General features: G+C 39.1%; 5 protein-coding genes across 5 annotated transcripts; 4 read left to right on the forward strand and 1 right to left on the reverse strand.

Annotated features, from left to right (window-relative positions):
- The first annotated feature begins 28,706 nt into the window (after window positions 1-28,706).
- On the forward strand, window positions 28,707-97,757 carry LOC122123288 (zinc finger protein 717-like). Its single transcript, XM_042697648.1, has 6 exons — window positions 28,707-28,740; window positions 30,150-30,239; window positions 76,256-76,314; window positions 79,762-79,888; window positions 81,086-81,175; window positions 97,678-97,757. Exons 1-6 carry the CDS (start codon window positions 28,707-28,709, stop codon window positions 97,755-97,757), a joined length of 480 nt encoding a protein of 159 aa, XP_042553582.1.
- Window positions 31,481-32,893, forward strand: LOC122123231 (zinc finger protein 33B-like; the record flags this gene model as incomplete). The annotated part of the gene is given in 3 exon segments (XM_042697614.1): window positions 31,481-32,547; window positions 32,549-32,643; window positions 32,646-32,893. Coding segments are annotated over 3 exon segments (1,410 nt in total), but the record flags the coding sequence as incomplete, so codon positions are not given.
- Window positions 78,711-79,190, reverse strand: LOC122123258 (SS18-like protein 2). The gene has a single exon (XM_042697631.1). The coding sequence runs from the start codon at window positions 79,148-79,150 to the stop codon at window positions 78,917-78,919; it is 234 nt and encodes a 77-aa protein (XP_042553565.1). The 5' UTR covers window positions 79,151-79,190; the 3' UTR covers window positions 78,711-78,916.
- Window positions 97,758-109,674: 11,917 nt separating the features above from the next.
- Window positions 109,675-111,723, forward strand: LOC122123289 (zinc finger protein 33B-like; the record flags this gene model as incomplete). The annotated part of the gene is given in 3 exon segments (XM_042697649.1): window positions 109,675-109,680; window positions 110,400-111,553; window positions 111,555-111,723. Coding segments are annotated over 3 exon segments (1,329 nt in total), but the record flags the coding sequence as incomplete, so codon positions are not given.
- Window positions 111,724-139,798: 28,075 nt separating this feature from the next.
- On the forward strand, window positions 139,799-141,892 carry LOC122123290 (zinc finger protein 883-like). Its single transcript, XM_042697650.1, has 2 exons — window positions 139,799-141,253; window positions 141,338-141,892. The coding sequence occupies exons 1-2, from the start codon at window positions 139,799-139,801 to the stop codon at window positions 141,890-141,892; spliced, it is 2,010 nt and encodes a 669-aa protein (XP_042553584.1).
- The last annotated feature ends 2,287 nt before the right edge of the window (window positions 141,893-144,179 follow it).

Consider the following 144,179-nt stretch of genomic DNA (forward strand, 5'->3'; position numbering starts at 1 on the left):
TTTCTTGGTGTTGTATTTATTCTTTTTTTTCTTTCTGTCCTGTTTCCAAGCTGTCTAAGTGTATTTGTGGACTGCAAGTCTTTGTTACAACAGGCTGCTTGCAGACTGCTAGCTGTGCAATAAACACTGCAGTATTCCATCTTCCATAATGTGGCTTCCAACAAATATAGTGTCTTCTTTTACAGAAACACAAAGGTTGACCTAAATTTAGAATTTCTAGAGCCAAGATAGATGCCACTGTATAGTTTTGTAATTAAAGACATCCTGGAGGCATTTAGAAAAAATGTCTTTTACATCAGAAAGTGCTTAATTAGTAAACCAAGACCAAGACTCCAGATGCTATATAAGCCAGTCATTCTAGATATGTCCAGAGCTGCTTGGTTACATGAAGAGATTCAAAGTAGATTCTCTCATCTTGGCCTCCATAAAAGCTAGGAATCAAAGCATGAGCCCTGTGGGCTGTTCTGAAGAAATCTCTCTCTGTGAATAAGAGGTTTCATTCAGTGCTTCACTTCAGGCTTCCTGTGCCTTCAACAATTTCAGTATTTATTTTCATTGTTCAAAGAGAATCCTTAAATCCTGGCCAGGATTCCATCTACAAGATAAGAACAGTGGGCTTCACATTGCCAGATATAGCTAGGTTCCTAGCTTAACCCCTTCCCTCGCACTGTTCGCCCTTCTGTTTATCTACTGAGACCTAGTAAAGAAAAAAATAGGGGGATTAGGAGACCCTTGGCGTTCCTACTTGTACCCCCCACCACCCTGCGCACACACTGGCCATTTGGATATAGCTCATTCTCCCATTTTTACAAACTGGATGCTTTCTGATAAAGGATGGTTCATGGACTGGAGTCCCTTCTACCTAGGCCTGTTGTATAGCTGAAATTAAAAGGCATGGACCAACATACCACATTCATTCAAAGTAGCCCTGATGATAACATTTTGTTTTTGATTTTATTATTTTTGTTATTATCATTTGGCCAACACTTTTGCTTGACCTCAAAAGTTAAGGGACTAATGCTCACTGAATTGGTAAAGTACCCTTTCCTTCTTTTAATTTAACCAGCAATTAAAAATGAGCAATTACACTCTCTCATGTGTGGAATCTTAGCTACTCAGGAAGCTGAAATTAGAAAGGTAGTATTTGTAGGCCATCCCATCCAAAAGCTTCATGAAAATGGTATCTTAGCCAATAAAAGCATGGATCTGGTCATATGTGTGTATCTTGTTTGCTATTTGTGATATGTAATTATAAAATTAGTGTGTTGAAAGACCCAGACAAAGAAGCAAGACTCTAAGGTGAAAAATCAGTGACACAAAAGGTCATTTGGTATAGAAAGTAAAGGAAGCCTCACGAATTTTTGCCCCTGAATTCAACCTGAGGACCAATAATATGATCTGTGCAAAGAATGCATTCTTCCAAATATTTAGTGGAAGAATTTGGATGTGGTTTACAGAATGATAGGTAAATAGTCCTTTACTGAGATTACAAAAGGACTTTTGCATATGTCTATATGATGTTATGAATTTCCTCTTCTGTGGAAACCATGAGTCCTGCTTGGATCAAGTAGTTAAGATCTCCTGATCTAACAGGGTACTGGTGCTTCACATCAGAATTCTTAGTTGCTCAAGAGTATGAGGTTTAAAATCACAATTGAAAGGCCAACTAGGTAGTAAATGCTGTGAGACTGTTACCGCCAATTATCACGAAATTTCCCACAAGTACGTCTGTGAATCATGTTGATAGACTGTCATCACATTTGTTCCTTTATTACAAAATCTCAGGGACAGTACCCAGGCCCTGAGTAGAAAGAGCTACAAGGTCAAGGAAGATATTTTGTAAAAATGGGTTCTTTGGCCTTCGTGCAGAAAATTTTCCATTCCTGTAGAAACCTAAAATACGCCATAGGATATAGTCATTGTCCCTCAATTGAAGTTGATATTGAAATGTCTTATAAGCCTGGGAAATGACAATTGTCAGAAATAGTTTGGTATCTTTTGTCATGTGAATGCACATGAATATACCTTTATGTTTCTGACTAGTTCACAGGTCCTTGCAGAGGTTCAAGTTACTATGTAGGACAATGTGGTCCACATCTGTAAGGTGTGGAATTAGACATTCCAAGAGAGATCTCAACATATAAAATGTGGCCAAATATTTCAGTATACTTGAAACAGTATCATAAGGAGTCAAGTAGTGATCATTTAAGATCCCAGAATACCAATATATTTGAACGAGAAGACAATGGTCTTCTACTGTGTGCACACAAATGTAGGAGAAATACTCTTTTCAGTCTGTTCTGTCCAGATGTGCAGAAGCACTTTTGTTGTTCTTCCCTTATGGATTGCACTTTATTTCAAGGCCACTCCCAGGGGTGAATGACAGGATATTTAGTTTCAGCTCATTCTAAAAGCTCCTATGTCCTGAGAAGAGAAGTAGTGAACCATGACTTGGGTACATATCCACCCTAAACCTAACCACTAAGAGTGGGTTAAGTTATATAATTTTTCAGAATGTCAACGGTCCTACCACAAGGTTCATCCTGTAGCAATATCCAAAATTAGGCTTTAGAAGAGTTGTACCTTTGTTCAAATATTTCAACTCTAAATTAGATTATTTTCAATAGCCGTTCATTGGATGTTACTGGATAAAGTATACAAACATAGTCACATCTATGTTACAGAACATTGTGATATCATCAGCAGTGGCAGTTCATATGACTCAAAAGTCATGACCCTGAAGAGTCTGCTCTCCAGAGATCTAAGTATTTATCCAAAACTCTCCAGTTCCTAAGCAATCGTGACCCCAATGAGAGAGCAGGATGTTAGGTGAATCCTTGTTTCTTACTGAGGTTAACCTGGAATGAGGCATCTCAGAGTGACTGGAAGGGACAGAAGCTGGGATACTGAGCACAGTGGGTACTGAACAAGGCTATCATAGGATTTTCACTAGAACCTCAGGGACCACCCAAGGCCTCCTTCCATTACCTTGAACATTTATATCTTTATTGTTGTCCACCTCTAGGTCATTTTTCCTCCCATAATTAACATATTGTTAGGTGTACATTCTTCCTGCTCCTTTGAGAAACATCTTACCCTAACCTCTCTTTTCTGTTTCCTCAATAAATTGTGAAGTTCTTTTAAATTTTTTTTTGTTCAGGTTTCTGGATCACGAACATCCTTGTATGAAGTCCCTGTTATAGAGTTGTCAGTACTTTGAGAAGATCACTACCTGGGGCATCCACAGCTAACCTTCTTTACTTCACATGTCCAAGGGTCTTAGCAAAACCAAGCCAAATCTTTATATGTGCATTCTAATTTAAATGTTTGTTACCAAAAGTTTGATGTGGAGACTTCATCAGGTGTGTTGGAAGTTGGCTGGGCTCATAGTCTAGGCCAGAACGCAAAATGGAAGATACAGGAAAGAAAAGATTGGTGAGGAGCCAGCCGAGGAGAGGAGCGCAGTGCCAAAGTCTTCATGCAATATGCAAGCCTGGCAAGCCCCTTGGGATAAGAGTGAGGAGCCCAGAACAGGGCCTGTGCTATCCATCAGTACTCTATCAGCAGCACATGGCACCTCTAGCATGGGACATGGTGTGCCAGGTTTCAGGAAGTCTGACTGTTGACACACGGTCCTGTTAGTCAAGTTAAGCCAGTGGCCTAATGTAATTGCCTTTCTTATGTAGATGATACAATTGCTGTGGACAAGAAGAATTGGTAGTAAAACTATTGTCTGATGAACTAGTTAAAATTCTTCAGGATATTTGTGTGTGTGTGTTTGTGTGTGTGTCCTAAGAAGATAACAAATTGAAAAGTAGTTCAGAGAGAACTCAAATGATAAGGGTGTCGGACTTAAGTCCTCAGCAAGATAGATCCATTACAATCACAACCAATAAGTGAAAAGGAAAGGTGTCCTTCACTTATTTTGACCTACCTTGATAAAGCCCATTGTGTTCAAAATAATAACAGAAATGTATGTGTTGATGCTTACTGCTGTACAACAGCTAGTTTACAAGTGACAGCAGAGGCATAGAGTCTCTTCTGTGTGCGGCCCCTGCACTCACTGGAAAGGAGGACAGTAGTATTGAAAGTGAACTAAAGTCACTTGTAAGTTTGTCTTTTAAATTGCAGGGGAAGCATTGACTAAATGAGCAGATGTTTTGTTTTGCTGGTCCTTAGACTTGACCTCAGAGGCCAGGTGCTGTCCCTGAGCTGCTTTTGCTAAAGGGTAGCATTCTACCACTTGAGCCACAGCACCACTTCCAGGTTTGTCTGTGCATGTGGACCTGAGGAATAAAACCCAGCTCCTCAGTCAGGCAATGCAAGCCCTGTACCACTTCACTACCTTGCTTGTCCTATAAGCAGACTTTTTATGTTAAAAGAAGAAACAATAGGCGGGTATGTAGTATCCACCTTCCATGTGCAAGTCCCAAGGTTCAATCCCCCAAAGTGAAAGGAAGAAAGTAGAAAATGGAATGATATGAAGTATACAGTTACAAGAACAAAGAAAATAGAAGAACAAAGGCAATGAGCAAGTATTAGGTTTTTGTTTGTTCATGATTGTTTCTTTTTTCTTTTAATTGTTGGCTGTGGGGTTTAAACTCAGGGAGGGCCTGGCATATTCCCTAGGCTTTTCACTAAAGGCTACCATGCTACCACTTCCAGCCAGAATGTCACTTCTAGTTTTCTGGCATTTAATTGGTGATAAGTCACAATGAATTTTCTGCTGATGTGGTGCTGAGAAGTGGAACCCAGTGCCTCATGTAGCAAGGCAAGCACTCTATCACTGAGCCACACTCCCAGCCCTGCCTCCTTTCTTAAAACTGTGTGGTTGGGGCTGGCAATGTGGCTTAGTGATAAAGTGCTTGCCTAGCATGCATGGAGCACAGGTTTTGATTTCTCAGTACCGAACAAACAACAACTACCAAACACCCCTAGATGCCCTGGTGTTGTAGCTCAAGGGGTAGAGTGGTAGCCTTCAGCATAATGAAATTCAGGAACTGTTCTCACAACTTAAGTTCAAGCCCCAGGAATGTCAAACAACAACAACAACAAATGAGCAAATGAAAACAAAAAACCCAATGTCAGCAAGTTTCATTGATAAACACACCACACACACACACACACACACACACACACACACACACACTTTTTAAAACCATATTCACCTCCTATACCATGTCTGCTTACCCTCCCTGCTCCAAATGCTACCTATATCCATAGAAGAATTTATTCTATGTTTCTGTTGCTTTTGCATTCTTCAAAAATTATTGTGAAGGTGATACATATACCTATGTATGTATAGATACATACATACATATGTCTATATATACACATGTGAGTTTATATATGTATATATACACATATACTCATATATGTATACATACACATGTGTATGCATACATATATACATATGGGTATTTATACATATATATGTATGTCAAAGTTCCATAAGCCAGGTATTCATTTCATTACTTGATTGATTACTCGGTTGATTTCATTACTTATTGAACAATATGCATTTTTGCACAATTCCACCCACTTTTTAAAAGTAGCATTTATTTCCATGTATCACAGTAAAACATACTAATATTTGGTATTGATCTCATTGTCTGAGTGCTGTCCCTGAACATTTTATCTTAAGGATTTATCACTTGAGCCATCTATCAATTTCTACTGGATTTTCAGGCGATTAATTGTAGATAAGAGTTTCATTGACCTTTCTGAAAGGGCTAGATGAAATCTAAATCCTCAGGTCTCAGGTTTACCAACATGAGACACTTGTGTCCAGCACCTTTAAATATTATTATATGCACTATGTTATTTGTGGTATGTTTTTTTCTTTTCATCATTCACGTGGCTTGATCTCTGGGCCTGGGCTCTGTCCCTCAGCTCTTCAGCTCAAGGCTACTGCTCTACTACTGGACCCACAGCACCACTTCCAGATCCTTCTGTTATGTGATCCTGAGCAACCTAACCCAGGGCTCATCCATGCAAGGCAAGCACTCTCCACTGAGCCACCTTTCTAGCACCTACAGTAGAATTTTCAAAGGAATATATTAGGTCTTACATATTTGTTTGTTGCACAGATTCAACAAACCATAGAACCAAAATACTTGAAAAAGTATGGCACCTATAGTAAACATGCAGCCTTTTAAAAAACTGGCATTATCCAATGAACAATGCGTTGTAACAACTCTTTAGTAGAATTTAAATTGTAATAGGTATCAGAGGTGATTTACAGTGTATAAAAGATTCCCTGGAGATTATATTAGAGGTGATTTGCACTGTATAGAAGGATGTGTGCAGGTTACATGAAAGCAAACTAAGAAATACATATCAGATGAGACATATATAATAAATAGCAAAGTAATCACTAAAATGAAGCCATGTTAATATTGTAATATAAAAATAGTAAATATATCAGGTAATGTCTGATTTGAACAGAAGAAAACATACTCAAAAAACTCAATAAGCCAAAGGGACATACATTAATTATGAAGAAATAAGAGTAAATCAATATAAACATACCATAAGCAATAATCAATAATAAAAAATACAAGTAGTCATGATAGGAAAGGAAAAGGACCTCAGCACAAATTGTGTTTCCACAGATACAGAGCATTGATAATAACAGGCAAATTATAAATCTGTATGCTGAAAAGTTCTATGCTGAAAACCAAAGTCTACAAAGACATGATTAAAAGGCCAAAGAATGATAATTTCTTTAATCTATCATTATGATTGGAGAAGTAATATTCATTTTAATGACTGCCTAACTAGACAAACGGTCACTAGAAACACACACATGGATGGCATTATCTTTACTAAATGCTGCTTATAAAGAACTAAGCTGTTTTGTTTACCAAGACAGACACACTGAGAATAGATCTGAAGAGAAATTGTCTAGAAATCAGTATGACAAATATGACATAAATACAGGATAAAATCCAACAATATGTTTCTAATAATCTAACAGTAAAACAAACAGAAGGAAACTAGAATGGATATGTAAAAAAAATATGTCTGCTATCATTGGGATTTATTCAATATTAAAGGGAACCATTTTCTTCACTTGGGAAATAAAAACAAATTGGTTTCAATTTTGTATGGTGTATTCACATGTATATCTTCTGGTGGGTGTGGCAGAGCCATAGAATGTGAGGGAAATAGGGTGATGAAAGTAAAATATACAACTCAAGAGTAGAGATAGGAGGGAGAATTTGGGAGAGAATGAAGGCATGGAAGACACTGTATGAAAAGAAGGGTATTTTTACCTCACTCATATCATTATATCTCTCTATACATCACCTCCACAATAACATTAAATTGCATTAATTATAAAACAATACCTTCAGCATAAGCGATTTGCTTAGTGAAGAAAATCTACCACCGTTAGAACAGTTACAATTGTTAAAAACACATTACAACACTTAATTTGAAAGATAAACTATTTCAGTTTAGGTTGCATATTAATTCTACATAAACCAGTAACAATAAACTGTTTCATTGTAGTATCCAATTAAGTGTTAATGTTAAATGTTGAGGTAAGAAAAATCAAGGCAAGTACTTCTGTCTCAAGACTGTCATTTTAGCCGAGCTAGTAAGGAGGAAACTGAGGTCTGGAAGCCAGCCTGGATAGACAACTCAAACTAAGCAGCTAATGAACAGGTTAGAGGTATGGCTCAAGTGATAGTGCCAACAGTGAGTGAGGAAGTTGACTGTCTGTGAGACCTGCAGTTCAAGCTCCAATAGTAGCTCAAGAAACCCATGAAGTATGTGTTTACATGTGTTTCTAAGTTAGAAACCTAATTGTAGTGATACTAGCAAGTCTTCGTCTCAGATATAAAGGGAAAAGAAGATGAGTGGAGAAGGTGGGGAAGGGAAGCAAAAGGTTAGGGAAAAGAAGGAAGAAGAGAGAACAAGACAGTAGTGGAGAGGAGGGGAACAGAGGGAAAGGGAAAAGAAGAGAAGAAGAGAGAAGGGGAAGAATACTTCATAGCATCAGATTTGACAGTAACTGGTCTGGGAAGATTGCTCAGTGGTAGAGTGCTTCCTTAGCATGCATGAGGCCCTGTGTTTGAATCCTCAGCACCACATAAGCAAAATGTTGGAAGTGTTCTTTTGCTTCAGTTTGAAATGTACTCTCCTTGAGCTGAAGAGCTGAGTGAAAGCACCCAGGCCCACAGTTCAGGACCCACGACTGAGGAAAAACAAATAAGAAAGCAAGATTTGACAGTAACCCCATAAATAGAACTCCAAAAGTACATCATGGAAAAAACAAAGAAACAAACAAACAATGTGAGTCTCTGGTGGATCACACCTGTAATCTTAGGTACTGAAAAGGTGAGATCTGAAGATCGGGTCTCAGAGTCAGCCTGGGCAGGTATAGCTGTGAAACTCTTACTTGCAGTAAATCACCAGAAAACTGGAAGTAGTGCTGTGGCCAAAGTGGTAGAGTGCTAGTCTTGAACCTAAGAGCTGAGGGACAGCATTCAAGCCCAGAGTTCAAGCCCCATGTCCTACAATAGATAAATAAGTAAATAAGTAAGTAAGTAAATAAATAAATAAATAAATGAGTAATAAATACAAACGAAAACCTTGTATGTTGAAAAACACTACCAATAAAGGAAAAAAAGCATGGTATGAGAGAAGTATTTGCATATATCTCTAAATGGATTTTTAACCCATATGAATTAGAAAATATAAGGATAATCATTCTAGAAACACCTACACAAAAAAATCTAATTTTAAAATGGGAAAAAGATTGAAGAGACTTTTCTAAAAATGACATACGCATGTAGTACATTAAAATATAAAAGTAGTTTAATGTCAGTAGTCATGAGAAAAATTCAAATCAAAATTCTGATAAAATAACTATTTTATACATGCTAGTATGGATATAGTTTTAAATAAAAACAACAAAAATACTCTCAAAGTCTAAAAAAAGCTAGGAAAGATGTGAAAAGAATGTGAACCTTGGTGCATTTTTCTTGGGTACATAAAACTATTAAAGATGAAGCCAGTCGCCCGTGGCTCACACCTGTAATCATAGCTACTCAGATAGCTGAGATTTGAGGATCACGGTTCAAAGCCTTTATTGGCAGGAAAATCCGTGAAATACTTTTTTTTTTTTTTGGTCGGTCGTGGGGCTTGAACTCTGGGCCTGGGCGCTGTCCCTCAGCTCTTCAGCTCAATGCGAGCGCTCTCCCACTTGAGCTACAACACCACTTCCAGTTTTCTGATGGTTTTTTTGAGATAGGAGTCTCACGGTCTCTCTTACCTGGGCTGGCTTTGAACCGCGATCCTCAGATCTCAGCCTCCTGAGTAGCAAGGATTACAGGCGTGAGCCACCAGCGCCCAGCTCCTAATTTTTTTTTATCTCCAATAAAACCACCAGAAAACCAGGTAGCTCCAGTGGTAGAGCGCTAGCCTTGAGCTAAAGAGCTGAGGGAGTGCGCTCAGGCCCGGAGTTCAAGCACCTTGATCGAACAAACAAACAAACTATCAAAGATGGTAGGAAGAGTCCTAAAAAGAGCTAAACATAGAATTATATAGGAATATGGTCCAGCATTTCTATGCTTGTGTGCAACAGCAGATAAAGCAGGGAGTACAACACATGCTTGGAGAATCACTTCTCAAACTCTACTCACAATAAGCAAAACATTGAAGCATGTAAAACAATAAATGTGTTCAAAGGAGAAAACTTTACTACATTTTATGGCAGGGATGGACTTTAAGTAAAATAAGCTAAATAAAAGACACCAGTCATAAAGGAACAGCCATGGTATAATTTCCCTTACTGAGCTTCCAAGGATCAACAAACTTGTGGAGCCCAAATATAGGATGATTCCAGAGACTGGGATAGAGAGGAACAGGAGCTGCCTATTAAATGATCAAATAGCTTCACAGATGGAAGATGAAAAGTGTTGTAGATGGATGGATGGAATGGCCTCACAACGGTGTGGCCCAGTGTTTTATCAATGAACTGTACACATAAGAATGGCTAATGTAGCCACACACAGTCTGAAACACAAGTATTCTCCCTTGACGTGGGAAACACAAGAAAGATTAGTTGCCAGCCTAGGCTACATAAGAAGATGAAGAGCTTGCTGGAGGTAGGTGGGGGAGCATAGTCGAGGAGATGGGGGGGCTGGGATGGTAGGGGAAAAACAAAGAGGAGGAGGCAACAATGCTTAATACGAAATGTACTCATTACCTTGCTCATGTAAGTGTAACCCCTCTGTATGGTATTTTCACAATAAATAAACTTATTTAACAAATAAGAGCTTGCTGCACTACATAGCAAGACCTGTCATCAAAAGGAACATGCAAAAATCAAATTTTGGATTCATGGGTGACAAACATATCTATTTTACCTACTAAAATAACAAACAAACTGAAAGTGTTTGAGCACATGCTAAAACAGTGTTTAGTTGGAAATACACACTGCAAATAGCATAAATAACAAACACACATGGACAAAAAGTACAAATTATTATAATCTGTGTAGGTTTTGCAGATGATTTCACTGACTATTGCTCAAATGTGTCACATATTCCTGAACCATTTCTTCCACTAGATTCCAAAGGATACATCGTCAGACATGCTATTTAGTATTGAAGTTCCTGAGATTAAAGTTTACTACATAGCAAATGTATGTCAGAATTTGCCATTAGTGATATTTCAAATATGAAAACCATAGTCACTATTGTTTATTTTCACAACCAGCTTCTATCTTATAATGTCAGTGAATACAAATATGCAAGCAGAACAAGAAGAAAAAGGAAAACTGCAGGAACCACATCAAATGAGGTTAAACCAGAGAAAGATAATAGAATCTGGGAAACTCAAATTATTTTATGTTTAGCAACAATTTTCCTGTATAATGAGTGAGAAAAATGTCAATTTTAAGAGCCATGTCACCAAAAGAACATTGATCAGTAAGAAAATCTAGTTCCCAGATAAACCATTTGAAGAAAAGAAAATTAAGAGGAAAATGGAGGAAAGAGAAGCAGAGAGAATGAAAGAGAAAAAGAGACAGAGAGAGAAATAGACAATGAGAGAAGAAAGAGAGAGATAAAACTAGTGAAGCCACATGGTGGTGGCTCATGCCTACAATCCTAGCTAGTCAGGAGGCTGAGAACTGATCATAGAAGTTCAAAGCCAGCCCAGGCAAGACCATCTGTGAGACTCTTATCTCCAATTAACCACTAGAAAATTGGAAGTGGTGATGTGGCACCAGTGGTAGAATATTAGCCTTGAGCTGCAGAGTTTAAGTATAGTGACTAGGCCCAGAATTCCAGAACCACGACTGAAAAAAAAAAGAAAGAAGGGATGGTAAAGGGAAACAAAGGAAGAGGCAACAATGTGTGATAAGAAATGTACTCACTATCTTGACCATGTAATTGTAACCTCTCTGTATGGTATTTTCACAATAAATAAATGTAATGCAAAAGAAAGAAAGCTAATAAACATGAAAAAAAGAATGAATTGGGAAAATAGGTAAGAGAACTCCTATGAGAGCACCATAGAGAAAAACAGAGATTTCTATAAATACCATCAAACTCAGCCTAAGTTTCAAGTAAAACAAAGACCACAAAGCAGTCCAAGAGTATTTACAGAGATTAATTGAAGTACTTAAAGCTCACTCAGTCCTGTAGAATACTTGAAGTTATGTTTGACCACACTATTTCAGCAAATCCAGTAAAATTTCATTAGGATAGTTTACTATTCCATATGAGGATGTGATGTCTGAGCAGTTGCTAGCCATCCTTCACCTTCTATGAGAAGTCATCTCCTAGGTGTCACTGAATCACATAACTAGTGGGACAACTTTCTCTCACACTAGAAAATGTAGAAACAAACAAGCATATCTGCACTTAACTTGGAATGTCAGATTTTATAATCTGCTAAATCTCCAAGCCATCTTTAGTTGTTTATTTTTTTGTCCATTGTGGGGCTTGAACTCTGGGCTTGGGTGCTGTCCCTGTGCTCTTCAGTTCAAGGTGAGCGCTCTACAGCTTGAGCCACAGCACCACTTCCCTTTTTCTAGTAGTTTATAGGATAAAAGAATCTCAGATTTTCCTGCTCGGGTTGGCTCTGAACCCTGATCCTCAGCTCTCACCTCCTGAATAGCTTGGATTACAGGTGTGAGGCACCCGCACCTGGCTACATCTTTAGCATTTTTAGAAACATGTTCCTGAAGCTGAATCTTTTTTTTTTCTCTTCATCTATCTTGGACACCCTTAGGTTCATAATGGAATGTCAAACAAAGTGAAAAATAAAAGAATCTCACTAGAGATCCTTTCATGCTTTCTTGCTGTTGACAATGAATAAAGATGCTGGAACCATGGCTTGGAGCGAAGGCAAATAAGGGAGTCAGAAAAGAACCTGTGTGATTTTATCCTAGATGTTCCTGTACAAAACATGATATGTGGGCTGGAAGAGCCTTGCTATGGGAGAAGAATCATTCCTGTCTTAAGAAGAGCATTAAAGTGTCCACTAAAGACATATGCACAGGGGCTCGGAAGGTGGCTCAGTGGTAGAGCACTTGCCTTGCATGCCTGAGGCCCTGGGTTCGATTCCTCAGCACCACATAAGAAAAAAGAAAAAAGCTGCAAGTGGCGCTGTGGCTCAAGTAGTAGAGCGCTAGCCTTGAGCTGAAGAGCTAAGGTACAGGGCCCAGGCCCAGAGTTCAGGCCCCAAGACCAGACCCTCCCCCCAAAAAAGAACAGAAAAAAAACCTAAAGCTCCTAAAAAGATTGTTGAAAAATTCAACCCAAAAAGGGAAAACATGTCACTTGTTCACTAAAAGTAATTATCACTGAAATACACCTAGGGATATATAAACTATTTTTCTATTAATGTAAAAATATCATAGGAATCCATTGATTATTTGTACTCTACCTCATTTATTTACATATTCAAACACATGTATGTTATGAACATTATTTTCACACAAAGTTACAGAGATAAAATATATACAACACATATTTTTGTTTTATAATGTTTCAGTAGTGGTTGTCATATGGCACATTTCCCTTTATGCAAATAATTACCATACCTTGTACAATGACTTGCAATTTGAGTTTGAACCTGCTTTGGCCAAAGGTACATCTGTAATAATGACATAAACACAGATTGAGAAGTCCCTCACTTTCCTAAGTAGTCATATTAAGCATCATGTCCATTCTGCTGGAGATACAGGGCCTAATAAAGATGCAAGATAAAATGCTGGTCAGAGGAGTGACAAAATCCCAGTCAACCATCCCCAGCCAAGGCACCAGTAGATTGAAGTCTTATGTGTTACTACACAATATTAAAAGAAAATACACCCCAAAATGGAGATCCATCAAAATTAAAACCAACAAATTATATCCCTATGTGCTTTTGCTTGTACTTATTGGTTGATTACACAGGATATTCTGTTATCGAGTAGTGATGTACTTTTTACAATTACTTAGAAAGGTAATTGTTAATATAAAATACATGACCTTTACAGTGACATATACAAAAAGTGAAAATCTATTCTGTATACATCATTGAGGTTGTTTTTGCTCAGAAAGACACTATGAATCCTTTAAAAGCAATACTTGCACATTACTACTGCGTTTTATTGTCACAAGAATGTTTTCTTACTTTGAAAAACTTAAAAGAATTTATTATAGACTAAGTGTTCACATTCACAATACTTAAGATCAGGAGTGTTACAGATTTCAAGGTGGGGACATTTTCTGTGTGTTTTGGGATTTGGACTGTCCTCATACACCTTAGTAACTGAACATCCTGCCTTGAAAATTTCAAGTTTTCTATTTCATATTATTGCATTAGAATATAATGTGAATTTTAAAAAGAGCATTGTAAGTGGGCTATCATGTTTAAGAGCTATAATCTTAAGTATTCACAAGGCTGAGATCTGAGGAAAGTTAGTATTATCCTCACCTTTAGTCCTCAGCTCCACCCAGACCTGAGCACCTCCCAGACCTAGAGTTCCCTCCACACAGCTGGCCACTCCCTCTCTCATCTCAGACTCACCTGAGCATGTACTTAACTCACTTCCTGCCCCCCAGATCCTGTTGCAACCAGAAGAGGGACAAATGCTTGTGCTCCCTCTCCTGGGAAATATGGTCCTTCTAATAAACCTTATACTAATCTTTCTCCTGTGCCTGCTTGTGGTCCCCTGGGAAGGACATGAAGGAACCCTACAAGGATCCCAGATTGAAGCCAGAGGGATATGGAAGTCTGAGAGACTTATCTCCAATAAACTACCAAAGTAGTGGGAAGTGCAAATGTGGCTTAAGTGGTAGAACATTATCATTGAACGGAATAATTTCAAGGTCAGTTTCCAGACCTTGAGTTCAAGAATCAGGACAGGCAGACACATATCAAGGGCATTTTATTGTATTCAAATTATATTTTAACAATTGTTTTTGGTATACATGTATAGGAAATCTCTCTCATTTTTTTTTGTCGGTGTGGGGCCTGAACTCTGAGCCTGGGCACTGTCCCTCTGACCTTCAGCTCAAAGCTAGCACTCTACTACTTGAGCCACAGTACACTGCTGGCTTTTTCTGCTTATTTGGTTCTGAGGAATCAAACCAGGGCTTCATTCACGCAAGGCAAGCACTCTACCACTGAACCACCTGCCCAGCCAGTCTTTCTCATTTTAAGTGATGTAAAATAGGCTAATTAAATTAGTAGAGAAATTGTAATTTGTCAGAACAGACACATCAATTGGAGTATATCTGTGCCAGCAGCATTTTGAAAGTTTCAAAAGCCATAGGAAATTCAGATGATGAAAAGAGGATCAGTATTTTTATATAAGACATTTTCAAGGAATGTTTACCATTCATTGGCTTCAATTCACAAAAAGCAAGTTAATAAAGTCACCTGGGTGAGTACCAGAATCTCTAGGTTCAGGAATATAAACGTACAACTCCTGACTCTCCTTGTCTGAAAATCAGAGGTTTGTGAGCCAATTTCTGGCACCTGGAGGAACAAGTGCTAATGGCAGCACAAACCTATGAGCCCTAAAATATCATCCACTCCAGCCTGGGGAAAAATGATAAGGGCAGACTCTTGCTAGGAGCCTCAGATCCCTTCATGTTTCAGCTCTCAAGTTCCCCTGAAAAAGAGAATCTGGGCTTCTACCTCTTGGCTCTGACTATGGTGTGCAAAGCTGTACTTCAGAGCACCTCCAGCAGCAAGACAAAAGCAAAGTAACCCGAATTTGTAAACTAAAAACACAAACAGTGGACAAGGAGGCATTGGCACATCTGCCCCCCCATCCCCCTTCCCCCCACACACTTTCAAAGGATCTATGCCCCGATAGAAACTACAATTCCCAGAATGCAATGCACAATTCACCTAGAGGAAGTGGGCTTGTTACAGGGTTTTGACTTGCACAAGACACTTGGTCCTAAGTGTGCAAGGATGCATGGGAACCTTTCTCTCCCAGCTGAAGGAACTTAGGTGAGTTTCTTCTTGAAAATTCAGTTTACCAACATAAATATTGTGAGACCAATTAAAAACACAAATATATTAGAAGCATTGTATAATTTGGCTTTTTAATTCTTAGTTCTTTTAATATAATTGAGGTTATGAATCTACATAGATTTTATTTTTGTTTTTGTTCAAAAAGAACGTTCTGCTGAATGTAAATTATGTCTCTGTTTCTTCTTAAAGTTTTGAATATCTCCCCTCTCACTTTACAAAGGTATTTGCAGCTGGGTGCCAATGGCTCATGCCTGTAATGCTAGGTACTCAGGAAGCTGAGATATGAGGATCCCTGTTCAAAGCCAGCCTGAGCAGGAAATTTCATAAGCCTTATCTCCAACTAACCACCAAAAAATTGGAAGTGGCTTGTGGCTCAAGTGGTAGAGAGCTCACTTGAACTGAAAAACGCAGGGACAGTGCTCAGGCTGGTTTCAAGCCACAAGATCGACCAAAAAAAAAAAGTTCGTGCAGAGAGTAAAAAGAATGATTCTGGCATCATCTTCCCCTGTTCTAATATATATTCTGGAATGAAATAACAGAATTTAAAAACAGATATACTTTATAATCTTTGAATTAAATTGATTTGTCAAATTCTACTCATTACTTTCCCAGAAACTCCCAAATTCTATCTATGAAATTTTAAGGAGTGTTTGGTTATTTGTGTCTGAAATTTGCCTTTCCTTATAAAGAAAATCTCTCATTTTGTTGTTGGTCCTGTGGCTTGAACTCAGAACTTGGGCACTGTCTGTGAGCATTTGCTGTAATGTACTTGTCTTTCTTTTATTAATTGCTTCAGGGAAGTAGTGAAAAATTTCCTCTCAGGGGTTTCTTAGAAAATGGTACTCCTCCTCCAAGACTGTTAAAAAAAAAAATGGTTGTCTGGGAAGATCAGGATGAATGTGGGAGGAGGTAGAGTTCAGGGCAGGTCCAGGTTCATGTGAAGTTTCATTACTTGCTCCAATCCAGTCTGTTTTTACTTTTCTGTTTTGCATATCCTATTTTGTTTTGATTTTCTACCTCTTCTCTGACCCTAGAAGTTCCTGTCAGCAAGTCTAGGCCACATATCTAGGGGTCCTCAGACTTGTCTTCCCAGACTGTATCCATTACACTGTGGAATAAATCTTTTGCCTCCCTCCCTCATATCAGACATCCTAAGCTTGTCTCCTAAGGGTTTGTTGTGATTGTTGATGATCCTTTCCCCACATCATGACTGGGAAGGATTGTGTAGGAAAGTTTCATGCCTGATATTCAGTCCTCCAGTGTAAGGGTTTTCCATCCCTCTTTTAGTGGACCTTAGCTATTCCTCATGAAAATGGAGATCCTGAGGCACATTTGGATGTATAGATGGCAACATTGGAGCACCTATAAAATATGAAGGAAAAAGAATTCTTTCTTTTTTTTTATGTGGCAAGTACATTTAAAGGAAAGTTTTAAGAGACAAGCCTTTATTCATTGTTAAAGACAAAATGTTTTGAATTTATTAATATTTGTTACAGGAATTACTTCCCAAAAATGTTAATCACAGCTGGATTGAAAGAGTATTTCGGAAATGTGGCAACGTTGTTTACATAAGTATACCACATTATAAGTCTACTGGAGATCCAAAAGGATTTGCGTTTGTGGAGTTTGAAACAAAGGAGCAGGCAGCAAAAGCTATTGAGGTGGGTCCAAAGTGCAGTTCTCTTTTCAAAGGTAGAATTCTTTCTTTCTGTAAAAGTTAAAAGTAAGTTCCTGAGAGGCAAGGACATAAGGATCAGGTAAAAATGGGTGCTTCCTAGCCTAGCTGTGTCCCATAGTTGTCATTGTTCTTGGTTACATTTTTCAAACATTCATTTCTATGTATCATGTTTATTGTACTAATATAAATAGAATTTACTTACTACATTACGTTTGAATTGTTCATTGCTCACAGACGTAAGTCTCATTATTATACAAATATTATATCCTCTTACTTCATTGATCACAGTTATTGACTATTGCAGATCCTGAGGTAGAAGGTAAAAATATGTAAGGTATTCAGGGATAGATTATGGGTCTGACTTCCTTTGAAAGAAAAGGTGAAACAATGGAAAAAGATGGAGCTTAAGCATAACACTTGCAAAAATTCTTTGGCAGGAGATGTGGTGCATCCCTCTTGGGTTCCACTATGCCCAGCGATTCCCATGGTTGTGATGATCCATCGTCCTGGAGGGCCTGTGGATTTCACATCTTGTTCACTGGTCTGCTGGTAGGAGTCTCCCAGTATGTAAGGTAGGACTGGTCTCAGAGGAGTGACATGATCAGTGGTACCTTGCTGGCTCCCATGTTTGTCAGTTTGTGTGGACAAGCTCACCCTGACAACTTGAGCCTGACTGCTGCCATGAGGCCTATTTGAACTAATGCCTCTGACCATCCCATACCTCTGTTTCAGAGACCTGTCCTGTTTCATGGTTTTGTATCATTTACTGTGCAAGCTTGTGTTATGTATCCATACATGCTAGTAGTTGGGCTGGGTATGGTTTTCAAGGGTGGGGTGGTGTTTAATGCCTTTTGCAGGAAAAATTATGTTCTCACTAACTGCATGAGTAATCCTAGCTTACTGTGCAATCCCCTTAACTTACATTGCATGTTCAGTTGATAGAACCATGCTATAATAAGTTTGGGTCTCTGTTTGCTATTGAGGTTTAGAGGACTCTTAGCCATTGCTGCAGATTTTGGGGAATATTGGTTGCCCTCATTATTGCTACCCTGACTCTTCTTGCTAGTGCTCCTGCTTCTCCTATCATCCTTGCAGAAACAATATATACAGCACAACATGTTAATACTTTAGTTTGAAACATTTCTGGTACCTTGGGATGCATATAGGAATGGATAAAATGATTGTGATATGTTTTATGATTTAGAAACAGCAATGATGTATGTTGATAATCACATAGACCTGCTAAAGACCCAGTTAAAATGATGTGTCATGCTAATTGTCAGTACATCTGTGTTATCCCTCTTGAATATGATGGAAATATGATTTGGACCAATATCCAGTGACATATTTGAGGAATCTGGCCCTCTGATAATTTGAACTTAGACATTACGCAGCTTCAGGGTCAGATATCTGGTATTGGTCACTCCACCACGCAGGCTTAGCTGTATCAGTTCTCCATTACCTGAAGGGATTCACCTTGGGAAATAGCACTCTTTTTGCTATTTCTTTTTTTTTTTTAATTTTATTATATTTTATTTGAGAACATACTGTACAGAGGGGTTACAATTATATGGGCAGGATAATGCATACATTTCTTACCAAGCATTGCAGCCTCCTCCTTTGTTTACCCTTCACCTCCCTTCCCAGCCTCCCCCCTCCCCCCACCCAATCATACCCCCCCTCACACCCCCCACACCGACATTGTAAAGCTGGTTTTGACATGACATTTTGTACTTCTCATTGTTGCATCAGGTCCACCTGAATCCTTAAACGACTTGTTTGTCCCCATCTCCTCCACATGTTATACTGACATCAAATATAGTGAAAGCGGGGGTTACACTGTGGGGGAGGGTTTGCTATTTCTTAGGCATTTTCCTGTTTCTTGTTTTGGTATATCTTTTTTCTTCCATTCTGCTGCTTTTTCCAGGTTCAGGCTGATAGACACTTGCTCAATTTACAAAATGAAAAAGGGGGAAATGGTGCAGACCCTGAGGTGCCAGGAGTTGGCAAGGGGTGAGCAAAAGATCCACAACCACGGACTCCAACCTTCAGTGCTATATGTACTTCACTTTTTGTCTGGGCCTGGGGGCTTACCTCTAGGAGTTTGGTGGACAAAGATTGAACTAGAATGAGGAAAGATGCATATGGTATGCACTTGTTGACTCAGTGAGTCCTAGAGCAATGTGATGCAAGCACTGGACAGATCTATAAAGTGTCTATAGCTAAGGTTATTGCTGGAATAAAGAGAGATTCATCATTGGCCTTCTCTCAGTCTGTTCCATTATCATCCCATTGCCCTTCCAGAGCACTGTTGGTGTTGTGGCTGTCCCGCAACAGTGGTAGAGTGCTTACCTAACATGCATGAAGCCCTGGTTCAAGTCCTCAGTACCACATACATAGAAAAAGCTGAATGTGGAATTGTTGCTCCAGTACTAGGGTGCTAATGTGGAGCAAAAACTTTGGGACAGTGTCCATGCACTGAGTTCAAGCCCCAAGGCTGGGACATAAAAGAGAAGAAATGCAAGCTGGGTGCTGGTACCTCATGTCTTTAATCCTAGCGATTCCAAAGGCTGAAACTTGAGGATTGCAGTCCAAAGTCAGCCTGGCCAGCATTGTCTGTGAGACACTTATCTCCAATAAAAACCAGAAAACCAGAATTGGTGCTTTAGCTCTAAATGTAGAGCACTTGACTTGAGATGAAGGGCTGAGAGATGGTTCCTAGGCTCACAGTTCAAGTGGCATGACCAAAAACCAAACCAAACAAAACAAAAGGATAAAGGAATAAAGAAATTCATCACAAATGTAGGCTTGAACAATGAAAACTATATTTCAGGGATGGGATGGTCGTTCAGTGGTTGAGTGCTTGCCTTGCATGCATGAGGCCCTGGTTTTGATTCCTCAGCACCACATGATAAAAAAAAAAGCCGGAAGTGGCGCTGTGGCTCAAGTGGTGGAGCGCCAGCCTTGAGCTGAAGAGCTGAGGCACAGCACCCAGGTCCAGAGTTCAGGCCCCATGACTGGACCCCCGCACCCCAAAAAAAAGAAAAAGAAAAGAAAACTGCATTTCACAGGTATTCTAGGGAGTGCCCCAGTTTTTTCCTGATCCTTATCTCTTTGTGTCTCAGGAATTTAGTTTTAGGGAGGATTTTTTTTTTTTTTTTGGTCGTGGGGCTTGAACTCTGGGCCTGAGCACTTGTCTGTCAGCTCTTCAGCTCAAGGAGAGCGATCTACTACTTGAGCCACAGTGCCACTTCCCAGGAATTTAGTTTTAAAGAATGAAATTATTTTTTCTTTATATTGTTAGAGGTGCTTTTAAGTTGAAGTCTATACATTCAAATATGCTCTTTGATTCTCATTTTCATGAGGAATATTTCTGGTCCACAATAGAGACATGGAGAACCCATACATTGGAGAACTAAAATTCATATGTGAAAGTTTCCAATCCAGTCTTTCCCAATTATTTTTTATGGAAGGGATTACAAAAAAATCACAATAAACATGTAAGAGACAAGGGTAGGTTCTCTAATAAGAGAGAGGGAGACTGTTGCAGACCCTGGGGTGCCTGCCAGGAGTAGACAAAATGTGAGCAAAGGCTTCAGGGCCATTGTCTCCCACCCTCAGGACTGCAAGTCCTTGCCCTTTCTTGGTTTGAGGATGTGTGTGTTCTAGTTTTTTGGCCTGGGGCTTTAACTGACAGGAGGCTTGGGTGGCAAAGATGTATTGAAATAGAATGAGGAAAGATGTGTGCTGTTTGCATTTTTGGGCACAGTGGGTCTAGGCCAATATTACACAAGCATTTGAGACTTATAGCAGAATTGTGCCATCAGCCATCTCTCTGTCTCCTTAATTATCATCCAACTGGCTCTCAGAGCCTTGCTTGTGCTCTGATGGGATTGTGGCAGGAGACAAAGATTTACTGCATACTTTAATGGTTAAGGTCTGAGAAGACAAGTCTGAGGTCCCCTAGATATGTAGCCTAAAGCTACTGAGAGGAACTGTTAGGATCAGAGAAGAGGTAAGAATTCTAAAGAGATTTTCACATGCAAAATGGAAAGACAAAAGCATACTGGTTTGCAAATGATTAAGCTTCACATCAACATAGCCTAGCATAAACTTCACTCTTCTATCTCTCCTGCATTCATCCTGACCCCCCTAACCACTATCTCTTTGAAGGGAAATGGAGGTGATGTGCCTTGTTCATAAGAATCCCTGTTTGGGAAATTTTCACTAGTAACCTGAAGAAATTCTTAAAGGAAATGCAAATAGAGCATAACAAATGCTCACAGACAGTGCCCAAGCTCTGAGTTCAAGTCATAGGACCAACAACAAAACAAAACATAAAATCCTTAAATGAAATGCAAAATTATAAAAAAAAAAACAAAAACTCATTTGATTTAATAGATAGAATTGGGGAGTTTCTGGAAAATTAATTGTTAGATTTTGTGAAATCCAAATCACCAGAAGTATTATGCTGCATATTTACATAACAATCTCACTATTTTATGCCACTGTATATATTACAGCAATGGGAAATGACCCAGGTATAAGTTTAGTGGTTGTGAATACCTTTGTAAAGTAAGAGGAGATGTATTAAAAAAATTTAAGACAAAACAGAGATATAATTTACATTCAGTAGAAGGCAGGCATTGAATAAACAGAAAGGTATAAGCAACGCCGTCTCATAACCTTAATTTCATTATTAGAATTAAGAATCGAAAAGCCAATGTAGCCAATTCTCCCCATATATATCCATTTTCTGGTTGGTCTTATGTATTTCAAGAGGAAACAGTGGTTTTCAAGAAACTGAGCTTAACTTCCACAACAGGGAGAGAAAAGTCCTAATGCACACAAGCACACTTGTTCCCAGGTATGTAGGAGGGTGGCACCGAGCATTGTGGGAATTGTAGTCTCCCGGAGGCTATTTTCTTTGAATGTCCTGGGTTGTTTTTGGTTTTTGGAGGGTGGAGGTGGGGCAGAAGATGCTTTTGCGCATGCGTCTCCCCGCCCACCACCAGCGGTTTAGTCTGAGTCTTCCGGATTCTTTTCCTTTGCCTGGCTGCTGGAAGTGCGCAGAAATACAGTTTGGCCTTCCACAGGTGGGAGCCAGGAGGCTGGCGCCCAGCTCTGTGCAGTGGAGCTTGGGAGCTGTAACTTGAAGGAATCTCAGGCTTTGGAACTGATGTCAGGTAGGAATTGTGTGATTGCTGCGGGAGTCTCCCCTCCACAGGTTTCTGTTTGTTTTTCTGTTTCTGTTTGTTTGGTGGGGGGTGAACTCTGGGCCTGCAAGCAGCATTCCTGAGCTCCTCAGCTCAGAGGGAGAGCTTGATACTTGAACCAAAGCGCCTACTTCCCTCTCCATGCTTTTCTCCAGTATGGAGTTGATAATTTGCTTGAGGTTCAAATGTATGAGAGCAAGCTGGGTGATTGTCCAGACCAGGAGAGCCCAAGAATTGTGCATTTGTACTCCAAGGCCAAGGGATTCTTCTATTAACCCATATGACTTTATTTGCTTTGCCTAGGTGTAAGAGGAGTACAGGAAGAATTCTAGTGAAATTGTGAGGTGTGTGCCTGCCTTGAGTTCTCTTACATTGAAGTTGTATTTGGGGCTTCTGTGATTTTTCTCCTAGAGATATTTTAATCTATTTGGCTTGAGTTTTTAATCTCCTGGCTTGAGTTCACAAGTGTTTGTATTCGACACTTGAAAGACCCCCGAAGACTTGGGGTGTCCTTCAATCAGAAGAGACCCTTCCCCAAGGAACAACGAGACCACTTGTGCGGATGCAATCAGCAAGAGGTTTATTCGGTCATGCCTCGGCTCCCAGGTGCACTCAACCACGAGATCCACAAGGTTCGGGTCAAGTGTCTGAGAACCGGTTACACGGGTACCCGGGGCGACAAAGTCTGTCGGAAGACTTGTGCGCCGAGTGCCTGAAAGCACCCTATTTTTATGGGCAGCAGAAGCGAGGTTACAGAAGCGAGATGCTTGGTTACAGGGGGATGATTGGTTAATTTCAAATTTCGCTCAGGGTGAGGATTGGTCAGGTTAAGCTAGCCAGATGGGGTAGGTGGGGTTGGGGGAAGGCTGACGTGTCGGTACTTGCCCGGACAAGTCTGTGCGGGTCGTTATGCACCGAAACTGTTCGTTCCCTAATTTTGACAAGTGATTTACTACATCCTGCCCTACCCCGCTATCAGGGTTAAGTGTTACAGGAAGGAATGTGTTGGTCGGCTATTTTACCGGAATGCCTGGTTTTAAGGCATGTACTAGGGTCAGGCTAGGGTCTGCAGGCGGTGACTCAGAGGCTCGAGGTTTCGTTTCCTGGTTAGCGGCCTGCACTTATCCTGCCCCACCACCCCCGTAGGTATGCAGGGTAAGGGGCAGCAATTTTCTTGGGGTACCTAGTGGGCAAGCACGGGCTGGGGTCTTTCACACTGTTTCTAGAGACAGTTGTACACTGGATATTGGAGTATTGAGTGCTGGTCCTGTATTTTTAGGAATGAAGCCTAGCAATGTTTGAAGCAGAGCACCCTATGAATAGGAATCTCTATCCTAAATGAACAGACCTTGTCAATTCTGAGAAGCCCTAAAGGGAAGAAGCAGAAAAGCAAGGAAGGGGAAGATGTTGCTAGCTTCCTTTGCCTTATGCAAAAATAGTTGCTACTTCCCTGAGCACCAGATTCACGTGGAACTCTTTCCTACACCACTCTCAATCACTTTGTGTTGTTGCAAGATTAAACTAATTTCTAGGAGGCGTGATGAGCTGGATTGAGGAATAAGCCAGAGCATAGTTATGAGAGGGTACCTGAGGCTGTGCTTTGGGATGGTGGGGTAATTGTTATGACTGAAAGTATCTATTCATGTAGTAATCCCTAACCCTGTTTTTGCTAATTTATTCAGCCTGTTAACACTGTGATTTTTAGTATGTAATCATGCAAACTTACATTAAATGTGCCATCTATGGATTTGCTAATGCTAGCTCTAATTGGTTGGTTGTGCTTGGTTGTACAGAAAGTGTTGGTCTGGGACATGTGGCCTAAAAAGAAAATTCACAGAAGAAAACTTGAGGTAATATGTCTTATGCAAGTTTGTATGCTCTGTAGGTGTTACTTATCTTCAGGTGTGTCACGCCTATATCGATTATTTTATGTTGTATCTTTAGGATGGCCAAGGTTCTTCGCATGACTGTTTAGGGAAATGAACGTTAGGGACTTTTCAAACCTGGGTTTACCTCATCTTTACTCATGTCCCTTTGGACAAAGCATTTTAAATGGCAAATTGCTAATCATTGCATATGTGTGCAATGGGTAGAGTGAAATGTGCCATTTGACATCCATTATTGAAGTAGTATAACATAAGAAATATATTCTATATACATTTTTCTCTCTAACTTTGGGGGGAAATTACTGAGTTACATCATACATGTTATCCACGGTGTTTAAATATGTAAATAAATGAGGTAGAACACAAATTACAATGGATTCCTATGATACTTTTGTATTAAAAAAGCAGTTCATGGGCTTGAAAAGTGGCTCAGTGGTAGAGTGCTTGCCTTGCATGTATGAGGTCCTGGGTTCGATTCCTCAGCACCACATAAGCAGAAACCGCTGGAAGTGGTGCTGTGGCTCAAGTGGTAGAGCACTAGCCTTGAGGTAAAGAGCTGAGGGACAGAGCCCAGGCCCAGAGTTGAGGCACCTTGAATGGCAAAAAAAAAAAGGAAAATAAAGTACTTCATACATCCCTAAGTATATTCAGTAATAATAACTTTTAATGGAAATATGTGTTTTTGCTTTCAATTATTCAATAATTCCAGTGGGGCCATTCATTTCTTTGAATTTAGTGTGTACATAAACATAGAAATTAGTTGCTTTAATAATATCTATCTAACAGGAAATTGACTGGATTTGTTTATTGGACACTTTAATGCTCTGCCTGAGACATTAAAGATTCTTTGCTTATAAGAAGGCTTTACTTTTTCAGGTAAAAATAAATAAAAATTTTAAAAAAAGTTTACGGTTTTGCATCCCATGTATCATGTTTGCAAGAGGAAATTCTGGGCCCAAAATCTCACAGATTCATTTCTGAATGCATCATTTCCCTTATATCCCAGCCATGTTTCCAGAATCTTCTGCTCGTTGTCAGCAGCAAGACAGAATGAATGGATCTCTGGTAAGTAGTTTTATTATTTTTCATTTGTTTTCCATTCCATTATATGAACCTAAAGATGTCCAAGAATTAAAAACAATACCAACCACACAGATTCAGCCTCAGTACCATTTTCATAAATCAGATAAAGAAGGCTTGTAAATTAGCAGATAAGGATTGCTTGTAGGTTTAGCAGATCAAATGGTTATATTCTAAGTTGAATTCAGATTAGCTTCAGAATGTCTAGGTTTCATCTTGTCATAAAATGTAGTCCTACCTGTTATGTGATGTAATGACACCAAGCAGGTTACTTCTCATGGAAAGTGAAGGATAGATTGCCACCAGATCACTTCCTCATGAGTAACATTAAACTATCTCAATGAAATTTTCTTGGAATTGCTGAAATAGTGTGGTCATACATACCTTCATGTGTTCTTAAGGAATGATTAACCTAAATGTACTTACATTACTCTGCATATATAGTTCTTGGACTGCTTCATGGTCTTGGTCTTACTTGAAACTTTGCCTGTATTTGTTGCTAAGCTTTATGGTCTTTCTACAAATTCCTGTTTGTTTTCTAAAGTATTCTGAAAAGATTTCTTTCCTCTATTTTCTCTCTCTACTTTTTATTTTCTTTTTTTTGTTGTTTTTTTTGTCGGTCGTGGGGCTTGAACTCTGGGCCTGGGTGCTGTCCCTCAGCTCTTCAGCTCAAGGCGAGCGCTCTACCACTTGAGCTACAGTGCAACTTCTGGTTTTCTGGTGGTTTATTGGAGATAGGAGTCTCACGGTCTCTCCTGCCCGGGCTGGCTTTGAACCGCGATCCTCAGAACTCTATTTTTGATTTTCTACTCGCTAGTGTTGGTTATTTTTCTCTTTCACTCTCTTTGTATCTAGCTTTCTATCATTTTTTTCTTTTTTCGTTCCCTCTTTCCTCCATATGTGTCTCAGTTGTTTCTTTTCTTCAAATGATCTATCTGGAACAAGATTTTCGTAGTGATCAGCTTTAAGTTGCTGACATGCCTCTTAGGATTGACATTTTTCTTACCATTAGTATAGGAAAATTATTGCCTAGAGAGTTCTACAGGATTCCAGAAACAAAGAAAAGTAGAGACACACAAAAACACAAACAGATAGACGTACGGGAAACCAGGGTTCCAAAGGCTCTCTGGCACTTTGTCCCTGGGCGCCAGAAAGCTCCTATAGTTCCTTGAGTGCACACTGGGAAGATTACCTTTGATAACATGCAAAAATGAAGTATCTGCCAGGTGTTGGTGGCTCACGCCTGTAATCCTAGCTACTCAGGAGGCTGAGATCTGAGAATCGCGGTTCAAAGCCAGCCCGGGCAGGAGAGACTGTGAGACTCCTATCTCCAAATAACCACCAGAAAACTGGAAGTGGCGCTGTGGCTCAAGTGGTAGAGCACTCGCCTTGAAGAGCTAAGGGACAGCGCCCAGGCCCAGAGTTCAAGCCCCACGGCCGACAAAAAAAAAAAAAAAGAAGTATCTATATTAATAGTACAATCAGAGCCATAACAGGTTGTGAGGAAAACATGTTTCCTTATTCTCCTGAGACAGAAGACTGTCGCCCAGAGAAAATGCAGACATGGAGGTCACCTTACCTAACCTTCAAGGTCAACAGCACCTCAGTTTCAGATGCTATCTTTCCAACAGTAAGGAAAAGGCCTGCACTCCAGTCTCTTAACCCTCTCCAGAATTCTCTTTTAAGCCTTCTGCAGCCAGCTCTCACTTGTCTCAGTGCTGTCAGGCTGGAATTCCAACTTCTCAAACCTTTTTCCCTTCAGCCAACTTCAGAGTTCCCTACAGAAAAGTACTTCCTTCTACCAATTGATACACTACAAGAAAATCTGTTTTCTCCTGATTTTGTGTTGGTCTAACTTCATTTGATGTGGTATTTAATTTTGTTTTTCCATCCCACTACTGTTGAATATTTTAATTCACTGCCAGTATAAGATTGGAACTAGTGTTTAAAAAAAAAAATAATACAGTGACAAGATGTTCTCAATTAGAAATATCACTTGCCGCAAAATCTCACAGATGTTTGCTCACTAATTGATTTTGATCTCTGAGGTATTTCACTATTAACTAACACAAGTGAAAATATATCCTTAGAGATACTCTGGAGAAAGGATTCAAGAATATGTGATGCGTTTGAGCATTTGGTCATATTTATCATTTTTGTCATCTTGAGTGTCCCTTGAGCCTCTCTATATTTGCCTTCACCTTCCATGAAGGCCTATTAAAATGAAAACCTTGTCAAGGAACATTTTTTTCCCTCCCACCTATATTTTGTATTGTAGAATGTAGGCAAAGTTGACAAAATTTCATGGTAGCAGTTCTTTTCTACATAAGAAGGAAATATCAGGGTATCTATGACCACATTTCAATATTTAGCATTTAAACCAAACATGGTAAACCACGGATATTTTTATGTGGGAACTCAATTAAATCTTATAAGGGCCTAATCAATCATTAGTTACTTTCTGGAGTACTGTTCCTGTTTTTTGAACATTCATGTGGACACTGCTTTTCATAGATCTAGCAATGCTCTATGTTCTGTATTCCATGTGATATTCTGAATGTGTGCTGCTTGCTTTTGAGAGTACTTGTTAATAGAAGGTCTAAATAGGATTTATGGTGAAGCAGTATGTGTAAATGCAGGAAAAATATTGGTTTAATTCATTTTTACCCTGGTATGTACTGAAATTTTATCAAAAATGATAATATAATTTTTCAGACACCTCCTTAGACTTAATGTTATCATGCCAGATTATTGTCTCCTTAGAGTTTTTATCTTGTCTCTACTGCTAGCAGCAGAAATGTGATTGCATGCATTATGGAAACTGTAATTTTTTATTGGTCTTGGGGGTTGAATTCTGGGTCTGGTTGTTTTCCCTCAGCTCTTCAAGTCAAGGTGAGTGCTACCACTTGAGTGACAGTGCTACTTTCATTTTCTGGTGGTTTATTGGAGATAAGTGTCTCATGGACTTTCCTGACTGGGCTGGCCTTGAACCTTGATCCTCAGACCTCAGCCTCCTGAATAGCTAGGATTGCAGGTATAAGCCACCAGCGCCCCACAAATCTGAGTATTTTAATGACCAGGTTTATGTATTGTCAAATATTTCTAGTTTGGTATTTAATTCTCCCAATGAATAGATAACAAAGGTAGCTGCAAACATTTTATGTAAGACAAAAGTATACATGCAGCATAATGAAATTCCAGGTTGGAATTCTCATAACCCAGGTCTAATTTCTTGATGGAAATGTGCCATTACAGAAGCTGGTGTCATTTGATGATGTGGCTGTGGACTTCACCTGGAAGGAGTGGCAGGATCTGGATCCTGATCAGAGGACCCTTCATAGAGATGTAATGCTGGAGACCTATAGCAACCTCATGTTCTTGGGTGAGCAAAGGTTATTTTTACTTGGAAGATCAAGTGCTTTTATTTTATTTATTTTTATTTTTTATTTTTTGGGTCCGGTCGTGGGGCCTGAACTCTGGGCCTGGGCACTGTCCCTCAGCTCTTCAGCTCAAGGCTAGCGCTTTACCACTTGAGCCACAGTGCCACTTCCGGATTTTTTCTTTTTGCTTATGTGGTGCTGAGGAATCGAACCCAGGGCCTCATGCATGCAAGGCAAGCGCTCTACCACTGAGCCACCTTCCCAGCCCCGAGTGCTTTTATTTTAGTAGACGTTAGACTATGTTACTTAGGGAGAAGATTCCAGTCCATTCCCAGGTAAAAAACTGCTGGTATAAAAGCCAGTCAAATTTGAGTCTGAGAGCTTGGTGTTGTTTGTCTTTCACACTAGTGCTTGAGCCACAATTCTATTTTCACTTTTGTTTTGGGGTATATTCTGTGTTTCCGTGCCCAGCTTGGTTTCAAACCTGCCTCTTCTGATCTCACCTCCTAAATATAGGATTACAGGTGTAAGCCTTTGGACCATTACATTTTCAAAAAAAAGATTGCAGGCCATGGGAAGTGTCATTTTTTTCTAAGGGAAACTTCAACTTCATTATATGTAACACAAGAGCTAATTTTATTCTCGTTTTTTAAGAAGGCAAATCAGTATTTGGACAATAGTCCTAAGCTATGATCTACTAATAGGAGACTGACTTCCTAGACGGGTAATTATTATAGGTGGATCTAGAGTCTAGAATAGAACATACATTACTACTGACAGTATGCTCTGGAAATCAGTAGGTGAAAGTGTGTATTTGTAAACCAAACCTGATACAGGGTTTAGTGGTTCAAGCTACAAATCCTAGATACTCCGGAGGCTGACATCTGAAGGTTTCAGTTTGAAACCAGCAGCTGTAAAAAATTGACCATGAGACTATCTCCAATTAACCATTCAAAAACTAGAAACGTAGTGAAGACTCAAACTAGTAGAATGCTAGCTTTTAGCAAAAGAGCTGAGTTCAAGCCATGCAGTTGGCAAAATAAACCCAAAGGTGGATTCTACTCCACAATGGAGCAGTTAAGAATTGAGAAACCATGGGTTTGGAAGTTGGCTCAGTGGTAGAGGAATTGCCTTCCATGCATGAGTCCCTGTGTTCAATTCTTCAGCAGCACATAAGCAGAAAATAAAAGCCGGAATTGGCATTATGGCTCATGTGATACAGTGTTAGTCTTGAGCTGAAGATCTGCCGGACAGTGCCCAGGACCAGAGTTCAGGTCCCACAACAAGACTGCCCCCACAACAACAATTGAGGAACCACATTTAGGAGCAACCTTGTGAACAGGATGTCTGCGACCTTATGTTAATGATGACCCAGCACGACAAATTGTTCTCCACTGTTTCTTATTCATAGGGCTCTGTGTACCTAAACCAGAATTGATTGTGAGGCTGGAGCAAGGTTCAGAACCATGGATAAGAGAAGCCTCAGACAAGAATTTCACAGGTGAGTTAAAGCATCTACAATGCTAATGATGGGTCCAGAGCCCAGTTGATCTGTTTATCTTGAGCTGTACAGAGCAATAGTATTCTTGTCAATCCAGAATTCACTGGGGACAAACTGAATTTGGTGTGCCATTGTAGTTAATATTAGCAACTCTCCTTGTCTGTAGAGAAGTCATTGTTTAAGAGAAAAAGACAATAGGACATGTACAAAAGGAGATCTCATTTTCTTTTAAACTAGTATTATGCAGGTAGGAGGAAAATAGGAGAATGGTAGTGCTGCTATTCTCTCATCAGGACAATAGCTTATGAGTTGTGCTGAGCATAGAGTGACATTCAGAATGGAAGCATTAAGAGTATGTAGATGAACAATTTGAGTAAATATTTCCTAGAAAAAAATAGAAAAATCTGAAATACAGAAAAACATTATTTTCCATTGTAAAATGTCAGTACTACATTCATAGTTAGTATGTTGCAGAGAAAAGTTTATATTCTGCAGAAAACAATGCTTTGATATTTGAAAATCTTGTAACACTTAAAATGTGAGAAAATACCTTTACAGTAAGGAATTTATGGACTTCATTTATGTTTTTGTCTATTTTTCTGTTATGCATTTTAGATGTCCCACAAATGGAGGATGTGATTAGCACCTGTCAGGAAAGTCACAATAAATATCTCTCTGAAGTAGCAGTCATGAATAGTAACCCAGGGGAGGAAAAAGTGAGACTTATAAGAAGTTTTAATTTGAGCTCAAAACAGAAGTCAGAACTGATTAAGAATAATGTGAACTCCTTAGGAATGAGGACAGAAAAGGTCACTGGGAATCAGAACATGAGTGTTTTCAGTGAACCTGGTAAGATGTGTGCTGTATATAGTCCTCATTTGTCTTCTATAGTTGAAGAATATAAACAATATAAAAGGTCTTTCACCGAGAAGACACACAATATTGTCCCTCAGAGAACATACACAGGAAAGAAACCATATGAAAGTAAAATGTGTGGAAAGATTTTCACCAGTAAGGCATATCTTACTGTCCATGAGAGAAGACATCAAAATGAGAATCTTTTTGAATGTAACATGTGTGAAATGTCTTTTACCTTGAAGTCAAACCTAACTCTCCACCAGAGAACGCACTCAAGAAAGAATCCTTATGAATGTAACATTTGTGGAAAGTCTTTCACCTGGAAGTCAAACCTCACTATCCATGAGAGAACACACACAGAAGAGAAAACTTATGAATGTAACATGTGTGGAAAGTCTTTCGCCAAAAAGGCATGCCTTACTATCCACCAGAGAACACATACTAGAGAGAAACGTTTTGAATGTAACATCTGTGGTAAGTCTTTCACCCAGAAATCAAAGCTTACTGTCCACCAGAGAACACACACAAAAGAAAAACCTTTTGAATGTAACATGTGTGTTAAGTCTTTCACCCAGAAGTCAACTCTCACTGTCCATCAGAGAATACACACAGGAAAGAAACCTTATGAATGTAACATGTGTGGAAAGTCTTTCATCCAGAAGTCAGAGCTTACTGTCCACCAGAAAAGACACACAGGCGAGAAACCTTTTGAATGTAACATGTGTAAAATGTCTTTTGCCTGGAAATCAAGCCTTACTGTCCACCAGAGAACACACACAGGAAAGAAACCTTATGAATGTAACCTGTGTGGAAAGTCTTTCACCCAGAAGTCACACCTTATTGTCCACCAGAGAACACACACTGGAAAGAAACCTTATGAATGTAACATGTGTGGAAATTCTTTCACCAAGAAGCCAAACCTTACTGTCCACCAGAGAACACACACAGGACAGAAACCTTATGAATGTAACGTGTGTGGAAAGTCTTTCACCCAGAAGGCACACCTTACTGTCCACCAGAGAACACACACTGGAAAGAAACCTTATGAATGTAACGTGTGTGGAAATTCTTTCACCAAGAAGTCAAACCTTACTGTCCACCAGAGAACACACACAGGAAAGAAACCTTATGAATGTAACGTGTGTGGAAAGTCTTTCACCCAGAAGGCACACCTTACTGTCCACCAGAGAACACACACTGGAAAGAAACCTTATGAATGTAACGTGTGTGGAAAGTCTTTCACCCAGAAGGCACACCTTACTGTCCACCAGAGAACACACACAGGAAAGAAACCTTATGAATGTAACATGTGTGAAAGGTCTTTTACCTGGAAGTCAAACCTTACTGTCCACCAGAGAACACACACAGGAAAGAAACCTTATGAATATAACGTGTGTGGAAAGTCTTTCACCCAGAAGCTACACTTTACTGTCCACCAGAGAACACACACGAGAGAAACCTTATGAATGTAACATGTGTGGAAAGTCTTTCACCAAGAAGTCAAACCTTACTGTCCAACAGAGAACACACACAGGAAAGAAACCTTATCATGTAACGTGTATGGAAAGTCTTTCACCCAGAAGGTACACATTACTGTCCATTAGAGAACACATACAGGAGAGAAACATTATGAATGTAACATGTGTGGAAAGTCTTTCACCAAGAAATCAAACCTTACTGTCCATCAGAAAACAAACACAGGAACGAAACCTTATGAATGTCATATGTGTGGAAAATATTTCAGCCAAGAGCTCCAAGTTACTGTCCATCAGGGAGCACACACAAGAGAGAAATTTTATGAATGTAAGCTATGTGGAAAGTCTTTCACCCAGAACATACACCTTTCTGTCCATCAGAAAAAACCCCACCAGAGAGAAATGTTATGTATATAGCAGGCATGGAAATTCTTTCACCTGGAAGGCACACCATAACATCCATCACAGAACACAAGGAGAGAAACCTTATGAATGCAACCAGTGTGGAAAGACCTGGAGGTCATAGCTTAACACACATAAGTTGATTCACACAAATGAAATAACTTAGGATTGTACCAAATGGGAAAGTCTTTGATCTGTAAGAAAATTAAAATTGCAATACAGAACCTATACAGGATAGAGACCTTATGATATAGCACATGTGGAGTCCTCTAACTACAAGATACAACTGAGGGTTCATCATAGAACACACAAAACACACAGACACACACACACACAAACACACAACCTCACACTCAAAGAGGAGAGAAATCCTATGTAGCAAAAATTAATGGAAAGGTTTTCAAGAAACAGTCCTAACTCAGTTTGCATCAGAGAACAGACACAGGTGAGAAAATACAAATGTAACAATTGTGGAAAGTCCTTTACCAAGTATTCATGGATCCAAGTTCATAGGACACACAGCAGAGTAATCTTAAAAATATTACAAATGTGGAAATCCTTTGATCAGAGAGGAATACCTCATGTTCATCAGAGAACTGACTCACATAGGAGAAAAGAAAGTAGTGCATAGATCATACGTGAAATGACTTTCAATCAGAACTGAGTCCTCAGCATATGTGAGAGCATAGACAGGTAAGAAATTATGAGTATAGAAAACATTTTGCCAGGAGTCAAATCTGAACAGGTATTAGAGACCTGGACACATGACAGAATCTCTGTAAATATAAACATGAGAGGAAGTCTTTCAACCAGAAGACAACCCTCAGCAAGTATTAGAACATTCACCCAGGAAAGAAACCCATTGTAGGAAAATCTTTGTCAGAAAACCTGTGTAAATTATACAGAGAAATCCTTCATCGCAGAGATAAGCTAGGTGTGATGGAAAACCATTCTTCACTCTTCAACTCTTTTTGAGCCAACATTTCTCACATTTTCATCGTGTTGAGTGGGGATGGTGTCATTCAATATTATCCAAACATGTGGAAATGACCAGTTATAACAAGTAATTCAGAGATTGAAGTTATTAACTTGCATCTTTTATAATAAGGAATGGTATATTAGGGTAATTTGATAATCTCTTCTAAGAAATATGAGGTCTTTCCCTTTGGGACTGGATTCAGATCATCTCCAACATGGTTAGGGGAACAATAGTTGAGTGAAGACTGTTCTGATTGGAGGCAAGAACATGAGAGCAACTTTTTTTCTATTGCTCCCTTAAGTCCTCCTCTATTTGTGTGATCCAGCATTACTGTACAAATGACTAACATTCAGTTATTGAATGGAAGATCTACTGGAAGATATTAGTCCTTATTGCAGTACATACATAGTAGTAAATTTTTTCTCGGAGGGGTAACAATGCTCGATAGGAAATGTATTCATGACCTAATTCATATAATTGTATAACCAATTTGTACAGTATCTTTACAATAAAATATATATTATAAAAATATGGTGGATTTATAAAGACAAGAGTCTCAGCATTTTGACTTGGGGGAAAACTTCAAAATATCTTCAGTGCTTGCTGTTTTATTTAATTAATCACTGGTGATGAACAATCACTGGTGATTGATTCACTCTTAGCCCATTTAGTTGTTCTGCTGAGTGAGCTATAATAAAACACCAGTGTGAATGGTGTGTCGCAACTGTGTTATCTCATAGATGGCCAATGTAAGATATGACATTAGTGGAAATAATCAAGCACACAAAGATATTAATCTCACAAAAATTGAAATAAATACTATCTGCCACTTGAGCTACAGCATCACTTCTAGGCCCTGAGAGGAAGGAAAGAAGGAAGGAGAGAAGTGAGAAAGGGAAAGAGGAAGGGAAAGAATGAGGAAGAAGTAAGAAATAAACTATTCAAAAGAAGAATGTTTAATTTTTGGTGAATGGGAGAATTATTCTTTCAGAGGTGTGGCTCAAGAAAAATGGCTTTTACAAAAAGCAAATTCTTGAATTGTTTACAAAATGATAAAGAGGATGTATCATTTTATAAATTGATTTAATATTCAGTAATATTAAGTAAGGAGGTCAGGTGTGGCTGGTGCCTTATTGGCCACATGGTGGACAGTGAGGTCTGGCATCTTGTCTTCATGCAGGGGGAAGGAAATGCCCCATCCATCACTTGCCTCCCAAATGATGGGTGTGGCTGGATCCCTGGAAGCAGGCATGGACATTTGTCTGATATGTTACTCAATCTGTTAGTTCAGTTTGTGGAACTGGGAATTTCCTGTAGCCCTGCCTCCTGCTTAGGCCCTATTTAGGCTGGAGCAGCAGTGACACTAGATGCCATGCCACATGTCTCTGTGATCATGTCCTGTGTCCTGTCTCCTGGCTTGTCTCTGGTCATCCTAGTGTCCCAATTCATCACTCTCTTGGTGCTGATTGGTTTCTTGGTGTAGTTATTATTCTTTTTTTTCCTTTCTGTTCTGTTTCCAAGCTGTCTAAGTGTATTTGTGGACTGCAAGTCTTTGTTACAACAGGCTGCTTGCAGACTGTTAGCTGTGTAATAGACTCCAGTATTCCATCTTCCATAATGTGGCTTCCAACAAATATACTGTCTTCTTTTACAGAAACACAAAAGTTGACCTAACATTAGAATTTCTGGAGCCAAGATAGATGCCATTGTATAGTTATGCAATTAAAGATATCTTGGAAGCATTTAGAAAAAATGTCTGTTACATCAGAAAGTGCTTAATTAGTAAACCAAGACCAAGACTCCAGATCCTATATAAGCCAATCATTCTACATATGTCCAGAGCTGTTTGGTTACATGAAGAGCTCTACTTTCACACTTTCATGAAGGAATTTTTTTTGTTCCAATATCAGGTGTTGAACTCAGGAACTGAGTTGAAGCCAGCGGGAGCTGGCTTCAATGGAGATTCTCTCATCTTGGCCTCCATAAAAGCTAGGAATCAAAGCATGAGCCCTGTGGGCTGTCCTGAAGAAATCTCCCTCTGGGAACAGGAGGCTTGTGGCTTCAACAATTTCAGTATTTCAATTGTTCAAAAATAAAACTCCTCTTTACAGTATTTTCACAATAAAAAAAGAATCCTTAAATCTTGCCTATGATTCCATTTACAAGATAAGGACAGTGGACTTCACATTGTAAGATTTAGCTAGTTGCTCCCTTAACCTCTTCCCTCACACTATTTACCCTTCTGCTTTTTTTTTTTGAGGGGGTGGGGTGGGGAGGTCCAGTCTTGTGGCCTGAACTCTGGGCATGGGTGCTGTCCCTCAGCTCTTCAGCTCAAGGCTAGCACTCTACCACTTGAGCCACAGGGCCACTTCCAGCTTTCTTTTTCTTTTTGTTTTTGTGGTGCTGGCGAATTGATCCCTGGACCTCATGCATGAAAGGCAAGTGCTCTAACATTGAACCAACTTCCCAGCCCAACACTTCTACTTATCTACAGAGGCCTAGTAAAAATAAATAGGGGGATTGGGAGGCACCTGTGTGTGCCTTTGGCCTTCCTACTTGTACCACACACACACACACACACACACACACACACACACACACCATCAATTTGGAAATCGCTCATTCTCTCATGTTTACAAACTATGCTTTCTGAGAAGGGATGGTTCACAGACTGGAGTCCTACCTAGGCCTGTTATATAGCTCAAATTATGAACCAACATACCACATTCATTTAAAGTATGCCTGATGATAATATTAATGTTTTGTATTATTTTTGTTATTATCATTTGGCCAACACTTTGTTTGAACTCAGAATTTAAGGGACTTAATACTCACTGAATGGGTAAAATACACTTCCTTCTTTTAATTTAAGACCAGTAATTAAAAATGAGCAATTAAACTCCCTCATGTGTGGAATCCTAGCTACTCAGGAAGCTGAAATTAATAGTATTAGTAGGCTATCCCATGCAAAATCTTCATGAAAATGGTATGTTAGCCAATAAAAGCATGGCTCTGGTCATATGTGCCTATCTTTTTTTTACTACCTATGAAAGGTAATTATAAAATTAGTGTGTGGAAAGGACCAGGCAGAGAAGCAAGACCCTAAGGTGAAAAATCAGTGATACAAAAGGGCATCTGGTATAGAAGGTAAAGGAAGCCTCACAAATTTTGGCCCCTGAATTCAACCTGAGGACCAATAATATGATCTGTGTAAACAATACATTCTTCCAAATATTTAGTGGAAGAATTTGGATATGGTTTACAGAATGATAAGTAAACAATCCTTTACCAAGTGATTGCAAAAGGACCTGCATCCTGTAGTGTGGACACCATGAGTCCTGCTTGGATCAAGTAATTAAGATCTCCTGATCTAACAGGGCACTGGTGCTTCACATCAGAATTCTTACTTGCTAAAGAGTATGAAGTTTAAAGATCACAATTGAAAGGCAAACGAGGTAGGATTTGCTGTGAGAGTGTTATGGCCCATTATCATCAAATTTCTTACAAGTAGTGCCGTGAATCAAGTTGATAGACTGTCAACAATTTTGTCCCTTTATTACCGAAGACCAGGGACAGTACCCAGGCCCTGAGTAGAAAGCACTCCAAGGCCAGGGAAGATATTTTGTAAAATGGATTTTTGGCCCTCGTGCAGAAAAGTTACCATTCTTGTATAAGCCTAAAGTCCTCCATAGGGTATAGTCATTGTGCTCAATTGAAGTTGATTTTCAAATGTCTTATAAGCCAGGGTAATGATAGAATGTCAGGAATAGTTTTGTATCTTTTGTCATGTGAATTCACATACACTTACCTTTATGTTTCTGACTAGTTCATAGGTCCTTGCAGAGGTTCAAGTTACTATGCAGGAAATGTGGTCTACGTCTGTATAGTGCGGAATGAGACCTTCAAAGAAAGAACTCAACATATAAAATGTGGTCAAATATTTCCGTATACTTGAAACAGTATCATATGAAAAGAAGGAATCAAGTAGTGGTGATTTAAGGTCCCAGAATATCATTATATTTGAACGAGAAGACTGTGGTCTCGTGCTGTGTGTACATAGATGTAGGAGAAAAACTCTTTTCAGTCTGAGCTGTTCAGATGTGTTTAAGCATTTTTGTTGTTTTACCCTTTCTGATTGCACTTTATTTCAAGGCCACTCACAGGGGTGAATGACAGGTTATTCAGTTTCAGCTCATTCTAAAAGCTATGTCCTCAGAAGAGAAGTGGTCAGCCATGATGGGTACATATTCACCCTAGACATAATCAATAAGAGTGGGTTAAGTTACACAAGTTTTCAGAATGCCAAGAGTCCTACCACACAGTTCATCCTGTAGCCCTTTTCAAAATTAGGCTTTTTAAGAGTTCTGCCTTTGTATGAAGATTTCAGCTCTAAATTAGATTATTTTCAATAGCCATTCAGTGAATGTTGCTGGATAAAGTATACAAATAAAGTCATATTTATTTTAGAGAAAATTCTGATATCATCAGCAGGGGCAGTTAATATGACTCAAAGTCAGGACCCAGAAGAGTCTGTTCTCCAGAGATCTAAATAGTTAACCAAGAACCTCCAATTCCCAAGCAATCTCCATGCTAATGAGAGAACAAGTTGTTAGGCGAACCCTTGTTTCTTCCTCAGGTTAACCTGGAATGATGCACCTCAGAGTGACTGCAAGGGAAAGAAGCAGGGATACTGAGCATAGTGGGTACTGAACAAGGCTATCATAGGATTTTCACTAGATCCTCAGGCACCACCCAAGGCCCCCTTGCTTTACCTTGGCACTTATATCTTCATGTTTGTCCAGCTCTAGGTCATTATTCCTCCAATAATTAGCTTAACATTAAGTGTACATATTTTTCTGTTTGCTCAATGAATTGAGAAGTTCTTTTAAAATTCTCTTTCATTTTTCTGGATCACTTACACCCTTGTATGAAGTCCCTGTTATAGAGGTCTCAGTACTTTGAGTAGATGACTACCTGGAGCATCCAAAGCCAACCATCTTTTGGCTCACTTGATTATGAAGTCTGAGCAAAACCCAGCCAAAACTTTATATGTGCATTCTAACTTAAATGTTTGTTACCAAAAGTTTGATGTGCAGACTTCATCTGATGCGGTGGAAGTTGGTTAGGCTCATGGTCTAGGCCAGAACTCAAAATGGAAGGCACAGGAAAGAAAAGTTTGGTAAGGAGCCAGCTGAGGAGAGGAGGGCAGTGCCAAAATCTTCATGCAATAGGCAAACCTGGCAAGCCCCTTGGGACAGGAGTGAGAAGCCCAGAGCAGGGTATGTGCTACCCATCAGTCCACCACCAGCACAGCATGGCACCTGCAGCGTGGGCCAAGGTGCACACGTGTTTCCTGTAGTGCTGACTGTTGACACACGGACCTATCAGAGAAGTCAGTGGCCTAATGTAATAGTCTTGTCCTATGTAGATGATACAATTACTTGTGGACTAGGAGAATTGGTAGTAAAACATTGTTAGATGAACTAGTAAAAATTCTTCAGGATGTGTATGAATGTATGTGCCCTAAGAAGAAAAGAAATTGAAAATAGTTCAGAGAGAACTTCAATGACAAGTGTGTGACTTGAGTGTACAGGAAAATAGATCCATTACTATCACAACAAATAGGTAAAAAAGAAGGGTTTTCTTCACTTATTTTTACCAACCCTTACAAATCCCATTGTGTTCAAAATAATAACAGAAATGTATGTGTTGATGCTTAATGTTGTACAACAGCTAGTTTATAAATGACAGCAGAGTTCTGTGTGCGGTCCATGAACTCTCTGGAAAGGAGGACAATACTATTCAAAGTGAACTTATGTCACTTGTAAGTTTGTCTTTTAAATTCCAGAGGAAGCATTGATTAATTTAAATGAGCAGACTTTTTGTTTTGCTGGTCTTTAAGCTTGAACCCAGGGGTCAGGTGCTGTCCCTGAGCTGCATTTGCTCAAGGGTAGAACTCTACCACTTGAGCCACAGCACCACTTCTGGCTTTTTCTGTGTATGAGAACCTGAGGAATAGAACCCAGCTCCTCTTTCCTGCGATACAAGCACTGTACCACTTAGCTAACTTCCCTGTCCTATAAACAGACTTTTTATGTTAAAAGAAGAAAGAATAGGTTGGTATGTAGTATCCACTTTCCATGTCCAAGTCTGAAGGTTCAACCCCTCAAGTGAAAGGAAGACAGTAGAAAATGGAATGACAGGAAGTATACAGTTACAACTACAAAGAAAAGTAGAAGAACAAAAGCAATGAGACAGTAATTAGGTTTTTGTTTGGGATTGTTTCTTTTTTCTTTCAATTGTTAGCTGTGGGGTTTAAACTCAGGGAGGGCCTGCTATATTCCCTATGCTTTTCACTGAAGGCTGGCATGCTACCACTTCCAGCCAGAATGTCACTTCTAGTTTTCTGGCATTTCATTGGTGATAAGTCACAATGAATTTTCTGCTGATGTGGTGCTGAGGAATGGAACCCAGTGCCTCATGTATGCAAGACAAGCACTCTACCATTGAGCCACACTCGCAGCCATGTCTCCTTAAAACAGTGTGGTTGGGGCTGGCAATGTGGATTAGTGATAAAGTGCTTGCGTAGCATGCATGGAGCACTAAGTTTGATATCTCAGTACCTAATAAACAACAACAGCACCCAAATACCTCTAGAAGCACTGGTGCTGTAGCTGAAATGGTAGAGTGGTAGCCTTCAGCATAATGAATTTCAGAAACAGTTTTCAAGCCCTGAATTCTAGCCCTAGGAATGTCAAACAAGAGCAACAAAATCAAGATGAAATGAGCAAATGAAAACAAAAAAACCCCAAAGTCAGCAAGTTTCATTGATAAACACAACACACAACCACACACATAGACACACATACACAAATAGACTTTTATCAAACCATATTCCTCTCCTTTACCATGTCTGCTCACCCTCCCTGCAGCAACTGCTACCTACATCCACTGGAGAACTTACTCTGTGTTTCTCTTGTTTTTGCATTCTTAAAAAAATTTATTGTGAAGATTAAAATATAAAAGTAGTATCAATAGTCATGAGAAAAGTTCCAATCAAAAGTAAAATAAAATAACCATTTTATACATGTTAGTGTGGCCATAGTTTTAAACAAAACAACAAAATCCTTCCAAAGTCTAACAAAATCTAGGAAAGATGTGACAACAATGTGAACTTGGTGCATTTCTCTCAGGTATGTAAAACTATCAAAGATGGGACAAAAAGTCCTAAAAAGAACTGAATATAGAATTACACAGAAATATTGTCCAGTACTTCTACACTTGTACATAACTTAGGGAAAAACAAAGATTTCTATAAATACCATCAAATATGGACTAAGTTTCAAGAAAGACAAATACCACAAAGAAGTCCAAGAGTATTAACAGAGATTAATTGAACTACTTATAATACACTCAGTCCTGTACAGCAGTCAAAATTATGTTTGACCACACTTTTTCAGCAAATCCATTAAAACTTCATTAGGATAGTCTCATGTTATTTTTGTGGATGTGATGTCTGACAAGATTCTAGGCAACCTTTACCTTCCATGAGAACTTACCTCCTAGGTGTCATTGAATCCCAAAAAAGTGAGGCAACATTGTGGTCAAATTAAAAAATGAGAAGCAAACTAAAGCAATTCTGCACTTAACTTAGAAGGCAAGATTTGATCATCTGCTAAATCTACAAGCCATCTTTAGCTTTTTTAGAAACATGTTCCTAAAGATGAATCTTTTTTTTTTTTTTTCTGTTTTTCAGTCTTGGACACAATTAGGTTCATAACATGGAATGTCAAACAGAGTGAGAAATAAAAGAATCTCATCAGAGATCCTTTCATTCTTCCTTGCTTTAGACAACAAGTAAAGATTCTGGAACCATGGCTTGGAGAGAAGCCAGATGAGAGAGTCAGAAAAGAACCTGTGTGATTTTACCCTAGAAGTTTCTGGTCAGAACATGATAGGTGGGCTGGAAAAGCATAAAGCCTTCTTATGGGAGAAGAAACATTCCTGAATCAAGTAGAGCATTAAAGTCTCCACTAAAGACAAATCCACAGAAGAGTGAAGTCTTATGTATTACTAAACAATATTAACAGAAAATACACTCCAAAATGTAGATCCATAAAATGTAAAAGAACTTATATAGGTATGTGCTTTTGCTTGTTGGTTGATTACACAGGAAATTCTTTGATCCAGGATTCTGGTTTTTCTTACACTTACCCACAATGGTAATTGTTAATATAAAATGCATGAACTTTGCAGTGACATTCACAAAAAGAGAAAATCAATTCTGTTTACTTCAGTAAGGTGTTTTTGATAGGAACGACGATATGAATCCTTTAAAAGCAGTGTTTGCACATTAGTACTGGGTTTTTCTAATTCACAAGAATGTTTTCTTACTTTGAGAAACTTAAAGAGAATTTATTATAGGCTAAGTGTTCACATTCACAATATTTAAGATGAGGAGTGTTACAACTTTCAAGGTTGGGTATTTTCTGTTTATTCTGGGATTTGAACTGTCCATATCCATATTAGCGACTGAATATCTTGCCTTAAAATTTTCAAGTTTTCTATTTCATATTATTTTTTAGGATATAATCTGAATTTCAAAGAGGACATTGTAACTGGGCTCTCATGTCTAATGGCTGTAATCTTAGCTACTTAGTAGGCTGAGATCTGAGGAAAGTTAGTATTATCCCCTCTTTTGCTCCTCAGCTCCACCCAGACCTGAGCTCCTCCCAGACCTAGATTTTTCCTCCATACTGCTGACCACCCCTCTCTCTACCCACACCTACCTGAGCATGCACCTACCTAACTTCCTGCTCCCCAGCTCCTCTGGCTACCTGAAGAAAGACAGATGCATGTGCTCTGTCTCCTGGGAAATATAGTCCTTCTAGTAAACTCTATAATAATCTTTGTCCTGTGCCTGCTTGTGGTCCCTGGGATACACATGAAGGATCCCTACAAGGATCACAAAATAAATCCATGGGTAAACGCATGTCTGAGACACTTATCTCCAATAAAGTACCCAAAGTAGCTGGATGTCGAGATGTGGCTTACGTGTACAACATTATCATTGAACCAAATAATTTCATGGTCATTTTCCAGACCTTGAGTTCAAGAATCAGGACAAGCACACACACATCTAGGGCATTGTATTGTATTCAAATTCTATTTGATCAATTGATTAGGAACACATACACAGGAAGTCTCTCTTTTTTTTTTTGGTCGGACATGGGGCCTGAACTCTGAGTCTGGGAACTGTTCTTCAGCTCCTAAACTCAGAACTAGCACTCTACAAGTTGAGCCACAGTGCACTGCAAGCTTTTTTTTACTTATGTGGTTCTGAGGAATCAAACCTGGGACTTATTCATGCAGGCAAGCACTCTACTACTGAATCACTTGCCCCGACAGTCTCACTTATTTTAAGCGATGGAGAATAGGCTAATTATATCAGTGGAAAAATTGTAATGTGTCAGAACAGACATGTAAAGTATATCTGTGGGAGCAACATTTTGAAAGTTTCAAAAGCCATAGGAAGTGCAGAGGGTTAAAAGAGGATGAATATGTTTATATAAGACATTTTCAAGGAATGTTTAAGATTCATTGGCTCCAATTCACAAAAAGCAAGTTTATAAAGTCACATGGGTATGTACCAGAATCTCTAGGTTCAGGAGTATAAGCGCACAACTCCTGACTCTCCTTGTCTAGAGGACCAGAGGTTTGTCAGCCAGTTTCTGGTTCCTGGAGGAACAAGTGCTAATGGCAGCACAAACCTATGAGCCCATAAGATATCATCAAACCCAGACTGGGGAAAGACTCTCCCTAGGATCCTCAGATGGCTTCAAGTTACACCTCCCAAGAAGACAAGCTGGGCTTCTACCTCTTGGCTCTGACCATGGAATGCAAAACTGTACTTAAGAGCAAGTCCAGCAGCAAGGCAAAAGGAAAGAAACCCGAATTTGCAAACTAAAAACACCAACATTGAGCAAGGAGGCATTGGCCTCTTTTCTTCCCTTTCCTGCAAACACACTTTCAAATGATCTGTGTCCTGATAGAAACTACAATTCCCATAATGGGATGCATTCACCTAGAGGAAGTGGGCCTGCTACAGGGTTTTCACTGGCTCAAGACACTTGGTCCTAAATGTGCATGGATGCATGGGGAACTCTCTCTCCCATCTACGGGAACTAAGGTGAGTTTCTCCTTGAAAAATCAGTTTACCTCCTGAAACTTTGTAAGATCAACCAAAAGAAAGAAATGTATTAGGAGCATTAGATATTTTGGACTTTTAATTCTTAGTTCTATTAATGTAATTGAAGTTATGAGACCCCATGGTTTTGTTTTTATTATTGTTAAAAATGTGTGATATGGTACATATAAATTATGTCCCTTTTGCCTTAAAATTTTGAATATCTCCCTTCTCACATTAAAAGCGTATTTGTACCTATGTGCCAGTGGCTCATGCCTGTAATCCTAGGGACTCAGGAGGTTGAGATCTAAGGATGCTGGTCCAAAGCCAGCTCGAGCAGGAAAGTTCATGAGCTTTCTCTCCATTAAACCACCAGAAAAATGGAAGTGGCCTTGTTGCTCAATTGGTGTAGAGCTCACCTTGATCTGAAGGGATCAGGGATAGTGGGCCAAGGGTTCAAGTCACACAATCAGATATTTACAGCCATTTAACCGATTGATTCTGGGATCATTTCCCCCTGCTCTAATATATATATATATATATATATATATATATATATATATATATGTGTGTGTGTATATATATATATATATATATATATATATATATATATATATATATATATATATATACTGAAATAAGATAGCAGGATTTTAAAGTAGACATACTTTATAATCTTTGAATTAAATTGATTTGTCAAACTCTCCTCATTACTTTCCCAGAAACTCCCAAATTCCATCTATGAAATTTCAAGGAGTTTTTGGTTATTTGTGTCTGAAGTTTTCCTTTCCTTAAAAAGTTTTTTCCCTGGTTTTGTTGTTGGTCCTGTGGCTTGAACTCAGAGCATGGGCACTGTCTGTGAGCATTTGCTATGCTCTACTTGCCTTTCTTTTATCAATTGCTTCAGTGAACTAGTGAAAAGTTTCCTCCCAGGGTTTCTTAGAAAATGGTACTCCTTCCCAAGACTTCAAAAAATGGTTGTCTACGAAGATTAGGTTGAATATGGGTGGAGGTATAGTTTAGGGTAGGTCTATATTCATGTGAAGCTTGATCACTTGCTCCAAACCAGTCTGTTTTTACTTTTCTGTTTTGCATACCCCATTTTGTTTTGATTTTCTACCTCTTCTCTGATCCTAGAAGTTTCTGGAAGCAACTGTAGGCTACATATCTAGGGGTCCTCAGACTTGTCTTCCCAGACTATGTCCATTACACTGTGGAATAAACCTTTTGCCTCTCTCTCTCATATCAGACATCCTAAGCTGTCTCTGAATGATTTGTTGTGATTGTTGATGATCCTTTCCCCACATCATGACTGGGAATGATTGTGTAGGAAATATTCATGCCTGATATTCAGTCCTCCAGTGCATAGGTTCTCCATGCCTCTTTTAGTGGACCTGAGTTATTCCTCATGAAAATGGAGATAATGAGGCACATTTGGATGTATAGACGGCAACATTGGAGCACCTATAAAATATGAAGCAAAAGGAATTCTTTCTTTCTGTAAAAGTTAAAAGTAAGTTCCTGAGAGGCAAGGAGATAAGGATCAGGTAAAAATGGCTGTTCCTAAACTAACTGTGTCACATAGTTTTCATTGTTCAAGGTTACATTTTTCAAACACTCATTTCTAAGTATTATGTTTATTGTACTAGTATAAATAGAATTTACTTCCTACATTATTTTTGAATTGTTCATTGCTCAAAGACTTGTCTCACTATTTGTTATACAAATATTATGTCCTCTTCTTGCATTGATCTCAATTATTGAGTGTTGTAGATCCTGAGGTAGAAGGTACAAGTATGGAAAGGTATTCAGGGATAGATTATGGCTCTGACTTCCTCTGGAAGAAAAGGTGAATGAATGGAAATATGTGAGCTTATGCATAGCACTTGTAGAATTCATTTGTCAGGAGATGTGGTGCTTCCCACTTGGGTTCCAGTATTCCTAGAGATTCCTTTGTTGGTAATGATCCACCACCATGGAGGGCCTGTGGATTTCACTTCTTGTCCACTGTTCTGGTGTTAGGAGCATCCCAATATTCACTGCAGGACTGCTTTCAGAGGAGTGACGTGATCAGTGGTAACTTACTGGACCTCATGTTTGTCAGCCTGTGTGGACAAACTCACCCTGACATTGTAGACTGGATGCTGCCTTGAGGCCTATTTGCATGAATACCTGTCTTGATTCCATACCTCTGCTTCAGAGACCTGTTTTGTTTCATGATTCCTGGATCACTTACAGTGCAAGCTTGTGTTATGTATCTGTACACGCTGGTAGTTGAGCTGCGTATTATTTTCAAGGATGGGCTGTTGTTTCATGCCTCTTGAAGGAACAATTGTAGTTTCACTAACCTTATAAATCCTCTGAGATTACTATTCAATTACCTTAACTTATGTTGCCTGTTTAGTTGATAGAACAATGATGGTAGATTAAGTTTGGGTCTCTGTTTGCTATTGAGCTTTAGAGGCCTCTTAGCCATTGCTGCCAATTTTTGGGAATATTGGTTGCCAACCTTTTTGTACCCCAACTCTTCTTGCTAGTGCTACTACTTCTGCTGTGAACCTTATGCAAACCATATATACAGCACAACATGTTAATTCTTTAGCTTGATAAATTTCTGGTGCCCTGGGATGCAGGTGGAGTAGATAAAAAGATTGTGATATGTTTTATGATTTGGAAACAGCAATGATATATGTTGATAATCAGGTGGACCTGCTAACAATGTGGTTAAAAATGATGTGTCAGGCTAATGGTCAGTACATCTGTGTTGTTCTTCTTAAATATGATGGAAATATGACTTGGACCACTATCCAGTGACATATTTGAGGAATCTGGTCCGTTGATAATTTAAGCTTAGACATTATGCAGCTTCAGGGTCAGATATCTGATATTGGTCACTCCACCCTTTAGGTAGCACACCCCCAGAATTAGCTGCATCACTTCTCCATTACCTGCAGGGATTCAACCTGGATAATAACACACCTTTTGCTATATCTTAGGTATTTTGCTCTTTCTTCTTTTCGTATGCCTTTTTCTTCCATTCTTCCTGAGATATATGATCTGCTGCTTTTTCAAGGTTCAGGCTGATAGACACTTGCTCAATTTACAAAATGATAAAGGAGAGACATTGGAGACCCAGAGGTGCCAGGAGCTGGCAAGGTGTGAGCAAAATCTCCACAACCAATGCCCTATTCATAGGAGGAAGTTTTCCTATTACTTCTGGCCTTGCAGGCTTACCTGTAGAAATTTGGTGGACAAAGGTTGAACTAGAATGAGGAAGGATGCATATGATCTGCACTTGCTGGCACATTGGGTCCTAGAAAAATGTGATGCAAGCATTGTGCACATAGAGAAAATGTCTATAGCTAAGGTCATTGCTAGAATAAAGAGAAATTCTTCATTGGTCTTGTCTCTGTCTCTTCCATTATCATCCCCTTGTTCTTCTGGAGCACTGCTGGAGTTGTGGCTGGCCCCAGCAGTGGTAGTATGCTTACCTAGCATGCATGAAGCCCTGGGTTCAAGTCCTCAGTACCACATACAGAGAAAAAGCAGAATGTGGAAATGTGGCTCAGGTAGTAGGGTGCTAGTCTTGAGCAAAAGAAGTTCAGTGACAGTGTCCATGCACTGAGTTCAAGCCCAGGGTTGGGACATAAAACACAAGAAATGTGTGTGCTGGGTGCTGGAGCCTCATGTCTGTAATCCTCACTTTTCAATAGGCTGAAACTGAGGATCCCAGTTCAAAGTCAGACTGGCCAGCAACATGTGTGAGACACTTATCTCCAGTGACCACTAAAAATCCGGAAGTGTGTTGTGGCTCACATGGTAGAGCACTTGAGCTCAGTGATGGTTCCGAGGCTCAGAGTACAAGTGCCATGACCAAACAACAAACAAAAAAAGGATAAAAGTATAAATAAATGCATCAGAAATATAGGCTTGAAAAGTGAAAACTACACTTCACAGATAGTCTTGGAAACACTCCAGTGTTTTCTGATCCTTTTCTCCTTGCCTCTTAGGAATTGACTTTTACAGAATGAAATTAGGTTTTCTTTATATTATTAGAGGTTCTTTTAAGTTGAAGTCTATAATCCAAATATGGCCTTTGATTCCCATTTTTCATGAGGAATAGTTCAGCTCCACAAAATGGACATGCAAAACCCATACACTGGAGAAATAAAATCAGGTAAGAAAGTTTCCAATCCAATCCATCCCAATTATGTTGTTTGTAAAGGATCACCAAAAATCACAATAAACTTTAGGAGACAAGTATAAGATCTCAGATTATGAGAGAAAGAGAGAGAGAGAGAGAGAGAGAGAGAGAGAGAGAGAGAGAGAGAGAGAGAGAGAGAGAGAGAGAGACTTCCAGACCCTGGGGTGCCTGCAGGAGCAGGCAAAATGTGAGCAAAAGCTTCAGGGCCATTGACTCCCACCTTCAGGACTGCAGGTCCTTGCCCTTTATGGTTTGAGGAAGTGTGTGTTCTAGCTGATTGGCCTTGGGCTTTAAGTGAAGGGAAGCTTTGGTTGAAAACATAGATTGAAATAGAATGAGGAAAGAAGTGTGCTGTTTGCCCTTATTGACAGAGTGGGCTTAGACCAATATTACACAAGCATTTGAGAGACATAGCAGAATTGTGCCATCAGCCCACTCTCTGTCTCCTTAATTATCATCCCATTGGCCCACAGAAGTCTTGCTTGTGCTCTGATGAGACTGGGGCAGGAGACAAAATATTTATTCCACAGCTTAATGGATAAGATTTGAGAAGACAAGTCTGAGGTCCCCTAGATATGTAGCCTAAAGCTACTGAGAGGAACTTTAAGTTTCAGAGAGGAGGTAAGAATATTAAAGAGATTTTCATATGCAAATATGAAAAGACAAAATCAGAGTGGTTTGCAAGTGATTAAGCTTTACATCAACATAGACCTACCCTAAACTTCACTCTTCTACACACCTGCATTCATTCTGACCCCCAAATCACTCTCTTTGTAGGAAAATCAGGGTAATGTGCCATGTACTTAAGAATCCCTGTGAGGAAACTTTTCACTACTTACCTGAAGAAATTATTAAAGGACATGCAAATAGAGCACAGCAAATGCTCACAGGTAGTGCTCAAGCTCTGAGTTCAAGCCACAGGACCAATAGTAAAAACAATCATAACACCCTTAGATGGAAAGCAAACTTCAGAAACAATCTCAAAGTCCTTTTGATTTAATAGATAGAATTGGGGATTTTCTGGAAAATTAATTGTTAGATTTTTACGAAATCCAAATCAACAGAAGGATTATGCTGCATATCCACTTAACCATCTTCCTATTCTAAGCCCTTGTGTACAGTACAGCAATGGGAATTGACCTGGTATAAGTTCAGTGTCTGTGAGTACCTTTGTAAGATGAGAGGGGAGGTATTAAACAAGTTAAGGCAAAACAGAGATATAATTTACATTCAGTAGAACACAGGAATGGAACAAGAAGAAATGTGTGAGCAACACAGTCACATAAACTCAATTTCATTATTAGAACTAAGAACCAAACAGTCAATGCATGCACTTTTCCCCATGTATTTATCTTTTGTGGCGGGTTTCAGGAAGGAAATAGTGTTTTTCAAGTAAAATTCAGCTTAGCTCCTACAGCAGGGAGAGAAAAGTCCCATTGCATTCAAGCACTCTTGTGACCAGGGTGGTGCCGGGCATTGTGGGAATTGTAGTCTACAAGAAGGACATTTTCTTTGAAAGTCCTGGGTTGTTTTGGTTGTTTTGGAGGGCAGAGGTGGGGCAGAAGATCGTTTTGCACTTGCATCTCCCCGCCCACGCGTCTCCCCGCCCACCAGGGGCATTTTAAGTCGGCTTCTTCTGGGTTCTTTCCCTTTGCCTTGCTGCTGGAAGTGCCCTGAAGTAAAGTTTGGACTTCCATAGGTAGCAGCCACGAGGCCGGCACTCAGCTATGGGCAGTGTAGCTTGGGAGCTGTAACTTGAAGGAATCTCAGGCTTTGGAACTGATGTCAGGTAGGTACTGTGCGATTGCTGCGGGAGTCTCCCCTCCACGGGTTTCTTTTTCTTTTTCTGTTTCTGTTTGGTCATTGGTGTGGCTTAAACTCTGGGCCTGCAAGCACCATTCCTGAGCTCGTCAGCTCAAAGCGAGAGCATTATGCTTCAGTTAAAGCTCCTACTGCCCCCTCCACACTTTTCTCCAGTCTGGAGTTGGTAATTTGCTTGAGGTTCAGGAGTTTGTGCTGTCATTAGGCTCTGGGCCCTGAGGTGGAAGAACCTGGTTCCCAAATATCTGAGAGCAAGCTGGGTGATTCTGCAGATGAGGAGAGCCCAAGAGCTGTGCATTTGTCCTCCAAGACCAAGGGATTCTTCTATTAACCCATATGACTTTATTTGCTTTGCCTAGGTGTAAGAGGAGTACAGGGAGAATTCTAGTGAAATTGTGAGGTGTGTGACTGCCTTGAGTCTTCTTACATTGAAGTTGAATTTATTGCTTCTGTGTTGTTTTTCCTAGAGATATTTTAGTCTGTTTGGCTTGAGTTTTTAATCTCCTGGCTTGATTTCACACCTGTTTGTATTTGACTCTGTTTCTAGAGACAGTTGTACATGGGATATTGGATATTGGTCCTGTATTTTTAGGAATGAAGCCTAGCTATGTTTGAAGCAGAGCACCCTATGAATAGGAATCTCCATCATAAATGGACAGACCCTGTCAATTCTGAGAAGCCCTAAAGAGAAGAACAGAAAAGCACAGGAAGGGGAAGATGTTGCTAGCTTCCTTTGCTTTATGCAAAAATTGTTGCTACTTCCCTGAGCACCAGACTCACGTGGTACTCTTTCCTACACCACTCTCAATCACTTTGTGTTGTTGCAAGATTTAAACTAATTTCGAGAGTCATGATGAGCTGGATTGAGGAATAAGCCAGAGCATAGTTATCAAAGGATATCTGAGGCTGTGGTTTGGGATGTTGGAATAATTGTTATGACTGAAAGTATCTATTCATGTAGTAATCCCTAACCCTCTTCTTGCTAATTTATTCAGCCTGTTAACAATTATTTTTAGTATGTCATCATGCAAATTTACATTAAGTGTGCAATCTATGGATTTGCTAATGCTAGCTCTAATCAGTTGGTTGTGCCTGGTAGTATGGAAAGTGTTGGTCTGGGACATGTGGCCTAAAAAGAAAATTCACAGAAGAAAACTTGAGGTAATATGTCTTACTTAAGATTGTATGCTTTGTAGGTGCCACTTATCTTCAGGTGTGTCATGCCTATATCGATTATTTTATGTTGTATCTTTAGGATGGCCAAGGATCTTCCCATGACTGTGTCGGGAAATGAACGTTAGGGACTTCTCAAACCTGGGTTTACCTCATCTTTACTCATGTCCCTTTGGACAAAGCATTTTAAATGGCAAATTGCTAATCATTGCATATGTGTGCAATGGTTAGAGTGAAATGTGCCATTTGACACCCACTATTGAAATAGTATAACATAAGAAATATATTCTATGTACATTTTTTATGTAACTTTGGGGGAAAATTAGTGAGTTACATCATACATGCTTTCCATGGTGTTTAAATATGTAAATGAATGAGGTAGAACACAAAATCCAATGGATTCCTAGGATGCTTTTGCATTAAAAAAGCAGTTAATGGGCTGGAAAGGTGGCTCAGTGGTAGAGTGCTTGCCTTGCATGCATGAGGGCCTGGGCTCGATTCCTCAGCACCACATAAGCAGAAAAGGCTGGAAGTGGTGCTGTGGCTCAAGTGGTAGAGCTCTAGCCTTGAGCTGAAGAGCTGAGGGACAGCACCCAGGCCCAGAGTTCAGGCACCAGGACTGGCAAAAAAAAAAAAAAGGAAAAAAAAGCAGGTCATACATCCTGAAGTATATTCAGTAATAACGAATGACTTTTAGTGGAAATATATGTTTTTGCTTTCAATTATTCAATAATTTCAGTGGGAACATTCATTTTTTCCCATTTAGTGTGTACATAAATATATAAATTAGTAGGTTTAATAATATCTATCTATCAGGAAATGGGCTGGATTTGTGTTTATTGGACACTTTAATGCTCTGTCTAAGACATTAAAAATTCTTCGCTTATAGGAAGGCTTTACGTTTTCACAATAAAAAATAAATAAAAATTAAAAAAAGAAGGCTTTACAGTTTTCCAGTCCATGTATCATGTTTGCAAGAGGAAATTCTGGGCCCAAAATCTCACAGATTCATTTCTGAATGCATCATTTCCCTTAAATCCCAGCCATGCTTCCAGAATCTTCTGCTCATTGTCAGCAGCAAGACAGAATGAATGGATGTCTGGTGAGTTGATTTTTTTTAATTTTTCATTTGTTTTCCATTCCACTGTATCAACCTAAAGATGTCCAAGAATTAAAAACAATACCAACCACACAGATTCAGCCTCAGGAATATATTCATAAATCAGATAAAGAAGGCTTGTAAATTAGCAGATAAAGATTGCTTGTAGGTTTAGCAGATTGAATGGTTATATTCTAAGTTGAATTCAGATTGGCTTCAGAATGTCTAGGTTTCATCTTGTCATAAAATGTAGTCATACCTGTTATGTGATGTAATGACACCAAGCAGGTTACTTCTCATGGAAGGTGAAGGATAGATTGCCACCAGATCACTTCCTCATGAGTAACATTCAACTATCTCAATGAAATTTTCCTGGAATTACTGAAATAGTGTGGTCATGCACACCTTCATGTGTTCTTAAGGCTTGATTAACCTATATGTACTTAAATTACTCTCCATATATAGTTCTTGCACTGCTTCATGGTCTTGGTCTTACTTGAAACTTAGCCTGTATTTGTTGCTAAGCTTTTTGGTCTTTCTACATATTCCTGTTTGTTTTCTAAAGTATTCTCACAAGATTTCTTTCCTCTATTTTCTCTCTCCATTTTTGATTTTCTACTCACTAGTGTTGGTTATTTTTCTTACTCTCTCTTTGTATCTATCTTTTATCATGTTTTTCTTTTTTCAATCCCTCTTTCCTCCATATGTGTCTCAGTTGTTTCTTTTCTTCAAATGATCTATCTGGAACAAGATTTTCTTAGTGATCAGCTTTATGTTGCTGACATGGCTCTTAGGATTGACATTTTTCTTACCCATAATATAGGAACATTGTTGCCTAGAGAGTTCTAAAGGATTCCAGAAACAAAGAAAATTAGAGAAACACAAAAACATAAACAGATAGACTTAGGGGAAACAGGGTTCCGAAGGCTCTCTGGCACTTTGTCCCTGGGTGCCAGCAAGCTAGCATAGTTCCTTGAGTTCACACAGGGAAGATTACCATTGATTATATGCAAAAATGAAGTATCTATAGTAATAGTACGATCAGAGCCAAAACAGGTTGTGAGGAAAGCATATGTCCTTATTCTCCTGAGACAGAAGACTGTCGCCCAGAGAAAATGCAGACATGGAGTTCACTTTACCTAGCCTTCAAGGTCAACAGCACCTCCGTTTCAGATGCTATCTTTCCTACAGTATGGAAAAGGCCTGTACTCCAGTCTCTTAACACTCTCCAGAATTCTCTTTTAAGCCTTTTGCGGGCACCTCTCAGTTCTCTCTGTGCTGTCAGGCTGGAATTCCAACCTCTCAAACCTTTTCCCCTTCAGCTCAACTTCAGAGTTCCCTACAGAAAAGTACTTCCTTCTACCAATTGATACACTACAAGAAAATCTGTTTTCTCCTGATTTTGTGTTGGTCTAACTTCATTTGATGTGCTATTCAGTTTTGTTTTTCCTTCCCACTACTTTTGAATATTTTAATTCACTGCCAGTATAAGATTGGAACGAGTGTTGAAAAAAAAATAATACAGTGACGAGATGTTCTCTATTAGAAATATCACTGTCACAACATCTCACAGATGTTTGCTCACTAATTGATTTTGATCTCTGAGGTATTTCACTATTAAGTAACACAAGTGAAAATATAAGCTTAGAGATCTACTGGAGAAAGGACTCAGGAATATGTAACGCATATGAGCATTTGGTCATATTTATCATTTTTGTCATCTTGAGTGTTCCTTGAGCCTCTCTATATTTGCCTTCACCTTCCATGAAGGGCTATTAAAATGAAAACCTTGTAAGGAACATTTTTTCCCTCCACCTTTATTTTGTATTGTAGAATGTAGGCAAAGTTTACAAATTTTCATGGTAGCAGTTCTTTTTTACATGGGAAGGAAATATCAGGGTATCTATGACCATATTTCAATATTTAGCATTTAAACCAAACATGATAAACCACGGATATTTTTATGTGGGAACTCAATTAAATCTTATAAGGGCCTAATCAAGTATTAGTTACTTTCTGGAGTACAGTTACTGTTTTTTTTTTTTTTTTAATATTCATGTGGACACTGCTTTTCATAGATCTAGCAATGTTCTATGTTCTGTATTCCATGTGATATCCTGAATGTGTGCTGCTTGCTTTTGAGAGAAGGTCTAAATAGAATTTATGGTGAAGCAGTATGTGTCAAACAGGAAAAATATTGATTTAATTCATTTTTACCCTGGTGTGTACTGAAATTTTATCAAAAATGATAATATAATTTTTCAGACACCTCCTTAGACTTAATGTTATCATGCCAGATTATTATCTCCTTAGAGTTTTTATCTTCTCTCTACTGCTAGCAGCAGAAATATGTTTGTGTGCATTATGGAAACTGTAATTTTTTATTGGTCTTGGGGCTTGAATTCTGGGTCTGGTTGTTTTCCCTCAGCTCTTCAGGTTTAGGTGAGTGCTACCACTTGAGTGACAGTGCTACTTTCATTTTCTGGTAGTTTATTGGAGATAAGTGTCTCCTGGACTTTCCTGCCTGGGCTGGCCTTGAACCTTGATCCTCAGACCTCAGCCTCCTGAATAGCTAGGATTACAGGCATAAGCCACCAGTGCGCTGCAAATCTGTGTATTTCAATGACCAGGTTTATGTATTCTCAAATGTTTCTAAATTGCTATTTAATTTTCCCAGTGAATAGTTAACAAAGCTAGCTGCAAACATTTTATGTAAAACAAAAGCATACCTGCAACATAATGAAATTCCAGGTTGGAATTCTCAAAACCCAGTCTAATTTCTTGATGGAAATGTGCCATTACAGAAGCTGATGTCATTTGATGATGTGGCTGTGAACTTCACCTGGAAGGAGTGGCAGGATCTGGATTCTGGTCAGAGGACCCTTCATAGAGATGTAATGCTGGAGACCTATAGCAACCTCATGTCCTTGGGTGAGCAAAGGTTATTTTTACTTGGAAGATCAAGTGCTTTTATTTTAGTAGACATTAGACTATGTTATTTAGGGAGATGATTCCAGTCCATTCCCAGGTAAAAAACTGCTAGTATATAAGCCAGTCAAATTTGAGTCTGAGAGCTTGGTGTTGTTTGTCTTTCACACTAGTGCTTGAGCCACAATTCTATTTTCACATTTGTTTTTGGGCATATTCTGAGTTTCCATGCCCAGGTTGGTTTCAAGCCTGCCTCTTCTGATCTCACCTCCTAACTGTAGGATTACAGGTGTAAGCATTTGGACCATTACAATTTCTAAAAAAAAAAGATTCCAGGCCATGGGAATTGTTATTTTTTCCTAAGGGAAACTTCAACTTCATTATATGTAACACAAGAGTTAATTTTATTCTCGTTATTTAGGAAGGCAAATCAATAGTTGGACAAAAGTTCTAAGCTATGATCCACTAATAGGAGACTTACTTCCCAGAGTTGGGTAATTATTATAGGTGGATCTACGGTCTAGAATAGAACATAGATTACTACTGACAGTATGCTCTGGAAATCAATAAGTAAAAGTGTGTATTTTTAAGCCAAACCTGCTACAGGGTTTAGTGCTTCAAGCTACCAATCCTAGATACTCTGGAGGCTAACATCTGAAGATTTCAGTTTGAAACCAGCAGTGTAGAAAAATGACCATGACTCTTATCTCCAATTAACAATTCAAAAACTAGAAATGTAGAGAAGACTCAAACTAGTAGAATGCTATCTTTTAGCAAAAGAGCTGAGTTCAAGCCACACAGTTAGTAAAATAAACCAAAGCTGTATGCTACTCCACCATGGAGCTGTTAAGAATTGAGAAACTGGGCTGGGAACGTGGCTCAGTGGTAGAGTGCTTGCCTTGCATGCTCAAGGCCCTGGGATCGATTCCTCAGCACCACATAAGCAAAAAGAAAAAAGCCAGAAATGGCGCTGTGGCTCAAGTGGTAGAGCTCTAGCCTTGAACTGAAGAGCTGAGGGACAGCACGCGCCCAGGCCCAGAGTTCAGGCCCCACGACTGGACCAAAAAAAAAAAAAGAAAAAGAATTGAGAAACCATGGGCTGGGAAGGTGGCTCAGTGGCAGAGGAATTGCCTTCCATACATGAGGCCCTGAGTTGGATTCCCCAGCACCACATAAGCAGAAAAAAAAAAAGCCAGATTTGGCTATGTGGCTCATGTGATACAGTGCTAGCCTTGAGCTGAAGATCTGCCAGACAGTGCCCAGAACCAGAGTTTAGGCCCCAGAACTGGACCCCCAACCCCCCAAAAACAATTGAGGAATCAGAATTAGGAGCAACCTTGTGAACAGGATGTCTGCGACCTTTCGTTATTGATGACCTAGCAAGAGCAATAATTCTCCACTATTTCTTAATCATAGGACACGGTGTTCCTAAACCTAAATTGATTGTGATGCTGGAACAAGGTGCAGATCCTTGGATAAGAGAAGCCTCAGACAAGAATTTCACAGGTCAGTTAAAGCATCTTGAATGGTGATGATGGGTCCAGAGCCCAGTTGGTCTGTTTACCTTGAGCTGTACGGAGCAATAGTATTCCTAGTGCCCCTGAGTCATGTGTGGCAGAGAACTAGGTGATCCTTTGTCTCAAGGAATTGTCAATCCAGAATTTACATGGAGGCAAGCTGAATTTGGTGTGCCAGTGTATTTAATGTTAGGAATTCTTAGTCTGTAGAGAAGTCATTCTTTTTTTTTTTTTTTTTTTGTTGGTCGTGGGACTTGAACTCTGGGCCTGGGTGCTGTCCCTCAGCTCTTCAGCTCAAGGCAAGCGCTCTACCACTTGAGCTACAGCGCCACTTCCAGTTTTCTGGTGGTTTATTGGAGATAGGAGTCTCACGGTCTCTCCTGCCCGGGCTGGCTTTGAACCGCGATCCTCAGAACTCAGCCTCCTGAGCAGCTAGGATTACAGGCGTGAGCCACCAGCGCCCGGCAGAAGTCATTCTTTAAGAGAAAAAGACAATAAGAAATGTACAAAAGGAGATCCCATTTTCTTTTAAACTAGTATTATGCAGGTAGGAGGAAAATAGGAGAATGGTAGTGCTGCTATTCTCTGATCAGGACAATAGCTTATGAGTTGTGCTGGGCATAGAGTGACATTCAGAATGGAAGCATTAAGAGTATGTTGATGAATAATTTCAGTAAATATTTCCTAGAAAAAAAATAGAAAAATCTGAAATACAGAAAAACATTATTTTCCATTTTAAAATGTCAGTACTACATTCATAGTTAGTACGTTGCAGAGAAAAGTTTATATTCTGCATAAAACAATGCTTTGATATTTGAAAATCTTGTCACAGTTAAAATGTGAGAAAATACCTTTACAGTAAGGAATGTGTGGATCTCATTTATGTTTTTGCCTATTTTTCTGTTATGCATTTTAGATGTCCCACAAATGGAGGATGTGATTAGCACCTGTCAGGAAAGTCACAATAAATATCTCTCTGAAGTAGCAGTCAGGAATAAAAACCCAGAAGAGGAAAAAGTGAGACTTATAAGAAGTTTTAATTTGAGCTCAAAACAGAAGTCAGAACTGATTAAGAATAATGGGAACTCCTTAGGGATGAGGACAGAAAAGGTCACTGGGTGTCAGAACATGGATGTTTTCAGTGAACCTGGTAAGATGTGTGCTGTACATAGTCCCCAGGTGTCTTCTGTAGTTGAAGAATATAAACAATGTAAAAGGTCTTTCACTGAGAAGACACACCCTATTGTCCCTCAGAGAACACATACAGGAGAGAAACCATATGAAAGTAAAATGTGTGGAAAGATTTTCACCAGTAAGGCATACCTTACTGTCCACCAGAGAACACACACAGAAGAGAAACCTTTTGAATGTAACATTTGTGGAAAGTCTTTCACCTGCAAGACATATCTTACTGACCACCAGAGAACATACACAGGAGAGAAACCTTATGAATGTAACATGTGTGGAAAGTCTTTCACCAAGAAGTCAAACCTTACTGTACACCAGAGAACACACACAGGAGAGAAACCTTATGAATGTAATATGTGTGGGAAGTCTTTCACCAAGAAGTCACCTCTCACTGTCCATCAGAGAATACACACAGGAAAGAAACCTTATGAATGTAACATGTGTGGAAAGTCTTTTACCCAGAAGTCACACCTCACTGTCCACCAGAGGATACACATAGGAAAGAAACCTTATGAATGTAATGTGTGTGGAAAGTCTTTCACCCAGAAGACAACTCTCACTGTCCACCAGAGAAGACACACAGGCGAGAAACCTTATGAATGTAACATGTGTGAAAAGTCTTTCACCAAGAAGTCAAACCTTACTGACCACCAGAGAACACACACAGGAGAGAAACCTTATGAATGTAATATGTGTGGAAAGTCTTTCACACATAAGTCACCCCTTAATGTTCACCAGAGAAAACACATAGGAAACAAATCTTATGAATGTAATGTATGTGAAAAGTCTTTCAGCCAGAAGCTGCACTTTACTGTCCACCAGGGAACACACACAGGAGATAAACCTTATGAATGCAACATGTGTGGAAAGTCTTTCACCCAGAAGCTACACTTTACTGTCCACCAGGGAACACACACAGGAAAGAAACCTTATGAATGTAACGTGTGTGGAAAGTCTTTCACCCAGAAGATACACTTTACTGTCCACGAGAGAACACACACAGGAGAGAAACCTTATGAATGTAACGTGTGGAAAGTCTTTCACCAAGAAGTCATACCTTACTGCCCATCAGAAAACACACAGGAAAGAAACCTTATGAATGTCATATGTGTTGAAAGTTTATCAGCCAAGATATATATGTTACTGTCAACCAGAGAGCACACACAGGAGAGAAATTTTATGAATGTAAGCTATGTGGAAAGGCTTTCACCCAGAACATACACCTTTCTCTCCATCAGAAAAAAACCCACCAGAGAGAAATGTTATGTATGTAGCAGGCACGGAAATTCTTTCACCTGGAAGGCACAACTTAACATCCATCACAGAACACAAGGAGAGAAACCTTATGAATGCAACCAGTGTGGAAAGACCTGGAGATCACAGCTTAACACACATAAGTTGATTCACACAAATGAAATAACTTAGGATTGTACCAAATGGGAAAGTCTTTGACTTGTAAGACACAGCTCAGGGTTCATCATAAAACACACAAAACACAGAGACACACAGACACACACACACCCTCACACACAAAGAGGAGAGAAATCCTATGTAGGAAAAATAAATGGAAAGTTTTTCAAGAAAAAGTCCTAACTCAGTTTGCATCAGAGAACAGACACAGGCGAGAAAATAAAAATGTAACAATTGTGGAAAGTCCTTTACCAAGTATTCATGGATCCAAGTTCATAGGACACACACAGCAGAGTAATCTTAAAAATATGACAAATGTGAATAAGGGAAACCATGGGACCTATTATTTGCAATATCAAGTATATGTATGAGTCAAGCAGAAAAGGTCAGATAATTTGGTGTTAGGAAAATGAACCCTTAGCTATGTATTTAAATGTTGTTTTTTTCTTTCATGGATTTCTTTCTAATGCATTTATAAGATTATTTCTTTGTTGCTTTGTATGTCCCTCCCCCACAGTATAATCCCTGCTTTCACTATATTTGATGTCAGTATAATTTCTGGAGGAGAAGGGGAAAAACAAGTCATTTAAGCATACAGGTGGACCTGTTGCAACAATGAGAAGTACAAGTTGTTATGTCGAACATGAACTTTACAACTTTGGTGGGGGGGGGAGAATAGGGTGGTGGGGCAGGGCGAGGCTGGGAAGGGATGTGAAGGGTAAACAAAGGAGGAGGCTGCAATGCTTGATAAGAAATGTACTCATTATCTTGCCCATGTAATTGTAACCCCTCTGTAAGTATGTTCACAAAAAAATAAAATAAAATGAAAAATATCACAAATGTGGAAATCCTTTGATCAGAAAGAAATACCTCATGTTTATCAGAGAACTGACTCACATAGGAGAAAAGAAAGTAGTGCATAGAACATATGTGAAATGACTTTCAATCAGAACTGAGTATTCAGCATATGTGAGACCAGAGACAGGAAAGAAATTATGAGTATAGAAAACATTTTGCCCGAAGTCCCATCTGTACAGGTATCAGAGACCTGGACACATGACAGAATCTCTGTAAATATAAACATGAGAGGAAGTCTTTCAACCAGAAGCCAACCTTCAGCAAGTATTAGAACATTCACCCAGGAAAGAAGCCCAATGTAGGAAAATCTTTGTCAGAAAACCTCTGTAAATTATAGAGAAATCCTTCATGGCAGAGGTAAGCTGGGTGTGAAGGGAAACCATTCTTCACTCTTCAGCTTTCTTTGAGCCAACATTTCTCATCCTCTCATCGTGTTGAGTGGGGATGGTGTCATTCAATATTATCATTTGGCAAATACTTTTGCTTGAGCTCAAAATGTAAGGGACTTACTGCTCACTGAGTTGGTAAAGTACCCTTTCTTTCTTTTAATTTAAAACCTGCAATTAAAATGAGCAATGACATTCCCTCATGTGTGGAATGTTAGCTACTCAGGAGGCTGAAATTAGAAAGGTAGTATTTGTAGGCCATCCAATGCAAAAGCTTCATGAATATGGTTTCTTAGCCAATAAAAGGATGGATCTGGTCATATGTGCCTATCTTGTTTGCTACTTGTGATATGTAAGTATAAAATTAGTGTGTTGAAAGGCCCAGACAAAGAAGCAAGTCTCTAAGGTGAAAAATCAGTGATACAAAAAGGCATCTGGTATAGAAGGTGAAGGAAGCCTCACAAATTTTGTCCCTGAATTCAACCTGAGGACCGCTAATATGATCTGTGCAAACAATGCATTCTTCCAATTATTTAGTGGAAGAATTTGGATGTGGTTTACAGAATGATAGGTAAACAGACCTTTACTGAGATTGCAAAAGGACCTTTGCATATGTCTATATGAATTTTTTATCCTATTCTGTGGAAACCATGAGTCCTGCTTGGATCAAGTAGTTAAGATCTCCTGATCTAACAGGGCACTGGTGGTTCACATTGGAATTCTTAATTGCTCAAGAGTATGAGTTTTAAAATCACAATTGAAAGGCCAACTAGGTAGGAAATGCTCTGAAACTGTTTTCACCTAATTTCCCACAAGTAATGCTGTGAATCATGTTGATAGACTGTCATCACTTTTGTTCCTTTATTACAAAATCACAGGGACAGTACCCAGGCCCAGAGTAGAAAGAACTTCAAGGCCGGGGAAGATATTTTTTAAAATGGGTTCTTTGGCTTTCATGCAGGAAAGTTTCCACTCCTATAGGAATCTGAAATACTCCATAGGGTATAGTCATTGTCCGTCAATTGAAGTTGATATTGAAATGTCTTAAAGCCTGGGTAATGATAAATTGTCACACATAGTTTGGTATCTTTTGTCATGTGAATAGACATGCCTATACCTTTATATTTCTGACTAGTTCATACGTCCTTGCAGAGGTTCAAGTTACTATGTAGGACAGATGTGGATCTGTAGGAATTAGACATTCCAAGAGAGATCTCAACATATAAAATGTGGCCAAATATTTCAATATACTTGAAACAGTATCATAAGAAAAGAAGGAGTCAATAGTGATCATTTAAGATCCCAGAATACCAATATATTTGAATGAGAAAACAATGGTCTTCTAATGTGTGCACACAGATGTAGGAGAAAGAATCTTTTCAGTCTATTCTGTCCAGATGTGTAGAAGCAATTTTGTTGTTCTTCCCTTATGGATTGCACTTTATTTCACGGCCACTCCCAGGGGTGAATGACAGGATGTTTAGTTTCAGCTCATTCTAAAAACTCCTATGTCCTGAGAAGAAAAGTGGTGAACCATGATTTGGGTACATATCCACCCTAGACCTAACCACTAAGAGTGGGTTAAGTTATGTAATTTTTCAGAATGTCAATGGTCCTACCACAAGGTTCATCCTGTAGCAATATCCAAAGTTAGGCTTTAGAAGAGGTCTGCCTTTGTTCAAAGATTTCAACTCTAAATTGGATTATTTTCAATAGCCATTCATTGAATGTTACTGGATAAAGTATACAAACATAGTCACTTCTATGTTACAGAACGTTGTGATATCATCAGCAGGGGAAGTTCATATGACCCAAAGTCATGACCCTGAAGAGTCTGCTCTCCAGAGATCTAAGTGTTTAACCCAAAACCTCCAGTTCCCAAGCAATCTTGATCCCAATGAGAGAGCAGGATTTTAGGTGAATCCTTGTTTCTTCCTGAGGTTAACCTGGAATGATGCATCTCACCGTGACTGGAAGGGACAGAACCTGGGATACTGAGCACAGTGGGTACTGAACAAGGCTCTCATAGAATTTTCACTAGAACCTCAGGTCCCACCCAAGGCCTCCTTCCTTTACCTTGAGCACTTATATCTTTAGTGTTGTCCACCTCTAGGTCATTTTTCCTCCCATAATTAGCAGAGTATTAAGTGTACATTTTTCCTGCTCCTTTGAGAAACATCTTACCCTAACCTCTCTTTTCTGTTTCCTCAATGAATTCTGAGGTTCTTTTAAATTTTTTTTGTTCATGTTTCTGGATCAGAAACATCCTTGTATGAAGTCCCTGTTATAAAGTTGTCAGTACTTTGAGAAAATCACTACTTGGAGCATCCACAGCTAACCATCTTTTCTTCACTTGTCCATGGGGTCTGAGCAAAACCAAGCCAAATCTTTATATGTGCATTCTAACTTAAATGTTTGTTACCAAAAGTTTGATGTAGAGACTTCATCAGGTGTGTTGGAAGTTGTTTGGTCTCAGAATGCAAGGTACAGGAAAGAAAAGATTGGTGAGGAGACAGCCAAGGAAAGGAGCACAGTGCCAAAGTCTTCATGCAATATGCAAGCCTGGCAAGCCCCTTGGGACAGGAGTGAGGAGCCCAGAAGAGGGCCTGTGCTACCCATCAGTACACTACCAGCACCACATGGCACCTCCAGCATGGGACATGGTGTGCCCAGGTTTCAGGAGGGCTGACTGTTGACACAGGGACCTGTTAGTCAAGTTAAGCCAGTGGCCTAATGTAATTGTCTTGTCTTATGTAGATGATACAATTGCTGTGGACAAGAAGAATTGGTAGTAAAACTGTTGTCTGATGAGCTAGTTAAAATTCTTCAGGATATTTGTGTGTGTGTGTGTGTGTGTGTGTGTGTGTGTGTGTCCTAAAAAAAAATTGAAAAGTAGTTCAGAGAGAACTCAAATGACAAGAGTGTCAGACTTAATTCCTCAGCAAGATGGATCCTTTACAATCACAACCAATAAGTGAAAAGGAAAGGTTTCCTTCACTTATTTTTACCTACCTTCACAAAGACCATTGTGTTCAAGATAATAAGAACAGAAATGTATGTGTTGATGCTTACTGTTGTACAACAGCTAGTTTACAAGTGACAGCAGAGGCATAAGTCTCTTCTGTGTGCGGCCCTGCACTCACTGGAAAGGAGGACAGTAGTATTGAAAGTGAAATAAAGTCACTTGTAAGTTTGTCTTTTAAATTGCAGGGAAGCATTGACTAATTTAAATGAGCAGACTTTTTGTTTTGCTGGTCCTTAGGCTTGACCTCAGAGGCCAGGTGCTGTCCCTGAGCTGCTTTTGCTAAAGTGTAGCATTCTACCACTTGAGCCACAACACCACTTCCAGGTTTTTCTGTGCATGTGGACCTGAGGAATAGAACCCAGCTCCTCATTCATGCGATGCAAGCACTATACCACTTTGCTACCTTGCTTGTACTATAAGTAGACTTTTTATGTTAAAAGAAGAAAGAATAGGTTGGTATGGAGTATCCACCTTCCATGTGCAATTCCCAAGGTTCAATCCCCCAAAGTGAAAGGAAGAAAGTAGAAAATGGAATGATATGAAGTATACAGATACAAGAACAAAGAAAAATAGAAGAACAAAGGCAATGAGCAAGTTTTTAGGGTTTTTGTTTGTTCATAATTGTTTCTTTTTCCTTTTAATTTTTGGCTGTGGGGTTTAAACTCAGGGAGGGCCTGGCATATTCGCTAGGCTTTTCACTAAAGGCTGGCATGCTACCACTTCCAGCCAGAATGTCACTTCTAGTTTTCTGGCATTTAATTGATGATAAGTCACAATGAATTTTCTGCTGATGGGGTGCTGAGGAGTGGAACCCAGTGCCTCATGTATGCAAGGCAAGCACTCTACCACTGAGCCACACTCCCAGCCCTGCATCCTTTCTGAAAATAGTGTGGTTGGGGCTGGCAATGTGGCTTAGTGATAAAATGCTTGCCTACCATGCATGGAGCACTAAGTTTGATATCTCAATACCTAACAAACAACAAAAGCTACCAAACACCCCTAGAAGCACTGGTGTTGTAGCTCAAGTGGGAGAGTGGTAGCCTTCAGAATATTGAAATTCAGGAACAGTTCCCACACCTTGAGTTCAAGCCCCAGGAATGTCAAACAACAGCAACAAATGAGCAAATGAAAACAAAAAACCCAGTGTCAGCAAGTTTCATTGATAAACACCACACACAGACACACACACACACACACACACACACACACACTTTTTTTTTAAAACCATATTCACCTCCTTTACTGTGTGTGCTCACCCTCTGGGCTCCAAATGCTACCTACATCCATAGGAGAACTTATTGTATGTTTCTGTTGTTTTTGCATTCTTATAAAAATTATTGTGGTGGCTGGGAAGGTGGCTCAGTGGTAGAGTGCTTGCCTTGAATGCCTGAGGCCCTGGGTTCAATTCCTCAGTACCACATAAGCAAAAAGAAAATAAAAAGCTGAAAATGGCGCTGTGGCTCAAGTGGTAGAGTGCTAGCCTTGAGCTGAAGACCTGAGGGACATGGTCCAGGACCCGAGTTCAAGCCCCACGACCAGACCCCCCAAAAAATATTATTGTAAAGGTGATATATATATATCTATATATCTATATATCTATATATATATACATCTGTACATACATATATCTGTATGTCTATATATACATATGTATGTACATACATATACATATGTATGTATATCATACATATTTACATCTATGTATATATACATATGTGTGTATACATATATACCACTATGTATATATACATATATACACCTAAGTATATATACATAGGTGTGTGTGTGTGTGTATATATATATAGAGAGAGAGAGGTATATATGTATGTTAAAGTTCCATAAGCCAGGTATTGATTTCATTACTTGATTGATTACTCACTTGATTTCATTGTTTTCATAACTTGTTGAACGAAATGCATTTTGCACAATTCCATCTCCTTTGGAAAGCAGCGTTTATTTCCATATAACACAGTAAAATATACCAATATTAGGTATTGATCTCATTGTCTGGGTGCTGTCCCTGACCATTTTATCTTAAGGATCTATCACTGGATCCATCTATCAATTTCTACCCCTGGATTTTTAGGTGATTAATTGTAGATAAGAGTTTCATTGACTTTTCTGAAAGGGCTGGATGAAATCTCAATCCTTGGGTCTCAGGTTTGCTACCATGAGACACTTGTGTCCAGCACCTTTAAATATTATTATATACACTATGTTATTTGTGGTATGTTTTTTCTTTTCATCATTCATGAGGTTTGATCTCTGGGCCTGGGCTCTGTCCCTCAGCTCTTCAGCTCAAGGCTCATGCTCTACTACTGGACCCACAGCACCACTTTCAGATTCTTCTGTTTATGTGGTGCTGAGCAACCTAACCGAAGGCCTCATGCATGCAAGGTAAGCACTTTCCACTGAGCCACCTTTCCAGCCCCTACAGTAGCATTTTCAAAGGAATATATTAGGCCTTCCATATTTGTTTGTTGCACAGATTCAACAAACCATAGAACCCAAAGAATTGACAAAGTATGGTACCTATAGTAAACGTGCAGCCTTTGAAAAAACTGTCATTATCCGATGAACAATGCATTGTAACAACTATTTAGTAGAATTTAAATTGTAATAGGTATCAGAGGTGATTTACAGTGTATATAATATATTCCCTAGAAATTATATTAGAGGTGATTTGCACTGTGTAGAACGATGTGTGCAGGTTACATGAAAGCAAACTAAGAAATACACATCAGATGAGACAAACATAATAAATAGCAAAGTAATCACTAACATGAAACCATGTTAATATTGTAAGATAAAAATAGTAAATATATCAGGTACTGTCTGATTTGAACAGAAGAAAACATACTCAAAAAACTCAATAAGCCAAAGAGGCATACATTAATTATTGAGAAATAAAAGTAAATCATTATAAACATACCATAAGCAACAATCAATACTGAAAAATACAAGTAGTCATAATAGGAAAGGAAAAGAACCTCAGCACAAATTGTGTTACCACAGATACAGAGCATTGATAATAACAGGCAAATTATAAATCTGTATAACAAAAGTTCTATTCTGAAAAGTAATGTCTACAAAGACATGATTAAAAGGACAAAGAATGTTAATTTCTTTAATCTATCATTATAATTGGAGAACTAATACTCCTCTTAATGACTGAATAACTAGACAAACGGTCAATAGAAATACACACATGGATGGCATTATCTTTACAAAATGCTGTTTATAAAGCACTATTCAGTTATATTTACCAAGACAGACACACTGAGAATAGATCTGAAGACAAATTGTCTTGAAATCAGTATGACAAATAAATCTATGATATAAGTACAAAGAAATCCAACAATATGTTGCTAATAATCTAACAGTAAAACAAACAGAAGGAAACTAGAATGAATATGTAAAAATATATGTATGCTCTCATTGTGATTTATTCAATATTAAAGGGAGCTACTTTCTTATTTCACTTGTGAAATAAAAACAATTGTTTTCAATTATGTATGGTGTTTTCACGTGTATATCTTCTGGTGTGTACGGCAGAGCCATAGAATGTGAGGGAAATAGGGTGATGAAAGTGAAATATACAACTCAAGATTAGAGGTAGGAGGGAGAGATTGGTAGAGAATGAAGGCATGGAAGACACTGTATGAAAGGAAGGGTATTTTTTTACCTCACTCATGTCATTATATCTCTCTATACATCACCTCCACAATAACATTAAATTACATTAATTATAAAACAATGCCTCCAGCATAAATGATTTGCTTAGTGAAGAAATATACTGCAGTCAGAACAGTTACAATTGTTAGAAACACATTACAACACTTAATTTGAAAGATAAACTATTTCAGTTTAGGTTGAATATTAATTCTACATAAACCAGTAACAATAAAGTGTTTCATTGTAGTATCCTATTAAGTGTTAATGTTAAATGTTGAGGTAAGAAAAATCAAGACAAGTACTTCTTGCTCAAGACTGTCATTTTAGCCTAGCTACTAAGGAGGAAACTGAAGTCTGGAAGCCAGCCTGGATAGACAACTCAAACTAAGCAGCTAATGAACAGGTTAGAGGTATGGCTCAAGTGATAGTACCAACAGTGAGTGAGGAAGTTGACTGACTGTGAGACCTGCAGTTCAAGCTCCAATAGTAGCTCAAGAAACCCATGAAGTATGTGTATTACATGTGTTTCTAAGTTAGAAACCTAACTGTAGTGATACTAGCACATCTTCATCTCAGATATAAAGGGAAAAGAAGATGAGTGGAGAAGGTGGGGAAGGGAAGCAAAAGGTTAGGGAAAAGAAGGAAGAAGAGAGTGGTGGAGAGGAGGGGAACAGAGGGAAAGGGAAAAGAAGAGAAGAGAGAAGGGGAGGAATACTTCATGGCATCAGATTTGACAGTAACTTGTCTGGGAAGATTGCTCAGTGGTAGAGTGCTTGCTTAGCATACATGAGGCCCTGTGTTTGAATCCTCAGCACCACATAAGCAAAAATGTTGGAAGTATTCCTTTGGTTCAATTTTTAATGTACTCATTTTGAGTACATTAAAAAAAAAAGTACTTGCAGACAGTAAACTGATTGATTCTGGCATCGTCTTCCCCTGCTCTAATATATATACTGCAATAAAATAACAGAATTTAAAGACAGATATACTTTATAATCTATGAATTAAATTGATTTGTCAAATTTTACTCATTACTTTCCCAGAAACTCCCAAATTTCATGTACGAAATTGTAAGAAGTTTTTGGTTATTTGTGTCTGAAATTTACCTTTCCTTATAAAGTTTTTCCCTCATTTTGTTGTTGGCTTGAACTCAGAGCTTGGGCACTGTCTGTGAGCATTTGCTGTGCTGTACTTGCCATTCTTTTACTAATTGCTTCAGGAGACGAGTGAAAAGTTTCCTCCCAGGAGTTTCTTAGAAAATGGTACTCCTCCTCCAAGACTTTTCAAAAAAAAAATGGTTGTCTAGGTAGATCAGTATGAATGTGGGAGGAGGTAGAGTTCAGGGCAGGTCTATGTTCATGTGAAGCTTGATTACTTGCTCCAAACCAGTCTGTTTTTACTTTTCTGTTTTGCATATCCTATTTTGTTTTGATTTTCTACCTCTTCTCTGACCCTAGAAGTTCCTGTCAGCAAGTCTAGGTCGCATATCTAGGGGACCTAAGACTTGTCTTCCCAGACTGTATCCATTACACTGTGCAATAAATCTTTTGCCTCCCTACCTCATATAAGATATGGTAAGCTTGCCTCTTAAGGGTTTGTTGTGATTGTTGATGATCCTTTCCCCACATCATGATTGGGAAGGATTGTGTAGGAAATTTTCATGCCTGATACTCAGTCTTCCAATGTAAGGTTTTTCCATCCCTCTTTTAGTGGACTTTATATATTCCTCATCAAAATGGAGATCCTGAGGCACATTTGGATGGATAGATGGCAACATGGGAGCACCTATAAAATATGAAGGAAAAATAATTCTTCCTTTCTGTAAAAGTTAAAAGTAAGTTCCTGAGAGGCAAGGACATAAGGATCAGGTAAAAATGGGTGCTTCCTAGACTAGCTGTGTCCCATAGTTGTCATTGTTCTTGGTTACATACTTGTAAAATAGAATTTACTTACTACATTATGTTTGAATTGTTCATTGCTCACAGATGTAAGTCTCATTATTATACAAATATCCTCTTACTTATATCCTCTTACTTCATTGATCACAGTTATTGACTATTGCAGATCCTGAGGTAGAAGGTACAAGTATGGTAAGGTATTCAGGGATAGATCATGGTTCTGACTTCCTCTGGAGGAAAAGGTGAACCAATGGAAAAAGTTGGAGCTTAAGCGGAACACCTGTAGAATTCCTTTAGCAGGAGATGTGGTGCATCCCTCTTGGCTTCCCCTATGCCCAGCGATTCCCATGGTTGTGATGATCCATCGCCCTGAGGGCCTCTGGATTTCACACCTTGTCCACAGTTCTGGTGGTAGGAGTCTCCCAGTATGTAAGGCAGGACTGGTCTCAGAGGAGTGACATGATCAGTGGTACCTTGCTTGCTCCCATGTTTGTCAGTTTGTGTGGACAAGCTCACCCTGACATCTTGAGCCTGGCTGCTGCCATGAGGCCTATTTGAACTAATGCCTCTCACCATCCCATACCTCTGTTTCAGAGACCTGTCCTGTTTCACAGTTGTGTATCATTTACTGTGCAAGCTTGTGTTATGTATCCATATATGCTAGTAGTTGGGCTGGGTATGGTTTTCAAGGGTGGGGTGGTATTTCATGCCTCTTGCAGGAACAATTGTGTTCTCACTAACTGCATGAGTAATCCTAGCTTACTATGCAATCCCCTTAACTTACATTGCATGTTCAGTTGATAGAACCATGGTATAATAAGTTTGGGTCTCGGTTTGCTATTGAGGTTCAGAGGACTCTTAGCCATTGGTGCAGATTTTGGGGAATATTGGTTGCCATCATTATTGCTATCCTGACTGTTTTGCTAGGGCTCCTGCTTCTCCTGTGATCATTGTAGAAACCATATATACAGAACAACATGTTAATACTTTAGTTTGAAATGTTTCTGGTACCCTTGATATGCAGGTGGTTGTAGATAAAATGATTGTGATATGTTTTATGATTTGGAAACAGCAATAATGTATGTTGATAATCACATAGACCTGCTAAAGACAAAGTTAAAAATAATGTGTCATGCTAATTGTCAGTACATCTGTGTTATCCATCTTGAATATGATGGAAATATGATTTGGACCCATATCCAGTGACATATTTGAAGAATCTTGCCCTCTGATAATATAAGCTTAGATATTATGCATCTTCAGGGTCAGATATCTGGTATTGGTCACTCTACCACGCAGGCTTAGTTGTATCAGTTCTCCATTACCTGAAGGGATTCACCTGGGGAAATAGCACTCTTTTTGTTATTTCTTAGGCATTTTCCTGTTTATTGTTTTGGTATTTCTTTTTTCTTCCATTCTTCCTGAGATGTATGATCTGCTGATTTTCCAGGTTCAGGCTGATAGACACTTGCTCAATTTACAAAATGAAAAAGGGAGAAGTGGTGCAGACCCTGAGGTGCCAGGAGCTGGCAAGGTGTGAGCAAAAGCTCCCCAACCACAGACTCCAACCTTCAGGGCTATAAGTACTTGCCCTTTTTGTAGGAGGGAGTGTTCCTTTTAGCTTCTGGGCCTAGGAGCTTACCTCTAGGAGTTTGTTGGACAAAGGTTGAACTAGAATGAGGAAAGATGCATATGGTATGCACTTGTTGACTCAGTGAGTACTAGAACAATGTGATGCAAGCACTGGACCGATCTGGAAAGTGTCTATAGCTAAGGTTATTGCTGGAATAAAGAGAGATTCATCATTGGCCTTCTCTCAGTCTGTTCCATTATCATCCCATTGCCCTTCCAAAACACTGTTGGTGTTGTGGCTGTCCCACAACAGTGGTAGAGTACTTACCTAACATGTATGAAGCTCTGGTTCAAGTCCTCAGTACCACATACATAGAAAAAGCCGAATGTGGAATTGTGGCTCCAGTACTAGGGTGCTAGTTTGGAGCAAAAATTTAGGGACAGTGTCCACGCACTGAGTTCAAGCCCCAAGGCTGGGACATAAAAGAAAAGAAATGCAAGCTGGGTGCTGGTACCTCATGTCTTTAATCCTATCTATTCAAAAGGCTGAAACCTGAGGATTGCAGTCCAAAGTCAGCCTGGGCAGCAATGTCTGTGAGACACTTATCTCCAATAAAAACCAGAAAACCAGAATTGGTGCTTTAGCTCACAATGTAGAACACTTGGCTTGAGCTGAAGGGCTAAGGGATGGTTCCTAGGCTCACAGTTCAAGTAGCATAACCAAAAACAAAACCAAACAAAACAAAAGGATAAAGGAATAAAGAAATCCATCACAAATGTAGGCTTGAACAATGAAAACTATATTTCAGGGATGGGAAGATGGTTCAGTGGTAGAGTGCTTGCCTTGCATGCATGAGGCCCTGGGTTCGATTCTTCAGCACCACATAAGCAGAATAAGCCAGAAGTGGCACTGTGGCTTAAGTGGTAGAGCACTAGCCTTGAGCTGAAGAGCCGAGGAACAGTACCTAGGCCCAGAGTTCAGGCCCCATGACCAACAAAAAGAAAAGAAAAGAAAAGAAAACTACATTTCACAGGTACTGTTGGAAGCACCCCAGTTTTATCTCTTTGTCTCTCAGGAATTTAGTTTTAGAGAGGACTTTTTTTTTTGGTTGTGGGGCTTGAACTCTGGGCCTGAGCACTTATCCCTCAGCTCTTCAGCTCAAGGCGAGCGCTCGACATCTTGAGCCACAGTGCCACTTCCCAGGAATTTAGTTTTAAAGAATGAAATTATTTTTTCTTTATATTGTTAGAGGTGCTTTTAAGTTGAAGTCTATACATTCAAATATGCTCTTTGATTCCCGTTTTCATGAGGAATAGTTCTGGTCCACAATAGAGACATGTTGAACCCATACACTGGAGAACTAAAATCAAAAGTGAAAGTTACCAATCCAATCTTTCCCAATTATTTTTTATGGAAGGGATTACAAAAAATCTCAATAAACATGTAAGAGACAAGGGTAGGTTCTTTGATAAGAGAGAGGGAAACTGTTGTAGACCCTGGGGTGCCTGCCAGGAGCAGACAAAATGTGAGCAAAGGCTTCAGGACAATTGACTCCCACGCTCAGCACTGCAAGTCCTTGCCCTTTATTGGTTTGAGGAAGTGTGTGTTCTAGCTTTTTGGCCTGGGGCTTTACCTGTCTGGAGGCTTGGGTGGAAAAGATGTATTGAAATAGAATGAGGAAAGATGTGTGCTGTTTGCACTTTTGGGCACAGTGGGTCTAGACCAATATTACTCAAGCATTTGAGAAATATAGCTGAACTGTGTCATCAGCCATCACTCTGTCTCCTTAATTATCATCCCATTGGCTCTCAGAGCCTTGCTTGTGCTCTGATGGGATTGCAGCAGGAGACAAAAGATTTATTGCACATTTTAATGGTAAAGGTTTGAGAAGACAAGTCCGAGGTCCCTTAGATATGTAGCCTAAAGCTACTGAGAGGAACTGTTAGGATCAGAGAACAGGTAAGAAGTCTAAAGAGATATTCACATGTAAAATGAAAAGACAAAAGCAGACTGGTTTGCAAGTGATTAAGCTTCACATCAACATAGCCTAGCCTAAACTTCACTCTTCTATCCCTCCTGCATTCATCCCTGACCCCCCAAACCACTATCTCTTTGATTTGAAATGGAGGTGATATGCCATGTTCATAAGAATCCCTGTGAGGAAACTTTTCACTAGATACCTGAAGAAATTATTAAAGGGAATGCAAATAGAGCCCAGCAAATGCTCACAGACAGTGCCCAAGCTCTGAGTTCAAGCCATAGGACCAACAACAAAACAAAACAAAATCCTTAAAAGAAATGCAAAATTCAGAAAAAAACAAAAATTCATTTGATTTAATAGATAGAATTGGGGAGTTTCTGGAAAATTAATTGTTAGATTTTGTGAAATCCAAATCACCAGAAGTATTATGCTGCATACTTACCTAACAATCTCACTATTGTATGCCAGTGTTTTCATTACAGCAATGGGAAATGACACAGGTATAAATTTATGGTTGTGAATATCTTTTTTTTTTTTTTTTTTTTTGGCGGTTGTGGGGCTTGAAGTCTGGGCCTGGGCGCTACTCCCTCAGCTCTTCAGCTCAAGGCCTGCACTCTACCACTGTAGTTACAGCACCACTTCCGGTTTTCTGGTGGTTTATTGGAGATAGGAGTCTCATGGTCTCTCCTGGGCGGGCTGGCTTTGAACAGGGATCCTCAGATCTCAGCCTCCTGAGTAGCTAGGATTACAGGCTTGAGCCACTGGCGCCCGGTAATATCTTTGTAAAGTAGGAGGGGATATATTAAAAAAAATTAAGACAAAACAGAGATAATTTACATTCACCAGAACACAGGCATTGAATAAACAGAAAGGAATAAGCAACGCAGTCTCATAACCTCAATTTCATTATTAGAACTAAGAATCAAAAATCCAATGTATCCAATTCTCCCCATATATATCCATTTTCTGGTTGGTCTTATGTATTTCAAGAGGAAACAGTGGTTTTCAAGAAGAAACTGAGCTTAACTCCCACAGCAGGCAGAGAAAAGTCCCAATGCACAAGAGCACCCTTGTTCCCAGGTTTGCAGCAGGGTGGCACCGAGCATTGTGGGAATTGTAGTCTCCATGGAGGATATTTTCTTTGAAAGTCCTGGGTTGTTTTTGTTTTTTGGAGGGTGGAGGTGGGGCAGAAGATGCTCTTGCGCATGTGTCTCCCCCCCCCTTCCCGCCCACCATGGGCATTTTAAGTCTGCCTCTTCCGGATTCTTTTCCTTTGCCTGGCTGCTGGAAGTGCCCTGAAGGACAGTTTGGCCTTCCACAGGTGGGAGCCAGGAGGCTGGTGCCCAGCTCTGTGCAGTGGAGCCTGGGAGCTGTAACTTGAAGGAATCTCAGGCTTTGGAACTGATGTCAGGTAGGAAATGTGTGATTGCCGCGGGAGTCTCCCCTCCACTGGTTTCTGTTTGTTTTTCTGTTTCTGTTTCTTTGGTGGGGCATGAACTTTGGGCCTGCAAGCAGCATTCCTGAGCTCCTCAGCTCAGAGGGAGAGCTTTATACTTGAGCCAAAGTGCCTACTTCCCTCTCCAGGATTTTCTCCAGTCTGGGGTTGATAATTTGCTTGAGGTTCAGGAGTTTGTGCTGCCATTAGCCTCTAGGCCTTCAGATGCAAGAACCTGGCTTCCAAATGTCTGAGAGCAAGCTGTGTCATTGTCCAGACGAGGAGAGCACAAGAGCTGTGCATTTCTACTCCAAGACCAAGGGATTCTTCTATTAACCCATGTGACTTTATTTGCTTTGCCCAGGTGTAAGAGGAGTACAGGAAGTATTCTAGTGAAATTGTGAGATGTATGCCTGCCTTGAGTCCTCTTACATTGCAGTTGTATTTGGGGCTTCTGTGTTGTTTCTCCTAGAGATAATTTAATCTGTTTGGCTTGAGTTTTTAATCTCCTGGGTGGATCTCACAAGTATTTGTACATGACCCTGTTTCTAGAGACAGTTGTACATGGGATATTGGAGTAGTGAGTGCTTGTCCTATATTTTTAGGAATGAAGCCTAGCAATGTTTGAAGCAGAGCACCCTATGAATAGGAATCTCCATCCTAAATGGACAGACCTTGTCAATTCTGAGAGGCCCTAAAGGGAAGAAGCAGAAAAGCACAGCAAGGGGAAGATGTTGCTAGCTTCCCTTGCCTATTACAAAAATTGTTGCTACTTCCCTTAGCACCAGATTCACGTGGTACTCTTTCCTATACCACTGTCAATCACTTTGTGTTGTTGCAAGATTTAAACTAATTTCCAGGAATTGTGATGCGCTGGACTGAGGAATAAACCAGAGCCAAGTTATGAGAGGGTACCTGAGGCTGTGGTTTGGGATGGTGGGGTAATTGTTATAACAAAGTATCTATTAATGTAGTAATCCCTAATCCTCTTCTTCCTAATTTATTCAGCCTGTTACCACTATGATTGTATGTAATCATGCAAACTTATGTTAAATGTCCCATCTAAGGATTTGCTAATGCTAGCTCTTATTGGTTGTTTTTGCCTGGTAGTACAGAAAGTATTGGTCAGGGAAATTTGGCCTTTAAAGAAAAATCACAGAAGAAAACTTGAGGTAATATGTCTTACTCAAGGTTGTATGCTTTGTAGGTGTTGCTTATCTTCAGGTGTGTCACTCCTATATGGAGTATTTTATGTTATATCTTTAGGATGGTCAAGGTTCTTTCTAAGACTGTTTAGGGAAATGAACATTAGGGACTTCTCAAACCTGGGTTTACCTCATCTTTACTCATGTCCCTTTGGCCAAAGCATGTTAAACGGAAATTGCAAGTCATTGCATAGGTGTGCAATGGGTACAGTGAAATGTGCCATTTGACAACCATTGTTGAATAATTATAACACAATAAATATCTTCTGTAGACATTTTTTCTCTAAATTGTGTGAAAACTACATCATACATGCTTTCCCTGGTGTTAAAATATGTAAATGAATGAGGTAGAACACAAATTCCAATGGATGCCTAGGATACCGTTGTATTAAAAAAAAACAGTTCCTACATACCGAAGTACATTCAGTAATAAATACTTTTAGTGGAAATGTGATATGTTTTTGCTTTCAAGTATTCAATAATATTTGTGGGAACATTCATTTTTTCGAACTTAATGTGTACATAAACATAGAAATTAGTTTGTTTAATAATATCTATCTGTCAGGAAATGGACTGCATTTGTGTTTCTTGGAAACTTTAATGCTCAGCCTGAGATATTAAAGATTCTTCTAGGACAACTTTATGGTTTTGCAGCCCATGTATCATGTTTGCAAGAGAAAATTCTGGACCCCAAATCTCACAGATTTATTTCTGAATATGTCATTTGCTTTATATCCCAGCCGTGCTTCTAGAGTCTTCTGTTCATTGTCAGCAGCAAGACAGAATGAATGGATCTCTGGTGAGTTTTTTTTTATTTCTCATTTGTTTTCCATTCCATTATATGAACCTAAAGATTTCCAAGAATTACAAACAATGCCAACGACACAGATTCAGCCTCAGGAATGTATTCATAAATCAGAAAAAGATGGCTTGTAGATTAGGAGATAAAGATTACTTGTAGGTTTAGCAAATTAAATGGTTATATTCTTTCTAAATTGAATTCAGATTGGCTTCAGAATGTCTAGGTTTCATCTTGTCATAACATGTAGTCATACCTGTTACGTGATGTAGTGCCCCGGAGCAGGTTACATCTCGTGGAAGGTGAAGGGTAGATTGCAACCAGATCTCATTCTCATGAGTAACATTCAACTATGTCAATGAAATTTTCATGGAATTGCTGAAATAGTGTGGTCATACGCACCTTCGTGTGTTCTTAAGGAATGATTAACCTATATGTGCTTAAATTACTCTCCATATATACTTCTTGGACTACTTCATGGTCTTGGTCTTACTTGAAGCTGAGGCTATATGTGTTGCTAAACTTTATGGTCTTTTTTCAAAATCTTGTTTGTTTTCTAAAGTATCCTCACAAGATTTCTTTCCTCTATAATCTCTCTCTACTTTTGGTTTTCTACTCACTTGTGTTGGTTATTTTTCTCTTTCTCTCTCTTTGTATCTATCTTTGAATCATTTTTTCTTACTTTTCTCATTCTCTCTTTCCTCCATATGTCTCTCAGTTTTTTTTTTCTTCAATGATCCATCTGGGAACTAGTTTTTCTTAGTGATCAGCTTTATGTTGCTGACATGGCTCTTAGGATTGACATTTTTCTTACCCACTGTATAGGAAAATTGTTGCCTAGAGTTCTACAGGATTCCAGAAACAAAGAAAATTAGAGAAACACAAAAACATAAACAGATAGACTTAGGGGAAATCAGGGTTCTAAAGGCTCTCTGGCACTTGGTCTCTGGTTGCCAGCAAGCAAGCATAGTTCCTTGAGTTCACACAGGGAAGATTACCATTGATAACATGCAAAATTGAAGTATCTATATTAATATTACAATCTGAGCCACAACAGGTTGTGAGGAAAACATGTTTCCTTATTCTCCTGAGACAGAAGACTGGTGCCCAGAGAAAATGCAGACATGAAGTTCACCTTACCTAGCCTTCAAGGTGAACAGCAGCTCAGTTTCAGATGCTATCTTTCCAACAGTAAGGAAAAGGCCTGCCCTCCAGTCTCTTAACCATCTCCAGAATTCTCTTTTATGCCTTCTGCAGCCAGCTCTTAGTGCTCTCAATGCTGTCAGGCTGGAATTCCAACCTTTCAAACCTTTTCCCCCTTCAGCTCAACTTCAGAGATCCATACAGAAAAGGACGTCCTTCCTCCAATTGATAAACTACAAGAAAATTTGATTTCACCTGATTCTGTTATCTTTGCTCTAACTTCATTTGTCGTGGTACTCAGTTTTCTTTTTCCATACCACTACTTTTAAATATTTTCATTCACTGCCAGTATAAGATAGGTAGTTTTGATAAAAAAAAAAAATACAGTGATGAGATTTTCTCTATTAGAAATATCATTTGTTGCAAAATCTCACAGATGTTTGCTCAGGAATTGATTTTGATCTCAGAAATTTCACTATTAACTAACAAAAGTGGAAATATATCTTTAGGGATCTACTGGAGAAATGACTCAGGAATATTTAACACATTTGACCATTTGGTCATATTTATCATTTTTGTCATCTTGAGTGTTCCTTTAGTCTCTATCAATTTGCCTTCACCTTCCATGAAGTCCTATTAAAATGAAAATCTTCTCAAGGAACATTTTATTCCCCTCCCACCTATATTTTGTATTGTAGAATGTAGAGAAAGTTTACAAAACTTCATGGTAGCAGTTCTTTTTTACATAGGAAGGAAATATCAGGGTATCTAAGACCACATTTCAATATTTAGTATTTAAACCAAACATGGATAACCTAGGATATTTTTATGTGGGAACTAAATCAAATCTTATAAGGGCCCAATAAATCATTAGCTACTTTCTGGAGTACTGTTACTGTTTTATAATATTCACGTGGACACTGCTTTTCTTTGATCTAGTAATGTTCTATGTTCTGTATACCATGTGATATCCTGAATGTGTTCTGCTTGCTTATGAGAGTACTTGTTAATAGAAGGTCTAAATAGGGTTTACAGTGAAGCAGTAAATGTAAATGAAGAGAAAATATTTGTTTAATTCATTGTTACGCTTATATGTACTAAAATTTTATAAAAAATAATAATATAATTTTTTTTAAAATGGGCAAAAGCACGTCATTTATTATAAAGTGACATCAGATAATAACTAAGAAATCATTCTTTTTATTGGAAAGAATAGTGCTAGTTGTCCTAGGCCTTGAGTCCTTCAAAGTTTAGTGAGAGGTCTAACTTAACTGTTAAAATAAATAATGGCATTGAGAAGGAGGGCAAGTTAATAGCTATCTTCACAGTTAAAAAAAAAAAAAACACAGAAGTTTCATTTGTGTTTTCCACAGCAGACTTGTGGTGAAGATGCAGTCTGCCTTTCATGGGAAATGGATTTTATTCCACTCACTCCACCTACTAGTCAACCCAGAGAGGATTATTCCATTGTTTTTGGAGTGCCATTTGGGCTGGCATCGGCGATGGTAGCTAAGTAAATGAGGTTTCTATGTAATACATGCTGGTACTGGACACACTCGTTCGCGCGGCCCTTGTTCTGATACTCCACGATACAACGCACCAACTGGTCATTCTCCTCCAGGAGCCGCTGGACTGTCTCTTGGTTCACCTTGGCCTTCCCTCGCAGCCAGTCCGGCGCGAAGATGACCGACATCGCCGAGAACTCCCCGGCAGAAGCCCGCCCAACCCGCGCTCGGTCCCTGCCAATAATATAATTTTTTAGACACCACCTTAGACTTAATGTCATCATGCCAGATTATTGTCTCCTTAGAATTTTTATCTTGTCTCTATTGCTAGAAGCAGAAATGTGTTTGCATACATTAGGGAATCTGTAATTTTTATTGGTCTTGGGGCTTGAATTCTCAGCCTGGTTATTGTCCCTCAGCTCTTCAGGTCAAGGTGAGTGCTCTACCACTTGAGTCACAGTGCTACTTTCAGTTTTCTGGTGGTTTACTGGAGATAAGTGTCTCATGGACTTTCCTGCCTGGGCTGGCCATGAAACTTGATCCTCAGACCTCAGCCTCCTCAATAGCTAGGATTACAGGCATAAGCCACCAATGCCCTGCAAATCTGTGTATTTTAATGGCCACATTTATGTATTGTCAAATATTTCTAATTTGCCATTTAATTTTCCCTGTGAAAAAATAACATAGCCAGCTGCAAACATTTAATGTAAGACAAAAGCATACCTGCAGCATAATGAAATTCCAGGTTGGAATTCTCATGACCCAGATCTAATTTCTTGATGGAAATGTGCCATTACAGAAGCTGATGTCATTTGATGATGTGGCTGTGGACTTCACCTGGAAGGAGTGGCAGGATCTCGATCCTGGTCAGAGGGCCCTTCATAGAGAAGTGATGCTGGAGACTTATAGCAACCTAATGTCCTTGGGTGAGCAAAGGTCACTTTTATTTGTAAGATCAAGTGTTTTTATTTTAGTAGACATTTGACTATGGTATTTAGGTATAAGATTCCAGTCCATTCCCAGGTGAAAAACTGCTAGTATAAAAGCCAGCCAAATTCAGGTTGGGGAGCTTGATATTGTTTGCCTTTCACACTACTGCTTGAGACACAACTCCATTTTGGATTTTGTTTTGGGATATATTGTTAATTTCCATGCCCAGGATGGTTTCAAGCCTGCCTCTTCTAATCTGACCTCCTAAATGTAGGGTTACAAGTGTAAGCCTTTGGACCATTACATTTTGTTAAAAAAAAAAAAAAGATTCCAGTGCATGAGAAGTGTCATTTCTTTCTAAGGGAAACTTCAACTTCATTATATGTAACTCAAGACCTAATTTTATTCTCATTCGTTAAGAAGGCAAATTAGTAGTTGGACAAAAGTTCTAAACTATGATCCACTAACAGGAAACTGACTTCCCAGACTTGGGGTGATTATTATAGGTGGATCTACAGACTAGATAGAATATACATTACTACTGTCAGTATAATCTGGAAGTCAGTAGTTGAAAGTGTGAAAGTGTGTATTTGTAAGCCAAAGCTGACATAGGTTTCATTGCTTCAAGCTTGGAATCCTAGATACTCTATAGGCTGAAATCTGAAGATTTTGGTTTGAAGCCAGCAACTGTAGAAAAGTGAACATGAGACTCTTATCTCCAATTAACCATTCAAAAACTAGAAATGTAGCCAAGACACAAACTAGTAGAATGCTAGATTTGAGCAAAAGTGCTGAGTTCAAGCCACACATGGGCAAAATAAACCCAAAGCTGGGGGAAAGTACACCATGGAGCTGTTAAGAATTGAGAAACCATGGGCTGGGAAGGTGGCTCAGTGGTAGAGCCCGTGCCTTGCATGCTTGTGGCCCTGTGTTGGATTCCTCAACACCAAAAAAGCAGAAAAAAAGACAGAATTTGGCGTTGTGGCTCAAGTGGTAGAGTGCTAGCCTTGAGCTTAGGAGGTGTGATACAGCTCCCAGGCTCAGAGTTCAGGCCCCACAACTGATCACACTCCCCAAAAATAAAACAATTGAGAAACCAGATTTAGGAGCAACCCAGTGAACAGGATGTCTGCAACATTACATTAATGATGACCCTGCAAGAGCAATAGTTCTCCACTATTTCTTATTCACAGGGCACTGTGTTCCTAAACCTATATTGATTGTGAAGCTGGAGCAAGGTGCAGAACCATGGACAAGAGAAGGCTCAGAAGAGAATTTCACAGGTGAGTTAAAGCATCTTGAATAGTGATGTTGGGTCCAGAGCCCAGTGGGTCTGTTTATTTGAGCTGTAAAAGCAATAGGATTCCTAGTGCCCTGAGTCATGTATGGAAAAGAAATAGGTGATCTTTTGTCTCAAGGAATTGTCAATCCAGAATTCTCGTGGAGACAAACTGAATTTGATGTTCCACGTAGTTAATGTTAGCAATTCTCTTTATCTGTAGAGAAGTTATTCATAAAGTGAAGAAGACAATAAGAAATGTAGTAAGGAGATCTCATTTTATTTTAAACTAGTATTTTGCAGGTAGGAGGAAAATAGGATCAGGACAATTTCTTATCAGTGGTGCTGTCATAGAGGGAGATTCAGAATGGAAGCATTAAGAGTATGGAGATGAATAATTTGAGTAAATATTTCCTTGAGAAAAATATAAAAATCTGAAATACAGAAAAACATTATTTTCCATTGTAAAATGTCAGTACTACTTTCTTAATTACTACATTGCAGAGAAAAGTATATATTCTGTATAAAGCAATGCTTTGATATTTGAAAATCTAGTAACAGAATTTGAGAAAATATCATTATAGTAAGGAATTTGTGGGTCTTATTTATGTTTTTGTCTATTTTTCTATTATTCATTTTAGATGCCCCAGAAATGGAGGATGTGATTAGCACCTGCCAGGAAAGTCACAAGAAGTATCTCTCTGAAGTAGCAATCCTGAATAGTAAGCAAGGGGAGGAAAAAGTGAGACTTATAAGAAGTTTTCATTTGAGCTCCATACAGAAGTCAGAACTGATTAAGAATAATGGGAACTCCTTAGGGATAAGGATAGAAAAGGTCACTGGCTGTCAGAGCATGGGTATTTTCAGTGAACCCGCTAAGATGTGTGCTGCATATAGTACTCATGTGTCTTCTGTAGTTGACAAATGTAAACAGTGTGAAAAGTCTTTCACTGAGAAGAAACACCCTGTTGTCCCTCAGAGAACACACACAGGAGAGAAACTTTATGAATGTAACATGTGTCAAAAGTCTTTCACCCATAAATCAAAGCTTACTCTCCATCAGAGAACACATACTAGAGAGAAATCTTATGAATGTAACCTTTGTGGAAAGTCTTTCATCCATAAATCAAAGCTTACTGTTCACCAGAGAACACACACAAAAGAGAAACCTTTTGAATGTAACATTTGTGGAAAATCTTTCTCCTGGAAGGCATATGTTACTAGACACCAGAGAACACACACAGGAGAGAAACCTTATGAATGTAACAACTGTGGAAAGTCTTTCCCCTGGAAGACACACCTTACTCGCCACCAGAGAACACACACAAAAAAAAACCTTTTGAATGTAACATTTGTGGAAAGTCTTTCTCCTGGACGCCATATCTTACTCTCCACCAGAGAACACACACAGGAGAGAAACCTTATGAATGTAACAACTGTGGAAATCTTTCACCAAGAAATCAAACTTAACTCGTCACCAGAGAACACATACTAGAGAGACATCTTATGAATGTAACGTGTTTTGAAAGTCTTTCACCGAGAAATCAAAGCTTACTTGCCACCAGAGAAGACACACAAAAGAGAAACCTTTTGAATGTAACATTTGTGAAAAGTCTTTCTCCTGCAAGGCATATCTTACTCTGCACCAGAGAACACACATAGGAGAGAAACCTTATGAATGTAAGATGTGTGGAAAATCTTTCATCAAGAAATCAAATCTTAATGTCCACCAGAGAACACACACTAGAGAGAAACCTTATGAATGTAACTTGTGTAGAAAGTCTTTCACCCATAAGAGAAACCTTACTGTGAACCAGAAAACACACACATTAGAGAGACCTTATGAATGTAACATGTGTGGAAACTCCTTCTCTTGGAAGTCAAGCGTCAATGTCCATCAGATAATACACACAGGAAAGAAACCTTATGAATGTCATATTTGGGAAAGATTTTCAGCCAAAAGCTACAACTTTCTATCCACCAGAGAGCACACACAGGAGAGAAATTTTATGATTGTAACCTATGTCGAAAGTCTTTCATCCAGAACATACACCTTTCTGTCCATCAGAAAAAAAACCCACCTGAGAGAAATGTTATGTATGTAGCAGGCATGGAAATTCTTTCACCTGGAAGGCACACCTTAACATCCATCAAAGAACACACGGAGAGAAACCTTATGAATGCAACCAGTGTGGAAAGACCTGGAGGTCACAGCTTAACACACATAAGTTGCTTCACATAAATGAAATAACTTAGGATTGTACCAAATGGGGAAAGTCTTTGATCTGTAAGAAAATTAAAATTGCAATACAGAACCAATACAGGATAGAGACCTTGTGATACAGCAGATGTGGAGTCCTCGAACTACAAGACACAGCTCAGGGTTCATCATAGAACACATAAAACACACAGACACACACACACCCTCACACACAAAGAGGAGAAAAATCGTATGTAGAAAAAATGGAAAGGTTTTCTAGAAAAAGTCATAACAGTAGTAAAGTCTATCTTGGAGGGGTAACAATGCTCAATAGAAAATGTATTCATGACCTAACTCATATAATGGTATAACCAATCTATACTGTATCTTTACAATAAAATATATATTTAAAAAATATGATGGATTAATAAAGACTAGAATCTCTGCATTTTGTCTTGGGGGAGAACCCCAAAGTGTCTTCAGTGCTTGCACTTTTCTTTAATTAATCACTGGTGATGAAAAACTTGTGATTGATTCACTCTTAGCACATTTAGTTGTTCTGCTGAGTGAGCTATAATAAAACACCAGTTTTCTATAATAAAACACCCATGTTATCTCATAGAGGGCCAAAGTAGATATGACATTAGGAGAAATAATCAAGCACACAAAGATATTGATCAATCTCTCACAAAAATTGAAGTTAACAAAGAAATAAAACCATCTGCCACTTGAGCTACAGCATCTCTTCTAGACCCTGAGAGGAAGGAAGGAAGGAGTAGGGAAGTGAGAGAAGGAAAGAGGAAGGGAAGGAATGAGGAAGAAGGAAGAAATAAACTATTCAAAAGAAGAATGTTTAATTATTGGTGAATGTGAGAATTATTGTTTCAGAGGTGGAGCTCAAGAAATATGGCTTTTACAAAAAGAAAATTTTTGAATGTTTACAAAATGATAAAGAGGATGTAACATTTTATAAATTGATTTACTAATTCAGTAATATTAAGTAAGGAGGTCAGGTGTGGCTGGTGCACTATTGGCCACATGGTAGATGGTGGGGTCTGGCATCTTGTTTTCATGCAGGGGAAGGAAATGACCCATCCATCACTTGCCTCCCAACTGATGGGTGTGGCTGGATCCCTGCAAGCAGGCATGGGCATTTGGCTGATATGTTACTCAAACTGATAGTCCAGTGCCTGGGACTGGGAATTTCCTGTAGACCTGCCTCCTGCTTAGGCCCTATTTAGGCTGGCCCAGCAGTGGCACCAGATGCCATGCCACATGTCTCTTTAATCATGTCCTGTGTGCCGTCTCCTGACTTGTCTCTGGTCATCTTAGTGTCCCTATTCAGCACTCTCTTGGTGCTGATTGGTTTCTTGGTATTGTTTTTATTCCCCCCCCCCCTTTCTGTCCGGTTTCCAAGCTGTCTAAGTGTATTTGTGGACTGCATGTCTTTGTTACAACAGGCTGCTTGTAGACTGCTAGCTGTGTAATAGACTCCAGTATTCCATCTAAAATAATGTGGCTTCCAACAAATATACTGTTTTCTTTTACAGAAACACAAAGTTTGATCTAACATTAGAATTTCTAGAGCCAAGATAGATGCCATTGTATAGTTATGTAATTAAAGATATCCTGGAAACATTTAGAAAAAAATGTTTGTTACATCAGAAAGTGCTCAATTAATAAACCAAGTCCAAGACTCCAGTTCCTATATAAGCCAATCATTCTAGATATGTCCAGAGCTGTTTGGTTACATGAAGAGCTCTACTTTCACACTTTCATGAAGGAATGTTTTTGTGCCAATATGAGGTGTTGAATTCAGGAACTGAGTTGAAGCCATCCAGAGCTGGCTTCAAAGGAGATTCTCTCATCTTGGCCTCCATAAAAGCTTTTTCTTTTTGCTTATGTGGTGCTGGGGAATTGAACCCAGGACCTCATGCATGCATGGCAAGTGCTCTAACACAGAGCCACCTTCCCAGGCATACCCTTCTGCTTATTTACAGAGGCCTAGTTAAAAAAAAAATGAGATTGGGAGGCACCTGTGCCCTTGGCCTTCCTATTTGTACCACACACACACACACACACACACACACACACACACACACACACACACACACACTCTATCCATTTGGAAATCGCTCATTCTCCCATGTTTACAAACTGTATGCTTTCTGAGAAGGGATGGTTCACAGACTGGAGTCCTACCTAGGCCTGTTATATACCTCAAATTATGAACCAACATACCACATTCATTAAAAGTATGCCTGATGATAACATATTTTATTAATGTTTTGTATTATTTTTGTTATTATCATTTGGCCAACACTTTGCTTGAATTCACAATTAAAGGGACTTAATGCTCACTGAATTGGTAAAGTACCCTTTCCTCTTTTAATTTCAGACCAGCAATTAAAAATGAGCAATTACACTCCCTCATGTGTGGAATCCTAACTACTCTGGAAGCTGAAATTAGATAGTTTTGTAGGCCATCCCATGCAAAAGCTCCATGAAAATGGTATCTTAGCCAATAAAAGCATGGCTCTGGGCATATGTGCCTATCTTTTTTGCTACTTGTGATATGTAATTATAAAATTAGTGTGTTGAAAGGCCCAGGCAGAGATGCAAGACCCTAATGCGAAAAGTCAGTGATACAAAAGGGCACCTGGCATAGAAGGTAAAGGAAGCCTCACAAATTTTTGCCCCTGAATTCAACCTGAGGACCAATAATAAGATACGTGTAACCAATACATTCTTCCAAATATTTAGTGGAAGAATTTGGGTGTGGTTTACCCAATGATAGGTAAACAGTCCTTTACCAAGTGATTTCAAAAGGACCTTTGCATATGGCTATATATATGATGTTATGAATTTTATATCCTGTTATGTGGACACCATGAGTCCTGTTTGGATCAAGTAATTAAGATCTCCTGATCTAACAGGGCACTGGTGCTTCACATCGGGATTCTTACTTGCTCAAGAGCATGAGGTTTAAAGATCACAATTGAAAGGCAAACTAGGTAGGAATAGCTGTAAAAGTGTTATGGCCAATTATCACCAAATTTCCCACAAGTAGTGCTGTGAATGAAGTTGATAGACTGTCAACACTTTTGTTCCTTTATTACCAAAGCTCAGGGACAGTACCCAGGCCCTGAGTAGAAAGAACTCCAAGGCCAGGGAAGATATTTTGTAAAATGGGTTTTTGGCCCTTGTGCAGAAAAGTTACCATTCTTGTTTAAGCCTAAAGTCCTCGATAGGGTATAGTCATTGTCCTCAATTGAGGTTGATATTGAAATGTCTTATAAGCCAGGGGAATGATAGATTGTATGAATATTTTGGTTTCTTTTGTCAAGTGAATCCACATGCACATACCTTTATGTTTCTGACTAGTTCATAAGTCCTTGTAGAGGTTCAAGATACTATGCAGGACAATGTGGTCCACGTCTGTATAGTGCAGTATGAGACCTTCAAAGAGAGATCTCAACATGTAAAATGTGGCCAAATATTTCAGTATACTTGAAATAGTATCATAAGAAAAGAAGTATCAAGTAGTGATGATTTAAGGTCCCAGAATACCAATATATTTGAATGAGAAGACTGTGATCTTGTGCTATGTGCACATAGATGTAGGAGAAAACCTCTTTTCAATCTGAGCTCTTCAGATGTGTTTAAGCATTTTTGTTGTTTTTCCCTTTCTGATTGCACTTTATTTCAAGGCCACTCCCAGGGGTGAATGACAGGATATTGAGTTTCAGATCATTCTAAAAGTTATGTCCTCAGAAGAGAAGTGGTGAACCATGACTTAGGTACATATTCACCCTAGACACAATCATGAAGAGTGGGTTAAGTTACATAAGTTTTCAGAATGTCAAGGTTCCTACCACATGGTTCATCCTGTAGCCCTTTTCAAAATTAGGCTTTAGAAGAGTTCTGCTTTTGTATGAAGATTTCAGCTCCAGATTAGATTATTTTCAATAGCCATTCAGTGAATGTTACTGGATAAAATACACAAATAAAGTCATATATATTTTAGAGAAAATTCTGATATCATCAGCAGGGGCAGTTAATATGATTCAAAGTCAGGACCCTGAAGAGTCTGCTCTCCAGAGTTCTAAGTATTTAACTAAGAACCTCCAATTCCCAATCAATCTTGATCCCAATGAGAGAACATGATGTTAGGTGAAACCTTGTTTCTTCCTCAGGTTAACCTGGAATGATACACCATAGAGTGACTGGAAGGGAAAGAAGCTGGGATACTGAGCACAGTGGGAACTGAACAAAGCTATCATAGGATTTTCACTAGACCCTCAGGGACCACCCAAGGCCCCCTCGCATTAAGTTGAGGACTTATATCTATATGTTTTTCCAGCTCTAGGTCATTTTTCCTCCCATAATTAGCTTAACATTAAGTGTACATTTTTTCTGTTCCCTCAATGAATTGAGAAGTTCTTTGAAAATTGTCTTTCATTTTTCTGGATCACTTAAACCCTTGTATGAAGTCCCTGTTGTAGAGGTCTCAGTACTTTGAGTAGATGACTACCTGGAGCATCCACAGCCAAACATCTTTGCCTCACTTGTATATGGAGTCTGAACAAAAGCAGCCAAAACTTTGTATGTATATTTTAACTTAAATATTTGTTACCAAAAGTTTGATGTGGAGACTTCATCTGGTGTAGTGAAAGTTGGTTGGGCTCATGGTCTATGCCAGAACTCAAAATGGAAGGTACACAAAAGAAAAGTTTGGTAAGAAGCCAGCTGAGGAGAGGAGGACAGTGCCAAAATCTTTATGCAACAGCAAACCATGCAAGCCCCATGGCCAGAAGTGAGCAGCCCAGAGCAGGGTATGTGCTACCCATCAGTCCACCACCAACACAGCATGGCCCCTGCACCATGGGCCAAGGTGTGCAGGTGTTTCCTGCAGGGTGACTGTTGACACAGAGACCTGTAAGAGAAGTTAGTGGCCTAATGTAATATTCTTGTCCTAGGTAGATGATACAATTGCTTGTGGATAAGAAGAATTGGTAATAAAACAATTGTTAGATGACCTAGTAAAAATTCTTGAGCATGTGTGTGTATGTGTATATCCTAAGAAGAAAACAATTTGAAAAGTAGTTCAGAGAGAACTCAAATGACAAGTGTGGGACTTGAGTGTACAACAAGATATATCCATGAGAATCACAACAAATAAGTGAAAAGGAAGGGTTTCCTTCACTAATTTTTACATAACCTTACAAATTCCATTATGTTCAAAATAATAAGGGCAGAAATGTATCTTTTGATTCTTACTGTTGTACAACAGCTAGTTTATAAGTGACAGCAGAGGCATAAGGTCTGTTCTGTGTGTGGCTCCTGCACTCACTGGAAAGGAAGACAATACTGTTGAAAGTGATCTAAAGTGATTGGAAATAATATCTTTTAGATTGCAAAGGAAGCATTGACTAATTTATATGTGCAGACTTTTTGTTTTGCAGGTCTTTGGGCTTGATCTCAGGGCTCAGGTGCAGTCCCTGAGTTGCTTTTGCTTAAGGGTAGCACTCTACCACTTGAGCCACAGCACCACTTCTGGCTTTTTCTGTGTATGTGGACCTAAGGAATAGAACCCAGCTCCTCATTCCTGCGATGCAAGCACTGTACCACTTAGCCAACTTCCCTGTCCTATAAGCAGATTTTTATTATGTTAAAAGAAGAAACAATAGGTTGGTATGTAGCATCCACCTTCCATGTGCAAGTCCCAAGGTTCAACCCCCAATGTGAAAGAAAGTTGAAAATGGAATGACATGAAGTATTCAGTTACAAATAGAAAGAAAAAGAGGAACAAAGGCCATGAGTAAGTAATGAGGTTTTTATTTGTTTGGGATTGTTTCTTTTTCCTTTTAATTGTTGGCTGTGGGGTTTGAACTCAGGGAGGGCCTGGCATATTCCCTAAGCTTTTCACTAAAGGCTAGCATGCTACCACTTCCAGCCAGAATGTCACTTCTAGTTTTCTCCCACTTAATTGGTGATAAGTCACAATTCATTTTCTGCTGAAGTGTTGCTGAGGAATGGAACTCAGTGCCTCATGTATGCAAGGCAAGCAATGTACCACTGAGCCACCTTGCAGCCCCTGTACTAGCATTTTCATAGGAGTTTATTAGGCCTTACCTATTTGTTTGTTTCACAGATTCAACAAACCATAGAACCAAAATACTTGAAAAATATGCCACCTATTGTAAACATGCAGTCTTTGAAAAAACTGGCATTATCCTAATAACAATGCAGTATAACAACTATTTAGTAGGATTTAAATTGTAGTAGGTATCAGAGGTGATTTAGAGTGTATAGAAGATTGCCTGGAGATTATATAACAGGTGATTTGCACTGTATTGTAGGCTGTGTGCAGGTTACATGAAAGCAAACTGAGAAAGAAGTATCAGATGAGACAAACAAAAAAATAGCAAAGTAATTACTAAAATGAAACCATGTTTATATTGTAATGTAAAAATAGTAAATATATCAGGTTCTGTCTGATTTGAACAGAAGAAAATACACTCATAAATCTCAATAAGCTATTCAAGGAGATATACATTAATTATCAAGAAATCAAAATGAATCAATATAAGGATACCCTAAGCAAAAATCAATAATGAAAAATACAAATACTGATAATATGAGAGGAAATAAACATCAGCACAAATTGTGTTACCACAGATACAGAGCATTGGTAATAACAGGTATATCATAAATCTGTATAATAAAAATTTTATGCTGAAAAGTAAAGTCTACAAAGACATGGTTAAAAGGCCAAAGAATGATGATTTCTTTAATCTATCATTATGATTGGAGAACTGGTACTCCACTTTTATTTTGTCGGCCGTGGGGCTTGAACTTGGGGCTTGGGTACTATCCCTCAGCTCTTGAGATCAAGGCGAGTGATCTACCCCCTAAGACACAGCGACACCTCCGGTTTTCTAGTGCTTTATTGGAAACAAGTGTCTCATGGACTTCCTGCCCATGCTGGCTTTGAAGTGTGATCCTCATATCTCAGCCTCCTGAGTAGCTAGGATTACAGGTGGTAGCCATTGGTGCCCGGCCTCTAATACTCCTCTTAATGACTAAACAAACAGACAAGATGTGGAAGGCATTATCTTTACCTAAATGCTCTTTATAGAGCACAATGTTGTTATATTTACCAAGACAGACACACTGAGAATAGATCTGAAGACAAATTGTCCAGAAATCAGTATGAGAAAGGAATCTGTTATAAACACAATAAAATTCAATAATATATTTCTCATAAGCTAGCAGTAAAACAGATGGAAACTAGAATAGATCTGTATCAAATGTATGCTATTACTATAATGTATAGAATATTAAAGGGAGCAACTGTCTTAGGTCAGTTGTAAAATCATAAAAAGTGCTTTGAATTATGTATGGTGTATTCACTTGTATATCTTCTGGAGGATGTGGTAGAGCCACAGAATTTGGGGGAAATAGGGTGATTAGAATATAGTATACAACTCAGGAGTAGAGACAAGAGGGAGGGATTGGGAGAGAGTGAAGGAATGGAAGATACTGTATGAAAAGAATTTATTAATTTCTGTATGCATCATCTCCACAATAATATTAAATTACATTAATAATAAAACAATACCTCCAGCATAAACGATTTGCTTGGTGATGAAAATCTACCACAGTTAGAAGAACAGTTGCAATTTTTAGAAATCTAACACAGCACTCAATTTGCAACAAAAACTATTTCAGTTTAGGTTGAATATTAACTCTACATAAACCAGTAACAATAATCCTTTCATTGTGGTATCCAATTAAGTGTTAATGTTAAATGTTGAGGTAATAAAAAAACAAGACAAGCACTTCTGGCTCAAGACTGTCATTTTACCCTAACTATTAAGGAGGAAACTGAGGTCTGGAAGTCAGCCTAGATAGACAACTCAAATTAAGCAGCTAATGAACAGGTTAGAGGTAAGGCTCAAGTGATAGTGCCAACAGTGAGTGAGGAAGCTGACTGTCTGTGAGACCTGCAGTTCAAGTACCAATAGTAGCTCTAGAAAGCCATGGTGGAGTCTGAGGTATGTGTATTACATGTGTTTCTAAATTAGAAACCTAATTGTTGTGAAAACTGGCAAGTCTTCATCTCAGACATAAAGAGAAAAGAAAATGAGTGGAGGAGGGAGAGAAGGGAAGCCAAAGGTCAGGAAAAAGATGGAAGAAGAGGAGACGAGAGAGTAGCGGAGAGAAAGGAAAAAGAGGGAAAGGGAAAGGAGGAGGAGAAAACAGGAGAGGAAGAAAGCCTTATGGCATTAGATTTGACAGTAAATCTTAAATAAGACACCAAAAGTGACTCATGCAACAAAGAGACAAACAAATGCCAGGCTCTGGTGGCTCACACCTAGAATCCTAACTACTCAGGAGAACCAGATCTGAGGATCATGGTTCAAAGCCAGCCTGGGCAGGAAAACCTGTGAAATCTTATCTCCAATGAAACACCAGAAAGCCAGAAGTGGTGCAGTGGCCCATGTGGTAGAGTGCTAGGCTTGAACTGATGGGCTGAGGCACAAGCTCAGACCAAGATTTCAAGCCCCATGACTGACAATAAATAAATTAATGAATAAGGGTTGGGATGGTGGCCCTGGGTTCCATTACTCAGCACCACATAAGTAGAAAAAGTCGGAAGTGGGTGCTGTGGCTTAAGTGGTAGAGTGCTAGCCTTGAGCTGAATAGCTGAGGGATAGCACCCAGGCCCATAGTTCAGGCCCCAGAACTGACCAAAAAAAAGAAAACAAAACAAAGCCAAGAAAATAAATCATAAGTAAAAATTAAAAAATAAATACAAAACCAAAAAACAAACAAACCAGATTAAGTGCACATAATCAAAATCTTGTATAATGAAAAGAACTATCAACGAAGAAGCAAAAGCATGGTAGGAGAAAATATTTGCATATGTCTTTAAATAGATTCCTAACAAATCTGAATTAGAAAATATAAAGAAAATCCTACAAGTAACCCCACACAACAAAATCTAATTTTAAAATAGGAAAAAGATTGAAGAGACGTTTCTAAAATGGACGTATACAAATAGCTGATTAAAATGTAAAAGTAGTATCAATGGTCATGAGAATAATCCAAATCAAAATTACAATAAAATAACTATTTTACACATGTTAGTATGGCCGTAGTTTTCAACCAAACACCAAAAATCCTTCCAAACTCCAACAAAAGCTAGGAAAGTTGTGACAACAATGTGAACCTTGATGCATTTCTCTCAGGTATGTAAAAGTATCAAAGATGGCACAAAGAGTCCTAAAAAGAACTAAATATACAATTACATAGAAATATGGTCCAGCACTTCTACACTTGTACGTACCTTAGAGAAAAACAGAGATTTCTATAAATACCATCAAAAATACAGCCTAAGTTTCAAGAAAGACAAATACCACAAGGCAGTCCAAGAGTATTTACAGAGACAATTGAAGTACTTATAACACACTCAGGCCTGTACAGCAATCAAGTTATGTTTGAACACACTATTTCAGCAAATCCAGTAAAACTTCATTAGGATAGTCTAATGTTGTGTATGAGGATGTGATGTCTGACCAGTTTCTAGCCAACCTTTACTTCCATGAGAAGTTACCTCCTAGGTGTCATTGAATCACATAACAAGTGGAACGACTTTGTCCTGACATTCAAAAATGAGAAACAAACTAAAGCAAACCTGCACTTAACTTAGAAGGCAAGTTTTGATAATCTGCTAAATCTCCAAGCCATCTTTAGCTTTTTTAGAAACATGTTTCTGAAGCTGAATCTTTTTCTTCTGTTCTTCAATCTTGGACACCCTTAGGTTCATAAAATGGAATGTCAAACAGTGAGAAATAAAAGAATCTCATCAGAGATCCTTCCATTCTTTCTTGCTGTTGACAATGAATAAAGATTCCGGAACCATGGCAAGGAGAGAAGACAAATGAGAGCGTCAGAAAAGAACCTGTGTGATTTTACCCTAGAAGTTCCTGGTCAGACCATGATAGGTGGGTTGGAAAAACATAAAGCCTTCTTTTGGGAGAAGAAACATTCCTGAATCAAGTAGAATATTAAAGTATCCGGTAATGACAAATCCACAGAAGATTAAAGCCTTATGTGTTACTAAACACTATTAACAGAAAATACACCCCAAAATGTAGATCCATAAAATGGAAAAAAACCACAACTTATTTAGGTATGTGCTTTTGCTTATACTTGTTGGTTGATGACACAGGAAATTCTATTATCCAGCGTTCAATTTATTTTTCCCATTTACCCAGAATAGTAATTGTTAATATAAAATACATGAACTTTGCAGTGACATTTACAAAAAGCGAAAATTTATTCTGTTTACTTCAGTGAGGTTGTTTTTGATAGGAAACACAATATGAATCTTTTAAAAGCAGTGTTTGCACATTAGTACTGGGTTTTTCTAGATCATAAGAATATTTTCTTTCTTTGAAAAATTAAAGTGGAGCTGGGAAGGTGGCTCAGTGGTAAAGCGCTAGTCTTGCATGCCTGAGGCCCTGGGTTGGATACCTCAGCACCACATAAGCAAAAAGAAAAAGCCGGAAGTGGTACTGTGTCTCAAGTAGTAGAGGGCTAGCCTTGAGCTGAAGAACTGAGGGACAGCACCCAGGCCCAGATTTCAGGCCCCACGACTAGACCCCAAAAAAGAAGAGAAAAATGTAAAGTGAATTTATTATAGCCTAAGTGTTCATATTCACAATACTTAAGATGAGGAGTGTTACAAATTTCAAAGTGGGATATTTTCTGTGTGTTTTGGGATTTGGACTGTCCTCATCCACATTAGTGACTGAACAATCTGCCTTAAAATTGTCAAGTTTTCTATTTCATCTTATTTCTATTTCATCTTATATTATAGAATATAATCTGAATTTAAAAGAGGACATTGTAACTAGGCTCTCATGTCTAATGGCTGTAATCTTAGCTTCTCAGAAGGCTGAGATCTGAGGAAAGTTAATATTATCCCCACCTTTGCTCTTCAGCCCCACCAAGACTTGAGCTCTTCCCAGACCTAGAGTTCCCTCCATACTGCTGACCACTCCCTCCTTCTACCCACACCTACCTGAGCATGTACCTGCCTAACTTCTTGCCTCCAGCTCCTGTTGCTACCTGAAGACAGACACATGCATGTGCTCCCTCTCCTAGGAAATATGGTCCTTCTACTAAACCTTATAATAATCTTTCTCCTGTGCCTGCTTGTAGTACCCTGGGATGCACATGATGGATCTCTACATGGATCACAAAATGAAGCCATTGGTAAAACAACGTCTGAGAGACTAATCTCCAATAAAATAGCCAAAGTAGCTGGAAGGGGAGGTGTGGCTTAAGTGGTACAATATTATCATTGAACCAAATAATTTCATGGTCATTTTCCAGACCTTGAGTTCAAGTATCAGGACAAGCCCACACATATCAAGGTCATTGTATTGTATTCAAATTATATTTTAACAATTAAATTGGAATACATAGATAAGAATTCTCTCTCTCTCTCCATTTTTGTTGGTTGTGGGGCCTGAACTCTGAGCCTGGGAACTGTTCCTCAGCTCCTAAACTCAAAGCTAGCACTCTACTACTTGAGCCACAGTGCACTGCCAGCTTGAGGAATCAAACTCAGGGTCTCATTCATGCAAAGCAAGCACTCTACCACTGAACCACCTGCCCAGCCAGTCTCTCTCATTTTAAGTTATGTAAAATAGACTAATTATATTAATGGAGAAATTGTAATTTGTCAAGAAAGGACACAATCATTGGAGTATATCTGTGCCAGGTGCATTTTGAAAGTTTCAAACACCATAGGAAGTGCAGAGGGTGAAAAGAAGATCACTATGTTTATGTAAGACATATTCAAGGAATGTTTACCATTCATTGGCTTCAAAGCACAAAAACCAAGTTTATAAAGCCACATGGGTGAGTACCAGAATCTCTAGGTTCAGTCTGTAGACTCTCCTTGTCTAGAGAGCCAGAGGATTCTCAGCCAGTTTCTTGCACCTGCAGGAACAAGTGCTAATGGCAGCACAATTCCATTAGGCCATAGAATATCATCAACCTCAGACTGGGGAAAGATGGGAAGGGCAGACTTTGGCTGGCGATTCAGATTGCTTCAAGTTACAGCTCCCAAGTTCCTCTGAAGAAGAGACACTGGGCTTCTTCCTTTTGGCTGACTATGGAATGCAAAGCTGTACTTCAGAGCACTTCCAGCAGCAAGGCAAAAGGAAAGAAACTTGAATTTACAAACTAAAAACACCAACAGTGGCCAAGTAGGTTCAAGAGCCTTATCCCGGCCCCCCTCCACTCTTTCAAAGGATCTGTACCTCAATAGAAACTACAATTCCCATAACATGATGCATTCAACTAGAGGAAGTAGGCTTGTTACAGGATTTGGACTGACACCAGACACGTTGTCCTAAGTGTGCATGGATGCACGGGGACCTTTCTCTCCCAACTGCGGGAACTAAGGTGAGTTTCTTCTTGAAAAAATCAGTTTACCTCCTGAATCATTGTGAGATCAACCAAAACAAAGAAATGTATTAGGATCATTAGATAATTTGGCTTTTTAATTCTTAGTTTTATTAATGTAATTGAGGTTATGAGACTCCATGCTTATTGATTTTGTTTTTATTCAAAAGTATTTTCCTCTGAATATAAATTAGGTCACTGTTTTGCCTTAAAAATTTGAATATCTCCCCTCTCTCTTTAAAAAGGTATTTGCATCTGGGTGCCAGTAGCTCATGCCTGTAATCCTATGTACTAAGGATGCTGAGATCTGAGGATGCTGGTCCAAAGCCAACTCGAGCAAGGACATTCAGGAGCTTTCTCTCCAATTAACCACCAAAAATACGGAAGTGGCCTTGTGGTTCAGGTGGTGTAGAGCTCACCATCAGCAGAACAGCTCACAGATACTGCTCAGGCCCAGAGTTCAAGCCACAAGATCAGGTATTTACATACACTTAGCTGATTGATTCTGGGATCATTTCCCCCTTCTGTAATATATATATATATATATATATATATATATATATATATATATATATATATATATATATGTGTGTGTGTGTGTGTGTGTGTGTGTGTGTGTGTGTGTGTGTGTGTGTGTGTGTGTATTATTATATATAATATATATTTTAATATATTATAATATATATATATATACATATAAATGAATAAAATAGCAGAATTTTAAAGTAGACATACTTTATAATCTTAGAATTAAATAAATTGGTCAAACTCTACCCATTATTTTTCCAGAAACTCCCAAATTCCCTCTATGCAATTTTAAGGAGTTTTTGGTTATTTGCATATGAAATTTGCCTTTCCTTTAATATTTTTTCCCTCCTTTTGTTGTTGGTCCTATGGCTTGAACTCAGAACATGGGCACTGTCTCTGAGTATTTGCTGTGCTCTACTTGCCTTTCTTTTCTTAATTGCTTCAGGAAACTAGTGAAAAGTTTCCTCCCAGGGTTTCTAAGAAAATGGTACTCTTCCTCCAAGACTCTTCCAAAAATGGTTGTCTAGGGTGATCATGGTGAATGTGGGTGGAGATAGAGTTCAGGGTAGGTCTATGTTCATGTGAAGCTTGATAACTTGATCCAAACCAGTCTGTTTTTACATTTCTGTTTTGCATATCCTGTTGTTTTGATTTTCTACCTGCTCTCTGATCCTAGAAGTTTCTCCCTGCTAGGGGTCCTCAGAATTGTCTTTCCAACTGTATCCATTACACTGTGGAATAAACCTTTTACCTCCCTCCCTCATGTCAGACATCCTAAGCTTTTCTCTTAAGGATTTGTTGTGATTGTTGATGATCCTTTCCCCACATCATGATTGGGAAGGATTGTGTAGGAAATATTCATGCCTGATATTCAGTCCTCCCGTGCATGGGTTCTCCATGCCTCTTTTAGTGGACCTGAGCTATTCCTCATGAAAATGGAGATCATGAGGCACATTTGGCTATATAGATGTCAACTTTGGAGCAACTGTAAAATATGAAGGAAAAATAATACTTTCTTTCTGTAAAAGTTAAAAGTTCCTGAGAGGCAAAGAGGTAAAGATCAGGTATAAATCGGTGCTTCCCAGACTAGCTATGTCACATAGTTTTTGTTCAAGGGTACATTTTTCAAACATTCATTTCTAAGTATTATGTTCATTGTACTAGTAGTAATAGAATTCACTTCCTACATTATTTTTGAATTGTTCAATGCTCACAGAGTAAGTCTCATTATTTGTTATACAAATATTATATCCTCTTCCTTCATTCATCTCAATGATTGACTGTTCCAGTTGCTGAGGTAGAAGGTACAAGTATGGTACGCTATTCAGGGATAAATTATGGTTCTGACGTCCTCTGGAGGAAAAGGTGAACGAATGGAAAACATGTAGCTCATGCATAACATTTCTAGAATTCCTTTGGCAGGAGATGTGGTGCACCCCTCATGGGTTCCACTATGCCCGGAGATTCCTGTGGTTGCAATGATGCACCACCATGGAGGGCATGTGGATTATGGAGAGCCTGTGGATTTCACATCTTGTCTACTGTTGTGCTGGTGGAAGTCTTCCAATATGCACTGCATAACTGGGCTCAAGGAGTGACGTGATCAGTGGTACCTTGCTGGCAAACCCATGTTTGTCAGCCTGTTTCGACAAGCTCACCCTGTCATCTGGAACTGGCTGCTGCTGAGGCCTTTTGGAATAATGCCTGTCTCCATCCGATACTTCTATATCAGAGATGTGTCCTGTTTCATGGTTTTGTATCATTTACTGTGCAAGGTTGTGTTATGTATCCATACATGCTGGTAGAGCTAGGTATGGTTTTCAAGGGTGGGGTAGTTTTTGATACCTCTAGCAGGAACAATTGTGTTCTCACTAACTGCATAAATACTCTGAGATTACTATGCAATCACCTTAACTTATGTTGCTTGTTCAGTTGATAGAACCATTATGGTATAATAAGTTTGGGTCTATGTTTGCTATTGAGGTTTAGAGGGCTCTTAGCCACTGCTGCAGGTTTTTGGGAATATTGGTTGCCAGCATTTTTGCTACCCTAAATGTTCTTGCTAGTGCTACTACTTCTGCTGTGAACCTTATCCAAACCATATATACAACACAACATGGTAATAGTTTAGCTTGATATGTTTCTGGTGCCCTGGGATGCAAGTGGGCTTAGATAAGTTTGTGATATGTTTTATGATTTGGAAACAGCAATGATGTATATTGATAATCAAGTAGACGTGCTAAAGACCCAGTTAAAAATGATGTGACAGGGGCTGGGAAGATGGCTCAGTGGTAGAGCGCCTGCCTTGCATCCATGAGGCCCTGGGTTCGATTCTTTAGCACCATATAAACAAAAATAAAAAAGCCGGAAGTAGTGCTGTGGCTCAAGTGGTAGAGTGCTAGCCTTGAGCTGAAGAGCTGAGGGATAGGGCCCAGACCCAGAGGTCAGGCCCCATGAACAGACCCCCACCCCCAAAAAATGATGTGACATGCTAATGGTTAGTACGTCTGTGTTATCCCTCAATATGATATGGGCCAATATCCAGTGACATATTTGAGGAATCTGGCCCTTTGATAATTTTTTGTTTTGGGGATCTGGTCATAGGGCTGAACTCTAGGCCTGGGCAATCTCCTTCAGCTCTTCACCTCAAGGCTAGCGGGCTACCACTTGAGTGACAGCGCCACTTCTTGCTTTTTTCTTTTTGCTTATGGGGTGCTGAGGAATTGAACTCAGGACCTCATTCATGCAAGGCAAGGATTCTACCACTGAGCCACCTTCCCAGTCCTCCTTTGATAAATTAAGCTTAGACATTAGGCAGCTTCAGGGTCAGAAATCTGATATTGGTCAATCCACCCTATAGGTAGCACACCCTGCAGATTTAGCTGCATCAGTTCACCATTATATACAGGGATTCAGCCTGGGAAATAGCACTCCTTTTTCCATTTCTTAGGCATTTTCCTGTTTCTTGTTTTGGTATTCCTTTTTCTTCCATTCTTCCTGAGATGTAGGTTCTACTGCATTTTCCAGGCTCAGGCTGATAGACACTTGCTCAATTTACAAAATAAAAAGGAGGATTGTTGCAGACACAGAGGTGCCAGGACTGTCAAGGTGTGAGCAAAAGCTCCACAACCATGGACTGCAACCTTCAGGGCTGTAAGTACTTGCCATTTTCATAAGACGGAGTGTTCCTTTTAGCTTCTGGGCTGGGGCCTTACCTGTAGGAGTTTGGTGGACAAAGGTTGAACTAGAATGAGGAAGGAGTCACATGATCTGCAGTTGTTGCCACATTGAGTCCTAGAACAATGTGATGCAAGAACTGGACAGATATAGAAAGTGTCTATAGCTAAGGATATTGCAGAAATAAAGAGAGATTCATCATTGGCCTCGTCTCTGTCTCTTCCATTATCATCCCCTTGTTCTTCTGGAGCACTGCTGGTGTTGTGGCTGGCCCCCAGCAGTGGTAGTATGCTCACCTAGCATGCATGAATCCCTGGTTCAAGTCCTCCCTACCACATACACAGGAACACAAAATGTGGAATTGTGGCTCAAGTAGTAGGATGCTAGTCTTGAGCAAAAGAAGTTCAGTGACAGTGTCCATGCACTGAGTTCAAGCCCCAGGGTTGGGACATAAAACACAAGAAATGCAAGTTGGGTGCTGGTTCCTCATGTCTGTAATCCTTGCTCTTCAATAGGCTGAAACCTGAGGATCCCAGTTCAAAGTCAGCCTGGCCACCAACATGTGTGAGACACTTATCTCCAGTGACCACTAGAAATTCAGAAGTGTGTTGTGGCTCACATGGTAGAGTACTTGAGCTCAGAGATGTTTCCCAGGTTCAGAGTACAAGTGCCATGACTGACCAAAAAAAAAAAAAAAAAAAAAGGATAAAAATATAAGTAAATGTATCAGAAATATAGGCTTGAACAATGAAAACTACACTTCACATGTAGTCTTGGAAGTACTCCAATTCTTTCTGATCCTTTTCTCCTTGCCTCTCAGGAATTTACTTTTATAGAATGAAATTAATTTTTCTTTATTTTATTAGAGGTGCTTTTGAGTTGAAGTCTATAAATCCATATATGCCCTTTGATTTCCATTTTCATGAGGAATAATTCAGGTCCACAAAGGAGATATGGAATAGCTATACACTGGAGACCTAAAACCAGGCATGAAACTTTCCAATCCAAACCATCTCAATTATATTGTATGTAAAGGATCACCAAAAATCACAATAAATATTTAAGAGACAAGTATAGGATCTCTGAATATGAGAGAGGGAGACTGTTGCAGACCCTGGGGTGCCTACCAGGAGCAGACAAAATGTGAACAAAGGCTTCAGGGCCATTGACTCCCACCCTCAGGGCAGCAAGTCCTTGTTCTTTCTTGGTTTGAGGAAGTGTGTGTTCTAGCTGTTTGGCCTGGGGCTTTAAGTGAAGGGAGGCTTTGGTGGAAAAGATAGATTGAAGTAGAATGAGGAAAGGTGTGTGCTGTTTGCACTTTTTGGCACAGTGGGCTTAGACCAATATTACACAAGCGTTTGAGAAATAGAGCAGAATTGTGCCATCAGCCATCTCTCTGTCTCCTTAATTATTATACCATTGGCCCACAGAAGTCTTGCTTGTGCTCTGTTAGGATTGCGACAGAAGACAAAGATTTATTCCACAGCTTAATGTATAAGGCCTGAGAAGACAAGTTAGAGGTCCTCTAGATATGTAGCCTAAAGCTACTGAGCGGAACTTTTAGGATCAGAGAAGAGGTAAGAATTCTAAAGAGGGGCTGGGAAGGTGGCTCAGTGGTAGAGTGTTTGCCTTGCATGTACGAGGCCCTGGGTTCGATTCCTCAGCACTATATAAGCAAAAAGAAAAAGCCAGAAGAGACGCTGTGGCTCAAGTGGTAGAGTGCTAGCCTTGAGCTGAAGAGCTGAGGGACAGTGCCCAGACTCAGTTCAGGCCCCACGACCGGACCCAAGAAAAAAAAAGAATTCTAAAGAGATTTTCACATGCAAAATGAGAAGACAAAAGCAGACTGGTTTGTAAATGATTAAGATTCACATCAACATATACCTACACTAAACTTCATTCTTCTACTCACTTGCATTCATTTTGACCCCCAACCACTCTCTTTGTAGGAAAATCAGGGAAATGTGCCATGCTCTTAAGAATCTCTGTAAAGAAACTTTTCACTAGTTACCTGAAGAAATTATTAAAGGAAATCCAAGGAGAGCACAGCAAATGCTCACAGACAGTGACCAAGCTCTGAGTTGAAGCCTCAGGATGAACAGAAAAAGAAAAAACATAAAACCCTTAAATGAAAAGCAAAATTCAGAAACAGCCAAAAACTCATTTTCATTTAATAGATAGAATTGGGAATTTTCTGGAAAATTAATTGTTTGATTTTGCAAAATCTAAATCAACACAAGGATTATGATGCATATGCACATAACCATCTTCTTATTCTATGCCAATGTGTACATTACACTAATGGAAAATGACCCGGTATAAGTTCAGTGTCTATGAGTACGTTTGTAAGATGAGAGGGGAGATATTAAACAATGTAAAGCAAAACAGAGATATTATTTACACTCAGCAGAACACAGGCATAGAACAAAAGAAAGGTATGAGAAACACAGTCTCATAACCTCAATTTCATTATTAGAACTAAGTACCAAAAAGTCAATGCATCCAATTCTCCCCATATATATCCATTTTCTGGTTGGTCTTGCAATATTTCACAAAGGAAACAGTGGTTTTTAAGAACAAACTCAGCTTAGCTCCCACAGCAGGGAGAGAAAAGTCCCAATGCATCCAAGCACTCTTCTGACCAGAGGTAAAGCAAGGTGTCACCGAGCGTTACGGGAATTGTAGTCTCCGTGGAGGGCTTTTGGTTTGAAAGTCCTGGGTTGTTTGTTTTTGAAGGGCGGAAGTGGCGCAGAGATCCTTTAGCGCATGCATCTCCCCGCCCACCTGGGGCGTTTTAAGTCTGCCCCTTCTAGATTCTTTCCCTTTGACTTGCTGCTGGAAGTGCCCTGAAGTAAAGTTTGGCCTTCCATAGGTGGGAGCCAGGAGGCAGGCGCCCAGCTCTGTGCGGTGGAGCTTGGGAGCTGTAACTTGAAGCAATCTTAAGCTTTGGAACTGATGTCAGGTAGGAACTGTGGGATTGCTGCTGGAGTCTGTCCTCCACGGGTTTCTTTTTCTGGTTCTGTTTTTTCTTGGTCGTTGGTGGGGCTTGAACATTGGGCCTGCAAGCAACGTTCCTGAGCTCGTCAGCTCTTTATAAAGAGAGCTTTACACTTGAGCCAAAGCACCCATTTTCCCTTCCACGCTTTTCTCCACTCTGGGGTTGATAATTTGCTTGAGGTTCAGGAGTTTGTGCTGCCATTAGCTTCTGGGCCCTGAGGTACAAGAACCTGTTTCCCAAATGTCTGAGAGCAAGCTTGGTGATTCTGCAGATAAGGAGAGCCCAAGAGCTGTGCATTTGTACTCCAAGACCAAGGGATTTTTCTATTAATGCATGTGATTTTATTTGCTTTGCCCAGGTGGAAGAGGCGTACAGGAAAAATTCTAGTGAAATTGTGAGGTGTGTGCCTGCCTTGAGTCCTCTTAAATTGAAATTGTATTTGGGGCTTCTGTGTTGTTTCTCCGTGACATATTTTAATCTTTTTGGCTTGAAGTTTTAATCTCCTGGCTTGAGTTCACAGATGTTTGTTCACCATCCTGTTTCTAGAGACAGTTGTACAGGGGATATTGGAGTAGTGAGTGCTGGTCCTGTATTTTTAGGAATGAAGCCTAGCAATGTTTGAAGCAGAGCACCCTATGAATAAGAATCTCCATCCTAAATGGACAGACCTTTTCAATTCTGAGAAGCCCAAAAGGGAAGAAGCAGAAAAGCACAGGAAGGGGAAGATGTTGCTAGCTTCCCTGGCCTTATGCAAAAATTGTTGCTACTTTCCTAAGCACCAGATTCACATGGTACTCTTTCCTACATCACTCTCAATCACTTAGTGTTGTTGCAAGATTTAAGCTAATTTCTAGGAGTCGTGATGAGCTGGCTTAAGGAATAACCCAGAGGCTAGTTATCAGAAGGTACCTGACACTGTGGTTTGGGAAGGTGGGGTAATTGTTATGACTGAAAATATCATTCATATAGTAATCCCTAATCCTCTTCTTTCTAATTTATTCAACCTGGGTTACCACTATAATTTTTAGTAGGTATTCATTGAAACTTATCTTAAATGTCCCATCTATGGATTTGTAAATGCTAGCTCTAATGTGTTGGCTGTGCCTCGTAGTTCAGAAAGTGTTGGTCGGGGACATTTGGCCTTAAATGAAAAATCACAGAAGAAAACTTGAGGTAATATGTCTTACTCAAGGTTGTGTGCTTTGTAGGTGATGCTTATCTTCAGTTGTGTCACTCCTATATGGAGTATTTTATTTTATTTTATTTTTTGTCTTTTCTTTTTTGGTACTGGGGATCAAACCCAGGACGCTGCACTTGCTAGGCAAGCGCTTTGCTACTGAGCTACATCCCAGCCCTGGAGTATTTTATGTTGTATCTTGAGGATGGCCAAGGATCTTCCCATGACTGTTTAGGGAAATGAACATTAGGGACTTCTCAAACCTGGGTTGACCTCATCTTTACTCATGTCCCTTTGGCCAATTCATGTTAAATGGCAAATTGCAAATCATTGCGTATGTTTGCAATGGATACAGTGAAATGTGCCATTTGACAACCATTATTGAAATAGTATAGCACAAGAAATATATTCTGTACATAGTTTCCTCTATAACGTTGGGTGAAAACTACTGAGTTACATCATACATGCTTTCCATGATGTTTAAATATGTAAATGAATGAGGTAGAAAACAAATTCCAATGGATTCCTAGGACACCTTTGCATTAAAAAAAGCAGTTCCTACATCCTGAAGTATATTCAGTAATAATTACTTTTAGTGGCAATGTGATATGTTTTTGCTTTCAGTTATTCAATATTTTTTGTAGGAACATTCAGTTTTATAAATGTAGTATGTACAGAAACATAGAAAGTCTCACAGATTCATTTCTGAATACGTCATTTGTCTTGTATCCCAGCCATGCTTCCAGAATCTTCTGCTCATTGTCAGCAGCAAGACAGAATGAATGGATCTCTGGTGAGTTGTTTTTTTATTTCTCATTTGGTTTTATTCCATTATATGAAGCTAAAGATGTTCAAGAATTTAAAACAAGGGAGGGGGGAGGCTGGGAAGGGATGTGAAGGGTAAACAAAGGAGGAGGCTGCAATGCTTGGTAAGAAATGTACGCATTATCCTGCCCATGTAACTGTAACTCCTCTGTACAGTATGTTCACAAATAAAACTAAATTAAATTAAAAAAAAAAAAGAATTTAAAACAATTCCAACCACACAGATTCAGCCTCAGGAACATATTCATATGGCTTATAGATTATCAGATTAAGATTGCTTGTAGGTTTAGCAGATTAAATGGTTATATTCTTTCTAAGTTGAATGCAGATTGGATTCAGAATGTCTAGGTTTCATCTTGTCATATAATGTAATCAAATCTGTTATGTGATGTAATGACACCGAGCAGGTTACTTATGGAAAGTGAAGGATAGCTTGTAAACAGATCACATCCTCATGAGCAACATTAAACTATCTCAATGAAATTTTCCTGGAATTGCTGAAATAGTGTTATGGACACACACACATTCCTGTGTTCTTAAGGAATGATTAACCTATATGTACTTAAATTACTCTCCATATATAGTACTTGGACGACTTCATGGTCTTGGTCTTACTTGAAACTTAGGCTATATTTGTTGCTAAACGTTATGGTCTTTCTACAAATTCCTGTTTGTTTTCTAAATTATCCTCACAAAATTTCTTTCCTCTATTTTCTCTCTCTATTTTTGATTTTCTACTCACTAGTGTTGGTTATTTTTCTCTTTCTCTCTCTTTGTATCTATCTTTCTATCATTTTTTTCTTACTTTTCTCATTCCCTCTTTCCTCCATATGTGTCTCAGTTGTTTCTTTTCTTCAAATGATCTATCTGGGAACTACTTTTTCTTAGTGATCAGTTTTACTTTGCTGACATGGCTCTTAGGTTTGACATTTTTCTTACCCATTGTATAGGAAAATTGTTGCCTAGAGAGTTCTACAGGATTCCAGAAACAAAATTAGAAAATCACAAAAACATAAACAGATAGACTTTGGGAAAACCAGGCTCTCTGGCACTTGGTCCCTTGGTGCCAGCAAGCAAGCATAGTTCCTTGAGTGCACACAGGGAAGATTACCATTGATAACATGCAAAAATGAAGTATCTATATTAATAGTACAATCAGAGCCACAACAGGTTGTGAGGAAAACATGTTTCCTTATTCTCCTGAGACAGAAGACTGGCTCCCAGATAAAATGCAGACATGAAGTTCACCTTACCTAGCCTTCAAAGTCAACAGCAGCTCAGGTTCAGATGCTGTCTTTCTATCTTTCCAACAGCAAGGAAAAGGCCTGCACTCCAGTCTCTTAACCCTGTCCAGAATTCTCTTTTAACCCTTCTGCGGCCAGCTCTCAGTGTTCTCATTGCGGTCAGGTTGGAATTCCAACCTCTCAAACCTTTTCCCCCTTCAGCTCAACTTCCGAGTTCCCTACAGAAAAGCATTTCCTTCCCCAAATGATAAACTACAAGAAAATCAGTTTTCTCCTGATTCTGTTATCTTTGGTCTAACTTCATTTGATGTGGCATTCTGTTTTGTTTTTCCTTCCCACTACTTTTGAATATTTTAATTCACTGCCAGTATTTGATTGGAACTGGTTTTGATAAAAAAAAAAATACAGTGACAAGGTGTTCTTTATTAGAAATATCACTTGTTGCAAAATCTCACAGATGTTTGCCCAGGAATTGATTTTGATCTCTGAGGAATTTTGCTATTAACTAACACAGGTGGAAATATATCCTTAGCAATCTACTGTTGAAACGACTCAGGAATATGTGCCACATTTGAGCATTTGGTCATATTTATCATTTTTGTTATATTGAGTGTTCTTTGAGCTTCTATACATTTTCCTCCACCTTCCATGAAGCCTATGAAAATGAAAATCTTGTAAAGGAATATTTTATTCCCCTCCCACCTATATTTTGTATTGTAGAATGTAGGCAAAGTTTAGAAAACTTCATGGTAGCAGTTCATTTTTACATAGGATGGATATATCAGGGTATCTGTGACCATATTTCAATATTTAGTATTTAAACCAAACATGGTTAACCTAGGATATTTTTATGTGTGAACTCAATCAAATCTTTTTTTGGGGGGGGAGGGAGGAAGTCTGGTCGTGGGGCCTAAACTCTGAGCCTGGGTGCTGTCCCTCAGCTCTTCAGCTCAAGGCTAGTGCTACCACTTGAGCCACAGTGCCACTTCCAGCTTTTTTTTATTGCTTATGTGGTGCTGAGGCATCGAACCCAGGGCCTCGTGCATGCAAGGCAAGCTCTCTACTACTGAGTCACCTTCCCAGCCCCTCAATCAAATCTTATGTGGGCCAAATAAATCATTAGCTACTTTTTGTAGTACTGTTAGTATTTTTTAATATTCATGTGGACACTGCTTCTCATAGATCTAGTAATGTTCTATGTTCTGTATTCCATGTGTTATCCTCAATATGTTCTGCTTGCTTTTGAGAGTATGTGTTAATAGACAGTATAAATAGGATTTATGGTGAAGCAGTATGTGTAAATGCAGAAAAAATATTTGTTTAATTCATTGTTACACTGATATGTACTAACATTTTATCAAAAAATGATAATATAATTTTTCAGACACCTCCTTAGACTTATTGTTGTCATGCCAGATTACTGTTTCCTTAGAGTTTTTATCTTGTCTCTATTGCTAGCAGCAGAAATGTGTTTGCATGCATTAGGGAAACTGTAATTTTTTATTGGTCTTGGGGCTTGAATTCTGGGCCTGGTTGTTGTCCCTCAGCTCTTCAGGTCAAGGTGAGTGCTCTACCACTTGAGTGACAGTGCTACTTTCTGTTTTCTGGTGGTTTATTGGAGATAAGTGTCTCATGGACTTTCCTGCCTGGGCTAGCCTTGAACCTAGATCCTCAGACCTCAGCCTCCTCAATAGCTAGGAGGATAAGCCACCAGTGCCCTGCCAATCTGTGTATTTTATTTTATTTTACTTATTTAATTATTGTTTTAGTTGGTTGTGAGGCCTGAGCTCTGGGCCTGGGCGCTGTCCCTCAACTCTTCAGCTCAAGGCTAGTGCTCTACCACTTCAGCCACAGCACCACTTCCAGCTTTTTTCTTTTTGCTTATGTGGTTCTGAGAAATCAAACCCAGGGCCTCATGCATGCAAGGCAAGCACTCTACCACTGAGCCACCTTCCCAGCCCCAATCTGTGTATTTTAATGACCAGGTTTATATATTGTCAAATATTTCTAATTTGCTATTTAATTTTCCCAGTGAATAGATAACACAGCAAGCTGCAAACATTTTATGTAAGACAAAAGCATACCTGCAGCATAATGAAATTGCAGATTGGAATTCTCATGACCCAGGTTTAATTTCTTGATGGAAATGTGCCATTACAGAAGCTGATATCATTTGATGATGTGGCTGTGTACTTCACATGGAAAGAGTGGCAGGATCTGGATACTGGTCAGCGGACCCTTCACAGAGATGTAATGCTGGAGACCTATAGCAACCTAATGTCCTTGGGTGAGCAAAGGTCACTTTTTCTTGGACGATCAAGTGCTTTTATTTTGGTAGACATTTGACTGTTTATGTTATTTAGGTATAAGATTCCAGTCCATTCCCAGCTAAAAAACTGCTAGTATAAAAGCCAGCCAAATTCAGGTCTGGGAGCTTGGTGTTGTTTGCGTTTCCCACTACTGCATGAGCCACAACTCCATTTTGGCTTTTGTTTTGGGGTATATTCTGGGTTTCCGTGCCCAGGTTGGTTTCAAGCCTGCCTCTTCTGATCTTACCTCCTCAATAAAGGGTTACAAGTGTAAGCCTTTGGACCATTGCATGTCAAAAAGAAAAAGAAAAAGTTTCCACTCCAAGGGAAGTGTCATTTCTTTTTAAGGGAAACTTCAACTTCATTATATGTAACTCAAGAGCTAATTTTTTTCTCATTCTTTAAGGATTCTAATCAGTAGTTGGACAAAAGTTCTAAAATATGCTCCACTCACAGGCGACTGACTTCCCAGCCTTGGGGTTATTATTATAGGTAGATGTAGAGTCTAGATAGAATATACATTACTCCTGACAGTATGAACTGGAAACCAGTAGTTGAAAGTGTGTATTTGTAAGCCAAACTTGACACAGAGTTTAGTACATCAAGCTTGGAATCCTAGATACTCTGGATGCTGAAATCTGAAAATTTTGGTTTTAAGCCAGCAACTATAGAAAAATGACCATGAGACTCTTATCTCCAATTAATCATTCCAAAACTAGAAATGTAGCCAAGACTCAAACTAGTAGAATGCTAGCTTTGAGCAAAAGAGCTGAGTTCAAGCCACACAATGGACACAATAAACTCAAAGCTGAGGGAAACTCCACCATGGAGCTATTAAGAATAGAGAAACCATGGGCCTGGAAGATGGCTCAGGGGTAGAGCGATTGCCTTGTGTGCTTGAGACCCTGTGTTCGATTTCTAAGCACCAAATAAGCAGGGGGAAAAAGCTGGAATTGGCATTGTGGCTCAAGTGATAGAGTGCTAGCCTTGTGCTTAAGAGCTGAGAGAGAGCTCCCAGGCCCAGAGTTCAGGCCCCAAAACTCAACCACCCCCCACACAAACAATTGAGAAACCAGATTTAGGAGCAACCTTGTGAACAGGATGTCTGCGACCTTACATTAATGATGACCCAGCAAGAGCAATAGTTCTCCACTATTTCTTATCCACAGGGCACTGTGTTCCTAAACCTGAATTGATTGTGAAGCTGGAGCAAGGTGCAGAACCATGGATAAGAGAAGCCTCAGACAAGAATTTCACAGGTCAGTTAAAGCATCTACAATGGTCATGGTGGGTCCAGAGCCCAGTTGGTCTGTTTATCTTGAGCTGTACAGAGCAATAGTATTCCTAGTTCCCCTGAATCATGTGTGGCAGAGAACTAGGTGATCCTTTGTCTCAAGGAATTTTCAATCCAGAATTCTCCTGGAGACAAACTGAGTTTGGTGTGCCAGTGTAGTTAATGTTAGCAATTCCCTTTTTCTGTAGAGAAGTCTTTCATAAAGAGAAAAAGACAATAAGAAATGTAGAAAGGAGATCTCATTTTCTTTTAAACTAGTATTATGCAGGTAGGAGGAAAATAGGAGTATGCTAGGGCTGCTATTCTCTGATTGGGACAATTTCTTATCAGTGGTGCTGGGCATAGAGGGAGATTCAGAATGGAAGCATTAAGAGTATGGAGATGAATTATTTGAGTAAATATTTCCTTGAGAAAAAAAGAAAAATCTGAAATTCCGAAAACATTATTTTGCATTGTGAAATGTCAGTACTACTTTCATAATTACTACATTGCAAAGAAAAGTATATATTCTGCATAAAGCAATGCTTTGATATTTGAAAATATAGTAACAGAAAGTGAGGAAATATCTTTACATTAAGGAATTTATGGATCTCATTTATGTTTTTGTTTATTTTTCTATTATTCATTTTAGATGTCCCAGAAATGGAGGATGTGATTAGCACCTGTCAGGAAAGTCACAATAAATATCTCTCTGAAGTAGCAGTCATGAATAGTAACCCAGGGGAGGAAAAAGTGAGACTTATAAGAAGTTTTCATTTGAGCTCCATACAGAAGTCAGAACTGATTAAGAATAATGGGAACTCCTTAGGGATGAGGATAGAAAAGGTCACTGGGTGTCAGCACATGGGTGTTTTCAGTGAACCTGGTAAGATGTGTGCTGCATATAGTCCTCATGTGTCTTCTGTAGTTGAAGAATGTAAAGAGTGTGAAAAGTCTTTCACTGAGAAGACATACCCTATTGTCCCTCAGAGAACACACACAGGAGAGAAACCTTATGAATGTAACATGTGTCGAAAGTCTTTCACCCAGAAATCAAAGCTTACTGTCCACCAGAGAACACACACAAAAGAGAAACCTTTTGAATGTAACATTTGTGGAAAATCTTTCACATGCAAGGCATATCTTACTAGACACCAGAGAATACACACAGGAGAGAAAATTTATGAATGTAACTTGTGTGGAAAGTCCTTCACCCGGAAGTCAACTCTCACTGTCCATCAGATAATACATATAGGAAAGAAACCTTTTGAATGTAACGTGTGTGGAAAGTCTTTCATCCAGAAATCAAAGCTTACTGTTCACCAGAGAACACATACAAAAGAGAAACCTTTTGAATGTAACGTTTGTGGAAAGTCTTTCTCCTGCAAGGCGTATCTGACTAGCCACCAGAGAACACACACAGGAGAGAAACCTTATGAATGTAATGTGTGTGGAAAGTCTTTCACCAAGATGGCATACCTTACTCTCCACCAGAGAACACACACAGGAGAGAAACCTTATGAATGTAACGTGTGTGGAAAGTCTTTCACCAAGAAATCAAAGCTTACTCTCCACCAGAGAACACACACAGGAGAGAGACCTTATGAATGTAACCTGTGTAGAAAGTGTTTCACCCAGAAATCACAGCTTACTAGCCACCAGAGAACACACACAAAAGAGAAACTTTTTGATTGTAACATTTGCGGAAAGTCTTTCGCCTGCAAGGAATATCTTACTAGCCACCAGAGAACACACACAGGAGAGAAAATTTATGAATGTAACTTTTGTGGAAAGTCCTTCACCTGGAATTCAACCCTCACTGTCCATCAGATAACACACACAGGAAAGAAACCTTATGAATGTAATGTGTGTGGAAGGTCTTTCATCCAGAAATCAAAGCTTACAGTTCACCAGAGAACACACACAAAAGAGAATCCTTTTGAATGTACCATTTGTGGAAAGTCTTTCACCTGCAAGGCATATCTTAGTAGCCACCAGAGAACACACACAGGAAAGAAACCTTATGGATGTAACATGTGTGGAAAGTCTTTCACCAAGAAGTCATACCTTACTGGCCACCAGACAACACACACAAGAGAGAAACCTTATGAATGTAACATGTGTGGAAAGGCTTTCCCCTGGAAGTCAAGCCTCACTGTCCATCAGAAAACACACAGGAAAGAAAACTTATGAATGTCATATGTGTGGAAAGATTTTCAGCCAGAAGCTACACCTTACAGTCCACCAGAGAGCACACACAGGAGAGAAATTTTATGAATGTAAGCTATGTGGAAAGTCTTTTGACCAGAACTTACACCTTTCTGTCCATCAGAAAAAAACCCACCAGAGAGAAATGTTATGTATGTAGCAGGCATGGAAATTCTTTCACCTGGAAGGAACACCTTAACATCCATCACAGAACACAAGGAGAGAAACCTTATGAATGCAACCAGTGTGAAAAGACCTGGAGGTCACAGCTTAACACACATAAGTTGATTCACACAAATGAAATAACTTAGGATTGTACCAAATGGGGAAGTCTTTGATCTGTAAGTAAATTGAAATTGCAATACAGAACCAATACAGGATAGAGACCTTATGATAACAAAGAGGAGAAAAATCATATGTAGGAAAAATGGAAAGGTTTTCTAGAAAAAGTCATAACCCAGTTTACATCAGAGAACAGACACAGATGAGAAAATGCAAATATATCAAATGTGGAAAGTCCTTTGCCAAGTATTTATGGATCCAAGTTCATAGAACACACAGCGGACAAATCTTAAAAATATTACAAATGTGGAAATCCTTTGACCTGACAGGAATACCTCAGTGTTTATCAGAGAACTGACTCACATAGGAGAAAAGAAACTTAGAACATATGTGAAATGACTTTCAATCAGAAATCAGTCCTCAGCATATGTGAGATCATACACAGGAGAGAAATTATGAGTATAGAAAACATTTTGCCAGAAGTCACATCTGTACAGGTATCTGAGACCTGGACACATGACAGAATTTCTGTAAATATAAACATGAGAGGAAGTCTTTAACTAGAAGACAACCTTCAGCAATTATTAAAATATTCACCCTGGAAAGAAACCCAATGTAGGAAAATCTTTGTCAGAAAACCTCTGTAAATTATACAGAGAAATTCTTCATGGCAGAGGTAAGTTAGATGTGATGGAAAACTATTCTTCACTATTCAGCTCTCTTTGAGCCAACATTTATCACTATGTTGAGTGGGTATGGTGTCCTTCAATATTATCCAAAGCATGTAGAAACAACCAGTCTGGAAAAGTAATTCAGAGATTGAAATTATAAACTTGTGTCTTTTATACTAAGGAATGGTGTGTCTGGGTAATTTGATAAACTTTTCTTAGTAATATGAGTTCTAGCCCTTTGGAACTGGATTCAGATCATCTCCAACATGCTTATGGGAATGATAGATGAGTAGACTGTTATGATAGGAGGCAAGAACATGAGAACAACCATTTTTCTACTGCTCCCTTAAGTCTCCCTCTGTATGTGTGATCCATGCCTTATAGTACAAATGACTTACTTATTCCAGTTCAGTTTTTGAATGGAAGATATAATGGAAGATTTTAGTCCTTATTGGAGTACATACATAATAGTAAAGTCTTTATCGGAGGGGTAACAATGCTCAATAGGAAATGTATTCATGACCTAACTCATATAATGATATAACCAATCTGTACACTATCTTTACAATAAAATGTATATTTAAAAAATATGATGGAATATTAAAGACTAGAATCTGTGCATTTTGCCTTGAGGAGAACCCCAAAGTGTCTTCAGTGCTTGCTCTTTTCTTTAATTAATCACTAGTGATGAGCAACTTGTGATTGATTCACTCTTAGCCCATTTAGTTGTTCTGCTGAGCAAGCTATTACAAAACACCAGTGTGGATGATGTGTAGCACCTGTGTTATCTCATAGAGGGCCAAAGTGGATAGGACATCAGGGGAAATAATCGAGCACACAAAGATATTGACCAATCTCTCACAAAATTTGAAGTTAACAAAACAATAAAACCATCTGCCACTTGAGCTACGGCATCACTTCTAGGCCCTGAGAGGAAGTAGGAAGGAAGGAACAATGGAAAGAAGGAAGGAAAGAAGGCAGGAAGGAAGGCAGGAAGGAGTGATGTGAGAGAGGGAATAAGGAAGGGAAAGAATGAGGAAGAAGGAAGAAGTGAACTATTCAAAAGAAGAATGTTTAGGGGCTGGGAAGTTGGCTCAGTACTAGAGCGCTTGCCTTGCATGCCTGAGGCCCTGGGCTGCATTCCTCAGCACCACATAAGCAAAAAAAAAAAAAAAAAAAAAAGCCGGAAGTGGCACTGTGGCTCAAGTGGTAGGGCTGTAGCCTTGAGCTGAAGAGCTGAGGGACAGCGCTCAGGCCCAGAGTTCAGGCCCCATGACTGGACCAAAAAAAAAAAAAAAATGTTTAAATTTTAGTGAATGTGAAAATTATTGTTTCAGACGTGGGACTCAAGAAAAATGGCTTTTACAAACAGGAAATTCTTCTACTGTTTATAAAATGATAAGGAGGCTGTAACATTTTATAAATTGAATTAATAATTCAGTAATATTAAGTAAGGAGGTCAGGTGTGGCTGGTGCCCTATTGGCCACATGGTGGATGGTGGGGTCTGGCATCTTGTCTTCATGCAGGGGGAAGGAAATGCCCCCATCCATCACTTGCCACCCAACTGATGGGTGTGACTGGTTCCCTGGAAGCAGGGGTGAGAATTTGGTTGATATGTTACTCAATCTCTTAGTCCAGTGCCTGAGACTGGAATTTCCTGTGGACTGCCTCCTGCTTAGGCCCTATTTAGGCAGGATCAGCAGTGGCACTAGATGCCTTGGTACATGTCTCTGTGATCATGTCCTGTGTCCTGTCTCCTGGCTTCTCTCTGGTCATCATAGTGTCCCAATTCAGCACTCTCTTGGTGCTGATTGGTTTCTGGGTGTTTATTTTATTCTTTTTCTTTTCCTTTCTGTCCTGTTTCCAAGCTGCCTAAGTGTATTTGTGGACTGCAAGTCATTGTTACAACAGGCTGCTTGCAGACTGCTAGCTGTGTAATAAACACTGCAGTATTCCATCTTCCAAAATGTGGCTTCCAACAAATATACTGTCTTCTTTTAAAGAAACACAAAGGTTGGCCTAAATTTAGAATTTCTAGGGCCAAGATAGATGCCACTGTATGGTTATTTAATTAAAGACATCCTGGAGGCATTTAGAAAAAATGTCTGTTAACATCAGACAGTGCTTAATTAGTAAACCAAGACCAAGACTCCAGATCCTATATAAGCCAGTTATTCCAGATATGTCCAGAGCTGTTTGGTTACATGAAGAGCTCTACTTTCACACTTTCATGAAGAAATGTTTTTTGTTTTTTGCCAATATGAGGTCTTCAACTCAGGCACTGAGTTGAAGCCAGCCAGAGCTGGCTTCAAGGGAGATTCTCTCATCTTGGATTCCATAAAAGCTAGGAATCAAACATGAGCCCTGTGGGCTGTTCTGAAGAAATCTCTCTCTGGGAATAAGAGGTTTCATTCAGTGCTTCACTTCAGGCTTCCTGTGCCTTCAACAATTTCAGTATTTATTTTAATTTTTCAAAGAGAATACTTAAATCCTAGCTAGGGTTCCATTTACAGGATAAGGACAGTGGATTTCACATTTAGCTAGGTTGCTAGCTTAACGCCTTCCCTCACACTGTTCACCCTTCTTATCTACTGAGGCCTAGTAAAGAAAAAAAATAGGGGAATTAGGAGGTCCTTGGCCTTCCTATTTGTACCACATAAACACACACATACACAAACACCAACCATTTGGATATAGCTCATTCTCCCATTTTTACAAACTGGATGCTTTCTGATAAAGGATGCTTCATGGACCAGAGTCCCTTCTACCTAGGCCTGTCATATAGCTGTAATTAAAACTCATGAACCAACATACCACATTCATTCAAAGTAGCCCTGATGATAACATTTTATTTTTGATTTTATTATTTTTGTTATTATCATTTGGCCAACACTTTTGCTTGAGCTCAAAATTTAAGGGACTTGCTGCTCACTGAATTGGTAAAGTACCCTTTCCTTGTTTTAATTTAAAACCAGCAATTAAAAATGAGCAATTACACTCCCTCATGTGTGGAATCTTAGTTACTCAGGAAGCTGAAATTAGAAAGGTGGTATTTGTCGGCCATCCCATGCAAAAGCTTCATGAAAATAATATCTTAGCCAATCAAAGGATGGATCTGGTCATATGTGCCTATCTTGTGTCCTACTTGTGATATGTAATTTTAAAATTATTGTGTTGAAATGCCCAGACAAAGAAGCAAGACCCTAAGTTGAAAAATCAGTATTACAAAAGGGCATCTGGTATAAAAAGTTAAGGAAGCCTCACAAATTTTTGCCCCTGAATTCAACCTGAGGACCACTAATATGATCTGTGCAAACAATGCATTCTTCCAAATGTTTAGTGGAAGAATTTGGATGTGGTTTACAGAATGATAGGTAAACATTCCTTTACTGAGATTGCATAAGGACCTTTGCATATGACTATATGATGTTATGAATTTTATATCCTATTCTGTGGAAACTATGAGTCCTGCTTGGATCAAGTAATTAAGATCTCCTGATCGAACAGGGCACTGGTGCTTCACATCAGAATTCTTAGTTGCTGAAGAGTAGGAGGTTTAAAATCACAATTGAAAGGCCAACGAGGTAGGAAATGCTCTGGGAGTGTTATCACCAATTATCACCAAATTTCCCACAAGTAGTGCTGTGAATCATGTTGATAGACTGTCATCACATTTGTTCCTTTATTAAAAAATCTCAGGAAGTGTACCCAAGCCCAGAGTAGAATGAACTCCAAGGCGAGGGAAGATATTTTGTAAAAATGGCTTCTTTGGCCTTCGTGCAGGAAAGTTTCCATTCCTATAGAAACCTAAAATACTCCATAGGGTATAGTCATTGTCCCTCGATTGAAGTTGATATTGAAATATCTTATAAGCCTGGTTAATGATAAATTGTCACAAATAGTTTGGTATCTTTTGTCATGTGAATGCACATGCATATACCTTTATATTTCTGACTAGTTCATAGGTCCTTGCAGAGGTTCAAGTTACTATGTAGGACAATGTGGACCACATCTGTAAGGTATGGAATTAGACATTCCAAGAGAGATCTCAACATATAAAATGTGGCCAAATATTTCAGTATACTTGAATCAGTATCATAAGTAAAGAAGAAGTCAATAGTGATCATTTAAGATCCCAGAATACCAATATATTTGAATGGGAAGACAATGGTCTTCTACTGTGTGCACGCAGATGTAGGAGAAATACTCTTTTCAGTCTGTTCTGTCTAGATGTGTAGAAGCAATTTTGTTGTTCTTCCCTTATGGATAGCACTTTATTTCAAGGCCACTCCCAGGGGTGGATGACAGGATGTTTAATTTCAGCTCATTCTAAAAGCTCCTATGTCCTGAGAAGAGAAGTGGTGAACCACGACTTGGGTACATATCCACCCTAGACCTAATCACTAAGAGTGGGTTAAGTTATATAGTTTTTCAGAATGTCAACGGTCCTACCACAAGGTTCATCCTGTAGCAATATCCAAAGTTAGGCTTTAGAAGAATTCTCCTTTGTTCAAAGATTTCAGCTCTAAATTAGATTATTTCCAATAGCCATTCATTGAATGCTACTGGATAAAGTATACAAACATAGTCACATCTATGTTACAGAACGTTGTGATATCATCAGCAGTGGCAGTTCATATGACCCAGTCATGACCCTGAAGAGTCTGGTCCCCAGAGATCTAAGTATTTAACCAAAAACCTCCAGTTCCCAAGCAATCTTGATCCCAATGAGAGAGCAAGATGTTAGGTGAATCCTTGTTTCTTCCTGAGGTTAACCTGGAATGATGCATCTCAGAGTAACTGAGTATCCCAGGACAGAAGCTGGGATACTGAGCACAGTGGGTACTGAACAAGGCTATCATAGGATTTTCACTAGAACCTCAGGTCCCACCCAAGGCCTCCTTCCATTACCTTGAGCACTTATATCTTTATTGTTGTCCACCTCAAGGTCATTTTTCCTCCCATAATTAACATAGTATTAAGTGTACATTTTTCCTGCTCCTTTGAGAAACATCTTACCCTAACCTCTCTTTTCTGTTTCCTAAATAAATTGTGAGGTTCTTTTAAATTTTTTTCATTCAGGTTTCTGGATCAGAAACATCCTTCTATGAAGTCCCTGTTATAGAGTTGTCAGTACTTTGAGAAGATCATTACCTGGGGCATCCACAGCTAACCATCTTTTCTTCACTTGTCCATGAGGTCTGAGCAAAACCAAGCCAAATCTTTATAAGTGCATTCTAACTTAAATATTTGTTACCAAAAGTTTGATGTGGAGACTTCATCAGGTATATTGGAAGTTGGCTGGGCTCATAGTCTAGACCAGAACTCAAAATGGAAGGTACAGGAAAGAAAAGATTGGTGAAGAGCCAGCCAAGGAGAGGAGCACAGCGCCAAAGTCTTCATGCAATATGCAAGCCTGGCAAGCCTCTTGGGACAGGAGTGAGGAGTCCAGAGCAGGTCCTGTGCTACCCATCAGTACACCACCATCACCACATGGCACATCTGGCATGGGACATGGTGTGCCCAGGTTTCAGGAGGGCTGACTGTTGACACAGGGACCTGTTAGTCAAGTTAAGCCAGTGGCCTAATGTAATTGTCTTGTCTTATGTAGATGATACAATTGCTTTGGACAAGAAGAATTGTTAGTAAAACTATTATCTGATGAACTAGTTAAAATTCTTCAGGATATTTGTGTGTGTGTGTGTGTGTGCGTGTGTGTGTCCTAAGAAGAAAACAAATGGAAAAGTAGTTCAGAGAGAACTCAAATGACAGGAGTGTCAGATTTAAGTCCTCACCAAGATAGATCCTTTACAATCACAACCAATAAATGAAAAGGAAAGTTTTCCTTCACTTATTTTTACCTACCTTGACAAAGCCCATTGTGTTCAAAATAATAAGACCAGAAATGTATGTGTTGATGCTTACTGTTGTACAACAGCTAGTTTACAAGTGACAGCAGAGCCATACAGTCTCTTCTGTGTGCGGCCCCTGCACTCACTGGAAAGGAGGACAGTAGTATTGAAAGTGAATTAAAGTCACTTATAAGTTTGTCTTTTAAATTGCAGGGGAAGCATTGCCTAAATGAGTAGACATTTTGTTTTGCTGGTCCTTAGGCTTGACCTCAGAGGCCAGGTGCTGTCCCTGAGCTGCTTTTGCTAAAGTGTAGCATTCTACCACTTGAGCCACACCACCACTTCCAGGTTTTTCTGTGCGTGTGGACCTGAGGAGTAGAACCCAGCTCCTCATTCATGGGATGCAAGCCCTGTACCACTTCACTACCTTGCTTGTCCTATAAGCAGACATTTTATGTTAAAAGAAGAAAGAATAGGCTGGTATGTAGTATCCACCTTCCATGTGCAAGTCCCAAGGTTCAGTCACCCAAAGTGAAAGGAAGAAAGTAGAAAATGGAATGATATGAAGTATAAAAAATAGGAGAACAAAGGAAATGAGCAAGTATTTAGGTTTTTATTTGTTCATGGTTGTTTCTTTTTTCTTTTAATTGTTGGTTGTGAGGTTTAAACTCAGGGAGGGCCTGGCATATTCCCTTATCTTTTCCTAATGGCTACCATTCCACCACTTCCAGCCAGACTGTCACTTCTAGTTTTCTGGCATTTAATTGGTGATAAGTCACAATGAATTTTCTGCTGATGTGGTGCTGAGGAATGGAACCCAGTGCCTCATGTATGCAAGGCAAGCACTCTACCACTGAGCCACACTCCCAGCCCTGCCTCCTTTCTTAAAACAGTGTGGTTGGGGCTTAGTGATAAAGTGCTTGCCTAGCATGCATGTAGCACAGGGTTTGATTTCTCAGTACCTAATAAACAACAACTACCAAACACCCATAGAATCACTGGTGTTGTAGCTCAAGGGGTAGAGTGGTAGCCTTCAGCATAATGAAATTCAGGAACTGTTCTCACACCTTAAGTTCAAGCCCCAGGAATGTCAAACAACAACAAATGAGCAAATGAAAACAAAAAACCCAATGTCAGCAAACACACCACACATACACAGACACACAGACACACACACAAACACACATACACACTTTTTAAAACCATATTCACCTCCTATACCGTGTCTGCTTACCCTCCCTGCTCCAAATGCTACCTACATCCATAGGAGAACTTATTCTATGTTTCTGTTATTTTTGCATTCTTAAAAAATTATTGTGAAGGTGATATATATATACATATGTATGTATTCATACATACATATATATGTCTATATATACCTATGTGTGTATATACGTAGGTGCATATACATATATGCATACACATACATAGGTATATATACATATGTGTGTATATACGTATATATGTATGTCAAAGTTCCATTAGCCAGGTATTGATTGCATTACTCGATTGATTACTCGATTGATTTCATTACTTTTTGAACAATATGCATTTTTGCACAATTCTACCCACTTTTTAAAAGTAGCATTTATTTCCATATATCACAGTAAAACATACTAATATTAGGTATTGACCTCATTGTCTGGGTGCTCTCCCTGACCATGTTATCTTAAGGATCTATTACTTGAGCCACCTGTCAATTTCTACTCCTGGATTTTTAGGTGATTAATTGTAGATAAGAGTTTCATTGACTTTTCTGAAAGGGCTGGATGAAATCTCAATCCTCAGGTCTCAGGTTTACCACCATGCAGCACTTGTGTCCAGCACCTTTAAATATTATTAGATGCACTATGTTATTTGTGGTATGTTTTTTCTTTTCATCATTCACACGGCTTGATCTCTGGGCCTGGGCTCTGTCCCTCAGCTCTTCAGCTCAAGGCTACTGCTCTACTACTGGACCCACAGCACCACTTCCAGCTTCTTCTGTTTATGTAGTGCTGAGCAACCTAACCCAGGGCCTCATGCATGCAAGACAAGCACTCTCCACTGAGCCATCTTTCCAGCCACTACAGTAGCATTTTTAAAGGAATATATTAGGCCTTACATACTTGTTTGTTGCACAGACTCAACAAACGATAGAACCAAAATACTTGAAAAAGTATGGTACCTATGGTAATCATGCAGTCTTTGAAAAAACTGGCATTATCCTATGAACAATGCATTGTAACAATTATTTAGTAGGATTTAAATTGTAATAGCTATCACAAGTGATTTACAATGTATAGAAGATTCCCTGGCAGGGCTGGGAAGGTGGCTCAGTGGTAGAGTGCTTGCCTTGCATGCATGAGGCCCTGGTTTTGATTCCTCAGCACCACATAAGCAGAAAAAGCCGGAAGTGGCACTGTGACTCAAGTGGTAGAGTGCTAGCCTGGAGCTGAAGAGATGGGGGACAGCACCCAGGCCATGAGTTCAGGCCACACGACCAGCAAAAAAAACAAAACAAAAAACCAGAAGATTCCCTGGAGATTATATTAGAGGTGATTTGCACTGTATAGAAGGATGTGTGCAGGTTACATGAACGCAAATATATCAGATGAGACAAACACAATAAATAGCAAAGTAATCACTAAAATCAAACCATGTTAATATTGTAATATAAAAATAGTAAATATATCAGGTACTGTCTGATTTGAACAGAAGAAAACGTACTCAAAAAACTCAATAAGCCAAAGAGACGTACATTAATTATCAAGAAATAAAAGTAAATCAATATAAACATACCATAAGAAACAATCAATTCTGAAAAATACAAGTACTGATAATATGAAAGGAAAAGAACCTCAGCACAAATTGTGTTACCACAGATACAGAGCATTGATAATAACAGGCAAATTATAAATATGTATAACAAAACTTCTATACTGAAAAGCAAAGTCTACAAAGCATGATTAAAAGCATGATTAAAAGCATGATACAAAGCATGATTAAAAGGCCAAAGAATGATAATTTCTTTAATCTATCATTATGATTGGAAAAGTAATACTCAATGACTGAATAACTAGACAAACAGTCACTAGAAACACACATATGGATGGCATTATCTTTACTAAATGCTGTTTATAAAGCACTATGCTCTTATATTTACCATGACAAACACACTGAGAATAGACCTGAAGACAAATTGTCTAGAAGTCAGTATGACAAATAAATGTATGTTATACAATAAAATCCAACAATATGTTTCTAATAATCTAACAGTAAAACAAACAGAAGGAAACTAGACTGGATATGTAAAAAATATATGTATGCTATCATTGTGATTTATTCGATATTAAAGGGAGCTACTTTCTTATTTCACTTGTGAAATGAAAACAATTGCTTTCAGTTATGTATGGTGTTTTCACGTGTATATCTTCTGGTGGGTGTGGCAGAGCCATAGAACGTGAGGGAAATAGGGAGATGAAAGTGAAATATACAACTCAAGAGTAGAGATAGGAGGGAGAGATTGGGAGAGAGTGAAGGCATGGAAGACACTGTATGAAAGGAAGGGTATTTTTTACCTGACTCATGACATTATATCTCTCTATACATCACCTCCATAACAAAGTTAAATTACATTAATTATAAAACAATCCCTCCAGCATAAACGATTTGCTTAGTGAAGAAAATCTACCACAGTTAGAACAGTTACAATTGTTAGAAACACAATACAACACTTAATTTGAAAGATAAACTTTTCATTTTAGGTTGTACATTAATTCTACATAAACCAGTAACAATGAACTGTTTCATTGTAGTATCCAATTAATTGTTAATGTTAAATGTTGAGGTAAGGAAAATCAAGGCAAGTACTTCTCGCTCAAGACTGTCATTTTAGCCTAGCTAGTAAGGAGGAAACTGAGGTCTGGAAGCCAGCCTGGATAGACAACTCAAACTAAGCAGCTCATGAACAGGTTAGAGGTATGGCTCAAGTGATCGTGCCAACAGTGAGTGAGGAAGTTGACTGACTGTGAGACCTGCAGTTCAAGCTCCAATAGTAGCTCAAGAAAACCATGAAGTATGTGTATTACATGTGTTTCTAAATTAGAAACCTAACTGTAGTGATACTAGCACATCTTCATCTCAGATATAAAGGGAAAAGAAGATGAGTGGAGAAGGTGGGGAAGGGAAGCAAAAAGTTAGGGAAAAGAAGGAAGAAGAGAGTGGTGGAGAGGAGGGGAACAGAGGGAAAGGGAAAAGCAAAGAAGAGAGAAGGGGAGGAATACTTCATGGCATCAGATTTGACAGTAACTGGTCTGGGAAGATTGTTCAGTGGTAGAGTGCTTGCTTAGCATGCATGAGGCCCTGTGTTTGAATCCTCAGCACCACATAAGCAAAAATGTTGGAAGTGTTCTTTTGCTTCAGTTTGTAATGTACTCTCCTTGAGCTGAAAAGCTGAGTGAAAGCACCCATGCCCACAGTTCAGGACCCAAGACAGAGGAAAAAAAAATAAGAAAGCAAGATTTGACAGTAACCCATAAGTAGAACTCCAAAAGTACATCATGGAAAAAACAAAGAAACAAACAAACAATGTGAGTCTCTGGTGGATCACACCTGTAATCTTAGGTACTGAAGAAGGTGAGATCTGAAGATCGGGTCTCAAAGTCAGCCTGGGCAGCTATAGCCGTGATACTCTTCCTTGCAGTGAATCACCAGAAAACCAGAAGTAGTGCTGTGGCCAAAGTGGTAGAGTGCTAGTCTTGAATTTAAGAGCTGAGGGACAACATTCAGTCCCAAAGTTCAAGCCCCATGTCCTACAGTATATAAATACGTACATAAGTAAGTAAATAAATAAATAAATGACTAATAAATACAAACAAAAACCTTGTATGTTGAAAAACACTACCAATAAAGGAAAAAAAGCATGGTATGAGAGAAGTATTTGCATATATCTGTAAATGGATTTTTAACCAATATGAATTAGAAAATATAAGGATAATCCTTCTAGAAACACCTACACCAAAAAAATCTAATTTTAAAATGGGAAAAAGATTGAAGAGACTTTTCCAAAAAGGACATACACATGTAGTACATTAAAATATAAAAGGAGTTTAAAATCAGTAGTCATGAGAAAAATTCAAATCAAAATTCTGATAAAATAACTATTTTATACCTGCTAGTATGGATATAGTTTTAAATAAAAACAACAAAAATACTCTCAAAGTCTAAAAAAAGCTAGGAAAGATGTGAAAAGAATGTGAACCTTGGTGCATTTCTCTTGGGTATATAATACTATCAAAGATGTAGCTAGTCGCCCGTGGCTCACACCTGTAATCATAGCTACTCAGGTGGCTGAGATTTGAGGATCACGATTCAAAGCCAGTATTGGCAGGAAAATCCGTGAAATTCTTATCTCCAATAAAACCACCAGAAAATCAGGTAGCTCCAGTGGTAGAGGGCTAGCCTTGAGCTAAAGAGCTGAGGGTCTACGCTCAGGCCTGGAGTTCAAGCCCCTTGATCAACCAACCAACCAAACAAACTATCAAAGATGGTACGAAGAGTCCTAAAAAGAACTAAATATAGAATTATATAGCAATATGGTCCAGCATTTCTATACTTGTGTGCAACAGCAGTTAAGCAGGGAGTACAATACATGCTTGGAGAATCACTTCTCAACATCTACTCACAATAAGCAAAACATCAAAGCATGTGAAACAATAAATGTGTTCACTGGAAGCAAACTTTACTACATTTTATGGCAGGGATGAACTTTAAGTAAAATAAGCTAAATAAAAGACACCATAGACACTATATTGTTTATTTTCACAACCAGCTTCTATCTTATAATATCAGTGAATGCAAATATGCAAGCAGAGCAAGAAGAAAAAGGAAAACTGCAGGAACCACATCAAGTGAGGTTAAACCAGAGAAAGATAATAGAATCTGGAACCTCAAATTATTTTATGTTTAGCAACAATTTTCCTGTATAATGCGTGAGAAAAATGTCAATTTTAAGAGCTTCGTCACCAAAAGAAAACTGATCAGTAAGAAAATCTACTTCCCAGATAAACCATTTGAAGAAAAGTAAAATTAGGAGAAAAATGGAGGAAAGAGAAGCTGAGAGGATGAAAGAGAAAAAGAGACACAGAGAGAAATAGACAATGAGAGAAGAAAGAGAGAAATAAAGCTAGTGAAGCCACATGGTGGTGGCTCATGCCTACAATCCTAGCTACTCAGGAGGCTGAGATCTGAGCATAGAGGTTCAAAGCCAGCCCAGGCAGGACCATCTGTGAGACGCTTATCTCCAATTAACCACTAGAAAACTGGAAGTGGCGATGTGGCACCAGTGGTAGTGTACTAGCCTTGACCTGCAGAGATTAAGTATAGCGCCTAGGCCCAGAGTTCCAGACCTACAACTGAAAAATAAAAAAGAAAGAAGGTATGGTAAAGGGAAACAAAGTGGAAGGCAACAATGCTTGATAAGAAATGTACTCACTATCTTGCCCATGTAATTGTAACCTCTCTGTATGGTATTTTCACAATAAATAAATATAATGCAAAAGAAAGAAAGGAAGCTAGTAAACATGAAAAATAGAATGAATTGGGAAAATAGGTAAGAGAACTCCTATGAGAGCACCATAGAGAAAAACAGAGATTTCTATAAATACCATCAAACTCAGCCTAAGTTTCAAGTAAAACAAAGACCACAAAGCAGTCCAAGAGTATTTACAGAGATTAATTGAAGTACTTAAAGCTAACTCAGTCCTGTAGAATTTTGAAGTTATGTTTGACCACACTATTTCAGCAAATCCAGTAAAATTTCATTAGGATAGTTTAATATTACATATGAGGATGTGATGTCTGAGCAGTTGCTAGCCATCCTTCACTCTCCATGAGAAGTCATCTCCTAGGTGTTACTGAATCACATAACTAGTGGGACAACTTTCTCTCACACTAGAAAATGTAGAAACAAACAAGCATATCTGCACTTAACTTGGAATGTCAGATTTTATAATCTGCTAAATCTCCAAGCCATCTTTAGTTGTTTTTGTTTTTTTTTTTTTTTTTGTCCGTTGTGGGGCTTGAACTCTGGGCTTGGGTGCTGTCCCTGTGCTCTTCAGCTCAAGGTGAGCGCTCAACAGCTTGAGCCACAACGCCACTTCCATTTTTCTAGTGGTTTATTGGATAAAAGACTCTCACAGACTTTCCTGCTGGGGCTGGCTCTGAACCCTGATCCTCAGCTCTCACCTCCTGCGTAGCTTGGATTACAGGTGTGAGCCACCCGCGCCTGGCTACATCTTTAGCATTTTTAGAAACATGTACCTGAAACTAAATTTTTTTTTTTTCTTTTCTTCAATCTTGGTGCCCTTTGGTTCATAAAATGGAATGTCAAACAAAGTGAGAAATAAAAGAATCTCACTAGAGATCCTTTCATTCTTTCTTGCTGATGAAAATGAACAAAGATTCTGGAACCATAGCTGACTATGGAGTGCAAAGCTGTACTTCAGAGCACTTCCAGCAGCAAGGGAAAAGCAAAGTAACCTGAATTTGCAAAATAAAAACACCAACAGTGGGCAAGGAGGGACTGGTGCCTCTTCCATCCTCCACACCCCATCCCCTCCCCCTCCCCACACACACTTTCAAAGTATCTATGCCCCAATAGAAACTACAATTCCCAGAATGCAATGCACAATTCACCTAGAGGAAGTGGGCTTGTTACAGGGTTTTGACTGGCACAAGGCACTTGGTCCTAAGTGCACAAGGATGCATGGGGACCTTTCTCTCCCAGCTGCAGAAACTTAGGTGAGTTTCTTCTCGAAAATTCAGTTTACCAAGAGAAATATTGTGAGACCAATTTAAAACATTAGGAGCATTGCATAATTGGGCTTTATAATTCTTAGTTCTTTTAATATATTTGAGGTTATGAAACTACGTAGTTTTTATATTTGTTTTTGTTCAAAAAGTATGTTCTGCTGAATGTAAATTATGTCTCTGTTTTTCCTTAAAGTTTTGAATATCTCCCCTCTCACTTTACAAAGGTATTTGCAGCTGGGTGCCAATGGCTCATGCCTGTAATCCTAGGTCTCAGGAAGCTGAGATATGAGGATCCCAGTTCAAAACCAGCCTGGGCAGGAAAGTTCATAAGCCTTATCTCCAAGTAACTACCAAAACAATGGAAGTTGCCTTGTGGCTCAAGTGGTAGAGAGCTCACTTTGAGCTGAAAAACGCAGAGACAGTGCTCAGGCTGGGTTCAAGCCACAAGATTGATCAAAAAAAAAAAAAGTACTTGCAGACAATAAACTGATTGATTCTGGCATCATTTTTCCCTGCTCTAATATATACATATTATATATATATATTATTATATATATATGGAATAAAAAAAAACAGAATTTAAAGACAGATATACTTTATAATCTTTGAATTAAATACAGTTCTCAATTAAATTTGAATTAAATACAGTTCTCAAAATCTACTCATGACTTTCCAAGACATTCCCAAATTCCATCTATGAAATTTTAAGGAGTTTTTGGTTATTTGTGTCTGAAATTTGCCTTTCCTTGAAAAGTTTTTTTTCCCTCGTTTTGTTGTTGGTCCTGTGGCTTGAGCTCAGAGCTTGAGCACTGTCTGTGAGCATTTGCTGTGCTGTACTTGCCTTTCTTTTATTAATTGCTTCAGGGGACTAGTGAAAAGTGTCCTTCCAGGGGTGTCTTAGAAAATGGTACTCCTCCTCCAAGACTGTTCAAAAAAATAATGGTTGTCTAGGTAGATCAGGATGAATGTGGGAGGAGGTAGAGTTCAGGGCAGGTCCAGGTTCATGTGAAGCTTCATTACTTGCTCCAAACCAGTCTGTTTTTACTTTTCTGTTTTGCATATCCTATTTTGTTTTGATTTTCTACCTCTTCTCTGAACCTAAAAGTTCCTGTCAGCAAGTCTAACCCACATATCTAGGGGACCTCAGACTTGTCTTCTCAGACTGTATCCATTACACTGTGGAATAAATCTTTTGCCTCCCTTCCTCATATCAGACATCCTAAGCTTGTCTCTTAAGGGTTTGTTGTGATTGTTGATGATCCTTTCCCCACATCATGATTTGGAAGGATTGTGTAGGAAATTTTCATGCCTGATATTCAGTCCTCCAGGGTAAGGGTTTTCCATCCCTCTTTTAGAGGACCTGACCTATTCCTCATGAAAATGGAGATCATGAGGCACATTTGAATGTATAGATGGCAACACTGGAGCACTTATAAAATATGAAGGAAAAATAATTATTTCTGTAAAAGTTAAAAGTAAGTTCCTGAGAGGCAAGGACATACGGATCAGGTAAAAATGGGTGCTTCCTAGATTAGCTGTGTCCCATAGTTGTCATTGTTCTTGGTTACATTTTTCAGACATTCATTTCTAAGTTTTATGTTTATTGTACAGTATAAATAGAATTTACTTCCTACATTATTTTTGAATTGTTCATTGCTCACAGACGTAAGTCTCATTATTATAAAAATAATATATCCTTTACTTCATTGATCACAGTTATTGACTATTGCAGATCCGGAGGTAGAAGGTACAAGTATGGTAAGGTATTCAGGGACAGATTATGGTTCTGACTTCCTCTGGAGGAAAAGGTGAATCAATGGAAAAAGATGGAGCATATGCATAACACTTGTAGAGTTCCTTTGGCAGGAGATGTGGTGCATCCCTCTTGGGTTCCACTATGCCCAGCGATTCCCATGGTTGTGATGATCCATCACCTGGAGGGCCTGTGGATTTCACATCTTGTCCACTGGTCTGCTGGTAGGAGTCTCCCAGTATGTAAGGTAGGACTGGTCTCAGAGGAGTGATGTGATCAGTGGTACCTTGCTGGCTCCCATGTTTGTCAGTTTGTGTGGACAAGCTCACCCTGACAACTTGAGCCTGACTGCTGCCATGAGGCCTATTTGAACTAATGCCTCTGACCATCCCATACCTCTGTTTCAGAGACCTGTCCTGTTTCATGGTTTTGTATCATTTACTGTGCAAGCTTGTGTTATGTATCCATACATGCTAGTACTTGGGCTGGGTATGGTTTTCAAGGGTGGGGTGTTGTTTCATGCCTCTTGCAGGAACAATTATGTTCTCACTAACTGCATGAGTAATCCTAGCTTACTATGCAATCCCCTTAACTTACATTGCATGTTCAGTTGATAGAACCATGGTATAATAAGTTTGGGTGTCGGTTTGCAATTGAGGTTCAGGGGACACTTAGCCATTGCTGCCGATTTTGGGGAATATTGGTTGCCCACATGATTGCTACCCAGACTCTTATTGCTAGTGCTACTGCTTCTCCTGTGATCCTTGTAGAAACCATATATACAGAAAAGAATGTTAATACTTTAGTTTGAAATGTTTATGGTACCCTTGATATTCAGGTGGAAGTAGATAAAATGATTGTGATATGTTTTATGATTTGGAAACAGCAATGATGTATGTTGATGATCACATAGACCTGCTAAAGAGCCAGTTAAAAATGATGTGTCATGCTAATTGTCAGTACATCTGTGTTACTCCTCTTAAATATGATGGAAATATGACTTGTACCAATATCCAATGACATATTTGAGGAATGTTGCCCTGTGATCATTTAAACTTAGGCATTATGCAGCTTCAGGGTCAGATATCTGGTATTGGTCACTCCACCATGCAGGCTTAGCTGTATCAGTTCTCCATTACCTGCAGGGATTCGCCTGGGGAAATAGCACTCTTTTTGCTATTTCTTAGGCATTTTCGTGTTTATTGTTTTGGTATTTTTTTTTTCTTCCATTCTTCCTGAGATGGATGATCTGCCGATTTTCCAGGTTCAGGCTGATAGACACTTGCTCAATTTACAAAATGAAAAAGGGGGAAGTGGTGCAGACCCATAGGTGCCAGGAGCAGGCAAGGTGTGAGCAAAAGCTCCACAACCATGGACTCCAACCTTCAGGGCTATAAGTACTTGCCCTTTTTGTAGGAGGGAGTGTTCCTTTTAGCTTCTGGGCCTAGGGGCTTACCTCTAGGAGTTTGTTGGACAAAGGTTGAACTAGAATGAGGAAAGATGCATATGGTATGCACTTGTTGACTCAGTGAGTACTAGAACAATGTGATGCAAGCACTGGACCAATCTGGAAAGTGTCTATAGCTAAGGTTATTGCTGGAATAAAGAGAGATTCATCATTGGCCTTCTCTCAGTCTGTTCCATTATCATCCCATCGCCCTTCCAGAGCACTGTTGGTGTTGTGGCTGTCCCGCAACAGTGGTAGAGTACTTACCTAACATGTATGAAGCTCTGGTTCAAGTCCTCAGTACCACATACATAGAAAAAGCCGAATGTGGAATTGTGGCTCCAGTACTAGGGTGCTAGTTTGGAGCAAAAATTTAGGGACAGTGTCCATGCACTGACTTCAAGCCCCAAGGCTGGAACATAAAAGAAAAGAAATGCAAGCTGAGTGCTAGTACCTCATGTCTTTAATCCTATCTATTCAAAAGCTTGAAACCTGAGGATCGCAGTCCAAAGTCAGCCTGGGCAGCAATGTCTGTGAGACACTTATCTCCAATAAAAACCAGAAAACCAGAATTGGTGCTTTAGCTCACAATGTAGAGCACTTGGCTTGAGCTGAAGGGCTAAGGGATGGTTCCTAGGCTCACAGTTCAAGTGGCATAACCAAAAACCAAACCAAACAAAACAAAAGGATAAAGGAATAAAGAAATTCATCACAAATGTAGGCTTGAACCATGAAAACTATATTTCAGGGATGTGAAGATGGTTCAGTGGTAGTGTGCTTGCCTTGCATGCATGAGGCCCTTGGTTCGATTCTTCAGCACCACATAAGCAGAATAAGCCAGAAGTGGCACTGTGGCTTAAGTGGTAGAGCACTAGCCTTGAGCTGAAGAGCCGAGGAACAGTACCTAGGCCCAGACTTCAGGCCCCATGACTAACAGAAAAAGAAAAGAAAACTATATTTCACAGGTACTCTTGGAAGCACTCCAGTTTTATCTCTTTGTCTCTCAGGAATTTAGTTTTAGGAAGGATTTTTTTTTTTTGGTTGTGGGGCTTGCACTCTGGGCCTGAGCACTTGTCCCTCACCTCTTCAGCTCAAGGCGAGTTCTCAACCTCTTGAGCCACTGTGCCACTTCCCAGGAATTTAGTTTTAAAGAATGAAATTATTTTTTCTTTATATTGTTAGAAGTGCTTTTAAGTTGAAGTCTATACATTCAAATATGCTCTTTGATTCCCATTTTCATGAGGAATAGTTCTGGTCTACAATAGGGACATGTTGAACCCATACACTGGAGAACTAAAATCAAAAGGGAAAGTTTCCAATCCAATCTTTCCCAATTATTTTGATGGAAGGGAATACAAAAAATCCCAATAAACATGTAAGAGACAAGGGTAAGTTCTTTGATAAGAGAGAGGGAGACTGTTGTAGACCCTGGGGTGCCTGCCAGGAGCAGACAAAATGTGAGCAAAGGCTTCAGGGCCATTGACTCCCACCCTCAGCACTGCAAGTCCTTGCCCTTTCTTGGTTTGAGGAAGTGTGTGTTCTAGCTTTTTGGCCTGGGGCTTTAACTGTCTGGAGGCTTGGGTGGAAAAGATGTATTGAAATAGAATGAGGAAAGATGTGTGCTGTTTGCACTTTTGGGCACAGTGGGTCTAGACCAATATTACACAAGCATTTGAGAAATATAGCTGAACTGTGTCATCAGCCATCTCTCTGTCTCCTTAATTATCATCCCATTGGCTCTCAGAGCCTTGCTTGTGCTCTGATGGGATTGCAGCAGGAGACAAAAGATTTATTGCACATTTTAATGGATAAGGTCTGAGAAGACTAGTCTGAGGTCCCTTTGATATGTAGCCTAAAGCTACTGAGAGGAACTGTTAGGATCAGAGAAGAGGTAAGAAGTTTAGAGATTTTCACATGCAAAAGGAAAAGACAAAAGCAGACTGGTTTGCAAGTGATTAAGCTTCACATCAACATAGCCTAGCCTAAATTTCACTCTTCTATCCCTCCTGCATTCATTCCTGACACCCTAAACCACTATCTCTTTGAAGGGAAATGGAGGTGATGTTCCATGTTCATAAGAATCCCTGTGAGGAAACTTTTCACTACTTACTTGAACAAATTCTTACAGGAAATTCAAATAGAGCACAGCAAATGCTCACAGACAGTGCCCAAGTTCTGAGTTCAAGCCATAGGACCAACAACAAAACAAAACATAAAATCCTTAAATGAAATGCAAAATTCAGACAAAAACAAAAATTCATTTGATTTAATAGATAGAATTGGGGAGTTTCTGGAAAATTAATTGTTAGATTTTGAAAATCCAAATCACCAGAAGTATTATGCTGCATACTTACCTAACAATCTCACTATTTTATGCCAGTGTTTTCATTACAGCAATGGGAAATGACACAGGTATAAGTTTATGGTTGTGAATACTTTTTTTTTTTTTTTTTTTTTGGCGGTTGTGGGGCTTGAACTCTGGGCCTGGGTGCTTGTTCCTCAGCTCTTCAGCTCAAGGCGAGCACTCTACCACTTGAGCTACAGCACCACTTCCGGTTTTCTAGTGGTTTATTAGAGGTAGGAGTCTCATGGTCTCTCCTGGGTGGGCTGGCTTTGAACAGGGATCCTCAGATCTCAGCCTCTTGAGTAGCTAGGATTACAGGCTTGAGCCACCAGCACCCGGCAATATCTTTGTAAAGTAGGATGGGATATATTAAAAAACTTTAAGACAAAACAGAGATATAATTTACATTCAGCAGAACGCAGGCATTGAATAAACAGAAAGGTCTAAGCAACGCAGTCTCATAACCTCAATTTCATTATTAAAACTAAGAATCAAAAAGCCAATGTATCCAATTCTCCCCATATATATCCATTTTCTGGTTGGTCTTATGTATTTCAAGAGGAAACAGGGGTTTTCAAGAAGAAACTGAACTTAACTCCCACAGCAGGGAGAGAAAAGTCCCAATGCACAAGAGCACACTTGTTCCCAGGTATGTAGCAGGGTGGCACGGAGCATTGTGGGAATTTAGTCACCAAGGAGGATATTTTCTTTGAAAGTCCTGGGTTGCTTTTGTTTTTTGGAGGGTGGAGGTGGGGCAGAAGATGCTTTTGCACATGCGTTCCCCGCCCACCACCTGCATTTTAGTCTGAGTCTTCCAGATTCTTTTCCTTTGCCTTGCTGCTGGAAGTGCCCTGAAAGACAGTTTGGCCTTCCACAGGTGGAAGCCAGGAGGCTGGCGCCCAGCTCTGTGCAGTGGAGCTTGGGAGCTGTAACTTGAAGGAATCTCAGGCTTTGGAACTGATGTCAGGTAGGAACTGTGTGATTGCCACGGCAGTCTCCCCTCCACTGGTTTCTGTTTGGTTTTCTGTTACTGTTTCTTTGGTGGGGCTTGAACTTTGGGCCTGCAAGCAGCATTCCTGAGCTCCTCAGCACAGAGGGAGAGCTTTATACTTTAGCCAAAGCGCCTACTTCCCTCTCCACGATTTTCTCCAGTCTGGAGTTGATAATTTGTTCGAGGTTCAGGAGTTTGTGCTGCCATTAGCCTCTAGGCCTTCAGATGCAAGAACCTGGTTTCCAAATGTCTGAGAGCAAGCTGGGTCATTGTCCAGACGAGGAGAGCCCAAGAGCTGTGCATTTGTACTCCAAGACCAAGGGATACTTCTATTAACACATGTGATTTTATTTGCTTTTCCCAGGTGTAAGAGGAGTACAGGAAGAATTCTAGTGAAATTGTGAGATGTATGCCTGCCTTGAGTCCTCTTACATTGCAGTTGTATTTGGGGCTTCTGTGTTGTTTCTCCTAGAGATAATTTAATCTGTTTGGCTTGAGTTTTTAATCTCCTGGGTTGAGCTCACAAGTATTTGTACATGACCCTGTTTCTAGAGACAGTTGTACATGGGATATTGGAGTAGTGAGTGCTGGTCCTGTATTTTTAGGAATGAAGCCTAGCAATGTTTGAAGGAGAGCACCCTATGAATAGGAATCTCCATCCTAAATGGACAGACCTTGTCAATTCTGAGAGGCCCTAAAGGGAAGAAGAAGAAAAGCACAGCAAGGGGACGATGTTGCTAGCTTCCCTTGCCTATTACAAAAATTGTTGCTACTTCCCTTAGCACCAGATTCACCTGGTACTCTTTCCTATACCACTGTCAATCACTTTGTGTTGTTGAAAGATTTAAACTAATTTCCAGGAATTGTGATGCGCTGGACTGAGGAATAAGCCAGATCCATGTTATGAGAGGGTACCTGAGGCTGTGGTTTAGGATGGTGGGGTAATTGTTATGACAAAGTATCTATTAATGTAGTAATCCCTAATACTCTTCTTGATAGTTTATTCAGCCTGTTACCACTATGATTTTTAGTGTGCAAACTTATGTTAAATGTCCCATCTAAGGATTTGCTAATGCTAGCTCTCATTGGTTGGTTTTGCCTGGTAGTACGGAAAGTATTGGTCAGGGAAATTTGGCCTTAAAAGAAAAATCACAGAAGAAAACTTGAGGTAATATGTCTTACTCAAGGTTGTATGCTTTGTAGGTGTTGCTTATCTTCAGGTGTGTCACTCCTATATGGAGTATTTTATGTTGTATCTTTAGGATGGTCAAGGTTCTTTCCAAGACTGTTTAGGGAAATGAACATTAGGGACTTCTCAAACCTGGGTTTACCTCATCTTTACTCATGTCCCTTTGGCCAAAGCATGTTAAATGGCAAATTGCAAGTCATTGCATAGGTGTGCTATGGATACAGTGAAATGTGCCATTTGACAACCATTGTTGAAATATTATAACACAAGAAATATATTCTGTAGACATTTTTTCTCTAAATTGGGTGAAAACACTGTGCTACATCATGCATGCTTTCCCTGGTGTTAAAATATGTAAATGAATGAGGTAGAACACAAATTCCAATGGATTCCTAGGATACCTTTGCATTAAAAAAGCAGTTCCTACATCCCGAAGTATATTCAGTAATAAATACTTTTAGTGGAACTGTGATATGTTTTTGCTTTCAAGTATTCAATAATATTTGTGGGAACATTCATTTCTTCGAACTTAATGTGTACATAAACATAGAAATTAGTTTGTTTAATAATATCTATCTGTCAGGAAATGGACTGCATTTGTGTTTCTTGGAAACTTTAATGCTCAGCCTGAGACATTAAAGATTCTTCTAGGACAACTTTATGGTTTTGCAGCCCATGTATCATGTTTGCAAGAGAAAATTCTGGACCCCAAATCTCACAGATTTATTTCTGAATATGTCATTTGCTTTATATCCCAGCCGTGCTTCTAGAGTCTTCTGTTCATTGTCAGCAGCAAGACAGAATGAATGGATCTCTGGTGAGTTTTTTTTTATTTCTCATTTGTTTTCCATTCCATTATATGAACCTAAAGATTTCCAAGAATTACAAACAATACCAACCACACAGATTCAGCCTCCGGAATGTATTCATAAATCAGAAAAAGATGGCTTGTAGATTAGGAGATAAAGATTACTTGTAGGTTTAGCAGATTAAATGGTTATATTCTTTCTAAATTGAATTCAGATTGGCTTCAGAATGTCTAGGTTTCAACTTGTCATAACATGTAGTCATACCTGTTACCTGATGAAGTGCCACTGAGCAGGTTACATCTCATGGAAGGTGGAGGGTAGATTGCAACCAGATCTCATTCTCATGAGTAACATTAAACTATCTCAATGAAATTTTCCTGGAATTGCTGAAATAGTGTGGTCATACGCACCTTCGTGTGTTCTTAAGGAATGATTAACCTATATGTACTTAAATTACTCTCCATATATACTTCTTGGACTACTTCATGGTCTTGGTCTTACTTGAAGCTGAGGCTATATTTGTTGCTAAAATTTATGTTCTATTTTCAAAATCTTGTTTGTTTTCTAAAGTATCCTCACAAGATTTCTTTCCTCTATAATCTCTCTCTACTTTTGGTTTTCTACTCACTTGTGTTGGTTATTTTTCTCTTTCTCTCTCTTTGTATCTATCTTTGAATCATTTTTTCTTACTTTTCTCATTCTCTCTTTCCTCCATATGTCTCTCAGTTTTTTCTTTTCTTCAATGATCTATCTGGGAACTAGTTTTTCTTAGTGATCAGCTTTATGTTGCTGACATGGCTCTTAAGATTGACATTTTTCTTACACACTGTATAGGAAAATTGTTGCCTAGAGAGTTCTACAGGATTCCAGAAACAAAGAAAATTAGAGAAACACAAAAACATAAACAGATAGACTTAGGGGAAACCAGGGTTCTGAAGCCTCTCTGGCACTTGGTCTCTGGTTGCCAGCAAGCAAGCGAAGTTCCTTGAGTTCACACAGGGAAGATTACCATTGATAACATGCAAAACTGAAGTATCTATATTAATATTACAATCTGAGCCACAACACGTTGTGAAGAAAACATGTTTCCTTATTCTCCTGAGACAGAAGACTGGCGCCCAGAGAAAATGCAGACATGAAGTTCACCTTACCTAGCCTTCAAGGTGAACAGCAGCTCAGTTTCAGATGCTATCTTTCCAACAGTAAGGAAAAGGCCTGAACTCCAATATCTTAACCATCTCCAGAATTCTCTTTTAACCCTTCTGTGGCCAGCTCTCAGTTCTCTCAGTGCTGTCCGGCTGGAATTCCAACCTCTCAAATCTTTTTCCCCTTCAGCTCTACTTCAGAGTTCCATACAGAAAAGTACGTCTTTCCTCCAACTGATAAACTACAAGAAAATTTGATTTCACCTGATTCTGTTATCTTTGGTCTAACTTCATTTGTAGTGGTATTCAGTTTTGTTTTTCCATCCCACTACTTTTAAATATTTTCATTCACTACCAGTATAAGATAGGTAGTTTTGATAAAAAAAAAATAATACAGTGATGAGTTTTTCTCTATTAGAAATATCATTTGTTGTAAAATCTCACAGATATTTGCTAGGAATTGATTTTGATCTCTGAAGAATTTCACTATTAACTAACAAAAGTGGAAATATATCTTTAGGGATCTACTGGAGAAATGACTCAGGAATATTTAACACATTTGAGCATTTGGTCATATTTATCATTTTTGTCATCTTGAGTGTTCTTTGACTCTCTATCTATTTGCCTCCACCTTCCATGAAGGCCTATTAAAATGAAAATCTTCTCAAGGAATATTTTATTCCCCTCCCACCTATATTTTGTGTTGTAGAATGTAGGCAAAGTTTACAAAACATCATGGTAGCAGTTCTTTTTTACATAGGAAGGAAATATCAGGGTATCTAAGACCACATTTCAATATTTAGTATTTAAACCAAACATGGTTAACCTAGGATATTTTTATGTGGGAACTAAATCAAATCTTATAAGGGCCCAATAAATCATTAGCTACTTTCTGGAGTACTGTTACTGTTTTTTAACATTCATGTGGACACTGCTTTTCTTTGATCTAGTAATGTTCTATGCTCTGTATACCATGTGATGTCCTGAATGTGTTCTGCTTGCTTATGAGAGTACTTGTTAATAGAAGGTCTAAATAGGATTTATGGTGAAGCAATAAATGTAAATGCATAGAAAATATTTGTTTAATTCTTTGTTACCTACTGATATATACTAAAATTTTATCAAAAATAATAATATAATTTTTTGGACACCACCTTAGACTTAATGTCATCATGCCAGATTATTGTCTCCTTAGAATTTTTATCTTGTCTCTATTGCTAGCAGCAGAAATGTGTTTGCATGCATTAGGGAATCTGTAACTTTTTATTGGTCTTGGGGCCTGAATTCTTGGCCTGGTTATTGTCCATCAGCTCTTCAGGTCAAGGTGAGTGCTCTACCACTTGAGTCACAGTGCTACTTTCAGTTTTCTGGTGGTTTATTGGAGATAAGTGTCTCATGGACTTTTCTGCCTGGGCTGGCCATGAACCTTGATCCTCAGACCTCAGCCTCCTCAATAGCTAGGATTACAGGCATAAGCCACCAGTTCTCTGAAAATCTGTGTATTTTAGTTGCCAGGTTTATGTATTGTCAAATATTTCTAATTTGCTATTTAATTTTCCCAGTGAAAAGATAACATAGCCAGCTGCAAACATTTTATGTAAGACAAAAGCATACCTGCAGCATAATGAAATTCCAGATTGGAATTCTCATGACCCAGGTCTAATTTCTTGATGGAAATGTGCCATTACAGAAGCTGATGTCATTTGATGATGTGGCTGTGTACTTTACCTGGAAGGAATGGCAGGATCTGGATCCTGGTCAGAGGACCCTTCATAGAGAAGTAATGCTGGAAACTTATAACAACCTAATGTCCTTGGGTGAGCAAAGGTCACTTTTATTTGGAAGATCAAGTGCTTTTATTTTAGTAGACATTTGACTATGTTATTTAGGTATAAGATTCCAGTCCATTCCCTTGTAAAAAAAAAAAACTGCTAGTATAAAAGCCAGCCAAATTCAGGTCTGGGAGCTTGATGTGGTTTGCCTTTCACACTACTGCTTGAGCCAAAACTCTATTTTGGCTTTTGTTTTGGGGTATATTCTGAATTTCCATGCTCAGGTTGGTTTCAAGCCTGCCTCTTCTGATCTTACCTCCTAAATGTAGGGTTAGAAATGTAACCCTTTGGACCATTACATTTTGTTTTTTAAAAAAAAATTCCAGTCCATGGGAAGTGTCATTTCTTTCTAAGGGAAACTTCAACTTCATTATGTGTAACTCATGAGCTAATTTTATTCTCAGTCTTTAAGATTTCTAATCAGTAGTTGGACAAAAGTTCTAAACTATGATCCACTAATAGGAGACTGACTTTCCAGACTTGAGGTGATTATTATAGGTGGATCTACACTCTAGATAGAATATACATTACTACTGTCAGTATGATCTGGAAATCAGTAGGTGAAAGTGTGAAAGTGTGTATTTGTAAGCCAAACCTGACATAGGTTGCATTGCTTCAAGCTTGGAATCCTAGATACTCTGTAGGCTGAGATCTGAGGATTTTGGTTTAAAGCCAGCAACTATAGAAAAATGAACATGAGACTCTTATCTCCAATTAACCATTCAAAAACTAGAAAATGTAGCCAAGACACAAACTAGTAGAATGCTAGATTTGAGCAAAAGAGCTGAGTCCAAGCCACACTTTGGGAAAATAAACCCAAAGCTGGGGGAAAGTACACCATGGAGCTGTTAAGAATTGAGAAACCATGGACTGGGAAGGTGGCTCAGTGGTAGAGCCTGTGCCTTGCATGCTTGCGGCCCTGTGTTCGATTCCTCAGCACCATAAAAGCAGAAAAAAAAGCCAGAATTGGCATTGTGGCTCAAGTGGTAGAGTGCTAGCCTTGAGCTTAGGAGGTATGATACAGCGCCCAGGCTCATAGTTCAAGCCCCAAAACCGATCCCACCCCCCAAAAAATAAAACAATTGAGAAACCAGATTTAGGAGCAACCCAGTGAACAGGATGTCTGCAACATTACATTAATGATGACACAGCAAGAACAATAGTACTCCACTATTTCTTACTCACAGGGCACTGTGTTCCTAAACCTATATTGATTGTGAAGCTGGAGCAAGGTGCAGAACCATGGATGAGAGAAGGCTCAGAAGAGAATTTCACAGGTGAGTTAAAGCATCTTGAATAGTGATGTTGGGTCCAGAGCCCAGTGGGTCTGTTTATCTTGAGCTGTACAGAGCAATAGTTTCATAGTGCCCTTCAGTCATGTATGGAAGAGAACTAGGTGATCCTTTGTCTCAAGGAAATGTCAATCCAGAATTCTCGTGGAGACTAACTGAATTTGATGTTCCAGTGTAGTTAATGTTAGCACTTCTCTTTGTCTGTAGAGAAGTCATTCATAAAGAGAAAAAGACAATAAGAAATGTAGGAAGGAGATCTCATTTTAAACTAGTATTTTGCAGGTAGGAGGAAAATAGGATCAGGACAATTTCTTATCAGTGGTGCTGGGCATAGAGGGAGATTCAGAATGGAAGCATTAAGAGTATGGAGATGAATAATTTGAGTAAATATTTCCTTGAGAAAAATACAAAAATCTGAAATAAAGAAAAACATTTTCCATTGTAAAATGTCAGTACTACTTTCTTAATTACTACATTGCAGAGAAATATATATATTCTGCATAAAGCAATGCTTTGATATTTGAAAATATTGTAACAGAATGTGAGGAAATATCTTTACATTAAGGAATTTATGGATCTCATTTATGTTTTTGTTTATTTTTCTATTATTCATTTTAGATGTCCCAGAAATGGAGGATGTGATTAGCACCTGCCAGAAACGTCACAATAAATATCTCTCTGAAGTAGCAATCATGAATAGTAACCCAGGGGAGGAAAAAGTGAGACTTATAAGAAGTTTTCATTTGAGCTCCATACAGAAGTCAGAACTGATTAAGAATAATGGCAACTCCTTAGAGATGAGGATAGAAAAGGTCACTGGCTGTCAGAGCATGGGTATTTTCAGTGAACCTGGTAAGATGTGTGCTGCATATAGTACTCATGTGTCTTCTGTAGTTGACGAATGTAAACAGTGTGAAAAGTCTTTCACTGAGAAGAAACACCCTGTTGTCCCTCAGAGAAAACACACAGGAGAGAAATCTTATGAATGTAACATGTGTCAAAAGTCTTTCAACCAGAAATCAAAGCTTACTGTCCACCAGAGAACACACACAAAAGAGAAACCTTTTCAATGTAACATTTGTGGAAAATCTTTCATATGCAAGGCATATGTTACTAGACACCAGAGAACACACACAGGAGAGAAACCTTATGAATGTAACAAGTGTGGAAAGTCTTTCACCGAAAAATCAAAGCTTACTGTCCACCAGAGAACACATACTAGAGAGAAACCTTATGAATGTAACGTTTGTGGAAAGTCTTTCATCCAGAAATCAAAGCTTACTGTCCACCAGAGAACACACACAAAAGAGAAACCCTTTGAATGTAACATTTGTGGAAAGTCTTTCTCCTGGAAGGCATATCTTACTAGACACCAGAGAACACACACAGGAGAGAAACCTTATGAATGTAACATGTGTGGAAAGTCTTTCACCTGGAAGACATACCTTACTGTCCACCAGAGAACACACACAAAAGAGAAACCTTTTGAATGTAACATTTGTGGAAAGTCTTTCTCCTGGAAGGCATATCTTACTCTCCACCAGAGAACACACACAGGAGAGAAACCTTATGAATGTAACAAGTGTGCAAAGTCTTTCACCCAGAAATCGATGCTTACTAACCACCAGAGAACACATAATAGAGAGAAACCTTATGAATGTAACGTGTGTCGAAAGTCTTTCACCGAGAAATCAAACCTAACTCGCCACCAGAGAACACACACAAAAGAGAAACCTTTTCAATGTAACATTTGTGGAAAATCTTTCATATGCAAGGCATATGTTACTAGACACCAGAGAACACACACAGGAGAGAAATCTTATGAATGTAACAAGTGTGGAAAGTCTTTCACCGAAAAATCAAAGCTTACTGTCCACCAGAGAACACATACTAGAGAGAAACCTTATGAATGTAACGTTTGTGGAAAGTCTTTCATCCAGAAATCAAAGCTTACTGTCCACCAGAGAACACACACAAAAGAGAAACCCTTTGAATGTAACATTTGTGGAAAGTCTTTCTCCTGGAAGGCATATCTTACTAGACACCAGAGAACACACACAAAAGAGAAACCCTTTGAATGTAACATTTGTGGAAAGTCTTTCTCCTGGAAGGCACATCTTACTAGACACCAAAGAACACACACAGGAGAGAAACCTTATGAATGTAACATGTGTGGAAAGTCTTTCTTCTGGAAGGCATATCTTACTAGACACCAGAGAACACACACAGGAGAGAAACCTTATGAATGTAACATGTGTGGAAAGTCTTTCACCTGGAAGACATACCTTACTGTCCACCAGAGAACACACACAAAAGAGAAACCTTTTGAATGTAACATTTGTGGAAAGTCTTTCTCCTGGAAGGCATATCTTACTCTCCACCAGAGAACACACACAGGAGAGAAACCTTATGAATGTAACAAGTGTGCAAAGTCTTTCACCCAGAAATCGATGCTTACTAACCACCAGAGAACACATAATAGAGAGAAACCTTATGAATGTAACGTGTGTCGAAAGTCTTTCACCGAGAAATCAAACCTAACTCGCCACCAGAGAACACACACAAAAGAGAAACCTTTTGAATGTAATATTTGTGGAAAGTCTTTCTCCTGCAAGACATATCTTACTCTGCACCAGAGAACACACACAGGAGAGAAACCTTATGAATGTAAGATGTGTGGAAAATCTTTCACCAAGAAGTCAAATCTTAATCTCCATCAGAGAACACATACTAGAGAGAAACCTTTTAAATGTAACATCGTGGAAACTCTTTCTCCTGCAAGACATATCTTACTCTGCACCAGAGAACAAACACAGGAGAGAAACCTTATGAATGTAACATGTGTGGAAAGTCCTTGTCTTGGAAGTCAAGCATCAATGTCCATCAGATAGTACACACAGGAAAGAAACTTTATGAATGTAATATGTGTGGAATGACTTTCACCTGGAAGTCCAACCTCACTGTCCATCAGAAAACACACAGGAAAGAAACCTTATGAATGTCATATTTGCGGAAAGATTTTCAGCCAGAAGCTACAACTTACTATCCACCAGAGAGCACGCACAGGAGAGAAATTTTATGAATGTGACCTATGTAGAAAATCTTTCATGCAGAACATACACTTTTCTGTCCATCAGAAAAAAACCAACCAGAGAGAAATGTTATGTATGTAGCAAGCATGGAAATTCTTTCACCTGGAAGGCACAACTTAACATCCATCACAGACACAAGGAGAGAAACCTTATGAATGTGACCAATGTGGAAAGACAGCTTAACACACATAAGTTGATTCACACAAATGAAATAACTTAGGATTGTACCAAATGGGAAAGTCTTTGGTCTGTAAGAATATTGAAATTGCAATACAGAACCAATACAGGATAGAGACCTTATGATATAGCAGATGTGGAGTCCTCGAACTACAAGACACAGCTAAGGGTTCATCACAGAACACACAAAACACACAGACACCCATACACCCTCACACACAAAGAGGAGAAAAATCATATGTAAAAAAAATGGAAAGGTTTTCTAGAAAAAGTCATAACGGTAGTAAAGTCTTTCTTGGAGGGGTAACAATGCTAGATAGAAAGTGTATTAATGACCTAACTCATATAATGGTATAACCAATCTATACAGTATCTTTACAATAAAATATATATTTAAAAAATATGATGGATTAATAAAGACTAGAATCTCTGCATTTTGTCTTCTTTTTTTGTGGGGGTGGGGGATCTGGTCGTGGGGCCTGAACTCTGGGCCTGGCTGCTGTCCCTCAGCTCTTCAGCTCAAGGCTAGCGCTCTACCACTTGAGCCACAGCACCACTTCCGGCTTTTTTTTTTCTTTTTGCTTATGTGGTGCTGAGGAATTGAACCCAGGGCCTCGAGCATGCAAGGCAAGCGCTCTACCACTGAGCCACCTTCGCAGCCCTGCATTTTGTCTTGGGGGAGAACCCCAAAGTGTCTTCAGTGCTTGCACTTTTCTTTAATTAATCACTGGTGATGAAAAACTTGTGATTGATTCACTCTTAGCCCATTTAGTTGTTCTGCTGAGTGAGCTATAATAAAACACCAGTGTGGACGATGTGTCGCACCTGTGTTATCTCATAGAGGGCCAAAGTAGATATGACATTAGGGGAAATAATCAAGCACACAAAGATATTGATCAATCTCTCACAAAAATTGAAGTTAACAAAGGAATAAAACCATCTGCCACTTGAGCTACGGCATCACTTCTAGACCCTGAGAGGAAGGAAGGAAGGAGTAGGGAAGTGAGAGATGGAAAGAGGAAGGGAAGGAATGAGGCGAAGGAAGAAATAAACTATTCAAAAGAAGACTTTAATTTTTGGTGAATGTGAGAATTATTGTTTCAGAGGTGGAGCTCAAGAAATATGGCTTTTACAAAAAGCAACTTTTTGAATATTTACAAAATGATAAAGAGGATGTAACATTTTATAAACTGATTTAATAATACAGTAATATTAAGTAAGGAGGTCATGTGTGGCTGGTGCCCTATTGGCCACATGGTAGATGGTGGGGTCTGGCATCTTGTTTTCATGCAGGGGGAAGGAAATGCCCCATCCATCGCTTACCTCCCAACTGATGGGTATGGCTGGATCCCTGCAAGCAGGCATGGGCATTTGGCTGATGTTACTCAATCTGATAGTCCAGTGCCTGGACTGGGAATTTCCTGTAGACCTGCCTCCTGCTTAGGCCCTATTTAGGCCGGACCAGCAGTGGCACCAGATGGCATGCCACATGTCTCTGTAATCATGTCCTGTGTGCTTTCTCCTGGCTTGTCTCTGGTCATCCAGTGTCCCAATACATCACTTTCTTGGTGCTGATTGGTTTCTCGGTGCTGTTTTTATTCTCTCCTCCCCCCCCTCCTTTCTGTCCTATTTCCAAGCTGTCTAAGTGTATTTATGGACTGCATGTCTTTGTTAGAACAGGCCGCTTGCAGACTGCTAGTTGTGAAATAGACTCCAGTATTCCATCTACCATAATGTGGCTTCCAACAAATATAGTGTCTTCTTTTACAGAAACAGAAAGGTTGACCTAAATTTAGAATTTCTAGAGCCAAGATCGATGACACTGTATAGTTATGTAATTAAAGATATCCTGGAGGCATTTAGAAAAAGTTTCTGTTACATCAGAAAGAGCTTAATTAATAAACCAAGA

The sequence above is a fragment of the Dipodomys spectabilis genome, unplaced genomic scaffold, assembly GCF_019054845.1.
Source record: "Dipodomys spectabilis isolate Male_0828 unplaced genomic scaffold, ASM1905484v1 ptg000227l, whole genome shotgun sequence".
Classification (NCBI taxonomy): Eukaryota; Metazoa; Chordata; class Mammalia; order Rodentia; family Heteromyidae; genus Dipodomys; species Dipodomys spectabilis.

Coding starts and splice junctions, on each gene's coding strand:
- LOC122123288 (XM_042697648.1), top strand. CDS start 28,707: ATGCTGGAGACCTATAGCAACCTCATGTTCTTGG. Junction 28,741..30,149: donor TAGCAACCTCATGTTCTTGG/GTGAGCAAAGGT, acceptor TCTTATTCATAG/GGCTCTGTGTACCTAAACCA. Junction 76,315..79,761: donor ACAGAATGAATGGATCTCTG/GTGAGTTTTTTT, acceptor GTGCCATTACAG/AAGCTGATGTCATTTGATGA.
- LOC122123258 (XM_042697631.1), bottom strand. CDS start 79,150: ATGTCGGTCATCTTCGCGCCGGACTGGCTGCGAGGGAAGGCCAAGGTG.
- LOC122123290 (XM_042697650.1), top strand. CDS start 139,799: ATGAGGATAGAAAAGGTCACTGGCTGTCAGAGCATGGGTATTTTCAGT. Junction 141,254..141,337: donor AGAAACCTTATGAATGTAAC/ATGTGTGGAAAG, acceptor TTTGAATGTAAC/ATTTGTGGAAAGTCTTTCTC.